This window comes from Abrus precatorius, unplaced genomic scaffold (genome assembly GCF_003935025.1).
Source record: "Abrus precatorius isolate BTA unplaced genomic scaffold, Abrus_2018 Scaffold4, whole genome shotgun sequence".
NCBI lineage: Eukaryota > Viridiplantae > Streptophyta > Magnoliopsida > Fabales > Fabaceae > Abrus > Abrus precatorius.
The window spans coordinates 8,505,642-8,649,820 of record NW_020874384.1 but is presented as its reverse complement, the minus strand read 5'-3'; the positions used below and the strand labels follow the sequence as shown (position 1 = coordinate 8,649,820).

Here is a 144,179-nt window from a genome sequence, read left to right as displayed (position 1 = left end):
TTGAATTCTTGAATCGGAAGTATTTGATTCTGGAATTAGTCATATGCTCTTCATATTAAAACAAACTAAAGTTGAAGTCATAGCGAATATATTAATTAAATAGATGTATAATGTAAATACTGCAGATACCGGAAAGAGAAGTTGTTTGGCAATTTTTGAATACTAAAAGCAAATTCTTCTTCTTTTATAATAAAACAATAAATTAAATTTTCAGCACACGCCTATCGTTCATTCACTTCATAATTCATTAACATCAAAGGAACATATTATGGAATATTTTGAACATGTCCAGCATGCTTCCTATTTGTTGATAAGTTTGACTGTTTGAGTCTTGGGAGTTGTCACCAACAATAACGCTTCCCGCTTCGGAAAAATCGAAGGGGTGCATAGTCTTTTCTTTACCTTTTTCTCAGATAACTTCTACATTTTTTTCCCTGTTAAGTTTACATTTTGAATTTTAACAATTTTTTGATGAAATTGATTGGGAAAATCTGGAAACGTATATAAGTTCTGGAACTCAGATGCTTCTTTCAAGCTCATGAATCTTAACCTATGCAGTCTTATGATGAGATTAGATTTATTCATAATAGGAAATCTATATGTTCCTTTCTCAAAACAAATTGTTTTTTATCCTTATTTTCTGTACTCCAGTGATGTTAGCTTCGATTTACAAGAGCAAATTCTGAACGAAATTAATGCTGCTGATTCTAGTTACTTTCAAAAACGCATTCATTTATCGGAATTTGGATCTTTAGCGGTTGGATCCAGGTTAAAGTATCTAGATTTCCTTGAGTAATTCTTTTGTTGGCCATCTTCTTTTTGCTGTTTCATTTTTGCGCGGTATTACATTTGTTTTCTTTTCATTTATAGCTGAGTTCAGGGCTTCAGTGAGTACCATGGAGAAGGAGTTATGTTGTCTTAAAATGAAGCGGGATGAGATCGTTAATAAAATGGATGAAAGAAGGTATTGAAAAATCCTTAATATTTGTAAATGTAGTCGTTGAAGTTTAGTTTTGGGCTTTCCGTGAAAGTCAAACCTTGCCAGCAAATGCTGGAATTATTTTTATGGGCAGCAGCATATCTGAAAAGAAATCAATTCTGTACTGAAAGAAGTATTGATTTTGACTGTAGGCATAAAGGTCGCTATATGTATTTTTATATTTGTCATGGTACTTTGAAGAATTGGGGTGACAAAAACTTTCCCCGGACATTCATCACACTAGGTTCGGGATCTTTTGTTATATCTATAAATAATATGTGATCTAGTTTGAGGACAAATTTCCTCTCTCCCCGATCCATGCTGTCTTCCATATCCCTTCATCCGACCCCGTCGTGAGAAGTATTAGTCTAAGTTGCATTAACACATGTACAACTGCATCTTAATTTTAATGATTGAGTGGTTTTTTTCCTGGGCAGGGAAAATTTTACGACACTATGTCTAGAATTTCAGAGAGAAATTGACAAGAGAGAAGACTGTGAAGTGAGAACTTTATTGTCCGAGAAAGATTCCCTTGAAAATGAAATTCAATTTTGGGATAAGAAAAATAATGTTTTGAAAAATTCAGTATTGGCATTTGTGGAGGAAATTCTTGAAGATCTTCATTGTTCAAACTCAGGTAATATTGTTTTCTTACCTTAGTCCTTTAAATTTTCTATGTTACTATTGATATCCAACTGAAATTGGGAAGTAGGTTTTAAATTTCTCTGATGATCCGTGTTTGTATGAATTGTTTGTTCTGTTTGGGGACCATTTCTCCGACTAGATGTGCACTTTTCGGAGTTTCTTTCCTGCACCGAACGTCTAAACCAAACTAAGAACGAAATATGTAAGGAAGTGAATAGATCTGCATATTGGTAAATAAAAAGATTTTTGAAGTTAATGATTAAGTATTAGATGTTGAGTATTGAACAGTAATGTATTGCAACCTTTCCTATTCACTTCTTCACGCCTCCTGCTGCAGCATTAGAAGTTGAGATACAAAGAAGGAACTGGGAGAATGAGAAATTGCTTAAGGATATCAGTGATTTGAAGACTACACTGCTTTCAGCAATTGGGACCAGCGGTGATCTACTGTAAATTCCTTTCTTTAAACAATTGATTCATAGATCTGTAGTTTCAGTTTTGGTCATTCTGGATCTTTACTTTTAGTGACTTTAGGTGTGGATGTAAATATGGAAACTTGGAAAATTACTTGATGGACCACGATAGATAATTAAAGAACCAAGCAGTCAGCGTGTTGTAATTCTCTTGTTCTGGTTAGTGGTAAGAACTATGAACAGTGCCAGAGGGCTTGTTCGTTTGGTTCTTCACTAATTGGCATCGTGATAAGTCATATTCATCCATATGACTTGAAAAAATATAATTAGTTATGGACTAAATAAAGAATCAAGTAAATGGTCACTGCGTATATTAAAACCAAGTGATGGTCACAAAGTCCCAGGCGCCAGATAGAGGCAGTAACTGTATCAAGAATTTAAGAGCATGAAAGACCTGCTGTTGCTCCATTTAAGTTGGCAGGTGTAAAGAACTGCAACCGGGTCCGTGAAAGTTTCTTGTTGAATTATCTCATTCTCTTCGTTTAGGAGTATGAACTTTACAGTCAACAAGCTCTTAGCGGTGATGCAGCTTTTCATGTTTGGATACAGTTGGCGCCAAAGGATTATGCTGCCTCGCATGTGGCCACTGGCCAGAGGTGTTGGTCAAACTATAGATTTCAATGCTCATAGATTCTGAATGAGTACGGCAATATTACGCCAAGGAAATCTTCTCATTTCGTACCCTCTCTCTATTTTTTTTCCTGCAGAGTGTTTGACATCGTTCGTACCTGAAAAGAGACTTCCTCATATCATTTTCTAGCAACAAAGGTGCTCATTTAAGTTGCTCTTTTGGGTAGGGGTCCGGGCACTCCGTCTCCTAGCTTCCACAAACGTGCTTATTGCATTACGCAATAGTATGTGATTGTTGTGTCACTATCCACTTCAGTTTAGGGCCCATTATTTCGAGTGTTGGTTTTGCTTCAGTATAACAGTAAGAAACAAACTGGGGCTTTCAGGTTATATTATTTGCGAATGAGGTTGTTGATAAATGATAAACTCATTCATCAAAATCATGAAACAGAAGCCTTTGCTGCAAATTACAAGGTTATACCACTTAAATCTGATTTACCATACTTACATCTCAATTCAATTTTTATTTCTGATAGAATTTCCTCAGGCTGTAACTTCAAAATAAGTTTTGGTCTCCAGTTTCAGTTTTCTTGCTGTAGTTATAATGTCCTCTTCTATTTTACAACTACAATAGCAAAAGTAAAATACATCCATTTAAAATATAGGTATCTAGGACTTAAATTATATGCAGAACAATGCCTAGATACATCTAAAGATTCTTGACTTGTCAAATAGTAAAAATAAAATATACTCATTTAAAATATAGGTATCTAGGACTTAATTGTATGCAGAACAATGCCTAGATACATCTAAAGATTCTTGACTTGTGAAATTTGATTTAGCCTTTTCAACATGAAATGAGTGAGAAAATCATGTTGATGGTAGCGCTGCAATTCATTTTAACTGCCAAGGAAAGTCGATGTGGAAGGTTTGGGGGATCTGTATTACTTCAATCTGCACGGTAGGAACTAGGAAACAAGTCATTGGCATAATTGATATATTTTGAATACATAACAAATTAATAATTTAAACAATGGTAACTATTATATTGAAATAATTTATTTATACCAACCTATAATTCGTTTTGTAAATCAGGCCATTCCAATTTTGTTGTAAAGTGATAACGCAGCAGCACCACTGGCTAGTAATAGTTCCTCCAAGTGAAGGGCAAAACGCATGGAACCGAAGCGAAGGAAAACAACGGGAAGCTCCCTCACAGCCAAGGAAAGGAGTGTGTGGCTTAAAAATTTGAAACGATCGGCAAAGAATAAACAAATGCTGTCTTGCAGCTCAGAGACAGTGACCATGTTCATCACGTGAACTTCACGCGCAACAAAAAATTGATTTTGGTACTGTGTGAGTGTTCATTTTTGTGTGTGTGGATATTAATTTAGGGTATTTCCTAATGAACAGTCAAAAGATTAATCCAGTCGAAATATAATGATCAATGAAGGGAGATTTTTTTCCTCCCGATAAAATATTTATGTATTCAGTAAAAAATAAAAGATACAGTTATATACTAACTACGTTGAATTTCTTTTTAGTATCAACTTAATTATATTGTACATGAAATTCACTTAAAATCTTTATTTAGAGTCAAACAAAGTAATTTAAGTGTTTTTTTTTCAAAACTCGAACTAAAGGCGTTATTTTAAAAATATATTTTTATCACTAAAATAATAAAAAAACCAGCTGATAAATATCTTTATTCTTTTATAATATGATAGATTGTAAAATCTACCCGATTACTCTAATATTGTATAATTACATATAAATAATTTAAGTTTGGAACCACTGGCGGCTAATTTCTTTGTACATGTAGGCTTTTACTTCATCACTTGTCCCCCTTTATGTTAAACATGTAACGAGAAAGGATATATATATATATATATATATATATAAAACAACTAAACAAACGAATTTTCCTATCATAAATATGACAAATAATTCTGAAAGGAAGAAGCTAGTAGGGGCAAGTACAATGTGAGAAGCGGAGCATACTTTATCTAGCATTCTGTTTTTAATTTTTTAACAATGATTTGAATTATTAGAGTAATAGTGAATCTACCTAATAATATTTAGTTAGGAACAAAGTCAATCTAAGTAGCTAGATTTTTTTATGCTGCTATTTGTTTCGCAATTCAGGAAAATTCTTATTGCTATGATGTATGGCTCTAAGTTCATGCTACTGAATGTTGTGAGCAGAACTTAGTATAAACTTATGCTGCTCCAAAATAATAATTTTATGATTAATTGTTCTTAAACAAAATATAAATTCTTTAGTTAACGAAGTGCAATTTCCTTCGATTTCTTCAAAAAGAATCTTCTAGCGCTCTGCCATTATTTAAGTTCATGCATTATTTTAAATTGCAATTAACTCAGTAAGCTGTGTATAGTACTTGAAGTATGAGACAAGGTTAAGAAGATAGTTGATCTCTCGTTTTGTAAATTATTTTGCGGTTAAACTCAATATTAACTGTTTAATTTAAATAGAGTTTCAATTAAATTTTTAATACCTATTTAAGAGTACGTAACCAAAACTTATATATAATAATTTTTTAATAAATCTACGAGATATTACAAAATCTATTACATTAATAATATTAAATACATTAATTTAATAAAAATTATTTATTATTTTTTATTGTGTGTCTTTAAATACACATTAAAAATTTATTTTTAATAAATTTATAAATAAACTAAAAATATTTACAATAAATATTTATAAAAAAATAAATTATTCATAATAAATTAACATTAAATTTTAAACTCTCGTTTTCGAGTCTCAATGAATCCAGATATAATAAACATTAGAGAGAAAGCTTTAATATCTATAATAATTTTACCCGACTCAAATATGATTGTTTTCAATTATAAATTCTCAGATAGAGAACTTTGAAACCTATAATAATTTTACCCTCGAAGATAAAAAAAAACTTTTAAACATAATTTTTTTAGAATTTGTTTTCCCTAAATTCTCTCAATGGTGATATATATAAGTTTTAACACTTCCATCTGGCAAGTATTTAGATTGCATAAAAATCAAACTGTGAGATTTGAAAAGTCAAGTTGATATGCAAATGCTTCAAACTTTTCCTGTATATGCAATCAAATTGGTATGCGAATATGATTTTCCATTTTTTAAACACAAGTTCCACGGTGTTTTGTCTCTCCTCTTCATTCGTGTAGATTTTAATTAACAACGATAAGTAGTATATGACAAAAGCTTATTATCTTGATACTGTTTAATCTTCTAGCCAACTACTGTCGGAACATTACTGGATTCAGAGCCCGTTTGTTAAAATGTTAATTACCTCCACAACTTCACAAGAATTGTGAAGTAATTTTTTTTCAATTCTCTATATATAACTCCATTCAGCTCTATAATAATTAGGCCATATGACTCTCTTCACAACTTACAACTTAGCCCCACGACAAAAAAAAAAAGGGTATTTTTATACCAGAAGTTTTTTTCTATATTATTTAATGAGAAACTTAGTTATCACCTCACCTTAATATTTTAATGTTTTAAGAATGTGTTACACATTTAATAGTACATATTTTTCATGAAACATATCTTACTCAAATTTAACCCTTTTTTTTTTGTCAAAGCTGTTACACTACATCATTGTAAAATTCTTTTAAACTCTATAGCCAGTAAAAATAACATTTCTAAGGAAAAAAAACCAATCAACAAGACAATTGGTTTCTATTTTAGAACATTTCATACAATTCAATTGAAATGGAATTTAAATAATTAATATTATTTTTATTTTATAACACTATCTTTCTATCTTTCTTTTTTTTTTTTTTTGTCTAATTATACATTATAACTTTTGCATAGACTTACTTGTTAACGCGCTTGTTAATTTTCTGAAAAATATTGCTGGTACCACTGGTAATAAACACCTAAACGTATCTCTTTTTATATTTTGGTGTATTTTAAGATATATGTATATAGAAAAAAATACTATACAATATTATTACTGTATTAATTTTTAATAGTTCTTGCACTGAAACTATACTTTTATTGATGAACAACTAGAATTTACACTATCAAAACAAAAGCTACTACCTATGTTAAAATCTACAAAAGTATAGTGATAACCTAAAGGATGGGGTAGCTGTGCTTAGCTAGCTAGGTGACGCACCAAAGTTATCTTCCCAGTAGAAATGCTGAGCCCTTAGCAATCCTTGTTCAGAATATCAGAAATCATGGTCAAAGGTGGCTACATACATGTTAATATATATATGCATGATACAACATTCCACAAGTTTTCACAAATAGTTTTTAATAATAAATAAAAATATTTATATATATCCACAAAAAATCCAACACCTTTTAATTTTGATGAACATTTTAAACGATTGAAGAGTCTCTTATACCATAGTTTAACCCTTTCCATTTTAAGGAAGAGGAGGGTGTGAAACAAAAATATACATAAACACAACACGACCTAGCTATATATAATGTATGGATATTTTACGAATATTATTCTGCACAAACAGTATCAATCTTCAAAGACCTAAAAAAATCTGATTTACCTCTGATAGAAAAACATAAAGTCTTGCGTAAGTACAGTACGACACAGCCAATTAAAAGTTTAAAGTAATATTAAAAGTAGTTTTAACATAAATTTCAATACAAATTTTATAATTATTTTAATCCATGTAGTTATTGCGTTTAGAAAGAAATGAATAGTACCTAGACATGAAGTTGTACATGAGTATCCATAACATAGGAAAGGACTTACTCTAGAAAATCAAGACTTAGATCTGTCATCAAATTTGATAGATTTTGTTATAACATTAAAAAAATTAATTTAATTCACTTTTGAAAGTTAATTTATTAAAAAAATCATTTAAATTTTATAAAATATATTTTAATTTTATTCTTAACCGATTTAAACACCATACTAATTTTAATATTATTAAAATTTGGTTTCTGACTTTCTGCATTCCATATGATGATAGGAATCTCGTGCACTGAAGTACTTGTTTGAGATAAAAGATTGAAAGTCCTAAAACATCCTTTTTGTAAAGTAATAATTTTATTGTAAGAGGAAGAAATAAAAAAAAAACAAATTAAAAGGAAGAGATAAAGGAAGGAGAGAGACAGAGAGTGTGTTGTATGGTTTTGAACATTCCTTCTTTATTATTGAAGCTTTGCCAGAAGTGTTGGGGCCCAAAGTGTAGCTCCATGGGACATCTCATATGATCCACCACAAACCCCACATTTGGTTTCTTCATGCGACCAGGGAAAGCCAAGAGCACAGGACCACCACAAAACCCTTCGGTTTTTCCTATTTAAGTGCACCTATCTTCCTTCTCTTTTCATGCAATTTAATCATCTCCTCATGTTGCAACTAGATTGCACATCCTAACCCCCAAAAGAGTGATTCAGTTTCACATTAGAAAGTATAAAGAGATCAGCACATAAATGCCCTACAAAGTACACTTCAAGTTTGGCAAAGAACAAAGAGGGAACAAGCAAAAAACCAAGTTCATACATGCTGAGAAGATGAAGATAGAGACTGAGACTATTAGAGTATCCAAAAGAAGGCTAATGGGCAAAAGTATGGGTGCCCTTCTCAAAGAAGGTAGAGGAAGGTTTTATATAGTTAGAAGATGTATCATAATGCTTCTCTGCTCCCATGATTAGTGAGACTTAATTTACATAAAAAAATTTTGTTCGTATTGTATTATAGTACTTTCCTAGTATAAATTTGTAAATTACTGTCTACTAAAGAGAAGAGAAGGGAAGTTGAATAATTAATAGCTGAAACAAAACTACAAGTGATTCGTTTCCTAATTTTTCTCTTACAATTTTCTTCTACTAGCTAGTTATTATCCTAAAACCAAGTAACATGCATGTTTCAGACTTGCGGTACTGATAGGGTAAAATATCTGTTTGTTGCATAAAGAATGAGATGGAGAAGATTTATGTTACAAATGATCTTAGTTTCAATCTAAGCTAATTTACAAGCTATATATTAATCATATGTTAACTATATATCAGTTGCCATGCAGATGAAAGGAAGCATTAGGAGCAATTTACTATAGTATTTATATATATTTACCTTATCTACGACCACTAACTCTTCACAATTCCTACAACAAGGAAAAAATTCAGGCCTAATTTCAGTTCTGTTGAATTGGAGGTCGGAATTAGTAGCCATGTATATTAAACTATATTCATTTTAGATTTGGTTTAATTTCACACACACACACACATATAAATATATATTCTATAATAAATAGTTGACTCATAATAATTTTAGAGAGGAATTTTGTTCCAAAAGAATCAAGTGAAGATATGATTTTATGTCTTTCATCCTTCTAAATATTGTTGTTCTGATTGCATTACCAAAGGAAGAATGGTGTCAAGGACCATCTCACTGTCAAACCTCTTCAACGGTATAAGAGGAAACAAAATTAAAGCTTTTTGTTTGGCAAAAAAGGAGATGAGATCAAGAGGAAAGAAGATATAGAGAGAACGAGAAAGTAGAAAACTATATTTTCCCTTTTGTTGGGAGAAATTCTAGTTGCATATTCCTATTTTAATTGTGTATTCCATATTCTTCTCTCTCAAAGAAGAGATAATATAAAATTATTTGCTTTAATTTTCATCACTCGAAAAGTCTTTTCTCAACCTTTCACTCACATACAAAAAGTGGAAATGATTAAGACTTATGTTACAGCCGGCTATATTTTTAGAGCAGAATTATGAAACATGTGAAATGTTGTAAGAATTCAGTGGATATGCATAGTAGTAAGAAACTAAGCAGTTACAACGTCACTATTGAAAGGCCAGAAGGATGGGACTTTTTGTATATTTTTTGTTTTTGGTCAGTGATGGGACTTTTGTCTTGACATTGCAGTGTGATCTTTGCACTATCTTTCTACAAAGAGAACCCAAAAAAGGAAAAGATAGATATTGAAAAAACAGAAGATAAATAGATGGCATATAAAAGCAGTAAGATATTGGCGTATGGGATTTCTTAGTTTTCCTCCCTTAGGAATTTCATTTATTAGACATCCGAAACCACGTTTTTTACTCAAAAAGAAAAGGAAGGGAAAGAAACATCGTTACTTATACTGGTACTGTGCTGTGCATTGGAGACAAACAGTGTTTCTCTTCTCTACAATACTGTTTAAGAATCTTAGAGTTTCACCGTACAGAACATGGCTAGCTAAGTACTGTCTACGATCAACCTATTTACGATGTGTCAACATTACATAACACTAAAAGTCAATGAAATTATAATCACGTTAGGTTGAATTATTTTAGATAAATTATTATCTACTTTTGTTTTAAAATAATATATTTCTTGAACATTAGTAAGTCAATACAGTGAACAATTTAATTGGTTCAAGTTGATTTTTTTAAAAAATTATATATTTATGTGTACAGTTCACGTACAACCATGCTAAAATTTTTGTGAATACACCTAAAACTTGAAAGATTAGAACATGTTTTAAGCAAGCATCTAAAAATTTATGATATATTTCATGACCCTAAGTATCAGGTTTCTTTTTGTTAGATCATTAATGGACCCTATGTCTGAGAAATGGGGAGAGGGTGTACCAGACAGAATTTCAAATCAATATGATTAAATTATATTATATAAAATGGTTATTGTTTTGACCTATAAATTTGATTTTCTTTTGTCGAAATTATAATTGTTTTGTCGAATAAATATATAAATTGGTTAAGTGCGTAAAATGGATCAATGCGCCATATGCAGCCCACTTGCTTAGGCCCAATTGACAAATATACAGTTTATCCCCAAGTGAACTGTGGTCCTTCATCAATCCAAAAAACAAAAAGAAATATGGTCCTTCGGACCAAAAAAGCGTTGACCGAAAAGAAATAATGGTCGAAATAATCGCAGCACAACACATGCCAGGTAAACAGTTAGACCATTCTCAAGACACAAACTCTGTTTCTATTTGATATTCACCAAGGAGAAACTAGCAAAGTATGAATTTTACGAATATAATGTGTTATTTTCCATTTTGCAAGCAGGTTCATGCTCGTTGAGACGCTACTAGCTCCTAGTTCTAAACCTTTTCATTACATAACAATTCACTAGCAGGCGCTAACTTAAAACAGAATCCTAATTCTTCATATTGAATTTTCTTGGTGTCTCATATAATCATATCATATCATATCATATCCAATATAGCTGACACACTGAGAATTTTAAGGTGGATGATTCAGAAGCCGTCATGACATATCTAAAGCTTAATTTCCTCACTAGGATAATTGTGACTCGCCTCCCTGCCGAAAGAAACTCGCATAAACAGTGAAGTAAGCTATAACTTCCTTAATAAAAAAATTTGGCAATGCATGATGCAGAGAATACCACCTTAGCCTTGAGCTTTGATTTCATATAAATGAAGAGAGTCAACTATCATGTATGAAATGTTACATTGTTAATCCACATATCCAGTTTACAGAATGACTGTACTCATCCATAAAAGTATAAAAAATACCCATTGGGATATCCGTATAGAATTTATTTCTCTTTGCTTGATGGCCTCTGGTCAGTAAATAGAAGAGGCCCATGAAGAAGTATAACAGACTACCAAGGCTAGCTACAAGTGTTTAAGCATTATTACAATAAAATTGTTCCTTCTTCACTGACTTTCGTCTAAGGTACCCACAAGGCATTTCTCCAATAAGAATTCAGCATTAACCCAAGCATGGTATTTATCTGATGCAAGGATTAAGGAAAAGCCGAAAGTAGTCCTAAAAATCAGAAACTCTGTGCATTATGGGGAAAAGATGAACATGGTGAGTGAACCTAAGCTACAACTTGAATCATAGGCATATATGGCATGGGCATGAACAAACAAACATGAATAATCAATGTAAAATAGGAATAGCCAACATATTCCTCTTCGCATGTACTTGGCAACTTATTTAGAACTTACTAAAGTATGATATATACGAAAACATTTAAAACCCCCATGCTGGTTATGATATGTCAAGCATAAAATCTTGAATTATTTTGTACACTATCTTAGTATTCAAATATCTTATCGGTTTTTTTTAACATCAATCATTAGGATTATTTTTAAGCATCTAAAATCAATACACTTTTATTAAAAAAGAAAACATTTATTACATTGAAAACGTAAAAGTACAGTGAATGCTTTAATTCCCAATAAAAACTTATAATTTTAATATGCTCACAACTAGCCGAACATTTTCCATATCTTATAAATGGGATTCTAAGCATTTTAGCAATTAAGATGTCAGCTGAGGCTGACCAAACACCTTGAAGTAGGTAGATTTATTTCTAGAAAGGGAAGTTACGAAAGCTCCAACCCCACATAATATAACATTGAGACATAACTCCAATTCCTCAGATAGAATATAGCTGAGAAAACATGTTAGAAAACTACAAAATTGCCCTCAAACTTGATATTTCTCATGTCCAATGCAATTCATACACGGAGAACTGTTCACAGAGAAAGTCGACATCTGCATGAGAGAAGAAAGTAAAAGCAATCCATTTATAACATTAAATTAATAGAGACAGAAGAATGATGCACGCTCACAAAATTAAATCATTCAAAAATCACAAAAAGGATACTGAATAGAGATGTGCAATCTTTTCCCACTGCCTTCATCAACATATCAACACCTGGGAATTTGTGACAATATAATTGTCTGTTAGTATCATTTTTATAAGCATATAACATTAATAAACCAGAAATAAGAATTATAAAAGCTATATATGAACTTGCAGATTGAGCTAATAGCAGTACCTCCAGGGTGAAACTTCATATATGGAGATATATTGTAGACACGGCCTTTTAATACAGTCCACATTTGGCCCTCTGCCTGGTGTTTTCTAACTTCATCCAAAGAAATAAGTCTTCTGTTTGACTGTCCTTTCAAACCTGGAACAAGATGGATAAAGATTGATACATTGCATCAACTCTTATTCTTAAAAGATGTAATGATAAACAAGTAAAGAACTTATTTATAAGTTTACATAAACAAGTGGTCACCAAAACCTCAATGAAAAAATTCTAATTGCCAATGGAATCTTTTACAAATTACATGACAAAAACATCTTGGAGTGCCAAGTAACCTCTTATATATGCATATACATGCAATTAGCTACTCAGCTAGTTGTGGGACAGACAACAGAGTTTAATATAATAAGGAATTACTACCACACTGAAATTTGAAATGGAAATAACTTCAGTAGAGAAGGGGTGGAGAGAATATCATCAACAAAGGACCAATGGGTAGAGCAAAATTATTACAAAATATATAACAGATTGCTTTAGCCAAGGCATTGCCATTGCCTATCAACTTCAGCAATGTTACTACAAGGATGGGGAATTGGGACTGCAAGTGTAGGAAAAAGTTGACAGCAAACTACATGAAGCTTATTTTCAAGTTTCAACCTTAAAAATCAACCATTAGTTGTTAAATCTCTCATGTATTCTTTGTCTTCAGAAGAGCTTTCCGAAAAAGGGGGTCAACAGAATGACTGCATAGTAAAAATTTTCATCATTCTCACCTGCAAGATCAGGATGTGACCGGGTAAGCTTGAGCCAGTCCATTTGACTATAGCCTTTCTCAAAAGGAACTTTGGCCCGCACCGGTGGCTTTTTATTGGGATTCTTCTGTTCTGGCAACTCCATGGGCAAATTGTTAGCACCACTTGGTACTGACTTTGCGGTCAAGTCACTCGGCTGATTTGAAGCTGTGTTAATCACACTGAAAGACAGAGAACCAACCGTAGCCTCCTTCTTAGAGTTGGAATTATTCGGTAAACCATCCTTCCACAAGAAACCACTACTATGACTAGTACTACTTGCCCTTGAGGATTCTTCTTCTATGGAAATATCAGCAATATCTGAAACAAGCTTGTTTGTTTCAACACCATCCCTATCAAGAGGTGGACCGACCTATATTACATCCATGGCATCAAATTAGAAGGATACATCATACAAGAGATGCATGCTCATAAACTCAAAAATTGTTGCACTGCAAAGCGTAAATCGCCAAATCAACATAAATATCAACAAACAAAGGAAAATGGCACTGATGTTTCTTACTTGACAAAATGTGAAATCATTATCAGTATCCATTGTAGAGTGTAGATAAGATTATGATACAGCAGGTGGAATTGAATTCTGAAATAAATAAGAAAAATCAAGCATAAGCATCCAATTCTAGGTATTGATTATTCCTATCTTCTTCCTGTCAATTTATGCTACTACCCTCACTGCCCCTTGAATTTTATGCAAATATGAAATTAAATAATTACACAGAACAAAATTAAACAATTCATGAATTGAGTTGCGCACACCAATCTTACAATTTTCCGCAGGGGAGAAGAAGCAAACAGATTGAAGCACGCACCCCCGTCGTCCCGTTCAACCAACAACCATGCAAGAGCAATTACTAGTTTCAGAATGGGCCTCCTGTGGGCCACATCCACAAGTCCAAACATAAAAAGCCCACATATAAATCAAGTTTCCTAGTCCATCGATTATAGCTCACTAAATGGATATAAGTTCTCTAGTTTTAAACTTTAAAAAAATTTTGACAAAAGAAAAAACATTAAGAATGACCAAAAACAAAAACTTTTTATATTTGGATGATGAATTTTACAATTCTTGAGAAATATGAAATTAATGATAAGGGATTATTTAAGTAAAAGTAAAATATAAGAGAAGTTATAACTTATAAATGATAATTACAAAAAATTAAGTGCAGAAGAAAAGTTTTTGATTATTTTAAAAAAATATCATTTGAAATTTTTTTATTTGATATAAAAATTATTTAAATAAAATTATAAAATATTTTATTATCTAAATATATGTAATTTAGTAATTTAGAATTGCTCAAAATTTTATCAACCAAAACAAAAACACTTTTAAGAATTTCTTGAGCCCTAAGTCGTTGGACGTCCGTTTCTCTTTTAATGGATCGGTGGATCTTAACAGTTATTTTTTAACATTACATATGTTATAAATTTTAAATTTTTCTATAAATTCTTAAAATTATTTTATTTTTTATTCTTCTTCTTACTTTTACATTATTGTAAATAAATTTTTAAATTAAATTACTAATATCAAATTATTGTAATAGGATAATAATGTACTATTTTTTTAACTTTAAAATTTTATTGTTTTTATATTTTTTATTTATGTGTTTATTTCGTCATACTTTGTACCAATAGATAATGTCAAGTAGAAAGTATAAACTTAGTTTTAAAAAATAAAAAATAAAATATTTAAAAAAATAATTCAACGTAAAATATAGTGTTCAAAATAAATTTGTGAAGATTTATAAACTTCATAACAAGAAGTGAAATTTGGTAAACAAATAATACAAAATATTGTTAAATTTTATTTCAATCAAGAATAATTTATGAAATGCATTGTTTATAAAATATTATTAACAATACTAATTAAATGTTAATTAAGATTCGCTATGTAGTAATAGACATGTAAAACTCAAACTTAATTAAGGTAAAAAGAATGCATACTATATTAGAGATTCTTAAAATCTACTAAAGTTTGGGTTATATGCCTCTGTCATTAGTTTGATTGTGTTCTTCTAGTTTTATAAGTTTGTTTTGGAGAAGAGAGAAGTTGTCTCCGTTCAAGCTTTTAAGAGATCTACACTAAGGACATCCAATATCTTCATACATATTTGTTTTGTATAAATTGAAAATGATTATTGGTTGTCCGTATTGTTGTCAAAGAGAGTCTGTTTATCTCTCACTTTGCTACAATGTTTTTACCCTTCCTTATGTTCTCTCATTTTTGTTTGTTCTTTAAAATCTTACTTTGTTGTTAGTTAAATAATTTGTGAGATGCAAGAAACTTATTTGGTTGCTTTTCTTTTTGAACTTTTGATTTATTTGCATGCTATAATGTTCATTTAGAGGACATCTTTTATTTAGTGCAATGTTTAGATGGTTGTATGGTACTCTTGCAACCCGCACACATTAATCTTAAATTTGCCTTAACCACTTAACTTTGAGAAAGGAAAAATTAGCTAAAATGGACAATTGCCTACCTTAGTGTAAAAGTACTTTTTTGGATAGTTTTGGGACTGCATTGCAAAGCCCCATCATTCACGGTTTTGGTCCTACAAATTCATCAGTAAAACTTTCCAAAAAGTCCAACTTTCTTTGCTGAATTCATATTTGCATTTAATGGTTAATGGCTTAGAAAACATGGGACAACATGTGTATTTTTAGCCATAATTCTTTTGCGCCAAATCACATCACCTCCTTCCTACCCAATCAAAATGCATACAAGTTGATTTATTAAAATCCCACTCCATTTTGCAGCAAGATTGCATGTGATGTTGGCCTTGAAATGTTCTAAATCTTCCTTTGCAGGCTGGCAAAATGACATGTCAAAAAGCCATCAAAATTCCTTGGAAATTGTACTACATCAACTTGTTTTATCCAGCCTCCGTAAGGTTATTTCATCACACCCTCACCTAATAAATTTTCATGCAAACCTGCACTAAAATCATCTTTAGATTCTGGTGTATACACCTCGATTTTTAGGAGCAAGGGAGTTGAATTCTACTCTTAGCCATTTGTAAAATATCCTAAGGCATTTGGAAGCAAAACATTTCCCTTCATTTGCAAGATAAAAACTGAAAACAACGCCCTCCATTTAAGAGACTCCCTTGCATTTTCATATCATAATTACCTAGTATTTCCTCTTCCAAATTTAGTTCTTACTTGTTTCCCCCTCAATATTAAGAAGCAACCTCATTTAGAGAAAGATCAAAGACTCACACTTGTTATTTTTCTCACGATCCAATAATTTGATTGTGTTCCAACACCTTGTTTTCTTCTCAAACTCCTTCATTTTTAAAGAAAATTCAAGGCAAGGGGGGAGTCTTCACTTTTTTTTCTTAGAATGTTTTCAATATAACCGTGCACATGTAGATTTAGAGCTCATTTCTTGCATGTTTAATTACCACTTCACAAGGCCACAATTAACTGAGCTTCACAAATTTCAAAGAGTGTTTGGAATTAAACTTGGTAAATATTAAAATCAGAAGAAAAACAGAGTAATGAACAAGTAATTGTGTGAAAACAAATGTAGAAACCATAGCTAGGGAGTTGTTTCACCAAAACTTCAATGTTGAATCAATAAGGTTCTGAACTTTCAAGTAATTGGAAAGAATGACAATCAGTTTCACATTGTATTATTTAGAGGTTAATTCCTTAACTCAGTGAACCTAACATTCAATCAAATCATTCTAATTCCTTAGATCTGATTCAATTAAATGTTGCATTAGGTGTTAGAAACCAGAAGATTGCAAAATCAAGTTATCTTATCCCTACGACATCTATAATCCTGGTAATTGATTCAGATATGAAGAACAAATTCAATTTTCATTGACAAGAGTTCCTCTGTAATTAGTTAATCAAATTTCCATTCAATCACTATGTAAAGTACAGAATCAATTACTCAATTCATTCAAAAACTCAAAAGTCATATCTAAAATCAATTCAACACGTTCGTTTTGGGTCCACAATCCCTAACTATGAAGAAATTACACAGCCATTACAGCAGAGAAAGAAAAAGAAAGAGAAGAAGAGAAAGAACGCAGAAGAAGCATCTTTAACCAATTTTTAATCTGATTCCTCTAGGTTGAAGCTTGGTGTTCATCCCCAATCTATCTCTCAGAATCTCTCCATACCAAGGAACAAGGTGAGAACAAAAAATGAACAAAAGATCCTAAAATCTGAACGTTTCTGCAATTTATAGATTTTTCTGTCTCTACGTGTTATCACTTTGCTTCATAAGAGTAGTCACGCAAAGGCTTATATAGTGTTCTGGAAGACTGGAACGATCACTTTCATTCATAAAAGTAGCAATGCTGGAGGTTAAGTTGTGCGCGTGTTCACTTTCATGAGTAAAAGTGACCACGCGCAAGTTGCCACGCTGAGGTCTCTCTGAAATATTCACTTTTGTTAGTAAGAGTGGTAACGCGCTTCTCGCTATGTATGGAGCTTCTCTGGAACATCCACTTTCACCAGTAAGAGTGGTAACGCGCTTTTTGTTGTGAATGGGTTCCTCTGGAATGCTCACTTTCGCCAGCGAAAGTGACAACGTGCTACTTACTAAGTTTGAAGCCCCTTTAGAACGCTCACTTTTGCCAACAAAATTGATATAACGCATAGACTCCACTTCATTTCCACGCTCTGGAACGCTCACTTTCGCCAGTGAAAGTGAACACGCCCAGTTTACATTCCATTAAACCTTGTTCTTTGAGTTCAGACTTGCTACTTTTCTTCTTTCTTTCCATTGATCTTCCATTTTCATGAACTTTGCTAAGAATTTTCTACAAAAACATGCTTGAATTATTAATTTCTATGCAGAAACTATACAAATGCTAAAATAACTATGTATTTAAAGAAAACCTTCAATCATTCTATTTTTATGAGTTCTTCTGCTTTTTCCAACATATTTTTCTTATCAAATGGATTAAAACTATAGTAAAATACTAGTAAAAATATGGATTCATCAAAGTTTACACTTAATCAAGAAAGTTTGAGGATAGGTAATATACTATGACATAAGGAAACTTAACAAGTTATAAATAAGTTTTAGAATAAATGGAAGAAGAAAAATAAAAGTGTTGTATAGAAAGAAGTAGATAATAACTAGCTGAAAGACAATATGATTAGGAGAATCAAGTAATGTGTTAACTAAACTAAAAAAGAATGAACTTTGAATATTATTAGATGCGTGCTAAAATTTAGGAGAGGAGAGTGATGAATGAAGGGTGATTATTGATGAACGAAATATTTTCTCATTTGCGAAAAGATTTGTCGTTAACCTTCATCAAAATTTGCAGAAAAATTTATGTAATCTAGGGTGCGAATCTAGGTTGTCTCCAAAAACTTTAGTTTGTAACATACATTGAACATGTTGTGAACATTTACTATGAAAGCAATTAAAACAAGGGGGTTTTGTGTAATTCCAATTTTAATGTAAAGGCAAGTGATGAAATTAATGAATCCAATCAATGAAACATGCAATCCTTAGTTTGTTCATGCAATTCTATCCTTATTCCTCTCAAGATTCAATACTTTTCCTCTTCCTCTGAATTAGGGTAACTCAAAAAGCATGAATTAACCTTAGATTCTCATACGAATTAAACAATTTATATGGGCTCCAATCTCTCATCCCCAAGATAACGCTACCTTAGGAATTAACTTAGGATTAAGCAAACTAAGTTACAAATTTCATTAAAACGAATTAGGGTTAATTAAGCAATGTCCCCCTCATTCAAACATTAAATCAATTCAAAGAGTTGGGGAAAATAAATTCATGAAGGAAAAAGAATTATATTGACATTCATACCCAGGAATTCAATACATGAACTCACTAAACAAGAAAGTTTAGCCCTCCATGAGGATGGGTCATACAAAATTAAGATGAAAGATAAAGGAATTCAATGACATCAATGCAAGAATTAAAGGAAATTTAAGAGGAAATTGTAAATCAAACCCTAAGATTGCCCTTGGCTGTCACCTAAGGATCCCAAACTCTACAAAATGCTCCCAAAAGTGGCAAAGAATCTAAAATTATGCAAAAGATCCGTATCCTAATTTCTAAAAATCTATATATACTAAGTCTGACATGGCCCCATAGTGATCACTCTGTAAACAAGAGTGTTTACGTGCAGCAACTTTAGATTTTTCTCTTTCTGGAGTGATTACCCTCACTTCTGAGAGTAAACACGCGCAGACACTTTGAGTCTGGGCATCTCTGGAGTGATTACTCTCACTTCTGAGAGTAAACACGTGCAAGCACTTTCTTCTAGGCATCTCTGGAGTGATTACTCTCATTTCTGAGAGTGTTTACGCGCAGGGACTTGGGGTCTAGGGCTTCTAAAGTGATCACTTTGATATCTAAAAGTGGTTACTTTGGCCTATCCGTTGAAACCAGCTCCCTGGAGTGATTACTCTGGTGTCTGAGAGTGGTTACTCTCAGTTCATATTTTTTTCAAAGAGGCAAAAATTCATAAAATTTGTCTAGAATTTTCTGCACAATTATTTAAATAATCAAAATTACAAAATATATTCACAAAAATTAATGGAAATAAGACAAAAATTAAGAAAGCTATTATTTTTTACCTAAATGAGATTTTAATGTTATTTACAATCTCTAAGTCTATTTTTTTTCTATTAAAACTTTATAAAAACCAAACAAAATATCTATAAAGTGTGGATTCATCAATTATAAACCTTGGTTATTTGTGTGAAAAATGGTTAGAGGTTATTGATCACGAGTGTCGCGCTCAGACAAATTATGGAAAACCGAATTGCATAAAAATTATGTAGTAAGAGGTACAATCCGAGTCATCTCCCAATGATGATAATGTTATACGATTATGAATTTAGATGGGGTTTGATTTATAAAATAACACTGATTAGAATGAAAAATTAACAAGAATTGAAAACTCTAATCCAAGAATTTAGAAGAACTATGATCATTCTATCGCCGGATTCCAATAAGATGCATCAGCCAACAAATTAGTGATTAAAATTAAATTCGAATGAAACCTCAATTCAAATTAAGCATTCACATTAAGACCCTCATGCATTCGATTAACACACAATTGCTCAAAGTTCAGAAACCTCTAAAACCTAATTGATTTGTGTTAATTTAATTCACCAATGTCATTAATCTTAGATCTCAAACCTGAAAATCTAATTCACATTCCTTCAAAAATTAATTACATACATCAACCGAATAATATGTAATCAAACAATTGTACAATTATCAATCCAAATGAATAACTTCAATTCAAAAAACTAATTAGCAAAAGAAAAATGAAGGAAGAGATAAAACCAGATTTGTTGTTGAATGAATTGCGAAATCGATCATCAAGAATGTCTCAGCCCTTTTTCAATCCTTGGATTAGATGAAAGTCTAAACCTCCATTAATGGAGGAAAAAGAAAGGTAAAAACGTGAGAGAAGAGAAGAGGCAAAGAAGAAGAGACAAAAACCCTAAAAGTTGTATTATTCTTCCCGAAAAATAACCAACCCCTTTTACAACCTACTGCCCTAATTTTAAATACAGGCCTTTTAAGGGTCAAAATATAAAAACTAATTAATAATTATTCAATTACATTAATCCTCTACTCAATAGCTATCTCTGGAATCCTTATTTGTTCAAGTTTGAATTTTGGAGGGAAAGTTATGCTTGTAATTGCTGCCCAGTATCCATGCCGAACTTGAGAAGATATTGTGTGGTATTTTTTTGCCGTGAAGATCTGACCATTTCGATTTTTGATATGAAGAGAAATTGTAGCCCTAGATGTTAGCTTCAAAACGCAACTAGAATGAGTTTAAACGGACATCTGTGGACTGAGATATGGCCCAAATATTGCACCAAGGTCAGGAGTGCATATTTCTGACTTTTTCCAGGCTCAGTTTCAACATCTTATCATCAGAATTGGTTTCTGACCTCTCATAGGAGTTGTGCGTCTTTCTCTCAACTTTCCTACAAATCAATAATCTAATGAAATGAGCTCTACAATTCAAGATATGACCCATGAACCAAAATAGTATCAGAATTTGCCTAATGCTGAAAAAATTAAATAAAGCCCAAATAAAATTCAAACATCATAAAATGATCCAATTCAAACTAATTAGGCACAAAAGAGGATTAATGAGCAAGGAATGAGAGGAAATAAGATTGTAAAAATTCCAATTGATCAGTTGTGAACTATTCTATAAATTTAATGGATGTACTTTATGTGAAACTATACTAAATGATTCTATGTTTATACAAAATAATTATGGATGCTATTTATGTAAGGAACTAACTGAAGGAATGACACTATGACATGCATCATGAATTACATGAGAAATGACTTGTCAAAGTACAAACAGTTGGCACAACAGAGGGATACTAGATGTCTAGGTTCATACTAAATGAACCTATTGGGGTGGGCAAAAAAGGGGATGACATAGGTGGCATAGTCTAGCTCATTATTGTTAGGTCACGTTGTCATGCGACCTTTGCCAAACCTGATGAAGTGCTACCATCACCAAGGTCGTGTTGGTCCATCCTTGAATTTCTGCCATTGGCATATATCTATAAATGAAATTCTATTACTATTGTGCTTGAATTATTGAATAAGGAATGAAGTCATTCGATCGCCTTTAACTCTACAAACTACTACTATGCTCTATGCAAGTATTGGGTTAATGAGTCTCTAGACATAGAGTAAAGGGATCCCTATGCATTACAATCACTAAAAAGAAAAAGACTAATCTACATAACCGATCTGAATCATGCATCATTTGCATTGTTGTGTAATTTGTGTTGCTAGATGATTGGTAATTGTATCTGTTGGTATGGGTGCATGATTGTGATTGAATGAAAGTGTCTTGCTATATGATGTTAAATTTGAAAAAGGTAATGGTAGTCTCCTAAGGTATATTGTTTGAACATGTTTGTGTATGTGGAGGACTCACCCTTGGGTTGTCTTTGCCTGTTTGCTTGAGTTGTTATGTTTGTATATAGCTGAGCCCCGACAAGATCAAGAAGTGAATTCTACCATCTGAGGAAGACCTATTAGTCTATGACTCTGCCACTCAACAAAGTGTATCATAAAATGATGCGCATGTCCCATGATGAAGAAACTGGTGAAAGATAGGATTCTTGACACGCCATAGAGATTCTTATAGAGATCATATTTTCAATTCTTCTGGGTAATTCATATTTACCTTACACTGGCTTACCTACTTAGCCTGCTATCACTCATATGGAAGTCGAGCCACGTACCCCTATTCCTAACCTCATTTCACCTTTTGTCTCAAACCCCACATGGCATACTTCTTCATCTATTATGCCCGAATGGAAAGATATTCAAGTGGTAGAACCTTCTATTCATCCTCACTCTTTGTTGGGAACCCTTAGACCAGTACATCATAGTGATGAAGCTGACCTATCTTAGAGAAACCCTTCATCATCTCCATCTTTTCCCCCTTCTAGATCCTCTCAATGTACAACTAGTTGGATTGACATAGATAATGAAGACTATTTACTTGCTCTCTTAGTTCATTTTGCATCTTCCTCTACTTCTCAAGAGTTTGATCCATCTAAGGATTATTCTCCTTATGATTAAGTGATGTTGGTGTTTATTTAATGATGTAGAAATAGAAACTGCTCATAGGTTTCTTTGAATTTTTGTTTTAAGACCTTTAAAGAACACTTTGTTTATGTTATTCTGCTAATGTTTATAATCTTTGTGAACTATTTAAATTTCTACTTTGAAATGTTGAATAAATCAAGTGTTTTAAAGGATGAGGATTCAGCTTTGATTGACTTAATACTTATAGACAGAATATGATTTAAATAAGTACTAATGTGGAGTGCGTTATGTTATTCGCTAACTCTCTCTAAGAAAGAAAAAGGAAAAAAATACAGAGAAAAATAGTGTTAGGTGTTTGTATGTGTAATTAATATATGGATATTAAATCTTAGAGTTAGGGTGTCACACTAATGACTTGTTATTATTCGTCAAAGCTAAGTCTTCTCAAATCTGGGTAATTTCTAGAGTAATGGAGAAATTCTGCCAAGTGTCTAGATTGAAGTTTAATTTGCAAAAATCTATAACTTTTTGCTCTAGAATAGTTTCTAATATAAAAAAGACAGTTTACTAGCATCTTTAATGTCTGATTTTGAACAAAGATCGATAATTACTTAGATTTTCCTGTTATTCAAGGTAGAACTTGAAAAGATGAATTTTCTTTTATCATGGAAAAAATTAATAGGCGACTGGGTAATTGGAAGCTAAATCTACTGAATAAGGTGGGGTGTCTTACTCTAGCCAAGTTTGTTGATTTTTTTATGGCCATCTATACAATGATTAAACTTTAGTTACCTTCCTATCTGTGCTTCAAGATTGACACCATTGTTAGAAGATTCATTTAAGTGAGTAATAATAATTGTGGTATTCATCTAGACCAACACTCCAGCAAAATCCCAAATTCAAGAGCATAGCTCATGAAAATTATTTCAGAGCCAATATTCTAAGAAGGAAAGTGGTCCAAGACAGAGCCTTTGAGATTGCTGAAGACAATTATTCATAATATAAAGAGGAAATTCAGAAAAGAGGTTAGGAATCTTTTAGCTCATTGGCTGGAATAGGATGGAGGGAAATCACTCAGGAGTTTTATGCAAAAACCATGCATTTTAAAGGAGAGCAGCTACCTAAGTACCATACAATGGTCAGGGAGGTGATGATTGAATTCTCTACTACCAACATCAACAAGGTCCTCAACATCAATGTCCAAAAACAACCTAGATAGCAAGATTTTAGTACCTTCAAGGATCTTCAGGACAAGGACTACTATGAAATTCTACATAGAATTGGCAGAACAGGGACTACATGAGAGCTGAACATAACAGAAAAATTAAAATGCATCACTACAAAGAATCTCTTACCATTTGCCAAAGTCTGGAGTGTTTTCATACTCAGCTCATTCATGCCAGTGAAACATAGTTCCATATTAGCAGTAAAGAGAGTTAAACTCTTATTTGCTATAGTGAATGAGATGTATATTAATGTATGAGAAGTAATTAGTGGATGCATCTTAGATAGCCTAAGACGAAAAAGGGACTCCTTAGCTTTTCCTTCATTAATAATCCTGTTGTGTGAGGATGCAAGAGTAGATTTTGGTGAGTATTAAGAAAGGATCAGAGCAGCCCCTTCAATCTCAGTAGCAATGGTGAATGAAATTTATGCTACTACATCTTGTACATCAACACCTCCAATACCATCATAGTTTAAGAAAGCAGATTCAATGAAAATGAAGGATCAAGTAGTATTCCTGGCTGAAAGACAAAATTCATTGCCTGAAAGGAAAAATAAGCTGCATGGAAGTTTGAAAGCTGGTAAAATAAGCTGTTGGAATGTGTTTTACTGAACATTGGATAAAAGTTGGGAATGACTAAAGATGAACTATATCATACACCAAAAGTGGAAGAAAATGCCCAATGTCTCAAATCAACAGTCTTCGAAGATCTTCCTATCTATAAGACTCACTTTCCATAACTAGCAGTAGCAGAATAAGAAGATGAAGATGAGAATGAATCAAAGGAGGAAATTTCAAAAGATAAAGATGAAGAAGAGTAGCTTAGGAATTTAAATTTTTGTTATGTAGTTCATTTTTTGTAAATAAGTTGTATTTAGGCTTAAGAATTTTACAAGTTTGCAGTTGTTAATTACATTTTGTTTAAATTCTGATTGTGAACAATTATGCTTTAAATATTTACTAGTTCTAAGTTTAATTGAATTTTACCTGATAATTGATAAATAATTGTGATATTTTGTGCAGACTATGCTCTCAAAACTTCTGAACAGGAGCACATGGAATTCTAAAATATACAAAGTTGCCATGAAAAGAGGGGGTTGAATTATGTACCTCTAATTTCATGTGTTCAGCTTTATTTCTGCATAAAATTTTCAGAAAACATAAAATATTAGACTAGATCCTGATTTCTTTTGAATTAAATTTGAATTCCATTTTATTGGATTTTGATTTTTGAATTACATAAGTTGTTTTTCCCATTCTTCACATGATTATCATACTTGTATTTTTATTTTATTTTTTTAAAAGGAAGTCTTGCCATTTTATTCATGCAAATTTGTGAAGTAAATTTTGAATTGAATTGGTTGATATTATCACTTTACTTCCTTGGTAAGACTTGAACCTTTTACATTTCTTGATGTGTGATTGATCTCAAATCTAATACACTCTCTAGAACTTGCTTTATTTCTTAGTCAAATATGAGGTTTTACAGTAATCACACAAAGGATGAAGGCCATTGTTCAGTTGTACCTAGTTAGCCAAATAAACCTCCTGTCTTTCTTGTATACCTTAGTTTAGGGTTTAGGGTTTAGGGTTTATCCTTTGAGCTATTAGCCTTTCTTTTGATTAATTTCAATACAAGTCTTCTTGGAAAAACCATGCTACCTATCCAAATGAAAAGAGGCAAATTGAGTTCAGTCAAAGATGAGTTTTAAAACTAAGTTTAGGGTGGTATCAAATTTCTAATACATTATTTGAGGACAAGCAATGTTCTAAGTTTGGGGTGGAGAATAGCAAAGTTATCCAAAGAAAATAAATAATAAAAAAAGAAGCAAAGTTGTGATGAAAAGGAAGTAAAAATGCTGCAAAAAAGAAAATTTAATGAAAAAGGAATGAAAAGAAAAGTAGTGAATGGAAGAAAAAAAAGAAAAGGAAAGTTGTGAATTATTCTGCATAATTGAATTTGTGACTTAGAATAATTGTGTTTGGTACATAATTGAAACAAATGATGCAGCCCTATTCTAAGTCTTGAGTTCATCTACTTAATTTGCATATTTTCTATTTGGAATCAACCGCATTGTTTCCTTAATTCATTGAACATCTACCTGTCCTTCAGACTCATCATTACCTAGAAAAGTTCTCTTGATTTGTGATTAACTATACATATGCAAAGGAGGTTAAGAATATAGGCAAGCATATGGCAGAGTGTGATGAATTTATGATTTTGAAAGTGAACACAAAACTAAACATTGATTGAATAAGAGAGAAACACTTTCTGAGAGTTGTGATGATATTTCTCAATTTTGTTGTGCATATAGCTTTGTTGATTTGCTTGACTGAAATGTATAAGATTTTGCAGCAAAAAGATGACTCAAGTGTGACTGTCATGATGATTAATTGAGTGAATGACTTATTAACAAAATAATCAGAATGCATTGAAGTGGAATGGATTGTGAAAATTTGAAAAACTGATTTGTAAAAAAAATTTCATGATGGATGAATTCATGCCTTTGATGCGTTTTAAATTTGCTTGAGGACAAGCAAAAATTTAAGTTTGGGGTGGTGATATATCCATATTTTGCTAGTATTTTACCTTAGTTTTTAATACATTTGATATAGAAAATATGATAGAGAAAGCTAAAAAACTCATAAAAATAATAGAATGTTCAATTTCTTTCTAAATAGTTTAGTTGTTTAGATTTTGTGAAGTTTCTATGTAAAAATTATTGATTAGAACATATTTTGTAGGAAATTCTGAGCTGAGATCAAAAGGCTGGAAGATCAAGAAAAAGGTAGAAAAAAAGTAGCAATTTTGGAGACAAAAAGCAAGGAATAATGAAGTTAGTTATTGAACGTGATCACTATTTTAAAGAAAAGTGATAATTCCAGAGCCTAAGTTCAGAGGCTAACCTATGTGTTAACACTTTTTCCAACAATAGTAACCACGCCCATGAAGAGAGATTTTGCGTTATCACTATTTCTGATAATAGTGATTGTTCCAGAGCTGGGTGAGAAGAATAACTTGCATGTGATCACTATTTTTAAGTAAAGTGAACACGCGCAAGTCTAAATAGCTGTAATAAGCTATGCGTGATCATTATTTTTGAGTAAAGTGATCACGCGCATAATTCAAAGGCAAAATTAGTTGTGCGTTATCACTATTTCAAATAATAGTGATCGTTCTAGAAAGTTTTCCAACAAAACAGGCTGCGTGTGACTCCTATTGTGTATAAAAGTGAACATGCACATGTTACTAGAGGCAATCCATCTCTGTGTTGCTACTATTATAAACAAAAGTGATTGTTCCAATCATAAAGGTTAATAGAAAGGCTTCTGTGTGGTTATTTTAATGAAAAATAGTAACCACGCTAGAAAGGCAGAAAATTTTATAAATATGAATTAGCTCAGAATTTTTCTATCTTTTGTTTATTTTTCATTTTCATTTCATTTTCTTGGCTTGAGAGTGTCAGAGAGAGAAATTGGAGACGAACACCAAGCTTCACATCTTAAGAAATCAGATTGAAGATTGGATTAGAGATTATTCTTTGTTTATCTCCTTCTTCTCTTTCTTTCTATTTTCACTTTGTAATGCTTGTCTAAACTCTTTGTAGTTAGGGATTATGGATCTAAAATGGAAGTGTTGAATTGATTTTAGATTTGAACTTTGAGCATTTGATTGGATTGAGTAGTTAATTCTGTTAATAAAGTAGTTATTGGATGGAAATTCAATTTACTAAACACAAAGAAGCTTTTATCAATCGAATTGTTTCTCAGATCTGAATTAACTACCAAGATTATTGATTACTTAGGGATAAGTCAACCTAATCTTGCAATTTTATGGTTTCTAATTCTTAATGCAACATTTAATTGAATCAGATCTAAGGAATTAGGATGGTTGAATTGAATGTTAGGGTTATTGAGTTAAGGAATTAATCTTTGACTAATAATTTGTGACACTAATTGTCAACTAATTCAAATGCTTGAATGTTCAGAACTTGATTAAGTTAACACTAAAGTTTTGGTGAAGTAAACCCCTAACTATGCTTCATACATCTGTTTCAATACAAAATTCGTAACTTTTGCTCTGTTATATTTTTTGAATTTTGCACTTTTTATTTTGTTTTCAAATATTACAAACTCCAATTGAATTGTGTTAAACTCAATTAGTGGTTGAATTGTGAAGTGATACTTGAGAAAACTATTCCTGAGAACGATATTTGGGACTCAAACTTGATTTCAAGATTTTATAACTTGCTACAACTATACTAGTACACTTGCTAGTTAATTTTAATTTTATTGCAACTGTTAGGAAAGTAACAGAATCTGGCTCAGGCAAGAGGTGACCTCGCTCAAGCAAGGAGACACAAGAAAATGGGTAACTCTCTGGACCCAATCTCGCTTAGGCGAGAATACTACTCGCTCAAGCGAGATGTCTCCCGCTCAAGCGAGAATAGCAGAAATCTGAGAGGTTCCACTGTTTGGTTTACTTGCTCAAGCAAGGATGAGCTCACCTAGGCGAGGACAGAGCTCGCTGAAGCTAGAGCGCGCAAATCTGGAGTGGTATTTAAGGAACCCCAACATAGAGAAACGTTCATTTCTCACAAAACAACCTTCCTCTCTCATATCCTTTTTGTTCTCTCACCTTCATACCTTAAAGAAAATCTTCTCAAGACCAAACTTCTTTCCGATTCAAGTGGAAACCCCTATTTAGTGCTGATCTAGGTAAGCTCCTAGAACCTCATTCTCCAACTCTACATCTTATTTCTTGGGTTTCTCTTCTCTAAAGTTTCTATTTCCTATTTGTGAGGAGATTTGAGCCCTCGAGTGTTATTTCTTTCTTAAAACTCGCATGGAGTCCGATTTAAGGAAATCTAGTTCTAGGTAAGGAGAGCTTATTTAAACTAGCCCTATTTATTTACTAGACGTTGAGATATTTATATGTATAATTTCGTTTTAGCTGAGAATAAGTTAGTGTATGGGTAAACCTTAGGGTAGAACCCAGAGTAAGTATGCTGAGTGAATTGATTATTGTTGATAGATGTAATGAGCCTGATGTGTGTATGAGGAGATTTTTGTTGCTTTGTGACTGGTATGAAGTTGTTCATATTTTTTATGATTGTTGAATTATTGAAGCGTAAAGTGCTGAGGCTAATTGATGAATTTCGTGAAATAACATGCTAAAATGCTTATTATATGGCTTGGATGTATTTTGTGTGAAATGTCGTCGTACTGGGCTAAGTCACATATTTAAAGGGCGTAGGCATGTAACAAGTAGGAAATATGCTAAGTTGAGTTGTGCTTTATCTTGATCCAAGTACCAGAATAGGTTACTCCTAGATCGAGAGATTGTAGTTCCTTCTGGATTCACTAAAGTTATGGTGCCAGTTGGAGCAGAGTTGTTGTTGTTTGCATTAAATAAGTTGATAAGGGGTTGTATTGCTGTGCTATGTGTTGAGGATTATTGAAATAATAAGCTATACAAATATTTATGTTTGTACTTTGATGAGTAAAGAGTGCAACATCATCCTATGAGCTAGATAATTTCTTTGCACCGTGTAGATTGCATGAAACTTTGCTGGATTTTTATTTCAATTTAGTGGGACTTTGCTTGAAAATAATTGATTTGGGCATGATTTCTTTGTTGAATGAATCCATGATTTTGGAAACATTGGAAGTGTCAATTAGAGTCTGATCTTGGAATGAAAATTTTGAAAGAAAATTTTTGGATAAATCCAATCCTCTTACAGGTAACTTTATTGAATTTTGATTTGCTTGAGGACAAGCAAAAGTTTAAGCTTGGGGTTGTGATGAATCCACATTTTATTGAATTTTTACTTGTTATTTTGATGTTTCTTAATAGAAAAAGTAAACTTAGGAAGTGTAAATAATATAAAAACATCATTTTGGTCAAATATCATAGGTTTCTTAATTTTTGGTTAATTTACATTGATTTACATAGATATAGTTTGCAATTTTGATCATTTGAATAATTGTGCAGGAATTTCTAGACTTTTTTCATGGATTTTTAGCAATTGAGAAAGTTTGAGATGAAAGTGATCACTTTAGATCCCATAGTGAACATTACAGCAAGATAGATCCAGAAGAACAGACCAAAGTGATCACGATAAAATTATAATAGACACTACAGAGACCCAATTTGAAGAAATGTTGTGCGTGCTTACTATGGAACCATAGTAGACACTCTGAAGCAGCCAAAGTAATCACTTTGATACCAAAGTGAACACTCCAGAGAGGCCAAAAGCACAAGACTTACGTGTACCTACTATGGAACCATAGTAGACACTCTGGTGCAATCAAAGTAATCACTCTAATACCAAAGTGAACACTCTAGAGAGGCCAAAATTACAAGACTTGCGCGTGGCTACTATGGAGCGATAGTAATTACTATGGAGCACTGCGTGTTATCACTATGAAATCATAGTAGTTACTATGGGAAAAAAATTTTGCATTATAAATAAAATTTAAGAAATTAGGATACGCAACTTTTTTATAACTTTAGATTCTTTTGCCACTTTGGGGACACTTGGAGAGCCTAGGTCAGCCTTGGGTGACAGCCAAGGGTCCAATCTAAGGTTTGAATTCCATTTTTTCTTCACTTTTCTTTGATTTTCATCTTGATGTTATTGATTTCTCTTTATTTTCATCTTGTAATGGTGAAACCCATCTTTATGGAGGGGTAATTTTCTTGTAATCTCTAGTGAGTTCATATGGATTCTTGAATTCCTAAGTTTTGAATGTTAATATAATTTCTTTTCTTTCATTCTTCTTCCTAATATCTTGAATTGAATTAATGGTTGAATGAGGGGAACATTGCTTAATTAACCCTAATTCATTTTAATGATATTCTAAACTTTAATTGCTTAATTTTAGGTTTATTTCTAAGGTTGCGTAATCTTGGGATGAGAGATTGGAGTCCATTGAATTGCTTAATTAGTATGGAAACATAAGGTTGATTTTCGCTTGTTAAATTAACTTAATTCTGGGAGGAGAGGAAGAGTATTAAATTTTGAGAGGAATAAGGATAGAGTCTACATGAATGAACTAGAGGTTACCACTCTTTATTGATTGAAATTTATAATTTTTTTTCTTTCTCTTTACATTGAACTTGAAATCACAAAAACCCTCTTTTTAACTTGCTTTTTGAATACATTACACACTACATGTTTGATATTTGGTTACTTATCCAATGATTCATGGGAGACGAACTAGGTTAGCACCCTAGTATTACATTAATTTTTGTTTATATTTTGATGAGGATTCGCGACAAATCTTTTGTTCATCACCCTGCTTAAACTAAGGACACAAGTCGTCCTCTCCATCCCATGTTGGTAGTGAGGCCAGTACTTCATCAGCTCTTGGAACTTTATTGCATACTTTCCCACTGTCATGTTACCTTACTTCAGCTCAAGGAACTCTTTAGCCTTCTGCTTCTTTAGATCTTGGAGAAAGTAATTTTTTTAAAAATGGAAACAAACATATCTTTAATTTTAATAATTTAAAATTTAATTTTTTTTAATTTGTCATTACAAACTTTTTGAAATTTAACAAGTCATCTTTTGAGAGTTTCTATTTTTAAAATATTAAAAAAAATAAAAAAACCTTAGTTGTCGCTCAGGTTCAGCCGTTCTACTTATATGGTTGCAAAAACTTATTATAAGTATGTCGAAATAAGAAGAGAATCTCCATTTTATCCTTTTTATAAATATTATTATTATTATTATTATTTTAATTATAAAAAATAAAAGACCTAATTTTAAATATATAATTTTTAAAAAAAATATTATTATAATTAATTTTAATTAAAGAATTAAAAATGATAAATTTTTATTACAATTTACATTATACTGTATTAAAAATTATAAAAACAAGTGTATTTTATTATGTTAATTATTTTAATTCCTTAAATAGTGTCTTAAGAAGACTGCTTAGCATCTATAATTTTATTTTAATATTTGTGTTAACATAATTTATTCATTTAACTAGTTAATATGTGTAATATACTATTTTTTAATATATATATATTGAAAAATAAAGACATAATTTTAAAAATATAAATTATTTAAAAAAAATTGAATTCAAAAATTTATTAAAGAATTAAAAATAATAATTTTATATAACAATAACATGTATCAAGATAATAAATATTTAAAAAAATTATAAAATATAATTTATTTTATTGTATAGTATTATAAATTTTTTTTAATTAAATGACAATGATTAATATATATTCATAACCATAAATTCAAAATATAAGAATCTTAAATTAAACTTTAAATTAAAAATATATATAAAATGACTTAAAATATACATGTGAGTTTATCTGTATATTTAAAATAATTTTTTTAAAATAAAAAATAAAATCTTATCATAAAACTATTAATGTATGATACTTGTTTTAAATATAAAAATTACATGAGAAAAATAAATATCAACATATCAAGTGAACAAATAAAAAATTTTGAAAATTATAATTCTCAAATATCAAGGTATATTATAAAAATTGTAAAACATAATTTTGATCATTTTTGAATGATTCTAAAACTAAATAAATATAACACTTTATTTGATAAATTATGATGTGTGTTTGGACAAAAGTGTAATTTATATATTATCATTTTAAAAAATGCACTCATCTTACATATATGATATTATGATAAATAGAGGAAAATAAAAGATATATTAATACAAAAAATAAATTTATTATAATTATTAAGAAAACACAGGTAATGTTTGAGAATATTACAAAATTTGAAAAATAGAAAGTGATAACTTTATAATTATTGAGAGCACTGACCGAAAGTAATATAAACAATAAATTATATTATATTAATTTTTAAATATAAATATAGGGATTTGTGAGAAAATTGAATGTTTATATAAGATTAAAAGATATTTTATAAATAAAAGCATGAGTATATACTAAAAACTTAAAAATTTGTAATGTAATAAGAAAATTTCAAAAAATATTTACATAATTATTTATGAAATAAATTAAATTTTATATAAGATAATAAAAAATTAAGTAATAATTTCTACATTCAAAATTTAAAATAAAATTAATAAAATAGTAAAATGAATAATTCTTAAATATAATTTATGCTAATTTAATATTAAAAAACATATGTTACTACATGTCAAATAAAGCATCTGTATTAAATAATCACTTTTCAATAAAATATTTTTATTGATTATATAAAAATTAATATATAATTCACCAATATAACTATTTATTAAAATAAATAATTTTAAAATATAGTATAAATTTATCATATATAATTACGTTCTATTGTCTTAGTAAATTAATTAATTTTTATTTCTATAAATTTATTAATTATTTCTTATAAAAAATATTAAAATATAAAATAAGATACACAATACTGTAATAAATAAATAAATAAATAATATTAAAAAAAAACGCAATTCTTCAACGTCAGCAATAAACAGAGGCCGCGTGACCTGCGCAACTGAGAAATGAAATGCTCAAAAGGATGCGAAAATTGCGTGAGAAACTGATTATTCTTTTAATAATAACGAGTAAAACAGAACAAAAATAAAAAGGTATGAACAATTTAAAATAGACATATTCTTAACTAATATGTAAGAATAGTTAGCGTCTGCATGTTACTGCATTCTATCACATGAATTTTATATGTCAGTTATTCCGTTGCGAACTCAAGATGCATGCCTCTCTCTCTTCAAAACGGTACTTGCCAACTCTGCACAATCATAAACCTGAAAGATAATCCTACTTATGCAACTAACTTCAGAAATATTATTATTATTTATTTTAATTATAAAAACAAATACTTATTTTCATATTTACTGTTTTTTTTATGTTTTACTATCAATATTAAAATTTATGTTATATTGCATTAAAAATTATAAAAATAAGTGCATTTATTACGTTTATTAATAATAAAAAAATTTATGTTTAATCTGTCCTAGAACACTACTCAATATTTATTATTACTTTTTAATTTTATTTATTGGAATATTTGTGTTACAATAAATATATTAGTTACTATTTTAATTATTTATTATTATAAATATTTTTTAAATATAATATAATTTTATCACATATATTTTGTTATCTTTATGAATTTTTAGTAAAAGTTTAGGATGATAAACACCTAATTTTTTATAAATTAAATTAAATTATAAATAAATAAATAAAAAGGTGAAAGTGTCATCTCTCCCCTCTTTTTTTATATATTTAGACTTGCGATGCGGTTCATCTGCACTCTGCAATTCATAAATGTATGATAGCTGTCTAATCTAATAACAGCTTTCATATTTGTACTTTTATTAGTTTAAACTGTTGAGTTAATGTTGTCTTTTTGTTAAGATTTTTCTATATAGAGAGAAGAAGTTGCAACTTACAAGAAATCGTAATCGCTGCTTTCTCTCTTTTTTGCTGCAGTTCTGAAAGGTTCCCCTTTCTCAGCGTTGAGTTCTCTGACACTCTTCTTTTCATGTGAGATTCATCCCAAATTCTCTTCAAGACCCACATTTCAAAATCTGTTTCTGATCACTGTTTCGTTGCATTTGGCATTTGCTCTCTTCGATAATTCTGATGCTGTTTTGGTTTTCATTTGTTTATATATCTTAGCAAGTTTTCCGTGAATTCTACCTGAGGTGTCGGAAGCTGCAACCATGAATTTGGCATCGGGCCTTGGTGGAAAGATTGACAAATCCCAAGTTCAGTCTGCTATTGACGAGTATATGTTTCTCTCTGTGATCTCTCTCTCTCTCTGTGCCTTTGCATTGTTCTTTAGAAAATTGTCTATCGATGAGTATATGCATGCATGCATGTATGTTTTTTAATCGGATGCTGAAAGATATGAGATATGGTTTTAAGTTATCATGGCTGATAAATCCCATGTATTAAACTTATGGTTCAGGTATGAGAAGTATCATGTGTATTACGAAGGCAAAGAGGAAGACAGGAAAGCCAATTACGCTGATATGGTGAGAGAAATTAACATTAATAAATGCATATTTTTAATGATATTCAGTTGATACGACTTTGGATTTGGAACAGTATCCAAGCCATTATTTGGGCCAGAGAGAATAGTCATTGGCCATCTGCATGTTGGGACTGTTCATTATTAGTTTTAATATTCTATCACTTGTGTTGGTGACTTGCTGTTTGTAACATTTGCTTGGTGAAGTTGGAGAATACCTTCCTTTTCTTTCATTTTAATTGTTGCCAACTTGGTTATCTACAAAATAAGATCTTCATATGTTTTTCAGGTTAATAAATACTATGATCTTTCAACCAGCTTTTACGAGTTTGGCTGGGGACAATCATTCCATTTTGCACCCAGGTATGAGGTATCCATTAGCTGTATTCTGCACTTAACAAATTCTAAGGATTTGCTCTGAGCTTAACAACTCATGCGTGCTGCTAATCATCTTCTAATTCAGATGGATTGGGGAATCACTTCAGGAAAGCATCAAAAGACATGAGCACCACCTTGCTTTACAACTAGGCCTGAAGCCGGGACTAAAGGTTTGCATGTTCGATAAAGCAAACCAATATCTATTTTACTATATATTACTTAAAATTCAAGAGATTTTTCTGTTTGTTTATAGGTTTTGGATGTCGGGTGTGGAATTGGGGGGCCACTTAGAGAAATTTCTCGATTCAGGTGAATGGCACTTCCTTTTTGAAGCATTCTCTTTCTTTGCCTTCCTTGTTTTTCCACTACTAGCTCATTAAGTATTTTCCCTGGATGTTCTTTTGGTTAACTGGATATCCTATTTGCATATTCTTCTTCCAAAAAAATTAAGTTTTTCATCGTTCTCAATAACTTGGCAGCTGTAGTACTATAGTCTGTTATGGATCTAGATTTTTCCCTTTATGGGTAAAGAGTATGTTAGCATTGTACCACAAATATTTCACTGGTAATAAGAAGTATGTTCTAGAATGTTTATTTCAGAAGCATTTTTCTTTTAAGGAAAGAATGGTTGGGTTCATAAGCTTGGTTGTACTTGTGCAGCTCAACATCAATCACAGGTTTGAACAACAATGAGTACCAGATAACAAGAGGAAAGGTATGTGATAAAAATATGTAATATGTAACACAATAGCCAAACCTTGCCAATCATATATCTTTAAATATCTGTTGATGAATAAATTATGTGAGTTTACCACATTTAATAGTAGAGAGTGAATAGTTAATTCTAAACCTTCGGAAAAACAAAACCACTTAGATCTCTTATGAGCTTTTATTGATTTACAGGAACTCAATCGCATTGCTGGAGTGGACAAGACTTGCGACTTTGTCAAGGTTGATCTTCTGTAAATAAATTATTTTCCTTTTTCTGGGGAAGGGGACAATTTTATTATTTTACATGTATGAGTCCAGTTTCTGTACTGTTATTACACTTATTTTTATGTTGCATAGGAGTTTTGTGTTTTTTTTTTTGTGATGGAAAAGTTTAGGAGGTTGCATTATGATATGATTTAAGGTTATAGCATACAATGGCACGATTATCATATTTGATAATGCAGGCTGACTTCATGAATATGCCATTCCCAGACAATAGTTTTGATGCAGCGTATGCAATTGAAGCCACCTGCCATGCACCAGATGCTGTATGTGACCATTTTTCCAACTCTATTTCTCTTTTTATCAATCCTTTTTCCCCTACAATCACATATCAACTCTCTGTAGCCCATGAAGTGCAGGTGTGAAACTATGAGTTTAAATTCTGTCTTAAATTTTAATTGTCTGAAACTTTTTTTTTTCTCTTTCTTGATGCCAAATTATGGATAGTATGGATGCTACAAAGAGATCTTTAGAGTGTTGAAGCCTGGCCAATATTTTGCTGCATATGAATGGTGCATGACTGAAGCGTTTGATCCCAATAATGAAGAACACCAAAAAATAAAGGTATCATGGAGTGGTAGAATTTATATGTTGACTTTATCTTCTATTCTTTCCCTTGCCTCAACTTGATTTGCAATTCTATATATATATATAAACTATTGATGCAGGCAATAATTGAGGTTGGAGATGGACTTCCTGATATTAGATTGGCCGAAAAGTGTGCTGAAGCTCTGAGGCAAGCAGGTTTTGAGGTGAACATCAACCCCTTTTTATCATGATCTTCACCAATATTGTTCTATGAATGTTTAAGAAATGAATCATATATTAAATTGGCTAAGGGAAGATTGAAGATTGATCCTTTTTGTGCATGAAGGTAATCATGGAGAAAGATCTTGCAGTTGAGTCTCCTATTCCTTGGTACTACCCTCTGGACACAAGTCACTTCTCACTTAGTAGCTTCCGTCTAACAGCTGTTGGGAGACTTCTCACCAGAAACCTGGTATTACTACTAAAACTTTTTTAGCTAACAATTGTTTCACTTTTTCTATATTTAAGTCTCATGAATTGTTCTATTACTCGAAATATATTGATATTATTTGTGGGCTCTGAATTTAATTGTTTGTAGGTCAAAGCTCTAGAATTTGTTGGTTTAGCTCCAAAAGGAAGTCTAAGGGTTCAAGATTTCCTAGAGAAGGCCGCAGAAGGACTAGTTGATGGTGGAAAGTAAGTTTTCCATTAATCCTTTAATGTCATTTTATAACTCCGATTCAACTGAAGTTAGAATTGGTAAAAGTGTAAAACAACTATTAGTTTTGTTAACAAAGTAATAAGTTTTTATTGAAAATATATTTTTCATTTAATAAATATTATTTTAATAAAAATTTATCATTTTTTGTTACTTAAAATCAGTACTAAGGTCTTGCTTATGTTGTTGCGTTTTCAGGAAACAGATTTTCACACCAATGTACTTCTTTTTGGCCCGGAAGCCTGAGTCTGGCACTCCCTGAGGTGCTGTTGCAAAATTGCTTTCTAGAGTTATTCCAATTAAAGGAAGTAGTTTCTGTAAAATTTTAATGTATTTGGAGTCTTGTTGATTTGAGTTTCTTTTCTGCGTTTACATACCTCATTTTGCTTCTTGTTATTTTCCGTGGCAGTTTTAGCCCTGTTTCACTGGATTATCCTCACATTACTGATAAAAGTTAAAATGGATAATTTATCATCCCATGTATGTTTGTGTGGACTGTTTTCATGTATGCAAATAGCTTAGTAACTTACGATTATTAAATTTAAAAAAAAAATACACATATTGTGATGGTGATGATGGAGAATTTTATTACTCTTGTGAGTCTTGTAAAATAAATAAAATGAAATAACAATGTAAGAATAACAACTGAATATTATTTGTGAATTCAGCTACATGGATCATCTTTTAGCTTAGTTAAAAATTAAATTTTCAAAAATTTAAAAGTGTCTCTTTTAATAATTTTATTTAAAGTTTTTTTGAATCGACTCGATCTTTTTTTATCGGATTAAAAGTCATGCAATCTATTTTTTTTATTGGTGTTTCCAAAGGTCTTTTCTACACATGACCAAATTATCTTAGACAAATTTTAATAATTTTTTCTATTATAGGTTGTCATTTCAATATTCTTTTGTGTACTAACATTTTTTTCACCTTAATATTCTTATTTCTGTCATTTTCATTTTCTTTTTGTGTTGTTCATTTAAGACCTAAAATTATAATCACAAATAGCTTTTAATATCTTTCTCAACTTTAACCTCTTAGTTTGTGTATTTTGTGAATAACATCTTTATTAATTTTTTTTATTATTCTATATAATCAATTCTAAGTACCTGAACCTGTAAGTTATTTAACAAAATCAGAAATTGTGTGTGTGTGTATATATATATATATATAAAATTATTATATGATAATTTTGGTACAAAAATATGTAAGATTTTTATAAAATTTATTAATTTAAAAAAGAGATTCAAATATGAGCGCAAAGATATTAGTATGTAATCCTTAATTGAAGCTTAATAAATTTTAGTAGTATTTCTTTTAGACTAAACCCTCATTTTTGTTTTTGAGAATTGAAAAGCATTTTTATCCCTAATTCTTAAAACTTTTTATCTACTCATCTTTTTTCATCTTCATTCTTCCTCATCGAAAATTACCCTTTTTGGTCACTATCTACATTCTTTGATGGTGGCAAAGTCGCTGCCATCCAGTGCACTAATTAACTCAATTGAGCTTAAGAATATATAAACTAACTACTACAAGCTCATCAACCATGATGGTGAAACAAGAACATCTCTTCTCCATAACTTGTCAAACAAGAATCTTGATGTTGCCATATTACTAGCATTTGCATACCCATCAATCATAGTGTGAAAGAAATAATATTCTTCTTAGGCATAACATCAAACATGTCCTTAGCACAACTCAAATCTCCCACATGCATTATTGTGTTAAAAAAAAAAAAAAAACATTTCTTTGCATCATATCATCAAACAACTTGACATACCCAAAAATTATAGCAATCCAATAAACCATATTCATATGCGACATTTGTTCAAACACCTTGCGAGCATCGCCAATCTCTTCACATTGATCGTACATATCAAGCAAACAATAATTGATGATGGTAGTTTCTAGTGGGACGACGAATAGACAAAAGGTTTTAAGAACTATAGTTTTGAAACAATAATTAATGATGGTATTTTCCAGTGGGACAATGAAGAAGAAGAAAAATGAATAGATGAAAGGTTTTAAGAACTAGGGTTTAAAATGCTTGATGATGACAATCTCAAAGACTAAAATATTTTAACGAATAACAATTTCAAAGACTAAAATAAAAATATATAATGTCATTTTTGACATGTAATCAAACATATATGTTATTTAACATGATATGTTAGCATTTTAGTATAGTTTATTAATAATGTTTAAGTTTAGAGATTTAAATGTTTGATGGAGATAAAAATTAGGACTAACGTGATATTTTTAAAATTTTAAATATTAAAGTGTTTGACATTTATTATATGAAAAAAAAAATGAAGATAATTTATTTTATGTACTATTCTCTCTTTTGCTTTTATGGTATTATTTGGTGCATGATTGAAACAGAAAAATGTTTTCTTTTGTAAATAAATAAAACATTTTATTTTATTTTATTTTCATTTGTATTACTCTTTTTAATAAATTCAAATTATTTTTCCATTTTTTTAATCAAGTTACATCATTTGATTTTAAAAAATAGATAATGAATACTTAAAATTATAAAATAATTTTTTTTCCAATTGTTTTATTATTTGTCAAATCTCACACTAATCAATTAAATTTCACACAAGCACATTTTAAAAAATAATTATATCAATAAGGAAAAGTTATATCTACAATTTTGTTATACTACTATTATTAGTTTATTTGATGTGTATTAGATATTGATAATATAAGAGTTTATCGTGCCCGTATTTTTTCTTATTTTTATCATATTTTTTATTCTGCTAATGCTAATTTCACAACCTAATAAACATCAATGTTTTGTTTGGATTTAAAAAAAAAATATGAAAGAATATATATATATATATATATATATATATATATATATAATTTTTCCTGTTAAAAATATAAATTATAAATAAATATAAAAGTATCTTAGGAAAGCTTCTCTTCATTTTTTTTTTCACCTTTTTCTCTTTTACTAAACTGGGAGCATTATTTCTTTTTTATTTATTTTTAAGAAAATGAAGTATAAAAACTAAGAAATAAGAAATCTCATATTATTACATATTTTTAATCGGCAAGGACCTTTTAATGTAAGTTTATTTATTAAGTTACATATTAAAATATATTTATAGTAAGTTTAATCAATCAAAATTTAAATATTTCTTTATTTCTATGAAATTCATGTAACAATAGTTACCTTTCATAACCAAGCGCCTGTGGCCTAATGGATAAGGCGTCTGACTTCTAATCAGACGATTGTGGGTTCGAGTCCCACCAGGCGTGTGTTTGCACTGTTAATTTCTTTTATTAAAAATATAAAAGTAACAGTAATTGTTATTTATCACCAAAATTAAAATTATTAAAATATTATTGAAGATCAATCATGTTATGAGATAAATTGAATGAGTTAATTATATTACTTATTAAAAGTAAAAATGTTAGAATCATTTTATTATAAAAACTAGAACTAATATATTATTTTATGTTAAATTTTAATACTTTTCTCAAACATGGATATTGCATTGTCACGGAGGATATATGCATATATTATCTAAAAATAAAAAAATTCATATTCAAACCTCCAAAATGTCTAGAAGGTAATGGAATCTAAACTTGAAAGGGATGTTGTCATGTTGATATGATTTAAATCAAAATGAAAATGTGATTGAGAGAATGAATTTGAGAAAGTGGGAGGTTAAAGTAGTACTTGTCCCACGGAATCATTGAATTAACCTAAGCGAAAAAGACATGAAATAGTATAAATTTGAAGTCGCAAGAGAGAACCATAGAAAGTGTTCACCACCAACATGGTGTTGGCAAAAGAAACTTTAACGGAGCAAACATGAAGTTTCATGCACTACACTCGAACGTGCAAACATTGACCGGTGGTTTCGTAACTAGAATTATTGGGGGCTATGCCACTTCGAAAATCACGGACCCATTGTGGGTTGCTTGGAAGTTAAAGCTATAGAAAGTTATAAGTCAATTGTAAGTTCAAGCGCAGCCCATTTATTTGCACTTTCACAGCATCCTTTGTTTCTTTTTCCCTCCTTTTTTGCAGCTCATGATTAACTGAACAAAAAGATCCATGTTCTATAATCATCTTGTATAAAAACATTGAATAATTCAAAACTTTGCTACCATATTTTATGATTATATTTTATTTATTAAATAAAGAAAACATTAATTCAAAGAACAAGACAACTATGCGATATTAAGCACAAATGAGGTATTTTAGTTGAGAGTAAATCTTCAATGACCTTTTCTTTTTCTCATTGAAACTTTGAAACTTTCTCCTTGTTTTTTCCTATGTCCCGTTGTTAATTTTTTTTTTCTTTTTTGTCTCATTTACATCTTCATATCTTGTTCTCCCTTATAAACAACATAAATATTTTTTTTCTTTTTTTTTCTTCATTAACTTATCCCTTATCCACACTTTCATAATTAGTTTTCTCCGTGCAAATTTTAATGAAAACACAAATATTTTCATAAGTTTTTTTATTATATCTAAGAATCCTGGAAAAATATAATGTCACAACGACAATAGTATCAAGACTTTGCTACTGTTTAAACAATTTTTAGTACTTTATCTATATTTGATGTTGTCATTACTATCTCATTCTCCTTAAATTATGTTGTATTTTTGTCAAAATTTGTAAAAAAAAAAAAGTCATAGATGTGTGAACGAAGAACAGAATAAGGCATAGATATGTAATTGGTTGACTTGCCGCTTGTGGAAAGGAAATTCACTTAGATGTGTGGGAACAACGAGGGTGGATGACTGGGTCTAAAACTTTTTAAGTTCAACAATTACTAGATGGAGTATGTTGACGAGGTGGTTAATAAGGCATGGAATGGAAATGTTAGCGAGTCATGGGTAGCAAAGCACATTAAAAGAAGGATGACTAATGTGAAAATTGCTCTGAAAGGATGGAATCGAGAAGTGTTTAGAGATGTGCATAAGAAAATTAGCAACATGATATTAGAGCCTGTAAAGTTGGATGCAAAAAATGAAATTAAAGACTTGGTAGGTGAGGAGACAATTCAGCAAAAAGACTTGGTTGAGGGTATTTGATGGGTAAGAAGACATAGGAATATTTTTTTGACACAAAAGGGAAGAAAGAAGTGGTCTGTTGAGGGTGATATGAATTCCAAATACTTCCATGTTTGTATTAAAGGAAGATGGTGATGTATTTAAGTATTGGCACTAGAAGTAGGGGTAGGTGGCTTGAGGATGTAAATGAGGTGAAATCTTATATTCTAAATTTTTTATGTGATCATTTTACCGCTTATGAATGGAACAAACCAATAATCGACATTAACATATCATGCATATCTGGAGAACATAGGGAGAAATTAGATAAAGCTTTTACTATAGAGAAAGTGTCGAATATGATTAAGGAGGGTGAGAGAGATAAGAGCTTGAGTCCTGACGGATTCAATTTCATGTTTGTAAAATTGTTTTGGGACTTGATGAGGGGTGAGGTAATGCAGATACTTATAGAATTTCATATGAATGTCACAATTTCCAAAGGGTTGCTCTCTTATTTTGTAGCACTCGTTCTAAAGATGAAGAATCCCTAAGAAGTAGGTGAATATATATCTATTTCTTTATTGGGGTGTCTTTATAAAATTATTTCAAAGGTGCTTGCAAATATAATGTGGGGTGTGTTAGCAGGCATGATAAATGAGCAACAATCGACATTCGTACTAGGAAGAAACATGTTAGATAGTGTGTTTGTTGCTAATAAGGTGATAGATTATGCTAAGGAAAAAAATTATTTTGTGTTGAAAGTAAATTATGAGAAAATATACGATTCAGTAGATTGGAAATATATGTTATATATGTTACAAAAGTTTAGCTTTGGAAAAATGTTATATATCTCAAAGCTAGGATTGATGTGTGGTCACCATTTGGAAAATTTTGAAGTAAACAAAATTCTCATTGCATGTTTTGAACTATGCCTTTGCATTAATATTTTTTTTTTGGGGGGGAGGGGGAGATAAAGTTTTGATTCACCTTTTGTTTGAGCACAAACAAGGTCTTAAGTTGGAAGAGTTGTTAAGTGTCTATTTTGCATAAATTCTAGCCAGTATTTGGACACTTAAGAACTTGATTTGAATGAAAATTTTGTTTTAAACCCTTTTATCTTTAAGAAAATCAAAAGGATATGTAATTATTGTATTTTGTTGAGAGTTGTTGGCTTTCAAAATCGATATTCTTTTATTTTGACCTTGCAGGACTTAGAAAGTTTTTTGAAAAATTTGAAATATCTTAACCGCTCGGCCTTAGGGGAAGCACTAAGTGGATTCGAGCAAGGATTGGAAGCATGTCCTAACCGCTCAGCTCTTGTACAGGTGCTAAGCGGATTGAGTTCAGAGAGAATGGGAAGTCTCGACCTTAAAAGCGCCCAGCGCTTCTCCAGGAGCCCAGTAGTTTAGATTTCTTAATCATGAAGAATTTTCTCAACTTCTTAGTTGTTTCCTAAGCATTGAGCGGTTCGCTCTCTTTTCAGCCACGTTGTTTTAATTTTTGGGATGGTATAAATAGAAATCAGAGGACCACAAAGCTGGGGATTCAACCTGGGAATGAGGAGATTGAACATTTCATCTTCTTCTACTTTGCTCTCTCTTGTATTTTGGGATAGACACTCATTACTATGAGTAGCTAAATCACTTTTTGGTTGAGATTGAATGTAATCCGTCAAACTTTCTTGTATTTATTTTTTATTATATTTATAATATTTATTATTAAGTGTTAGTGATTATGATTCTACTCTTAATGCTTTAGATAAACTGATCACTCATCTTTAGATTTTTATTGTGATTTCGACTGGAACATGCTTTCTAAGTCTTATTTGAATCATATCAATGATGTAACATATTTTATGTTTATATTTATAGTTTTATTTTGATTTCTAAACACTTTTCATGTGCTTTATTTTTAGTGTTTTTACCATTTTCTAGTTATTTGAATAAATTGGGCTTGGTACAAATAAATGCTTTAATTTCATATTTTCGGTTATTCTGACATCAGACTACTTTTTGGCCATAATTTTTCTACAAATATCTTTTTTGGATTATTCCAGTTGCATTAGATTTTACACATTTAGGACTTCAAAATGCATATATAGATCTATGGATTTGGAGTTGTTTTCGATTTTCTATGATTTTTTTGAAGTTGAGACAGATTTGTTGAATCTTGTATGCGAGATTGCATTTTGACCCTTATTATTTAATAATTGTATTTGGAATTTTAGATATAATTGAGGCCTGAATTTTGGCCATTTAGTTTACCCTAATCAGAACCTATTAGGTGTGCGATTAGGCACCTTGAGTGTTTGAGATTTGGTTGTTAATTAGAATCCTTGTTTTTACTTTCTCTCAAATTTTCGCATTCTCCTCTTATTCTCGCTAGGGTTAAGTGCTTCGATGGAAGACTAAACTTCTCGTTGAATCTGTAAAATCCAAATAGTGTAAATCCGATTTGAGTTTTGGGCCAAATTACTCAGAGTTTGTTCTCTTTTTCTGTAGTTAGAATTCAAATTAGGATTTGATTGATATTCGTATTTGATAATTAATTCGAATTAGGTTAAATGATAATTTGATTTAATTCGTGATCTAGTTCAATTAGGTTATTTGATTGAATTAATAATTGAATTGGGTAATCATTCAAACTCGAATTAAAATCCTTAGACACTATAATGATTAGAATTACATGCATTTGAGGTTTTGTGGATTGATATTTCTTACTTTATTTTTATTCAATTTAATTTCATCCTTAGTTTTCATTTACTTAATACGAAGTTTTCAAATTTCCAAATCTTACTTGCATTCTTTTAAAAAATCTAAAATTTAATTTAATTAAAAATGTGTCTCTAAGAATCGACCTAGGTTGAGCTCTATATTGCAAAATTCTTAGAGAAACTTAGTTATTTTGATAGCAACTCGACATTGTTTATCAATCACCTAATAGCTATAAATGCTAGGAATATGTTTGGAGTTATTAGTTTGTTAGGTTCTTGAACTTAATGTAAGGTTCATGATTTGATAAATTAAGGAATTGTTGAATTATAATCCTTAGTAACTCTGAATGCAAAGAATTGATTTAGAGTAGCTTAAGAGAACTCAATATCATTGATTAATATAATCATATTTATATAATATTAAGGATCAATTAAGCTAGATAGATGAAATTCAATCTCAACAGTCTTTTTCTCTTGTTATTTCCTAATTTTATTTACACTATTCAACTTTAATTAATTTAAGTTTCAAATCAATGAACATCAAAGTGTGTATATATAATGTATATAGTTCTTTTCTCAAGCTTTAAATAAGATATTAGAACCTATTATTATCTTACAAGTCCTGTAATTTGACAACTCTTATTTCATCCTTATTATAACAAACTTGATTTGCTTGTCACATGTAAAAATTGCTTAACAGAAATTGATAGACAAGTTTTTAGATAAGCTACATTAAAATGTTAACTTCATCAATACTTACTTTAGATGCATCAAACTAAGACTACCTGTTAACCAAAAAAGTTCTTAGAAAAAGTTCTATTCAAATGTTTTCTTTTGTCATTGTCTATAGTACTACAAGAATGTTCACACTAGCAAAAATCCGGAAAAAAAAAATTAGATCATTAGACATATGTTTACTCTTATATCATTTAATAACTTTTTATTAGAATATTAAAATAATTGTTACTAAAATTTTAATCACATAGATTATATATACACATTTTTATACATATTCAAAATTATTTAATAACAATCTTATAGATATTTAATATGATAATATATGTAATATATAATTATAATTCAACATATAAATCAATAAATTTATTTTTTATATTAAATTATTAATGAAATAAGAGTTAGTGCATCTTAAACTAATATAATATAATCACTTTATAAATATAATTTGGGTGAATTCAAAATGTCACTTGTCCGAGCACATCTTTTCCTGAGCAACCAAGCAGCTAGCTTTCTTTCTCAATAATAAGTGCAATTTCGCTGAAGTTGTCTTGTTGCTTGTACGAGAAAGACGAGAAAAAAAAAGTGAGTAATATAGCTTGAAAAATGTTCCTTTTCAACATTAAATTGAGACAACAAAAAGTTTGTCCTACTTGATGCGTTTTAAAACGTGGTACGTGAAAAATAATTACAAATAAATGAAATATAAAAAAATTATATATAATACAAATTCTAAGTTTTTAAATGATAAAATTTATATAATTTTTAATTCCCTTTCCTAGCATAATTTTCATTTTTAACTAAGTAAAATTTGTTTTATAATAAAAAAAAGGTATCAAAAAAGTATGTAGAATAATTTACACATTTCAATGTTTCTCAATATTCGGACCTGGATTGCCTGCAATTTTGGTGGGAACTGCAGACTGCAATTTCTCACTCGCTTAAGTAAATTTTGGCAAAAAGTGATTTTGGCTTAAATAAAAAAAAAATTCGCTTAAGCTAAAAAAACTCACTTAAGAAAAAGCAAAAATACACTGCAACATTTTCTTCTTCTTTCTGCATATTTTCATTTAAGCGCTTAAGCAAAAATACGCAAAAAAAAGAAGATGTTTCTTTCTCTTTCATTATTCTGGCTCCCTCTCTTCTCCTCTCTTTCACCCATCCACTCAGCCCCTCCTCCTCTCCTCTCTTTCCTTCCCTCCCACTCAATTCTTCCTCCTTTCTTTCTCACCTAACAATTCTCAGTTCCTTCCCTTCTTCCACTCAACCCTCTCACTCAATCCCTTTCTTTCCTCCCATTCTCCATCTCTTCTTCCTTCAGCCCTACATCACTCAGCCTTTTTTCCTTCTCCCTATTAGTCTTCTCTCGCTCTCGCTCTCCCTTGTGCTCTTGTTCCCATTTCCCTCTCAGCCTCACTTTCTTTCTTCTTCTTCTGGTTTTTTTTGCATTCTTTCTAAATTCGCTTAAGCAAGTTTTTCTGGTTTAAGCAAAATTGATTTAAGTCAAACTCACTTTTTGTTAAAATTTGCTTAAAATTCACTTAAGCTAGAGGGAAACTGCACTTAAGCAGTATGATCCAAGTCCTCAATATTCATACTTCAAATTAAAAAAACAAAAAGATCTTTAATATTTGATGATTGGTTTGGGGGTTTAGGGATAAACCGCTAATCACTAATTATATCAATTTTTTTTACACTTTTTTTTTTATAATAAATGGGACTAAAAGTAAAAAGAAAAAAAGTCTAATTCATCTTAAAATAATTATTCCATAAACATCTTTATAAAAAAAATGAAAAAGATAAGCTTAGAAGAAGGGTAAGAAAAGCATCTATAACTATCCTCTTTCAAGTGTTTTAAATTAACAAAAAAATTAGTACATTTATTTGCTTCCTTAAAAACATGATAAATAGAGAACATATAATTATAATTTAAAATTTCTTTAATATCCCTAATTACATAATAGAAGAAATTAGTTGGATAGCCAACTTAAAGTTCGTTTTGATTAAAATATTGGTGAACTACAAATCTGCTTCTATCTTAAACAATCTACGCTATCTATACTGAGCTTGACACAATTAATTTGGGGGAGGGGACCAACCAATAAGAGTTTATTATTTAGAAATTTTTGAACAACATCATTCTCAATACCTACGGCAGACAATATATATTTAGTAAAACTCTAAATATGAGAAGATATTATAGAATCTAGTACAACTATATTATTAAAGATATGCTTATTTCTATAATTCCATATCATCTAGTATAGCTATATTATCATCTTGAATATTTTAATCATATTAATACAATAATTTATAATATTATTATGTAGCATTTTTACCTTTATATGCTCTAAATTGTTAAAATTATTATATACTAAAGTTACATTAAATCTTATTTAATATAAATTTATTAAATGAAATTTTAATTCTTTTATTAAGTAATTATATTCTTTAATTAATTTAGATATATTTATTCTTTTCACTAAATGGAATTAATTTCATATGTTATATTTTTAATTTTAATAAATTAAATAAACAAACTTTTTTTTACTTAATTTTATTTTTTCATTTTATTATACAATTTTTATAATATCTATATGTAATTTATATTACCTTCAATTATATAATAAATCATAACATATTTATGTATAACTTATATTATCTTAAATTATCTTTTAATATGAATTTTCAAAATCAAACCTTTTTATTTATTTATTTACAAATTATTTTAACAATTTACAATGAAACTGTGATCTTTTTTTGCCTTTTATATTACAGGATATGTGTATAACTGCGTTATAATGTATCTTAAACGTTGCAATTTTATAAAAATATTTTTAATCTTAAGATGAACTTTCTTTTACTAAATTTAACTTAATCAACTAATTTCATAATATTTTAGATAAAATTATGTGACTTTAAGTTTCACATTATACTGGAATATATAAAAACAAAAATCGAACTCGTCAAGTCAAAATAATTTTTAAAATAATTTTTTTTAAGATATCAATTAATATTTTAATAAATAATTTATCTTCTTTTAAAATAAAAATAATAATAATTATTAGTTACATAAATATTTTTAAAAATATAATAAATTTATACAATTAATTAAAAATAATCGTTATTTAAACAGATATCATATAATACTGATACTTTTTTTACATGTAAATTCTCAAATTTATTTTTAAATTTTAAAAATAATTTCTTAAAAAAATTTTAAAATTTTCTTTAATAAATTTTGATAGTAACTCTTTTAATTTAAACAAAATAGTTTTTATTTACACATTTTGGTCGTTGAAATCGTCCCGTTAAGACAAGAATCCTTTGCCACAAAATCACTATTCTTATTTTTCACTTTTTTTCTGTTGTTGATCATTGTCGATACACTTTTCCAGGAATTTTTATGTTAATTTTAATTATTCTTTGAGAGGAAATGACTTTTATTGATGTCACTTCCTTCAAACGTTCATTTGTCGTATATATATCCATCTCATCCATTTTAATTTTTTTAAAAAAATTTCTCATTAGAATTATCTTCTTCTATTAAAATCTCTAATTATCTAACTATATATCTCATATTAATAAATTAAAATATAAATTTTTTCTAATGATATACCTGTTGCTAGCAACATATTCTTCATCAAATTTTAACAAATTTTAATCTAAAAAAAATTATAATAAAAATTTAAATTTAAAATTTTATTTAAATAATATTGAGCTAGTTCTCATTCGAATCAATTTTATTAATTTTTTTAAGTTGCTGTTGGTGAATAAGTTTATTACTAATTTTTTTTAATTTTTTACATATTTTATTTTATATTTTTTCTATCTGTCTTGAATTATAAAAGCTATTATTAAAATTGAAGTGAACAAAAAATTATCATTATGTAATGCCGTGACAGTTACTCTTTTAATTAGCCAGCAACTATTGTTAATTTAATTTATAAACTATGTTAAGATTGCAATCTTTCTCCTAAACAAAGATTGCAATCTTTGAAACCATCAGTAATAATTGCTGAACAGACCTTGATAAGACATGTCCCTCTGTTGAGGATGTTTGTCGTCTATTGCTAAGAAAAATCCAAATGATTTCCGAATGTTCGTCACATTTCGAAAATATATAATCAATTTTATAAGATATTATTTATCAATTCTATCTGTTTCTTATATATCATCAATTTTATAAGTTATGCAATGTCCAGGCGAAAAAGTTAATTTTCATGTCAAACCTTTATTTATATTATTTACACAACTAATTTTACCACAAATAAATGAAAGAAATTGTTCAGTTCTCATGCTTTAGTTATAAATTTGTACATTGCCCTTCTATAAGATTGTAAGTATATTTTGTTTTATTCACACAACTAATATTAGTGAAAATAAATTTTATAAGTTTCTCCATTACAATTTATAAGAGTAGAAGTATATATTTTACGTCCAGATTAATTTTTTTTTGCATTTTTTTTATTTAAGTTAGTAACATTTAAAGCATAATGACAAGGTGTAAAATACTATTATACCCATTTTAATGCTTAATGTTTTCTAAAATTATCTGTACTTATTTTATATTTATGTGTCCAGAAAAATCAAAACTAGTAATCGACAACTCAAGAAAGGAGCTGCAAAGATGACAGAAATAAATAATAAGTGTACTTCCATCTTTAAAACCCTTTCAAAATAATAATAATAATAATAATAGATGTTAAATTTAAATACTTATATCTCTTCATAATTTTTTATAAAATTTTAATTAATTTAATAATTAAATTATTTTATGTTACCCTCATAATTATTAATATTAAATTTTATAATATTCATAAAATTTTATTTATCTATATCAAAATTCAAAATTGTTAAACGAGTATTTATCATTTACATTGGTTTTTTTTTAATGTATATCCGATGAATAACAAGCACTTGCTATCTTCAATGAATATGATAAAATAAGATAAAATTGACGAATTTAATTTTAATATGTTATTAATAAATTTTTATATTATTAATTAATTAATATTTATTTTGTATATAATTTTAATAATAATTACTATAAAACTAAATATTTTTATTGGTATAATAATTCATAATTAGAAAATAATAATAATTTATTTATATTATCAGTATATTTAAATTAAATTAAAATATATTACAAAATAACTGCAGATAATATTATTATTAGAAAATGCTAGCGATGTATTTTTTTAAAATATTTTAATAACTTATTTTTTAATATTAATATTTGAAAAGAAACTTATTTACAATAAGAATAAAATAAATTAATAAAAAATTTATAATATTTTATAAATAAGTTTATACAAGTAGCGTGCTTTAATATTTTTTTAAAATTGTTGTCTTAATATGTCTTAAAGATAAAAAAAAAGTAATAAAATTAATTCTTTATTTTCATTCTTTAATTTATTTTATAAATTTTTCTAAATTATTAAAAAAGGTACATCATTAATAATTTCTTATCATATATAATTTTTAATAAAAAATAAAAATAAAAAAGACAAATACATATTCATAACAATATAAAATTATCAACAGGACTAAAAAGCGTCAAGTCAATAACACCAGTCATAGGGTTATAGGATAAGATCAAGATTAACAATAACAAAATAAATAAAAAAATCATCAATACAACAATATACAAGTGAGGAGGAGTAACTTTGCATCAGATAGATGTTAGAAAAGTCTTTAGACGTACACATTGATTACTAAAGTCGAAGTATTGAAAATTATTTAAAATTAGGATTTTAAATTTAGGTGTAGACATAGAATGAAAAATGTACTAAAACACAATAACAAATTAAAAATTAAAAAAATCCCTTATTGAAAATGTATATAAGATAGATGTAATAGAAAAAAAAGCAAAGACAATCAAAGGAGGTTATGATTCAATTAGAGAATAAAAGTGAAAAAAAGAAAAGTGTAACTAATTGTAGGGGAAAATAATTTTCAATCTCTCATATCAAATACGTGGAGAGAAATTCATCTTTGGAGCAACTAAAGCTTTAGATTTTAACTTGTATTCTAATTGATTAATTCAACAAATAATTTTTTTTATGAAACTTTTTTATTTTATTTTGCGTAATTAGGCTTAGAACTTATTAATTGGTCCAACTATTAACATCAACTCATTTGTATTTATTTTAATAAAATAATATGAATTTAGGTTAAACAAGACTAGCTAAAAAAAATCTAAACTTATTCAACTCTTCAACTTTAATGCTAAAGCCTTCGTTTTGTTTTTTCATGCTAGTCCATCAAATGTACTTATATTTTTTAACTCTTGATAATAGGTAAGTTTTGATAAAGTATTATGATATATATATATATATAATCTTCTCATATTAATGTAAGGTTAAAATTTTTACACTCATCTAATTTTTTTATTTAATTTATATTTAATAATTGGTGAAGTAATAAATTATAATCTATATATAAAACCTAATCTTCACACACTAGTATAAGTATAAAAACTCTTACACTTGATTTAAGTTTTTTATTTAATCTATATTATATTATATTATATTATATTATATATATTATATATATATATATATATAAAGAGTATTATAATATTAAGACTTTTAATAATTTTTTTAGTTTTATTATTAATTATCTAAAAATTAATATTATACAAGGCAGGAATTGTTTTACTTTTTATTTTTTTTACTTTTAAAAAATATAAATAATTTTTTATTAAAAATTAAAAAAATACTTTTTTAATAAATTTAAATTTTATAAATATTTTTAATATAGCTTAATTATTTTTTTAGACCTTTTCTATTAATCTAAACAAATGGAAAGCATTTTTTTATTATTTCAAATCATTCAAATCTTAAAGATTATTTATTTATTTATTTGTATTTATCCCTCATGAAACAAAAATAAAATACTTTTCCAAATGACACGTGGTAAGGTACAACTAAACATTTGGTCATCCTTAGATTTAATAATCATGAGGAAAATTGACGATAATAATATTGCATTGCTTTTATTAGAATTTTAATTCGAGTTTCGTGTTATCTTATGCCCGGGTCAATCTCCCTTTCTTTTTTGGGGCTGAAATCTCCCTTTCTTTTATATTTATAAGTTTTGAGGATATGAATATTTTAATGAAAACGTACAATTTCAACTCAAGGGGTTAGTTTAAATGATTAATGAAATGAATCCCTTAATACTTATATCTATGTGAGATTTTAAACTCATTAAATTTTATAATATAAAGTTTTATTGAACCAATAACAATAATACTTGGTCAGATAAAATAATAATAATAAAGCCAGCTATTTTTGCTTCTTAGGCGAACACACATTTCGTGTTCTTCGTCGTTCCACTCTTCAATCGCTTTCTCTTTCTTTTCATGGATTCTCACTCTCGCTCCTCCGTCATCATCGTCGGTGCCGGTGTCTCCGGTGAGTATCGCCGCCGCAACAAATCTGCTTACATCTTCATCTTTCTTTCCATGTCACTAACTATGCTTTTTCGCGTGTGGAAGGTATCTCGGCGGCGAAGGTGCTGGCCGATAGCGGCATAGAGGACTTCGTCATCCTCGAGGCTTCAGACCGCATCGGCGGCAGGATCCACAAGGAAACTTTCGGCGGCGTGTCCGTCGAGCTCGGAGCCGGTTGGATCGTCGGGGTCGGCGGCAAAGAGTCCAATCCTGTTTGGGAACTCGCCACCGAATCGAGCCTCCGAACCTGCTTCTCCGACTACAGCAATGCGCGATACAATATCTACGATCGCAGGTTCGCGAAAACGGTTATTTACGTTATTTTCAAATCTTGCGTCATATTTTCTCTTACGCGATAGTGTTAGTGTCGTTTTCCATTCCTTGCTTATTTCTGCCAATTGCTCTGTTCTGTAACTTCTGTTACCGTTTTGCTGAAATGTATCTGAGTTTGTTACAACGAGTTCATTGCAGTGGGAAGATATATCCGTGTGGAATCGCTGCTGACTCTTACAAAAAAGCAGTGGATTCAGCAATTCAAAACTTAAGGAACCAAGAATCAACTGAAAGCAGAGGTGATTGCTCCAAAATAACCGAATCACCTTCGTAAGTGTATTTGCTTGTCGTTTCAGCCACAAAACGGTTTGGTCAATGAATGTGGTGAACTGTGATAATGACATGAAGCATTTAGCGATTATTTTATCATTTTAAAAATTCTGATTGTGTTTTGCTTCGTTTTAGGACACCAATGGAGCTGGCAATTGATTTCATCCTCCATGATTTTGAAATGGCAGGTCCGTTCCCAGTTCCCAGCTTACTTTAAGCCTTGAATATATGAATTTTCATTGTTTGTTTTTTAGTCTGCCAGGAAAAAAAAGAAAGAGAATCATTCTATTTTGTGCCGTGATTTTGTTATTGAATTGTTAATTCTTACTATTCATGAGCTTTGCTTAATTGCTTCACGGATGTCTGTTCTGAAATTAGAAACTGATAGGGTGAAAAAATTGGATGCAGAGGTGGAACCAATTTCTACTTTTACAGACTTTGGTGAGAGGGAATTTTTGGTTGCGGATGAAAGAGGGTATGAGTATTTGCTGTACAGAATGGCTGAAGATTTTCTCTTCACATCTGAGGGTAAATTATTGGACAGTCGTCTCAAATTTAACCAGGTACTCTTCTATACCTGCTACCAAACCTATTAGTTTTATCCTTTAAAGTATTTCCAATTAAGGAGTTGTTTGGAAAGGAAATTTTTGGAAGAGAAAGAGATAAGAGAAAAGAGAAAATTTATATTAAAAATTAAAAATTTTAAAATTAAAATATATAAATTTAATATATTAACATAAATTTAATATATTTGTTATTATGAATGATAAATAATTTTTTAAATTTAAAATATTTTTTTCTTTTCCTTTAAATATTTCTTTTCAAACATATTATTAATGTATATAATTTTAGTTTTTATATAAATTTAATTAATTTTTAAAATTTTATAAAATTAAATAAATCTAGTTTCATTTATTTTTTCATCTAAAAATTTATTATAGTTTAGCTCCTTTAATTTGGATTGTGTATAAATTTAGCCTCTTTAAGTTTTTTTAAAATTAAAAAAATTAATAAAAGTTGACTAAAATTCCAAAGACTTCCAATAATGTGCGGTTCGGATTGAAGAGAAAATATTTTGAATTTTTCATTCTAAATAAAATGTAATATTTTATCGATAAATTATGAGTAAATAAAGGGTAAATAATTTAATCAATTTTACTTTCAAGAATTTAAGTTAAAGGAAAAAAAAATAAGATTTTATGCATAAGAAAGTAATAGTGGTAATAAAATTTAGTCAATTAAAATATATAAAGGCTTAATTGACTTAAACTAACCTTGAGAGGTCGAAAAGATTATAATTTAAATTAAAAATGCAAAAATATAATTTAATATTTTTTTCTGCTTTGTTATAATATATACATTTTTTTTATAAAGTAAGATGCTTAATATATAATATTATTTTAAATTTTAGTTTATAAAATAAAAAAAGCTGTTAAATAAAAAAAAAATCAATTATAAATGCATGAGTATTGTAAGGATATAGAAAATCTGCTCAATCATCATAGCCGTGGGTTTCTCTCCCTATTTAGATCCCGACTTCACGTTGTCAAATCCTGCTCTCACTCTTATCTTTGCCGGAGTAAAAACAATTTAAATCCAACTCCACCTTCATTGGATTGTGATTTTCTCTGCTTCACTCCCGTCCTCATCTTATCTATGTTAATCAACACTTAAAACTAATAAAGAAATGAATTTCATATAATTAGTAGTCTTTTATTCTTTTATTTATATGCATTTCAATTATATTTAAAGTTAGAAAAATATGAATCTAAATCTAATGCAAACTTAGTCGGAATAAGTTTTTTCCTATTAAAAGTCGGGTTGGAGTCACGAATTCGTGCGGTTGGGTCCCGTTTCCGCACTACCCAACAGCCACAGGCCACATGGTAGCTATTGCTTTTCTGTCTTTGTTTGCATATTTCTTATTCATTTTCTGGTTCTCATGCTCGTTTGACGCACTTTTGGAACTCCGACAAAGAATTTTCAAAATTGTTGACTTTTGTTTGTTTATGACATGTTTGGCGTAATTTCTCCCTCGTCCTTCTTGCCTTATATATGAACTGGGGTCAACTCCCGCCGTACTGTTTCTGAACGTGTAAACAACATTTTAGATATTTTTCAAATCAATATTTTCAAGTTAAACTTAAATGTTAATATCTAAAATTGATAATAGTTAATTAATTTATTTTTTGTTATTAAACAATATTAAAATTAACTAATAAAAATATAGTTTATCTCATAAAATACATACAAAATAATGTTTTATAATTTTTTAAAATAGTTTATTTTTATTTTTAACTTTTGATATTTTAAAATAGTATCAAGATACCTCTTCTTTTCTAGTTTATCTTCTTCTTTATCCACCACAACAATAACATTCACCTCTGAATAGTTATGCCAAATAAATACTTAAGAGTGAAGGAGGAAAAAAGTTAACAATATTTAAATCAAATAATAATGATGTCAACAATAGGAGTGGTGATTGAAAATGGAAGAAATGGTAGAAAAAGTGTTAAAATTGACAAAGTGACTCGTGATGTAAGGCTTAAGATGATGGAGGAACAACGTCGGTAGTGTTTTCGCTAAATGATAATGATGTCGACTAAAAAAAAAAGGATAGTTTTGCAATGGTTAGAAGAAGTGAAGATAATGAAAAAAAGATTGATAACGGAAATATAATTCATTATAGAAAGTTTGAAGGTGAAGGAGGAAGATAGTCATTTGCATATTTACCAAAAATAACATGATTAATGATAAAAGAATAATTTACCGTAGTTTGAAAAGAAGGAGAGGGTTAGAGAAAAATATACTATGAAAGAATAAAAAAGAAGAAATAGTTTAAAAATATTAAAAATTAAAAACTAAAATAATTTATTATAAAAAAATTTTAAATAATATTATTTCACATATCATTTGATGTGAAAATTATTGTTTAATTATTAAATTTTAATATACAAAAATTAAAATGATTGATGATTATTAATTTTAAAAACTAAAACTTTAGATTTAAATAATTAAGTTTAGGTACGTTGCATATTTCATATTTAAAGTGATGATAATAGTTTTTTTTAAGGGCTTATGTGTTTATAAAAAATATTAAAATTAATAATTATAATATTAATTATGGACTATGATTTTTTATAATTTAAATAATAAAATTATTTTTTAAATTATTGAATTGTTTTATTTTAGGACAGATTAATTATACTACTACAATATTATTTTATAAATTTTGTAATTTTTAAATAAAAATACTAAATCTATGGAGCTGCATATTTAATATATAATGTAGGAGAATATTTTAATGAAATGAGTATTTTAATCTAAAAGAAAAGGGACTAAAAGTGTATTTAAGTGTGGAGGCTTGTAGTAGATTCAAATCATTTTATATATTTTGTTTTTATTTAAGTGATGGCAACACATTTCCGCTTTCAAGCTAAAAAAATCAGTATATTTTTATTGAATATTAAAAGTTAAGCTTTATGATAACAAATTATGTGTTACTGTCCACAAACATGTATAACACATGTATAACTAATGTTAGTTATACTTTTTTTTTTAATTATATTTTTAAATTACTTGTGATTATTTATTCTTTAAAAAATAAATTATTTATTAATATTATTTTAGTTTTAGAAAAACATTTAATTACGAGAAAACTTATTGAAGAATGTATTGAAAAAAAAGGTATATTAGTGGTTTCTTATAAAAAAAAAATAGTAATGATATTCAATCTTAATATATTTTTGTACAAAAGTTACTATAAATGTTGAACAACTAATCATGGTGGAAGATAAGAAAGCAAAGTTGGAAAGTTCTAACAAAATTTTCAAATTTATTTTACTTGAGAATTACTTTACAAAACGTTAATGTAATTTAAAGTACATATGAGTAAATAATATAATTAAATAGTTATTTATCAAAATTTAGTGACACAACAATTAACATTGTCACAGATTTTCAAGAAATTTATTGAAGAATCGCGTAATCAGTATAAAGTACTGATTTAAAAATAAAACAATATTTATTATATTTGATTGCATTAAAAATTATGAGAAAATTTTAGAATATGTATAATAATTTTTTAAAAGAATATTTTAAATTTTTTACTTAATACTCTTAGAACACTTGTTAGCATTTGCTTTTGTTAAATAAATTTAATGATGAACTTTATTAATAATTTTATTGGAATAGACTAAAAGAAGTATATAAAAATTATAAAAGTATTATTGTAATTTAAATAAATTTTTATTGAAATACTTTCAATTGTTCCTTCACTATTTAAAAAAAAATTTGAAAGATTTAAATAATTAAACTTAAACGTATAAGATTTGATTCATAATAACGTTATTTCTATAGGGTATGGAATTTTCCTTCGTTACTTACTGACAAAGAGGTTGTTATAAAACATTTATTAACATTTTTTTCTCTTATAAAATAGTAGTACTCTCAAAGTATTGATTAATCGATAAAAAAATATTTTTAATTAAAATTATTATTCATATATTCTTATTATAACCTTTAATAAAAAAATTTATTTATTAAGTATTTAACTAATATCTTTAATTAACAAAAATCTTATATAATCTATTAGCCAGACTCGTAGATGGCGTGACTGACCTCGGGTGTCTTTGACGATGGTTGTAAACTTTCCAGGGTTACGGCAATGTGCCAATGCCCAGTCCCACGAGTCGAAACCTTTTCATTATCCCATTTACGGGTCTGGATTCCCGCAGTTTGCGCGGCAACTTCAGAGTTTTATCTAAAATATCTCGTCCGTTCAATTATCTCAACGACTCAGATTGAAAACTATTTTTACTTAAGCAAATCGACACGCGACTTTCTTATCCATGACCTTGAGTAGAAGTAGGGGATCATTGTGGAAGTCATTCATGACACAGTCGCAGAGGCACTAGAAGTAGACGGTGCCAATATCGTAGGTGCTGAGGCAGAGGAGGAGGTGGAAGAAGATAAAACCAAATTTAGGACAGAAGTTGACAAAGTAGATGATAGAGTGGGTGAAGTTAGAGGAGTGGTGAGGCTTAATGGGAGGCGCTCTCTCCAAAAATGAAGACGGGAAAAGGTCGAAAGAAAAATAATTAATGCTGTAAATGCTTTCTTTGTTCGTTGAGGTGGAATTTATAATCTCTGAATTGATTCCAAAGTCTAGAAATTAAGAAGAATTGTAGCAAACTAAAGAGGGCCAAATCTGCTTAAACAAAAAAAATAGCTTCAGAATCTTTCTCTACATGCAGTGAGTTACGGAGCATAATTTAAAATAATTGAAATAATAGGTTGGATAAGATGCTTTAAACAGGACCTGCGGTTACTCCGCGGACTAAGTGGATCCCGGATCCCCTGTTTACCGGCAGAAGTTCACTCTTCCCTGTCAATCTTTAAGGGGCCTTTTACATCCCATAAATTAGTAGGTCCCTGTTTCTAATTTCTGTTATCGTTTCACCTGGAATAGGTGAACACTTGAATTGACCCATTAGGCGATATGTCATTTCATCCTTGAATTATAACATGGGGATCGAGGCACGTAAATGTCTCTGTGTTGTGTTTGTGTGAACTTTGAATAAATACTTAAAAATGTTTTTTTTTAAATTGAGTTAATATTTTATATAAACTTTTTAATTAACATTTTACATATATACATGCGTACCTGTGTATTTCTATTTAAATGTATAGTTAAGACTAAAGGCATAGCCCAAAATAATTTAACATGTTTTTTTATTAAAAATTTCGTTAACAACTTTTGAGGGTGCCCTCCTTCCATTGAAACTAACAATTAACAAAATTAACATGAATAAACTAAAACTTAAAGATAAAAAAACTAACGGAGCTTAATCCAATTTTACTGTTTTGACCTCATTTTACTTGTAATAACAAGTGTGCTTACATATTAATTATAGAAATTTTTTAAAAAGTATTATATTAAAAATATCTAATCATGTAATAATTAAAAACATATATATATATATATACTCCTCTTTTATATGAATAAGAACCTTCTATTACTTACATTGTTATTTATTTTTTACTGCGTTTGATATTTTTAGGATGGGGATGTTTATTTTCTCTGAAGTAATTTTTATATAATAATTTATATAAACTAATTTTGTCAGCATCAGTTCACTGATGTTAACTGTTAAAGATATTTTGGGTTTTTTTTATCAACATTTACATGAAAATTTTAATTTTTTATCAAATTAAAATTAAAAAAAAAGAAATAATAATAAAAATTATATTATGAAGTTAAAACAGATTTAACATAAATATATTAATTATATTTCTTAATTCATGTGCTACTTTAAATGTAGACAAATAAAATGAAATAAAGAAAATTTAAAAACAAAAAGAATAATTTTATTAACTTTGATCTTTTGGACTGAATTTAATTATTTTTAAAAAATTATTTTAATATTTTATATATTTTTAAGATGATAAATATTTTTTAAAAAAATTACCATATCCATCCTCAGTAATAGGTTAGTATTTTAAAAATAAAAATCTCAATTTTGTCAAAAATATATAAAAACATCATTCATTTTCTTTTTCTTTTTTAATAAAATCTATTGAGTCATGTTAATAAATATCTTAAAGATATTATATAATAAATTTTAAAATTATAAAAATCATAACATTCAATATACTAATAATATTAAATTTTATATTTTTAAGTAAACAAATCACTTTTAATTTTTAGTCACTGAGCTGAAAACACTCGTTACCGTTTGCCTAAACCACTCTAACAAAACTGTTAATAATGTTAATATGTAATCTTTTATCTTGGATGTTGTGCAGGTCGTCCGGGAATTACAGCATTCGAAAAGTGGTGTTACGGTGATAACAGAGGATGGTTGCTCTTACGAAGCTAATTACGTAATTCTGTCTGTTAGCATTGGCGTTCTCCAAAGCGACCTCATTGCCTTCAATCCACCCTTACCAGTATGGCTTTCGTATACCTTTATCTTTTTCTTTCTGCCCCGTATAGATAAGCATTCCCATGCAAATGATGGGGAATTAATATGCTGATCGTGAATATGTGGACATTGATGTAGAAAATTATAGAAAAAAGAATAACTCAAAGAATTCGAAGAATTAGGAAACTTTCACGAGAGAATAGGATTCAAAAGTCTTATTAAATTAAAGAGAGAATTACATAATTTTCTAATTGATCAACAATGTATCAGAATTCTAGAATGTAATTATTATTTATAGCTAATAATCACTGACAACTTTTAATAACTTTTTAATTTAAAATTAAGCGGGTAATGCTTCCACTTCTACACAGTAAGTATCACTATTAATAATTTTTTTTCAAGAGTAGAAAATGACTATTGTTGTAAGTTTAACACTCTACTAATAAAAGTAATAGGATGATATTTCCGTATGAGAACAGCACCAATACATGTATTCGAGGCATCTACTTCTACCATAAACTCCTTCGAAAAATCAGGTAAAGCTAACATTGGTGTTCTAACCAAGTGGTCTTTAAGTGCCTGAAAGATGGTCTTAGTTTTTACTAACTAACAAAAATTATTTTTCTTTAGGATATTAGATAGAGGCCTAACAATACTTTCATACTCTTTGACAAATCTTCTATAATATCAAGTTAACCCAAGAAACTCTCTCAATTGCTTAAGTGTCTTTGGCATTGGCCAATTCTGCACAGCCATAATTTTAGTAGGATGTGTGGCAACCCCTTCCTTTGAAATCAAGTGACCCAAGCATTCTACACTTTCCACTCCAAAATAGCACTTTGATTCTTTTAGAAAACAAGGAATGAGATCACATAGTCATCAAAACTAGTTGTAGATGATATAAATGATCCTCCAAACTACTGCTATAGATCAATATATGATCAAAAAATACAAGTAAAAAAATTTTCAAAAATTTCTTAAAAACATCATTCATTAGCCCTTAAAATGTGGCAGGGGCATTAGTTAACTCAAAGGACATTACCAAATATTCAAAGTAGCCAACATGAGTTTTAAAGGTTATTTTGTGCACATCAGCCTCATCTATCCTTACTTGATTGTAACTAGCCCTTAAAACAATCTTAGAGAATATACTTGACCCATGAAACTCATCTAAAAGATCATTCACTAGAGGAATAAAAAATTTGTCTTTCACAGTTTGCTTATTAAGTTCTCTATAGTTGACACAATTTCCAAGAACCATCCTTCTTTCCCACTAAAACCACTAGGCTAGCATAAGGGATGTTGCTGTTTTGAATAATTCCACTCTTGAGATACTCCTACACCAACTTATCAATTATATCTTTTTGCTGTTTTGCATATCTGTAACGTCTTTTATTTATTGGATTGGCATCTTGAACCAAAGGAATTTCATGATCATGATCTTCCCTCTTAGGTGGCAAACTGACTAGTTCTTGAAAAGCATCTTCAAATTGTAATAGTAAGTTTTCAATAAAAACATTTCCTTCACCTAAAGAAGCATGAGTGGTTAAGGATTGTAACAATAAACCATCATTCTGATCACACAACTAAAGCATGAACAAATGAACTTCAAATGCAATTGTTTTACCAAATGCTTTCTTCTCACAGTCTTAATCCTATCATTTGAAGCACCTTTTAATACAAACTTTTTTCCGTGAACAAAAACTGCATTGTCAATTTATCAAAGTTTCAAGTGATATCCCCAAAGTGACTAACCATTCTATTCCAACACTAGATCACACCATCCTAAGAGAATCAATAACATATCAAAATTGAATGTTGAACCTTGTATTAGACCAAGAAAATTGTCTCACCACAGAGGCTATACTAACCTTTGCTCCATTTGCTACTGCTACACTCATTGGTGAAATTTCTTCAATGAAGCATTCCATTTTCTTAACTATATTCACATCTAAGAAATTATTAGTACTACTACTATTAATGAGAATATGTAATGGCTTTTTTTTAAAGTACTCTGTGACTCATTGTTTTAAAATTGACTATACCCGTAAGTGTATTTACTAATATTTGAGGATCTACAGAATTTATCCTTTCAACACTTTCTTCTTGAATTAATTTTTCTTCATCCCCTCCTGACATCTCATGATCATTTACCTGCAATACATGAATTTGCAGTTTTTTATGTGTTAACGCATGAGCAAGGGTAATAGGTTCATCACAAAAGTAACAAAGACCCTAGGCTCTTCTCTCACTCATAAAAGCAGGTGTAAGGTTCCTATAGGCGTGTGTATCGATTTGTGTTTGGTTTTTGGTAGGTACATGTTGAGTTTCTAATGGTTTAGTTGGAATGTTTGACAAAATAGGCTTAGACATAGTATTGTTTTTAGGAAATTTTAAGAAGGTTTTAAGTGTATAACCAGTTTCTGCAGCAGAGTCATATAAGTTTGCTAATTGAAAAGCTTTCCTCACATTTGTTGGTAGAAACATTCTAACAATCATTTGAATATCTTGTTTTAATCCTCCAAAAAACAGTTAAGCATATATTCTTCAAATAAATCCAATTTAGAGACAATTGTATCAAATTGTTTGTGGTAATCAACAATAGTTCCTTTCTACCTAAGTTTCATAAGATCTGTCATAGGATCATCACAAACTTCTCCCAATCTTTCAATTAAAATTTTTGTAAATTTCAACCAAGAAGGTAAACTATTAACATGGAGAGTTTTCACCAAAGAGGTATGTCATTGTAATACTTTTCCTTCAAAATGAATTACTGCTAATTTTGTTTTAACATCCTCAGGTGTTCCATTAATAGCAAAATATGTTTCACATTGATAAATTCATTGTTTCGCCGAATCACCATTAAAACGGGAAAAATTAATTCGCGCTAACCTTGTGCCACAAGAATAAGTGGAAGAAGTACATTCATACCATGGAATTGCTCCAACTATTAGCGAATCTAATCTTGTTACATGCTTCTTGAGACATTATTGAATTCGTTCATCCATCAACGAATCCATGATTTGCCTTAAGGTTATCGTAATCTCCATAAATCTTGCTTCCAATCATGCTACTACTCATTTTTCTATCTGTTGTTCTTGTTCACACAATGCTGCCTGAGTTCTTGTTGCTTCCGCCATGAATGTCGCTGAAAGGTGCCAAGCCACTAATGTAGATAATTCTAGGAGGAGTAATTTGAAGAATTGGAAAAACTAGGGACCCCAATGAGAGAATAGAATATGAAAATCTTATTGAATTAGAGAGGGAAATAAAATTTTACAATGGATCAAGAATGTAACAGAATTCTGGAATGCATCTACTATTTATAGCTAGCAATTACTAACAACCTTCTAATTAAGAAACTAATCGACTTATTCAGGAATAATAGAAATAACAAAATTTAAATGTTCAACTAAGCATGACTCATCTACAAAGTCCTATATCAGACATTCGAACTTATCCACTGATCTTTTTGAAGGCATTGATTTTAGAATCAAGGCCATTATATTAGCCATTAATTAACTTGGGGCCAACCCCTTAATAAAAACATGTAATTTTAGGGTTTACTTCCATTCTATTTAGGTTATGGTCCCATGGTCTTGTTCATGGCAAAGAATTGTTCATTGCTCAAATAAGTTTTAGAAAGAGTTATGTATTCAATTATATCAATTAATATAGATTAACTAATGACTAAATACAAATAATTCCTTTAAAAATACTAACGATTGTGCTAAAGGAAGGAATCTGTCTTTTGACCCTGAGTTCTTAAGATACTTAAGAAAGTTCTTAATTAAGTACAATTGAAAGTAAATATTGCAATTGGTTGGCTAATGCAAAGGTGAAAAATGGTAAATAAATGTAAAGCCTTATAAAAGAAATATTTGTGAAGAAAAGTAAAATACAAGAACATAAATGAAAAGTATAAATAAATATGTTATAATATGTTTAATTGATTGATTGTTTGGAAGTTCCTTTTATAACATGTACAAATGCAACTTATATAATATGTACAAAATTGTTATTTAACCTAAAAAATCACTACTCATGTTCCTAACCCACTACCTTACATGCATAAAGTGCTAAATTACTTTGTTAGTGGTTTTTGGCGCCAAGTAACTATGTTTGACTAACTTTTCTCATCAATGGTTGAAATTACTTTGAGTATGTTAATTGAGTGTGCAATATGCATGTTCATTGTGCTATCTTGGATATTATTCTAGCAAAACATAGATAGAAACTCATATCTCAACTAAATGCTAAGTGATCTGCAGATCCAACGAGTGATGTTTCAAGTTAGATACATGTTAACTCCTCATATTTTTATCGTGTTAAAACTTCTAAAGTGGGTGAAAAATGTGCTGTATAAAGTTTCAAAGCATGTCAAAGTTCTTTAAATAACTCCAAAGCCTCTTATCCCTAAAACATAAGGGGCAGTTGTCATCCTATCCTCCATGAGTTTGAATTTTGTGCTTATCTTTAAAGGGATAGTTAGTAATCACGTTTTTACTTCCCAAACAACCAACTAGTTTGGAATAATATCTAAAATTTTGAAGTGTCACGTCAGTTAGTCGTTAAGTTTAGGTGTTAGTCGCTCTACTCTATCACTTTAGTTGATTTCTTTTTTTCATTTACCATCCTCAACTAGTAGTCAAAGTAGCTATTATGTCTCAACTGGTACTTAATATAGTCATTTCATTGTAGATTATCATTAGTTGAACCTATTTAGTTGATGATCCTCGGATGACAAGTAATTTTTGGTGATAGCACTTTGCCTCTCTATATTTCGCAACTTTGAGGAAGTTGTGCAAATGCATTAGTATTCCTTGTTCACTCTTATTTTCATAAGTTCTTTCCACCTGTTCAGTTTCTCTCTTCCCAGTCTCACTTCAGTCACCCTTCACTAACCCTTGGGCTTGGCAAGTTGCAACTGATCAAACACTAGTCCTTTAGGGCTTGGTTACAGGCTATCAAACACAGTACTTTGCCTATGCAAGGATGGCACAAATGGTATATTCACATGTACAGTTATCTATGACTTGACCTGACCGGCCACTATTGTTTGGCAGGTTTTCTCTTATAATCAATTGTCTCAACAATTGACACCAGTTCCATGGTAGCCAATGGAGAAGGATCTGTGTTAACTGTAATTTTTACTATGGTTTTTTGTTTATGGTGAAAATTGTAACTAGTAAACAAATAAATTCAAGAACAACATGTGACTAAATTTTAAGTCTTTTCTGGGTTTTTTTAAGTGCGTTTTTAGGTAACAATGAAATTAACGTCGTCAAGCAAAGTACTAAGCAGAAATAGTGGAAGAATGATGAAGCAAGATTACATTGAACGTAAAAATTACAGAAATAGATTGAAAGTGAATTGAATTGCAGAAACATAATTGTAACAATAAACTGGAAACAAATTATAGAAATGTAGTGTGCAACTCTCGTGGTGAACAACTATGACTCTCTTGGTAGCTGGTGTCTGGCTTAATACAAAATTTCAGCATGCAGAGAATATTGGGTGTTGGTGTCTGGTGCAAAAAGTCATCCTCTGTTATGTAAAGTTTGGTACTATTTATAGGCAAATGCATCTCAACCGCTCTCGTTAATCTCTTGATAACTACCTTCTGCACATACTTGTCTTCAGCCGTTGCCACTCATTATCCATAACCACTCATGATCGTGTCTTTTCTATAAACGTTGTCGCCTATGATTGATTCTTCGTATCTCTGACCTTCAACTAGTGGTAACTGTCAGTAATTACTACTTTGATAGTCGCTTCAAACCTTATAATTCTTTCAATATGTTTCTTCACTTTTTAAGCACCACTCTGTCTCTCGAGTTTAGAATAATTCCCTTCTCAATTTATGTTTTGAAAAGTTTTAAGAAAAATCCGTGAGTTCCACCTTGTCTTCTGGACTTAAAATAATTTTCCTTGTTAATTTCTATTTCAGCTAGTTTTAAGAAAAATTCGTGACTTATACCCTGTCTCTTGGATTTAAAATAATTCCCTTGTCAATTTTTATTTTGACAAGTTTTATGAAAAATCCGTGAGAGACTCTTTTTTGACTAGTTCTAGATGTTTTCAATCTAAGACTCAAAAATCGTCAAAATTCCTCAAAATGCAACCCTCTTTTCGACAAAAATTAAGGCTCATCTTATTACCCTTCAAAATTCCTTGAAATATTTCTTATTTTTTCGCAAAAACTTGCAGCTTTTCTAAAAACTCCTCAAAATGTGACATCCTTTTTGACATAAAAATGAGACTCCTTGTTAGTCTTCATAAAAATGTGTCGAAGAGTAATTCCTTTAACAAGTTTTTAAGACTTAAATCTTTTCACAGGTCCACGGATCGTCAGATGTAGAAATTTAGAGTTCTTTGATTTTAGTTGAAAGATATGTCCATGCCATATCTTCAAGGTGTGTTTCTCCTTAGAAATGCATAGTTTATTTTCCTGCAGTCTGGCAGGGACCTTTGTAATTTTAAAAAAAAATCTTTCCCCAAACATTTTATCAGCCAACTTTACCCACTTCTCTTAAGGCTCTCTGTATGGTGCTCCTAAATACCACATAGATGGTTTTATTGTGGTTGTATGAAATGGTGTCACTGGAAGATAAAGAAAAAAAATAGATCAAAGAATGTCCAATCACCAGAAAAAGCTATAATAGAAAATGTCTCACTATCATTAAAAAGTGTCTACAACTTGTTGAAAATAGCTAGAGTTACATTGGAGATAAAGAAGACAATCAGCCGGAAAATGTCTCTATTCACGTTAGAAATAATTCGGTTTCGCTAGAGATGAAAAAGACGATCAAAACTTGGCTGGAGATGTTGAATTGCACCAAAAGGTGACACCGGAGAGATAGAGGACGAAGCAAGAGAAAAGAGATGTAGGTAGGTTTCGAAAGGGAGAAGCATTCCAACTTTCAGAAGTATAAAAGAGGGACGAAATTTCAAGATTGACGTCCTTACAAAGCATTTCAATTTCTGAAATGGAGGACAAACTTACCCTTTGAAATAGCAGCCGTAGAGCCATGATTCGCAACGCAATGACTGCTACACTGAAACACAACGCGACGATGGAATAGCAGCACTCAACTGCCTTCCGCGATACTATTGACTACTATGATTAGAACCTGAGTTTTGCAATCGTCCTTCATAACTTTACCCCATAGGGATCCACAAATAAGCCTAACTCTCTGTATAATATTACAACCTCTCAGTTTACCATATCTGTGCTTTGATAGAAACTTATGATTAGTTATAGTTGAGGAGTCATAATACTACTTAAAAAAAATAGAGAGAACTCATAATACTTGGAAATTAAGCCAGCCAAGTATTGAACACGACGCATATATGAACATGGAATGTGCTGACCAAACTGTGCTTGAAAGGACCAACGCATGATGTCGTTTAAATATACTAATAAAATATATGGACATTGTGAGTAATGTTTGATTCCTGAAACCACACGAGAATAGTCATTTAAATTTCCCTTCAATGATGTTGTAATATTTGGTTAATTTTGCTAAACAATATACTTGTCTGATTCAGTATGTCCACGATAAATTTAATACAGAAATGGAAAGTGGAAGCCATACAGAAATGCGATATAACGGTGTACACCAAAATTTTTCTCAAGTTTCCATATAAGTTCTGGCCAAGTGAACCCGAAAAGGAATTCTTCATATATGCTCATGATCGGAGAGGCTACTACACATTTTGGCAGGTTTGTTTGAAAGTTTTCTTTATGCTAGAATGTATTCTATACTACGTTGTTTTTTTTTTTGCATTCTATTTCTGTCTATTTTGTTTCTCATCCTAAAGCTATTTTGTGCTTTTCAGTAACTTGATCAAGGAATAAAATTCTCTGAAATTGACGAGTTTACCATACATCAGTTGCATGTTGCATTGCACGGATCGTACACCAAGTTCTGTGCGAAATAATATGAATTATGAAAGCTCATGACAGTTAAAATACTCAATTCTTTCCAGCACACAAGATAAGGGAAAGTTGCTTTTGTGTGAAATTTATTTGACGTGAAATTACTATCCTCTTAACTAACATAGGGGCCCAAGGTTAACGTATATATCTTGCGATCAGATGATTTATAAATTAAAGAGAATGATTGGCATAAAGAGGATATAAAATGTTGTTAATCAATTGTAGTTTATATGCTATTTAATGTGATCAAATGCCTCATCTTAATTTCTATATATTAATTGAGCATGAAGTTTATCTTTAATTTTAACCAAATAACATGAATAATATTTTTTAACTGCTCTTAAGAATACATACCTCTAGATTTTGTTTCTATACCCTTATTGTGCCAAACACACCATTCAATTTTTAAATATTTGTAATTTGTAATATAACAACTATGTCTAAGTTGTACCGGTGTAAAGATCAATCCTTATGGGTATGAAATTAAAATTTGTGCAGAAATCCAAATGCACTCATTGTTCGATAAATTTAAACTCTTTTACCATTTAGTTCAGGTCTAACATTATTAACTAGTGAACTTCATGAATTTATTTGCATTTAATTTTCATTATTATTTTTCTGTTCCTCTTCTCTGGTTTTACCATATACTGAAGCCAAATGTTATAATTCATAATACAAAAACAACTTCTTTGTTGGATCCGCAGAGATAGTTTATTGTGTTCCTGCTTCTTAATTCCATCCCTTTATTTACACAGGTTTTTTCAATTAAATAATTTTAAATCATCTTATCTTTTGATAGGGATAACATGGATATGATAATATTTTTTTCTCCTTACTGTTAAGTGATATATTGGCCTTCTAAGATGTATGTAATGTTTGGTTTCGTTTTGGACTTATCTGTACAAGTTTCGTAATGGGAACTACTTACCATTTTTTAGCCATGGTTGATTTCCATTTCGTATAAAATGGCATGAAATGTACTATATTTCAAAGATATAGTATTTTAATAAAAATATGAATTTTACGATGGGAGAAAAAAATCTGACCTCCGTAGGCATTATAGAATTTCATTACAGGATCTATTTCCATTCTTGTCAAAATTAAGCACTATGGATATATGTACTACAATAACTTTGAAAATAATTGGACCGATTGTTTTGCAATAAATCTTTGTGATTTGTTGTTTATTCTCTTAATTATCAAAATATTTTCTGAGCTATCTTCTGCGTTGTCACCAGCACATGGATAATGCATACCCTGGCTGTAATATCTTGGTTGTGACATTGACAAATGGAGAATCAAAACGTGTGGAAGCTCAATTGGATGAAGACACCTCAAGAGAAGCTATGGAGGTGCTCAGGGATATGTTTGGACCCAACATACCTGATGCCATTGATATACTCGTTCCCCGATGGTGGAATAACAGGTTCCAACGTGGCAGCTACAGCAACTATCCCATTATCTCTAATTTCCAAGTTGTTGGTGATATTAAGGTTTGTTTATCATCTTAAATATCCATGTACTTAAGTACACATTGTAACTGTTACTGTTTCCTTCGGAACGTGTTCTGTTTTTTTATTGATGTGCAAATAAAGTCCTACATTTACTTAGGATTGGAGAACCCAAGGAGATATAAGTATCGTAGATATCTCCGTAGGTCTAAACAATTATGGACATCCATCAAAAGACCTCATACTTATCTACCATACTTGTTATAACACAACTGTAGCATCTTACTCGGCCAATAGGGGAGAATTTTCCGTTATTTTTTTTGGCTATATTAACCAGGCCAACCCTCTTGATTCTTGTGTGTGATTAACCTTGCCCCATAGTTCAATCTGTTAGTATTACATCTCTTATATAAGCCACAGTTAGGAGATATCTTCACCCTTTGATCTCTTAGATTAGACTAAATTAGGTGAATATTCCCAGTAGTCACGAGAAACCTTGGGTCTGCTTGCCAAACGTGATAAAATAGCTAATCACATAATACTAACAGTTAGATAAAAACAAAATAGAATAAGGGTAAAATAGATTTTTATCTTATTTTATATTTGATGTATTAAGATAAATAAGCTAAATACATAATCTTATCCAATCTTGTCTATTTCTAATCCAAGTTGTCCCGCATAATAAAATTTACACTGAAAAATTAAAAAAGGAAATCAGCCAAAACAATAGAGTTGTCATATTTTGTTAGTTGAAAAAAATAAGCTATCATATTTTTCTTCTTTTATCTCGTATATCAATCTTTTGCATATTTATAGAAGTTTCTTGCATTAATTATTGTGCTTATTGCAACTGATCAAATAAGGTCATGTTCTTAACAACATGTTTCATCAGGTGATTCATTCCAAATTAAATCTTAACCTAAAGAGTACCCTAAGTTATAAATCAAGTCTATTGTGATCAAAACATAACAAGCATTAAGATAAGCTTAACTACTTATTGTTATGAGAACAACTTCACTACACTAAAATGAAAAAGGAAGAAATTTATAAGATTTTTCACTTCAAGCTTCAAGGGTGATAGAAGAGAGTTTTCTTCTTACCCTTTTTTTCATATTTATATCTCCTGCTTCATGTTTAAAGATTTCAAACATGCTTAAATAACTCAAATTCATTAAGCGAAGTACTTCTTTTCTTTTTCGAATGTGAGATTTGCTTCTATTTTTTTAATGGCTTAGAGAATTTCAATGCTGAAACTCAAGGCTTCTGTCCAAAATTGGCTTAAGCAAAAATATTTAGCTTTCTTATTATGTCCAATTTTAACTTAAAGTAAATTTTTTTTTCTTGAACGAATTTTCATTTTAAACTTTTCCTTTCTTTTCACATTTTCTTGTAAAAGTATTAAAAATACTTAAAAAATGACGCTGTAACTAATATATTTGTCATGTTATTGTGCTTTTGTAAATAATTGAAGTTAAAATATAATTTAGAATGAAAATTTTGAAAAAAAAAAAAAGAATTCTGTGTTCAGTCCAACAATTCCAGCGACCTTAACGGTTATCATGGTTGCCACATGTCTACTGCAATATTAGGCCGTGATTGACCTGTATCAGGTTGTTACATTCCCAGCTAACTGTAATTTAAAAGCTTTTGAATGTTAGCGCGTGATAAAGGACGCATTGAGGGTTGGGTGGTTTTGATATTTGAATATCATCTTACCGTGCTCTTATCCTAGTGGCGTTAGGCGGTTGTGTTGTATTATAGTTTTCTCTGGTGCCCCTCAATTTATCTTGTTACTTTTAATCTTGTGTTCATTTCTAAAATGATGTCCCATTGTGTTTCTGTCTTTTTTGGATACGGTTCAGGCTCCAATAGGTCGCATTTTCTTTACTGGGGAGCACACGAGTGAAAGATTCAATGGCTACGCACATGGTGCATACCTCGCAGGTGAGGCATTAAGTTATCTAAAGTTTGCTTTTATTAATTGTTTTTCGAAGGTCAAGGACCCAACCTCATTTAACATGATTCGCTCATATATTACAAAAAAAAGAAAAAGCAGTGAATTGTTTTTACCTTTTCTAAAGTTTAGCTCAATTTTTTTATACATCTCTTATTTCAAAAGCTGTATTCAAATTTTAAAAAAAAATCCGACTTAAAGGGAAAGAAAAGAAAAATTAAAGGGAAAATGCTAGAAAAATCCGACTTAAAGAGCTCACTTGTGGATATGAACTTTTATCACTCCTGAATGCTGCTTAATTAACAGGTATTGACTCCAGCAAAGAGTTACTAGAAGAAATGAGAAAGGACAACGAAAGAAACAGTGAGAGCCAAACGCTATTATTAGAGCCCTTGTTAGCGTTGACCGGGTCATTAACAATGTCCCAGTCAGACACGGTCCCAAATCTCCACAAATGCGATATTCCTACACAATTATATTTCAGTGGCAAGCTTGTGATGACTAAGGCCATGTTATGACTACACGGACTTGCAGAGAAGCCCTCCGTAAATAATGAAAGAAGAATAGCTACTGAGAATGATCATGGCCCGGAGAGTCTTGATCCAAATTCAGTTCGAGCCTTAGGTGCTACTGGAAATGCAGATTGGGGGATACACTGGGCGGATCTTCTCAGCGTAGTCCAAAATAAATACTAACGAAGCTTACTAGGTTATTAATTTTTTAAAGGAAATAATTGGTTTCTGTATGTAGCTTTGTTCTTTATAGCTATTTAGATTGATTACGTTGGAAGGATGCTGGCTTATATTTTGATTATATGTTTTTTTTTTAATTGTCATTTATGGAAATGGTCTTAAATTCTTGATGGTCTATTTTCAAGCTCTAAAACATTTGTGTATATTACAGTATCAATGATATGATGCTACCGTAGTTTCTAAACCACCTTTGATAAAGCTATATAATCGTCTACCACCAAACTAAGATAATCCCTCCATCTTCTTTGTCCTATAATTATATGGATCTTCTCCAATTTATGCAGAACATGACTATCCAATTCTATTTTCATTTAAACGAATTCTGCAAAACTAATTTACAAAGCAATGAAAATTTGCTTAAGCGTGTCCTGCCACTCATACTTGTTCTTCCAAAGACATTATTATCTCCAACAACCCTTCCATCTTCCCTTTTCTTTCATAGTCTCGGAAGCCAATATCTTTTTAATCTCAATTGGCTCACATAATTGTATAAGCAAATTGAAATTTGCTTAAACAAAAATAAAAATAGAAAATCATATTTCCTGTAAACTAGAGTGGATCCACATCCAGTTGTATTCACCACATCAACACAATTTGTTTAAATAACAGTAAAACATTTCGAGCAAACAGCAGACCATAACGAAAGCCAAGGACTTGACATACTCGTGTTGTTACTACTAATAATTTTTTGGCATACACTCGTGTTGCTTTTATCTAGCATGTGACAGGTTGCTGCAGTTAAAACCAATCCTTTTAGTACTGATGTTGTATGCTATATGTGTCAACCATTGAATCGCGTCATCCTTCCCTTTAAAGTCAAGGTTATTTCGAGCTAGCTAAATACCGTACTCCATCCTACTACTTGTAAGTTGGCCATTGGCCAACAGATCCTTAAGAAATTAGCCCCCAAAATAATAACTGATATTTACGTTAGTAGTGCTAAACAGTGATAGTCTAATTATTTGTTTAGAATATTAGAATCTAAAGAAAAATCATTTACCCCCTCCCCCAACAGGATATTTATGCAATGCTGATATCATTATGTCCAGGTGAAACGGCTAAAATAGAAATTAAAACCATTAGAAGAACTCATAGTACAAAAAATATAAGTGTTCGCGCATCAACCAAAAATTGGAAGCAGAGAATAATGGCATATGAATTATGAATAGGCAGTGCCTGAATGGCTGTGGAGGGTAAAAAATTCACAGTGCTGATCAGGAGATATTTGCATTCTGCAATGATTGGCATGCCACTGAACCCACAGATGTACGCATGACATGCATCCCTAGCATTGCAATACAAGAAGCATCTGTCTTAAGATGAGGCTGCACCAATTCCCATATCTTTTTCTTTTGTATCTGTGTGTTGTCGCAGAAGAACAATAAGCCAGATGGAAAAGGCAAGATGAATATAAATGATCAAGTAGCATTTCTCCTGATATCAACTGTATGTGAGATATGTAAGAAAAATAACTATCATTATCTTCCTATGCTCTCGAAAGCCCGATCTGTTGACTATTCATACTTACAGTCAATTCTTTAATTTTCTATGTTCAGATGCTGAACTTCCTTCCTACACAATAACATATTTAAGCTATATATAAACTTTTTCCCTACACATTAAGTTTGTTTATCTTAACATATATAATCAAAATGGTAATGACGTCCACCTATACAGCACAAGGTAGTAAGATTTATCTACAACAGCCATTATACTCTTGAAAGTTTAGTTTCTAGAATCTACTATAGTACACACAACTATGCAAGAAAAATCCCACCTTATACCTATGGTTTTTTAAATCTCTAGTTGTAATAAATACCTTGTGCAAGGGACAACTTCTATTGGACACATAACATATCATACCCCCACAAACTATGTCTAAAACTGACTAGTTTAAAATACGAATTAGTTTTATGCAAAAAATAATAAATCGTGTAACTTCTAGAACATCCACATTTAACTAGGCAACCACATTAATTACTATTTAAGTAAAGCTATTGCCTGATTTGGAGTGGCAGCAGCAGGTTGATTATCCTTTTCATCTTCTGTACCAAACCATATTCTTTCGCCAGGGGTTGCTTCCTCAGGAGGAAACAGAAGTTCAACATTCTCATGCTTTGCATCAGAAGCAGCCATCAGCATTCCGCAAGACTTGACACCACGCATATTCCTTGGCTTCAGGTTGGAAAGGACAATAACCTTTTTGCCCTGCATATGTGCCATACTATTAGCCATACTGTAGAGAAAAAGACACATATGATGCCAATATAAAGAGAGTACATTTGAAGTAAATTATTTGTTCACTGTCAGTTTAAAAAATTTAGAAATTGAAGCTTACAAGAATGAAAACGTGCAGCTGAAGATTGGATGATACATTTCCTCCACATCTAACACTAAGAATTATCAAAATAACTACAAGTTTGGACTTGAAAGTTGAAACCACAGACATTATCGAGAGAGAATACCCTGAACTAATTGTTCTGTGATGTGTGGCAGTTTAAAATTTGATACAATCATTCAAATTATGTACTTCCATGGACAAAGATATTCCCCTTCACAAATCTAATATGGTCAAACTCAAAATAAAATCATCTATAAATCGCAAGACTCCTAGTATATCTTCTTTCCTAATTTCTACTCTTCACGGACATGGATACAAGATGACACATGAATATGATATAACATGGTTATGAGAATATATGGTAAATTATAAATTATGGGATACAAAACAACTAAACAAAATATGGGATTAAGAGTGATACACAGATTTTCAGCAAAAAAGAAGTAATGGAGCAAAACCCATATAATGAAAATTGAACCTGAAGGTGTTGAAGAGGGATATAGTTGACAAGGCCACTGCATATGATTCTGGGTTCGGCCTCACCAATGTCGACCTCTTCCACGTAAAGAGAATCAGCTTCATCGTGTTTCCATGCCCTCAGAATGCGACCAACCCTTATGTCAAGCAAACCTGCCGCGTCCTTAATACTGTTTTCAGCTTCACCATCATTGACTATGGCTTCCCTCACTGCCTCTTCTGCTGAAGAAGAAGGAGAAGAGAGTGTGCAAAATGAAGGAAACCCATATGGTTTTGGTGATGATGAGAGGGAGAAAAAAGGGAACTGGGAACGAAAGCGCGTGGAATTGGGAAGAAGGGAGTGATGGGGTGAAGTGCTTCTTCTCCTTAAGGAGCAAAGTGAGATGACACTGCCAACCTTCAAAGCATTTGCCATTTTCGTGTGATTCGAGTATTCTTATGTTATGACTTATGAGATAAGGATTATGGGATTCAATTTCAATCCTCGGACTCGGTGGACGGGACCAAAGGAAATGAACAATGAATTATAAAATTAAATTTTGTTTTCGTCTCTATAAAATATGTAATTGTCATCACACTCTGTTAATTATATAACTCAGCAAGAATTCTACTTCAACGATCAATAGTGCCGTGGCCTTGAATCTTGGTGGGTATTTGAGAATGTATTAATTTTGACATTTTTTAATCAAAATTAATTAAAAAAGGGTAATTATTTTTTAAAATTAATAATTCAGTTTGAAAAAAAAATTGAATTACATATGCATTTATTATTTAGTAATGTAAAATTACGATGCATTTTAAATTAACTTAAGAAAATTATATTTACTTATTTTAATAACAAATTTATTTTTATATCATAATTTTAATCTTTACCTTAAATAAGAACATTTTAAGAGGCACTTTTTTACTCATCTCCCCAAACACTTTTCTTTGTATTGGATACCTAATTTTATTTTATTTTTTTATTTTTAATGCACTATTATTTAATTTTAATTTTAAATATTCATAAACTATATAAAATCAAGTATGTGTTTCCTTTTTAGATGAATTAAATATTAATATTATTATAATTTTAATCAATTGTATTTTAAATTTAATTTTAAAATATTAACACATCATATCAATAAAAAAAAACATGTATTCATCAAATATTTTTGTTTTCTAATTTTCTTCCCAGTTTTAGAAATATATTTTTTAAAATTTATATCTGTTTAACGAAATAAAATATGCAATATATATATATATACCATTTTTAATTTAAAAATAAAAGGAAAAGATTTGCGTTTGCCGGGAGTCGAACCCGGGTCTATTGCTTGGAAGGCAATTATCCTAACCGTTGGACTACAAACGCTTGATGTATGTGCGGAAGCATGTCTTATATTTTATCTATTATGGGATGAAATAATTCCATTAGGGTTGTGTAGTGTAAGTGTGTATATTGTGCGGCACCTACTACTCTATTTGATTAATCTCTATCACATCATCACCTGCTCCTTTCAGTCCTTTAGTTTTGCGACGATTTATTGGAATAAATAAATTAAAAAAAAAAAAAGTAAAATAATGTAAACTCTCCTTAAAAAGGCAAAACATTAAAATTGAGCATGTAATAGAAACTGAATTGTTGCTCCTCGTTGATAGGTGTCACACATAAAACCGTAATAGCGTATTGTTACTCATAACATGTGTCACGCATGTATTGTCTTTCATCTCAAACAAATGTCACTCTCATTCTTCTGTTACATAGAATGATTTGAGCTATAACGATGGTTTTCTTTTCTCTGGCATTATGAAGGACCAATGAAATTTTGTTGTTCTTAACATTTGAAGAAGAGGTATTGAGAAACAGGGACAGACAGACTTTGGGAAGCAGGGAACGAAGAGGAGACCAACACCACAAAAAAGATATTTTAATCAGTTTTTTTAGAATAACACATAAAAGGTATGTTTGCTTCATTTGTTTTCATTATCATTTTACTCCATAGTTGTTTTTAATTTGAAAAATATTTTATTTTCAGATTTATTCTCTAAATATTTTACTAGTTGTAATAGTTTTATTTTTTGAAATGAAATAGAAAAAATAATGCTGTTTATTTTTTTTTAAATTATAGTTAAGTTAGTAAAAATTAGAAAGGTGTAGTAATATTTTATATTTATGATGTTACAATAACATTTTAAAATATTATAAAATTTAGTTAGCATAATAATTTTGGAATAAATAAATAAATAATGTGCTATTATATTTTATATTAGTTGTAAAATATTAGTTGACATATGAATTTAAAATAAAATTTAAAAATAGTTATTTGAAAAAATAAATTAAATTAAAAAATATTTAAAAATAAATAATGTGCTATTTAAATTTATTTAATTTTATAAAAATTTAAAAATATATAGTAATATCTTTTATATGATATACAATTTTTAAATAAGTTAATAAGTATATTAAATATAGTAATATAATGAATTAGTAAAATAATAAATTAAAAAATAGTATACTAAGTTTTGTATAATGAGTAAAATGACTTTAATGTTATTATAGTTTGTGAATATAAACTTGAGAAAATTAATATTTTAAATATTGTATTGTATTAGTAACATAATATAATTATAGGAAATAATATAAAAAAATTAATTTACTAAATTATATTTAGTTGAATAAATATAATTTAATATTATTAGTGTGTTAATTGAAATGAAATATTGATTAGCATAATAATATTTAGATTGTGTAGTTTGATTTAAGTCTCATATTACTTATTTTTATTTAGTCTCACATTGCTTATTCTTAAGATACTTTTATTTTATTTTTATTATATAAATAACACTCTGTAATATTTTTTAAATATTTCCTAATAAATAAAATATTTTCCTCAAAACCACGTTAAATTCTTATATTATTCTTTTTCATATTCTCCTTCTTCTTCTATTTGCTCCCAATAATTGGTCTCAAGAGCTTATATCTTAATAAGTGTTGTAGCTTTAAAAAAAAAATTAGAGAAGGCAGTAGAACTTTATCAGTTTAAAGGAAATAGTAAAGCTTTTTCAATTTATAAAAGTCAGTGAGATTTTATCGGTTTAGAGGAGCAAGTCAATTTGGAAGAAGAAAAGGTTAAAATTGAGAAGTTTGATGGTAGAAATTGAGAAATTTGATGGTAAAAGTAAATATTGAGAAGTTTGACGGTAAAAATTGAAAATTTTGATGGTAGAAACTTCAGATTCTGACCAGGAAGATACAAATACTGCTATCGAAGTACGTTAAACTCCTTATTCTCCTTCTATTTGCTACCTACAAATAATAGGACAATATTATGTTAAATTTTGTGTCATTAAACTTGATTTAGTATTAATTGATTGTTTAAAAAATTTATTTTTATATTATGTTTAATTATGAAATTTTATAATATAATAATATTTAATATTTAATTATGACACGTGACAACATCATATTAAGTAGTGTATATTCACTAAGATTCATTCGTGCCCATGTGATGTGTGGTAGCTGACACATCACTTATATGCTCAGTTATGCTTAATCATTCTAAGTTTTGCAAACTCTTTACTATTCATTGTCCATTAAAAAAGAAAAGCCGCATTTACTCTATGCGACTAGTCTACCGCATCATCCCCATTGAGGCACCAAAGAAGTCTCATGGATGTTGTGTTGCCAAGCAAGTAAACCACCAAGGCCCCAACCCACCTGCAGCCAATAGAATTGTGAGGCCTTGTTTTCATTCATTTCCATTTCTTGTAGACTCTAATCTCGCCTCACCTGTTCCTCTACACTGTTGCTATTGTGTTATTTCTCCTTATTTTAGTTCAAGCTTTGAACTTGTAAGATCACACATTTCATCCCTGCCCATCGTATGTTGTTACATGTTCTTACGTTTTTGTCTTCGATTCTTTCCCCTCTCCCCATCTGCATTTGCAAAAGTGGAGGAATTTTTCTCATGCGCTGTGTGTATTTCATCTTGTTTCAAAGTAACGATGCTCTGAAATGAAAAAAGGGACCATGCAATCAGAAACGGTCCAGCTTTAAGTATTCTCTGTTTCGGATTGAGATTTTTGGCCCCAACCCGTCCGATGCACACTCTTAACTTCCATGCAAGTCTTATTAAATGGAAGTGTATTCAAGTACTCGAACCATAAGACTCGAAATTAATCTCGAGTTAAGACTGCTTAGATGCTTAAGTCATAAAAATTAGTATTCTTATTGTGGGTCTAACCAAATGAGGCGTACCAATCGCATCAAAACATCATCTAGCGGTTTAAATTAGTCCTTGATGCTGCCATAGTCAGCAGAACCTTACGTGCCAATCTAGCATCTACTTGTCTGCATTTCAACACAAAATAATCGAACCCTTCACACCACACTTATGGATCCTAAATCAAATGAGCACTAGCTCCGGAATGATCTGCTCAGAGCATACAAGTAGAAGACACGTGAAAGGGGGGAAAAAGGGGGGATTTCTATACAATGAGGCCATTCAAAAATATACATGCAAAAGCCACACCAAAGACACTTTGAAATGCCTTCCCGACACACATTTGAACCCTAAAAAATCTCTTCAATACAAAAGTGTACTGAAGATGAAAAATGAAAAAATAAGCACAAGCAATCCCACTTCCCCAGTATTACAACCTGCAAGACCATATTCACAATGTCAAAATTTTGGTCTGTAACAATTGAGCACGATGAAAATATAGCACTGCATACATCTTCAACAAAAACTTAATTTCTGTATCCACATACAACTCAGGTGCACAAAATGCTAGAAAATTTAGAACATTTAAAAAGATGTATATTGAATTTGTCAACTGACAGACAGGATAGTATTAATTTATTAAAAAACTTCAAAATGGAATATGAACCAAAATGGTACTCACCCATATTTTTAAATGTCTGTGAAGTTGGGAGAGCAGGTAATGACATCTCTGCAGAACTCAAAAAAGGTCAAGGGTTAAGCATATGTAAACAGTAATTTGTAAAATGGTAATATCGACATCCTGGACAAAAAGTAAGCAATTATCAAGAGAAAGTAACTTGTCCAAACACATACCAGGTGCACAAAGTGATACAGATGTAATTGAAGATGATGAAGGCCAGGGTGCAGCAATGTTGTCGCTCAAATCACATGTAAAGCTAAAGCCTGATGAATTATCAAATATCACATCTCCAGGCAAGCTTCGAAGTAAACATCCTGCATATAAACCAACAGTAACATTCTTACTAACTGGGCCGAAAAAAATGTATTTACCTTGCTTTAAGAAGACTCTCTTTTCCTACCATAAAGAATTCTTATGGTATAATCCAACATTGTATTCTAACTAACCTAGAATGCATCTATCATAACCCCACAAACCAATTTCAACAAGCAGCCTAATTCAACACCCTTCCAAAAAGAATGGGAAATAATTCTTCCTTAGCATGCTCATTCATATTCAAATATCAAATATTAATCATAAATCCCCAGGTCCTTCCTGCCAATACCATGTGTTGGTTGAACCAATGTGTAAACAGATTATTGAATTAAAAATAAACCACAATCAGCAAAATCAAAGGAATAGAAAAAAGAGCAAACCTTGTTGTCCATAGGCTGCCCGCACCAGTGCCATTCAGAGCCACAACATAAGAAAAATTAGATCAGAGGAATTCAAACAATGGTCATGGGCAGAACATAAGAATATCAATAGAGCTAAATAAATACCTTGTATGCTGAAATCTTTCAAGTCAACATCACAAAGCTCATAAATATTTGTCATTACTCCACCTCCACGTAACATAGATCCAAAAAGTGTCGCACATATTATAGCTTGTTTATTTGTAATTAACATTTGCTTTTGTACCACAGCAATATACGAGTTTAATGAACTACAACATGAAGGGCTAGGGGCCGCTACATTCCTACATGCATTAATTACTTCTGCAGGCTCCTTTAAAGTCAAAGGACAAACTGCAATAGCAAGATTTACTCCATTACAACTTTGAAACAACAAAACAAAACACAATCATGATTCAATAGGTGGAAGACAATTATTTTAAATATAAGCTATTCATGAATACTTTTTTTTTTCCAAGTTTATCCACCCATCTCAATTGATTTACATGCTTCTGAAAACAGTTAAATTTATATAGGGTATCATAATGCAATTAAAAATATATTTACAGGACATGTATCATATATGACATCCTAGCAATCTTGGTCCATAATGACAAAAAAAATGAATTCCAACTCTTCCCCATTGGGTTTCAATTTCTCCTTTACCAAACAGGATATCTAGATATAAAATGGAAGCACCCAAGTCCATAGGACACAAGAATCTGAACCAATAAACCAATACCACAGAAAATAATTAAATATTGTGAAAACTGAATTACGGTAAGATAAGTCATATAGAATCACTTGTACATGTTTCCCCACATTCCAATTCCAATAATTCATTAATGAGACGATTGGTAAGGTAAGGCCACTAACATCCTCCCTAAACTCAAAATATATTTCATCAAGAATGATATAGTTAAACAATGTACCTTTGTTGACTTTGCAGGCAGATAGTATTCGGAATGCAGTATTTGCAGTCTCAAATGATAGCTTTTTGGAAAGATATGAATAAACCACACCTTTACAATCATTAAGATAATCAGTGTGATTTTCTTCCCCACCCATATTTCCATTATTGTTGATCATCATTTGTTTTTCAGAAATCTGAAGTGCAGCATCCATTATTGCATGCTGGCAAACAGGTCTACAACACTCTTTAAGTGGATCAACAGTGCTGCAAGCCTCAAGTAACTTACTAGTGTTAACTGTTTTTTCAAAAGTAGATTCGTCCTTCACATGACATGATCCACCTGTAAAATTATCTGGTTTTATGGAGCAAAGTGTGGGGATCGTACTATTTGCCCCTCTACTGGCTAGAATACTAATAATATCAGAAAAACAATGATCAGCAACTGCATTCGGCAAAACCAAATTATCAGATTTCATGCTAAAGAATCCCTGGAAGATGTGGATTAAGCTACTAAACTGTGGACAACATATTACATTCCCTACAAGGGCTGCCAAAGGTCCAGAACAATCAGATGCTGTTTTATCTAGGATATATGATATATCTGAATGAGAAAAGTTTACAGGGCATTTACCAGTTAAAACTGGTTCATATTTGGTTGGGAAAGTCGGGTACATTGGTGGGAAAGACTCAGTGGGATATGGGAATTTCGGAATGACAGCAGGTGATATTTCTATGGGATCAAAGAGTCCAGACTCTCCAGAAGCAGGCTCCTTAGCTAACTCTACCAGAGAAGAAATTTTTCTAGGGTTAGCATGTGTTTCTTGTGCTATCACATCTCGGAAAGTAGGAAGCCAGATGAAAAATAGAATTAGCTGACACCACAAAGAACCTGCAACAATTTAATCAGCTTAGCATGAGTACAATTCATAGAACAGTGTTATTCAAAGATAATGGAAGTCAACAATGTACCAATGAGCCTTGATCTAGGGGATATTTTAAAAAAGAACTACAAATTTATTGATACATATACAGTATAAATACCTTGTCGATAATCCATACTACCTGAAATGGGACTGACAAAAACTACAAGAGTTTACACATGAGTGGCTAATGAAAACCTAAAGGTCCTAAACTATAAATTTATGATTCATCAAAAAGGAAGCATACATAAAGTCTAAAAGTGCTTACCCCTATAACAATTAGCATCCTGAAAGCAGCCCATAACTCCCTAGCCTTCTGGTACCATTGAGTTTACACAGGAGAACCAAGTGGTTGCTGGTGATAAGCCAAGCAATGCCACATAGCAATGAAGCAAACTCGGTTAAACCTCCGAGCTCAAGATCTGTGATTAATAGAAGAGAAAAGTTTAGCCCATTCAAAGAGAATAATCAGAACCAAGTACTATTCAGAACTAGCACTTAATTTCCCGAAGCCATCATAAACATCCTACTGCACAGGGAAAATTCCATGTGATTGTAATTCAAGATTTTCACGTCCAAAAGAAAAAGGAAAAAAAAAAAAAAAACCGAGCTACAATTTAGCAGGAATTACTCTGTCGCAGGCATCAATTCAAAATGGAAATTTGGGAGAGGGCAACCCTCACAACTAAATAGTGAGGGTACATCATGAAGGTAAAAAATAGGCACCGCCAAACCTAAGCACTGTTATATTACAAGCATCACACTGCATCCAAACTGCACAACTGTGGTTTTCAAACCCTAGAATTTTGTTTCTGCCATTCCCTATAACAAGATAACTAGACCTATAAAATATCAATTAAAAACGAAAAGGTACAAATCAACCGAAGATGTTTCAACTTCAACTTCCTATTTTTGGCCACACTGTGTGCAGAACAATTTTCCCACATAACTCACCTCTCCTTCCATGTCAACAACATTTCAGCCAAATGAATAACAGAACCTAACTCTTCAGATTAGCTTGCAGTGTTAAACAACTAGTGTGCAAAATTTCTCAGCTACCCCGAAGGAAACAACTATAGCAACGAGTGAGTTGTGCAGAGGCACCGCACATATAATTTTTCCTCTTTACACTTAAAAGAAACAATAAGCAGCGCGATCACCAAATCCAAATTTGACACGAGAAAATAGTAATGCAAATATAATCGAACAATCGAAGATTGGAGTTAGCAAGGAAGGAGCAGTTAGAGAGGGTAAGGTTGAAACACGGTACCGTATATGAGGAGAGCAAAGAGTGGAAGAGTGGAGAAGAGTTGCGGTGGCGAAATATGGATCGGAGAAGAAAGAGAAGAAGAAACCCTAACGGAAGAGGAGGAGCTGCAGCAGCACCACGGAGGAACAGAAGAGAGGAGAAGAACGATAGAGGGAGAGAAGAACACAAGAGTGTGTGATATGGTCACAGCTGGCATGCACCCCCGTTACCTACTCCTATTCGCTATTCCTATTCCTGTATAAAAAAGTTTAAACGCACCGTTTTCACTACACTTCCTTCAAAGCGTCCAAAAAATAGCTCTCCTTAACTCAACTTGTGTCTAGCCAGGATATAAATTTTAAGCTCAAATAAAAAATTATAAACAACTCAATTAATAATTCTGATCTGAGTTAAGCCTATTAAAATTAAAAAAATAAAACAATTTATTTTAAATATTTTTTATGAGTTCAAAATAAATTTAAATTTTTTAATTTCATCTATTTCAATCTAAATAAATCGAAAAATTCATTTTATTAATTTTACCTCTAAAACTCTTTTCATTAACTTCCTTCCAGTTATGCATATTAAACTTGTAACCATTGTATTCTAAAAAGACTAATTTAGTAGCTTGTGCAGTATAGGTGTGTTTATTATAATTATAAATTCAAAAGATTAAACTCTTAAAATTAAACTTTTAATTGAAAAAAGTTTTTATACATATATAAATAAATATTTATAGAAATATTAAAAAACTTATATAAAATAATAAAAAAATAATCTCTAAATTTAGAAAAAAATTAATAAAAATATAGATAAAAATTTATTATAGAAAAAAATAATATAAATTACATCTTAAAATATACACAATGTGATAAAAAAATAACTTTATTTATATTTTACTTTCAAAAACTACATTATAATTTATGATATGAAATTTGATAAGTAAGGTGAAGAAGGTTAATAAAATATAACATTTATTCTTTATAAAAAATTTAAAATATAAATGATTTTTTATACATTTTCAAAAGTAGTCTTTTGAAAAAATGAAGCAACCACCTGAATTGAGATTTTGATGTAGTAATTTCCACTTTTCGGCAATTGAACTCAATCTAATTACTCTCAAGCCTAACTGAATCATTGACACGACAAAAACCACCAAACTTGTTGAATCTGTGAAGTGGTCGGTTTAAGGAAAGAGAGAGTTAGTGCACACAAATACAACTTTTACAAATAATAAAGGATTTGACTCCTCTTACATAATGATTTGGAATTTGGATCTTCTTTAAAAATTAGTTGTACAAAATAGATATGTAAATTTATTTTTATTTTATATATTTCTTGAATTTAAAAGAGTTAAATATAATAATGAACAACATACAAACTCGTAGAACATAAATTAACAGATGACACGATTTCATACACAGTCTATAGGATTTACTATTTTTATAATCGTATATTTATCCCTGCCCCACTCATTTTGTCTGAAGAACGATTATTTATTGAATAGCCAAACACAGAACATTAGGTTGAAAATTTAAACATATATTTTCTCTTACAATTATATCTTAATTTTTTTTTATCTTCTTCATTTACAAATTTATTTTCTAATTCTATTAACTTTACAAGTTCGTTTTTCACTCTTAAATTTGTATCTTATTTTAGTATAATTTTATTTTTCTAACTTGTAATTTTTTAAAACGGATACAAATAAAATATTTATTATAGCATACATAAATTTAAAATAATATTATATATATTTTTTAAATTAACATCTATCATTTCTTAATTATTTCAGGTGTGAGAGACATAAAATATTTTCTTAGTTTATAAGATAACTTAAAAATTATTTTTAAATAATTATGTTTAGGGATAGAAATAAGTTATGTCATCCGACAGAGGTTAGGAGATGGCCTAACCTTGTCTAGCCTATTTAATTAATAGATTTAATTTAATTTTTTTTTAAATATAATTAATTAAATATGTTAAATTTGAACTTAAAAAAAAATCTATTAAACCTATTAAAATGACTTATTTTAAGTTTATAATAATATATTAAATAATTTTATATAAAAATTATAATATAATAATATATTAAATCAAATAAATTTTAAAATAATAAAATCTTAAATTAAAAAAAATCTTAATTCTTTTTATTAGAGTTGAAGAAAGCATTTATTATATATTCTTTAATAGTTTATTTAAATATAAGTCTTATAAATTTTTAAAAAAATATGTCTATTTAAATAGTTTAATAGCTTATTTATACAAAAGTTTACTAACCTATTGAATGTTTCAATATAAAGTAGGCTGTTAAAAATGTTAATAGGATAAATCAAACTTTTAAAAAATTCAGACTAAAGATGAGTAATAGATCAAGTTCAAACTTCAAAATTATTAAATAAGTCAGGTTTATTTATGCAAAGTTTAACTTAACCTATTTTCATCTTTAATTATATTTTAGAAAACATATTATTTTAAAATATAGTTGATTTTGTTTTTAAAAGATATTAGTGATAGTAAGAATCAGAACCAATGATTTTATAATTATAAAGAACAAAAATCAAACTCTTAAAATATAAAAAAAAAATTATGTTGGTACTGTAAAATAAAACTCTTAAAATAAAATGCAAACTCTTGGGGTATATATGTTGTGGCATGTACTAACACCAGACTAGGGAGTTTATGTCATTGCTTGGGCTCCACTTACATGATTGAAATCTTTTTCCTGCAAATGCACGCCACAAAAAGCATTGAAAAAATCCACTCACGCCCTGAATACACGTACCATCCCAACTTTGGCTCCTACTTCAGTCATCTGTACCATCTCCTTTATGCCTCAACTTAGAAACCAACTATTATCCATGCCATTGCCATTCACATCTTCATTATTGACATTATGAAACTTTTTGTTTTATATTTTTAATCATATTTTTTACAACTCTTCTTACAACATAAAATAAAACAGGTAATATGATGAATAAATGTATAAAATAATATAAAAATTAAATAAAAATAACATTATTTTTATGGTAATTACTACCCAATTAGAAGAAATAAAAAAATTGCTGACAATCAATTCTTATTATTAAATATACTTCATTTATGATTAATTAAATACTTGAATAATAAAAACTATATATTTAACTGCAGCTACTTATTAGTTAGTTTCATTAATATTAGTTAATTTTTTAATTAACAATTATTATTATACTTTATTATTTTCTCAAGGTTTGTTTGAATTTTATGTTTAAGACGAGAGAAAAAAAAAGGTTAGTGATTACTAATTTTTATTTAGAAGTTAATTAAATAAGAGAAAAAGTATTAAAAAATATTTTTAAGCCATTCAAAATTAATTTTATTTTTTTGAGTTCTTCCATTTTGAGAACTTTAGTTTTATTGTTTATATTTTTATTTGTTAATTAAATATTTAGCATGATTTAAAAAAGATTAACATGAAAATAAAAAATAATTTTTAAAAAAAAATATTAATTTTTAAAGAAATTTTTTAAAAATTATAAAAAATAAAAATAGAAATTTTAAAATATTATTTTTTTTAAAAAATATTTAATTTTTGTATTTAAAAATAAATAATATATATAAATAAAAAATTTAAATCCTTCTTAAATTTTTTAAACTGTCTTTCTCTTTAGACTCTGCAACAAAGCTATATATATATATATATATATATATATATATATATATATATATATATATTAGGAAGACTAAATCTAAATTTCATTTTTCTATTCAGTAAAATTTATATAACTTTCTATTATTCCTTAATAAAACCATATAGTAAAAAAAGTGCACAGCTGTTATTTTCCAAATAAACAATTCCTTTGTGTTGTTGGTCAAGATTCGTGAGTCTCATCTAGAGTAAGATTCACTGCACCGTTGCAATCATTACTCATGCAAGAAATTTTCATCGTTAAAATACAAAAGCAGAATTGGACATTTTTGGCCAGAAAAGGACAAAAAAGCATGTTATTTGAAGCATCTGCAATTTTGTAATTAAGAGTGTGGATGAAAACTGAAATCCAATAAGTGGAAACAATATTAAATTAGTTAAATTTTATTTAAATTATAAATATAAAAATATTAAATTAATAACAAAAATCACATAATTTTTATACATCTTAACTAATGATTAAAAACATTAAAAAAACCATTACTATTTACTAACATTTCTCTTATCTTTAAATATGTGTATGAATACTTATTATCTAACTCCCCTCACACCAACTCATTTAGTATACCACAGATATCAGGTATCATCCCTAAATTAGAGTTACTAGGTTTCTTTTTCTTCTTGTTATCATATTCAGGGCTATCAAGTGAGTAGGTATCAATAGAAAATAGAGTCTAGCTTTAAGAAAACATAAAGCAGAGAGACCCATTAATGGTTTACTGGGCCATTCCAATTGTAATCAGTGTACAACGAACAAAGCTGTTGAAGTACCACAAAAGGAACAAACGTAAAAAAGAAAATTTATTCCCACGGAAGAAAATATAATTAGATCTCCGGTGTTAGTTACAAAGTAATACAAGGTAAAATCTTCAGCCGGGGTCAAAGACTATGTAGTCTGCAAACTTTTGGTGCAGATTTTGAAGAGATATAAGCATCAAAGTATCCCCTTTTCATCCCTGTATGTAACTTTGGTAACATCTTTGACTAAATATTTGGCAAGATCTGAACATGGCACCTCAGATTGTTGACTAAATCCAAACGTGCATTTACAGGTGAAGGGTCTATTCTGATGGAAGCCTGTAATCAAGCATCTCCCTGATATTTAACCTGACTGAAGGACCCATTGCTGAGCATATGTGGGCACTTTTCCAATACACACCTTTAGCACCCGATGGTTTGTTGGTCTCTACTGATTTCTGTGGAATTAGGAGGAGGAGTTAGAAGTTTTGCATTGACTCAAATACAGTTAGAAAGACTGCATAGGGAAGAACATACTACTGCAGCAAGCAAGTTTACTAGAAGATCCTCTTCAGGAAAATCAGCTTTTCCAAAAGGTAAGTGCACTATTCCAGTCTTATCAGCCCTGTATTCAACTTTTCCCTGCTTGAATTCAGCTATAGCCTGTAAAGGTAAGTTAAAGATTTTCTGATTAAATAAGTGTACAATTGTTATGAAACAAAAAACTTGAAGTATTGTCATAAGCAAGAGAACTAAAACACACCATAAAGAAGAAAACACCTCAATCTTACAATTATGTAAGAATTTATAATTCATACATTTTGCAATAAAAGGGGCAAAATATGTATGTGTAGACACCGATTTCAAGTGAACTGGGAAAAGAAAAGAAACACTAAAAGTGGATAATACACCTGAGGAATATTAGCTGTTACAGTGCCAGCTTTTGGATTTGGCATCAGTCCTCTTGGCCCCAGAATCTTCCCTAGGCTAGCAACCTGACACAATCAACAATGACAATTAAGGGAGTTTTCATCGTATATAGCAATTCTTTGGAAAAAAAAAATCTATATTGAATAACTGAACTCTTCATACTAATGGACAGGTTATAAGAACAATATATTTAAAGGTCTAATCATAGTAGCTTTGAGGAGTAAGAAAAGCACCTTATAGCACCAAGCTACAAATAGACTTGAACTAAGGTTTAGTAATTTATTAAAACATAATGTAGAAAAAGCAAATACATCTTATTAAAAGCTCTTTAAAAGTTGTGTGATAACATATGGGTAGTATTCCATATGATGGCATCTAATTGTCAGTTTCGCTTATAGAAAGATGATTAGCAAGTGAAGAAAACCTAATTTAAATGAACATAGAGGTTTCTAGAAGAAGAAGAAGAAGAAAATTTAGACTGAGTTTGGGCAAATTTCTCAATAAGTACTTATAGGAGTAAAAAATTAAGCAGTAAAATGAATCAAACTTCTTTTATAACTTAAAATTAACCAATAATTCCCTATTTTTTTTAATAAGCTCTCTCATTTAACTTGTTTAAAATTTGAGAAAATAAGTTGTTTCTAACTTATGAAAGGAGTTTTATTCATTTTCCATACCAACTTTCTTCTCTTATATGACTTTTGTCTCCTTAGGCCCTAATCACAAAATTAAAATAAAGATAATTAGAGCAACACCTTAGGCATCATATCTGGAGAAGCAATTAGTTTATCAAACTCCATGAATCCTCCTTTTATCTGTTCTATCAGGTCCTCTCCACCCACCAAATCAGCTCCTGCATTTTTTGCTTCATCGAATTTTTCACCTATCAAAATGAACTTTGAATTAGACTAGTTAAAACACCAAGAAATAGATTATGAATTATAAGTGGCAATACAGTTGACTGGCCAGGCTATGCATGCATTGTAAATCGCAGGAAGGGATATTAATTGGTCTTTTGTCCATGAGTCCTTAGAGTGGACATCCAATCCACCCCTCAGCCTATATACGAAGGTTATGTGTGCTCTCAAGAGTTTTTCCTTTGTAAAATATAAAAGCTATTATTTATGTCTTGTAACAACGAATATTACTATGTAATTTGGAATGTTTATTTTAATCTACATAAGAAACTCATCCCTTCATAACTTTAATTATCTCATCATATACTTATTCTATGCTTCTCTAGCCAACAGAAGGACGGATGGATGATGAAGCAATTGACATTAAGGATTAAGACTATAAGGTAAATGGCATGCTGGTAAAAGCAGACACTAGTTAGTTACAAACCTGTAGAATCTATAGTGTACCACTAGCAATATGATATCATAAAGGGATATCCTTTTCCCTCATAAACTTTTCATTCACACAAGTGGATAAAAGTCAGATTAACACAGAACCATGGCAACTAATACAGACCCACACATTAAGTATTTCCATGATCCATCTCAACCAACAGTAGATGCACTTAGTTCTTTGGGTGAAGTTTTGTAAGGATTAACCGATACTAGTCATTTAAAAATTTAGAATTCAGAATATGACTTTTCTACCTGTGCAGTGGCACAGAAACTTCCTATATATGTCAATGCCTTACCTGAAGAACACGATGTCCACATTTGGGAGAGAAAAGCGATCATCTTATGCCCATCCATGCAGAAAGTTTACATAATGGATACAATTACTTTCAAATGCATCCTCTTTATAAGGGAAAAAAAAATATTCAGCATGATCTAGAAACCTTTTAATTAACTAAAAGTGTGACGTGAATGATGACAGAGAAGCATAAGCACCTTGAGTAAGAACAGCCACTTTAACGGGCTTTCCAGTTCCCTTTGGCAAATTTACCTGTCAAGAAAGAGTGGATGAAAGACTCACAATTAATTCACGTATGGCAAAAAATATAGCTCAAGTTTTCAATGTAATTGCATATACCAAAATCTAGCAAGGAGCATTAGACTCACCGTCGCTCTTAACTGTTGATCATTATACTTAGGGTCAATGTTGAGGCGGAAATGGGCTTCTACTGTTTCTACAAACTTTGTTTTAGCTGTTTCTTTAACCAAAGATATTGCTGTCTTCAAGTCATAATCTTTCTTACGCTCCCTCAATTGCTGAATTTCCAAGAACCTCTTAGATCTCGTCTGTCAAGACAATGAAAGAACAATTAGCCTTTAAATAAAGGAGAAAAACATAATATCAAATATGAAAAATTCAATGACCCAAACAAACAATCACCTAAATTATAGAAGGAAACAATTAATGAACTTATAAAACGTATATCAGCATGCAGGAAGACACTGATGAAAGCAAGCAAAATGCAAAAGGAGGCAAATCAAATGTTAGAATATAATAATGAACAACCAAGCAAAAAGCTTGCATAGAACGGTGGGACAAAGACCACCACTAACAATCAAGAATATACTGCTCAAAAGCACTCGTAACCCTGACACTCAAAAAACTACATACCCTTGAGTTTTCGGAAGATATTTGAAAGTAAATACTAAATACGTTAAAGAGAATTATTCTACAAAAAGACACTTGGGATATAAACTTGGCTCAAATAAAAGTAAAAGAGTATGCATTTTTATAAAAGGAATTGTATCATCTGAAGCTTGTATGTGATTTTTTTTCCTTCTTGTCATCATCCTCTTCCCAGGGGATGTCATGTCAATATCACGAAACACGATGAAAGTATATATTTCAAAAAATCCTTTATCTCAATTGATGAAAGGTGAGTAGCACGTGCAAATTATGATTTGCTAACACAGAAGATTCAGATAAGCCTTCTATTTACTACTACATCCATTTGTAGTCATTATATACATAAGAGGGTGCGAAGCATAAGCCTAGAAAAATACCACCCTTCACTTAGCTGCAATTCTAAAGGGGGTGAAAAAAAACCCAATACTCTGCATCCACGAATATATAAGTAAACAGCCAGAAATTAAAGAAAAAAAAAAAACCCCAATTCGAATGAAAACGAATACTGAAAAGATAGTAAAAAAGAAAGGATTTTGCACATACCCTGTCCCTCTTGAGAGGCAATGCAGCCTTGCCTTTCTTAGGCTTGGTGGTGGTGACAGTGTTGGTGGCGGAAGACCCATCATCACCCTCCTCTCCCTCCTCCTTCTCCTCCACAGTTTCGGCGACCTCGACCTCAGTAGCCAAAGCAGCGACAAGGGCATGACAAGACTTGGATTTGGGTTCTCCATGGAAACTGAGATGGAGCCACTTACCGGGCTTCAAAACGAGAGGGTAGAAGGTTCTAGAGAGGGGCTTGTAGGAGAAGGAGCGAAGAGAAGAAGATAAGTCTTGAGGGTGTGCGAGCATAAGAGACGAAGGGGTGGTACACGAAGCCATGGTTGCGGAGAGTTACTTGAAGCAGAGCCTAGCTTAGGTTTGCTATCCACAGTCCAAATATATAAAAGGAAGGGATAAGATGTGCCCTATCCTCACCCGAATGACGCGTGGACAATTATATTCAGGTTAAGAAACATTTCATTTCATACGTTGTAGTTGTTAGCAAAATGTTGCAATGTCTTCTTGCTGCTTAATATTTGGTCTGTAACTTCCAATTTCAGTGAAAGAGCTTTTTTGTTTATACAAATTCTAGCAGATTCCAACTAAATATACGCGTGTTAAATCCTCAACAGAAAAATTTTATGGCTTATAATAGTTTTACTCAATTTAAATAGAATTATTTTTAATAAAAAGTAAAATATTTTTTTAAACGGCAAAACAAAAGCTTATAAAAATTAGACAATCATATTTTATATACGATTGTCGTTAACATATGGTTTTAAATTTTTAATATGAGAACATAGTTGTATTAAATATTAAAAATAAGTTTTTCATCTATAATGATTTTATTTGATTTGAATAAAATTATTTTTAATAAACAATATAAAACAATTATATTAAATATTTAGAAAAAAATTATCGCTTATAATAATTTTATTCCATTCAAAATAAATACAGTTATACTAAATATTTATAATTATACGTTATCGTCTATAGTAATTTTACTTTGTTCGAATAAAATTATTTTTACTTAAAAGTACAATATATATTTTTAAGGCAAAACAATAATAAATAAAAATTAAATAATTATATTTATTAGATTTTATAATACATTAAACTGACACAATTTTACACTATTTTTTATTTAAAAAATTAAGTAAATTGTATCGTATATTTAAATTATATTTTTAAAAAATATTTTTTTTCTTTGTATTTACTTTTAATTTATATTAATATAAAAAAATATCTTAATGTCAAATTTTTCTTTTTTATGACACTCAAAGTTACTAATAACTAATTTTAAATTTTTGTTATAAATTTTTAATCTTACAAAAAATGAAATATATATTCTAATTAAATTTTTCAAAATTAATACTATAAATGCTAAAAATATTAGTTTCCCTGTTAAAGTATTAAAATTGATAATATGTTGTTAAAATTAGTTGTCATTCACTTTTTTCTTTTCTTTTTCTAATAAAGGTTGTCATTCACTTTAAGATTAGAGAGAAAAGATGATACATTTTATAAACGTAATTCTGTGAGATGTGGGAATTAATGTCACTCTTATTTAGACTATTATTTTACTAAGAAATAATATTTATGGTTAAGATTATTTAAGATCATTAGTTAGTTTGCTTGTTATTTAAGAAAATACACATCAAGTTTATGTAAAATTATACCATGAGAAACTTTGTTTCAAAATGATTACTGAGAATTCTAAAGATAATAGATATTCAGTAACCAATGTTTAATTCATTTTATTAAATAACTTAATTGCTTAAAAAATATCAAATAGTTTTTGTATTTGACCTTTATATGATTTTTTTCTAATGTATTTTTAAAATTAAAAAATATATAAAAAATTAATTTAAAAAAAGCTGGTTGACACCCATGGCAACATGATCGGTGCCCATTTAGTTTGTGTTTCTGTCCGTTGTAGCTTTTGTTTATTTCACAAAAAATATATAAAAAATATCTTTTATGTTTTAATATATTAATTTTCTATTAATATTTTTTTTTACCAATGCGAGTGATTGCAAAGTTCAGCTTTTGACACAGGGCTATGACTCTGGCCCACTTTAATAATTCAAATGATTTTCGCATATATGATATATTTACTGAGAGAGCTTTTTATAAGAAAGTGAAAGAATAAAATCTGAACTCCATAATTATATACGAGCAATTAACATTAAAATTAGTTTTAACTATTTTGTCTCTCCCATCTCATATGAAAACAGTCATTCACGCATACAGCTGTCTGTACATGTTTCGTTTACGTGGATAAAAGTTATATTCATTCTCAAATAATTTTATATAAAATATAATTATTGATCATCCTGTTATCTAATTATACGAGAGTTTTGCTTCTTCTTTTTTTATTATTCAATGTTTGTCTCCCATAATTTGAGGTTTTGAAGAGAAAAATTTTGAAGAAAGAAAGAGAAGAGGGAAAAGAAGGAGACTTTTTTTGTTTGGATGCTTAGATGAAAGTTAATTATATAAATAGTATTATTATATTTTTTATTTATAAAATTTTTTATTTTTTAAAAAAATTAAAAAATTAAAAATTTATTTCTCTAAAAATTAATAATTTTATTTTTTATAATTAAAAAAAATCATTTGAAAAACTATTTAAAAAAAATTAAAATACTAATTTTGTACCAGAGAATAAGAGAGAGAAAATTTTAAAATAAAAGAATTTAAATAACTAACGTTTACAAGATTTAGAAAACTCTAAACTCTTTTATTCTTAATTAAATAATTCTCAAACAAAATTAATCACTTAATTCTTTCTAATCTTTACTTTCTTTTCCTCTCCTCTTAAATACAACTTTCAAGTATAACGATATACTTTTTAAAATTACATTCATTCTTATGTAAACTATGGCTCAATGCTACTCTTTTGAGCTTAGGGTATACAGGGGCCCATCACTGTGCTTGGGGATGATTTGGTTACTTGACTTGAGCAATGAATATTGTCCATACATATCAGATTTTGTTTCCTTTCACTTGGATTAGACTCTCATTTCAATTCTATCTTCACAATATGATGTAACTTTCAAATGCCTTTAGTGCTTATTAGCCACTAATTAAAGCCTGTTTTATTGAGTGAAGTGGTCCTCTTATTTGGACATATGCATGTATCAGCAAAGATTATTCATTGAAATCAAATTATTGTTTGGAAAACGATGAAGACAAGTCCACAGTGTTTTTTTTTTTGTGAAATTTTGATTTGAACGCAAATTCATATTGGCAATGGTTATACAAATGTTTTGTGTAAGAAAAAGCATTATCACTCTTTTTCCATGCAGTACCAGATATAAAATATTTGATTTTTTTTTTTGGTTTTTCACAAAAATTATTCATAGAAAATAATAAAACTTAATTGCATCTTTGATTTTTATACTCTAATCTATGTGCAACCTGTGTCATTGTCTTCACTGACTAGGTTATTTCTCCAGGACGCAATCGTGAAAGTGATTTGAATCAAATATTTAAATTGAAAAAAGAAACAATTAAAAATGACAATAATGCAAAGACTTTAGACTTTGTTTAGAAGTTTAAGAATATAAAGTTGAAAATAGAAGGAAAGAGAAGAAAAAAAGGGATAATAAAAATTTACTAAGACAATAAATTATAAAAAGTTATTTATGACCATTTCTTTAACTATTGTGGGAAACAAAAGAATTGGGATAGGAGAAGCGCGTGGTGTATACGCAACAGAGAGTGAGCGATTACTATTGGTGGTGTCTGGTAAACGATGTTAAAGTCATCCACTTTCTTTCCCTCTTTTCCACTCCTTTACCTAACTATTACCTCTTTTAACTGTCACACACACACTCTTTCTCTCTCTACACTTCACTCTGCAATTGCTATGGCCGTCCCTTCCTTCTCCAGCATCTCTTTCTCTTTCCCAACCCAAAACCGTTACTTCCACCACTCTTCTCTGCCATTACCCACCTTCACCGTTCTATCTCCTCCCCAACATTCTTCTTTCAACCTCTTCACTTCCAATGCTCCCCTTTTCACACCAATTCACTCTCCTACCACCACCATTTTTGCAGCCGGCAACGGCGACGGAACCGGAGGGGGGAGAGGCGGCGGAGGTGGAGGCGATGGCCACGGCGACTCGGAGGATAGGGATCGCAACAGAGAGGAGGCGCTGCTGGTGCTTGAGCAGGCCGGGAGGGCGCCGGAGAATTTACCCGCGGATTTAGCTGCGGCGATTCAGGCGGGGCGAGTGCCCGGTTCGATTGTGCAGAGGTTCTTCGAGCTGGAAAAATCGGCCGTGTTCCGATGGTTGCTCAATTTCGGAGGGTTTAAGGAGAGGTTGCTGGCGGATGATTTGTTTCTGGCTAAGGTTGCCATGGAGTGTGGTGTTGGCATCTTCACCAAGGTTTATTTCCTTTTGCTCTATTCACCTAATTTTCTGCATTTGAACTTGATGATGAAATTTTGTTTTTATTCTTAGGTTGAATGGTTGTAAAATGTGTGATTAGATTTTTTTATTTTTATTTTTTAAAATAGTCTAATCTATTATTTTGACCCATGTATTTTTTTTGGTGACTGTCAATTTGCTGAACTAAATCAGAGGCTGGTGAAGTGAAATCATATTTAACAACTAATGTTACTGACACAATGCATTATGTTCTAAACCTGAAATCAAGCAAATTAATAGAATTTTCTTAGCACCTAATTCTTACGAGTGAGTAGGAAGCTTCTGGTTTTTTCTTTGTTATTTTCAGTCAGTCAGTATTTTCTTTACGCAATTGATTATTTAAGTGGAACATTTACGATGCGTAGAATCCATTTGTAATGAATATTACCTTCGATTTTCAGACTGCTGCGGAGTTGGAGAAGCGCAAAGAAAATTTTTCTAAGGAGCTGGATTTTGTTTGTGCTGATGTGGTATGTCTTGTCACAAGATATATTTTTAGTTTATTGTTTGGAGTCCAAATTGTGCGCCTCTTCCATTCCCAGAAACTCAAGTTCCCCTTTTTGTAATAATCGTCCTTACTGCTAACAGTTAACTTATAATATCTGAAAAACTACGGTTACCCTGTTTCTTTAAGGAACAAATTAGGTGTTGTCTGATTTTTATTTTACTAGGTAATGGCGATTGTAGCAGATTTTATGCTCGTGTGGCTTCCTGCTCCCACAGTTTCTCTCAAACCACCTCTTGCTGTTAGTGCTGGAGCTATAGCTAAATTCTTCTATGGCTGCCCTGAAAATGCTTTTCAGGTTAACTTTTGTTTAATCATTCTACATCTGCTTTTATTTATCTCTGGATGTGATAAATATTATCATTATGTTTACATATTACATTCATTGAGTTTAATTTTGTAAACATTCAACAGGTGGCTTTGGCTGGAACCTCGTATACCCTTATACAGAGAATAGGTGCTATAATGGTATGTGTTGGATCCTAAGAAATTCAAGCAGCTATTACGTCACAACTGAAGGTTTTTAACATCTCCATCTCTTATGCAGCGTAATGGAGCGAAGCTATTTGCGGTTGGGACTGGTGCATCATTGGTAATTTAACATCTTATATGCTTACAAATGCATATTTATGTCACCGGACTAACTCTAGGCCCTTACAAATGCCATCCTGTTGTTTTTGTCTGCTATTGTTATGATGATAAGATATTCAAAACAGAAGAATTAGTACTGTTTAACTGGAATTTTATAATATTAACGGCTATGTCGATGGGTAAAAGCAGTAGCCTGCGTGTATTTACGATGTTATTCTTTCATGCTTCTTTCAATTGCAAAGATTGAATTCATATACCATATTCATTGTTTTGATAATTAGATTACGCTTTTCATGTCTATTGAAAAAGAGGTACATTACACTGTCATTTCTTCCTGTGAACTAAAATGCGGGCATAACATGAAGACCGTCTCAAGATGTATCTCATCATGTGATTGGTGTATAATTGTAGACTTGTTTACATGCTTAAATGGGATTACTGATTCCATTGTCTTTTCAGATTGGAACGGGTGTAACAAATGCGTTGATTAATGCACGGAAAGTTGTTGATAAATCTTTTGCTGCTGAGGCTGAGGATGTACCAATATTATCAACGAGTGTTGCCTATGGGGTTTACATGGCAGTATCTAGCAACTTAAGGTATATTTTTAAATGACAAGTAAATAACTACTATAATGAAATCATGAAATAACTCTCTTGAATTGAATGAGGGGGCATTTCCTGTCCTATAATCATGATGGATCCTTGCCCCTATGAATTCCTTGATCCAGATTATCTTCTAGTATAGGCGCTTTACTATCAAAAGGGCAATTTTTCCACAATAATGCATCCAAACAATAGTTAATTTCTTATTTGCATGTGTGAGCAGAATCTAACATACAATGTCTCTGTTTTCTACCAGGTATCAAGTTCTTGCAGGAATTATTGAACAACGGATTCTAGAACCTTTGCTGCATGACCACAGGCTTATGCTGAGTGTACTATGCTTTGCTGTTAGAACTGGAAACACCTTCTTGGGCTCACTATTGTAAGATTCTCGGTTAACTTGATGTGTTTTATATAATATAATTCACTATATTTGTAATTGTTTCTCAATTCTCATTATTGGTTGCTTGTACCTTTTGGAACAGGTGGGTGGATTATGCTCGTTGGGTTGGAGTTCAGAAGATACGGGAGTAGGCGAAATGGTTTTAGATATTGTTATTAGATGATTTGGGTCAAATCTTGGCTGTTAATTCATCATTGGAATTACTGTTGGTTTGTTGTATTAATTTTTCTTCCTCCTGACAACATAATTGTACATTGGGCAATAAGGGAGGTCGTGAAGCACCACAAGTCTCCAATTATCACCATTTATGGTGGCCAGTGACGATATAAGATACATCTCTCGTAGCTAGCAGCAAGAGATGAAGTTGAGTCACATTTTTGCTAGACATTGGTGGCAATGCCCCTTGATTGTTCTTGTGTGTTTTGCTTTCTCAAATTGAATTGAATAGGAACAAATAAATTCAAATTGATAGTTCCTTCACCTTGAATAGAAACCTCATCATTCGTTGCATAACCATACCACTTTTCTAATTTGTTGTCATCTTGAGCATTAAGCATTATGTAAAAACAATTTGGTTCGCTTTAATCGTTCAGTATTTGTTCACTCTCCTATTATTTACTGTGTAAGAAGCCAGTGGTATAAGAACATCAAATAATGAACATGGAAAAGTCGCACTCAGGGTTTATGTTTACTAGTATAAACTGTCCCTCAAGATTTATGATTACTCCTAAATTTGTGTATTATCACCTCGAGTTTGTTTTGTATTTAACAACCCTGCACATACAAAAAGGAGATCACATTTTTATAGTTTTGATTGAGTTTTCATAATTAACATATTTATATAATAAAAAATATAACGTTAAATGAATTTAATTACTCAGCAGATTTTTAAGTGAGACGAGGTGTCTGCATAGTGGATGGAAATGGAATGGCCTCTCAAATTCACCTGGACTCATTGTTGCAGAAATGCAACACTCTGATTCACATGAAGCAGCTTCAAGCTCATCTCATAACCACCGGTAAATTCCAATTTCACTCTTCCCGAACCAAGCTCCTCGAGCTCTGCGCCATTTCCCCAGCCGGCGACCTTTCCTTTGCCGGAGAAATTTTCCGGCGAATCCAAACCCCCTCCACCAACGACTGGAACGCAGTTCTTCGAGGACTCGCCCAGAGCTCCCAACCGACGCAGGCCATGTCATGGTACCGCGCCATGTCACGCAGTTCCCAAAAAGTGGACGCTTTGACATGTTCCTTCGCACTCAAGGCCTGCGCGCGTGCCTTGGCTTTCTCCGAAGCCACCCAAATACATTCTCAGATTCTGCGTTTTGGGTTCGAAGCTGATGTCTTGTTGCTCACCACTTTGTTGGATGTGTATGCCAAAACTGGCTATCTCGATGCTGCACAGAAGGTGTTTGATAATATGCGTAACCGAGATATTGCTTCGTGGAATGCCATGATTTCTGGGTTGGCACAAGGGAGCCGACCCAATGAGGCTATAGCTTTATTCAACAGAATGAAGGAAGAGGGGTGGAGGCCCAATGAAGTAACTGTTCTTGGTGCACTCTCTGCTTGTTCGCAATTGGGTGCTTTGAAACAGGGTGAGATTATTCACGGCTATGTTGTGGATGAGAAGCTAGACACGAATGTGATTGTTTGTAATTCGGTTATTGATATGTATGGCAAATGTGGGTTTGTTGATAAAGCTTATTTGGCCTTTGCTAACATGAGTTGCAAGAAGAGTCCTATCACGTGGAATATTATGATTATGGCGTTTGCGATGAATGGTGATGGATATAAGGCGCTTGAGCTTTTGGATCAAATGGTTCTAGATGGAGTGCATCCGGATGCTGTATCGTATCTTAGTGCATTGTGTGCATGCAACCATGCTGGCTTAGTGGAAGAAGGAGTTAGATTGTTTGATATAATGAAGGGGTCTGGAGTGAAGCCTAATGTGAAGCATTATGGGAGTGTGGTTGATTTGTTGGGTCGAGCAGGAAGGTTAACAGAGGCGTATGATATTGTAAACTCCATGCCTGTGGTGCCTGATGTGGTGCTCTGGCAGAGTTTGCTTGGGGCTAGCAAGACTTATGGGAATGTGGAAATGGCAGAGATGGCGTCAAGGAAGCTGGTGGAGATGGGATCTAACAATTGTGGGGATTTTGTCTTGTTATCAAATGTTTATGCAGCCCAACAGAGATGGCATGATGTAGGGAGGGTGAGGGAGGCCATGAAAAATAGGGATGTGAGGAAGGTGCCAGGATTTAGTTACACAGAAATAGATTGTAGGATACACAAGTTTGTAAATGGGGATCAGAGTCACCCAAATTCCAAAGAGATTTATGCAAAGTTGGATGAGATCAAGTTTAGGATTAAAGCTTATGGGTACACGGCAGAGACTAATCTTGTGTTGCATGATATAGGAGAGGAGGACAAGGAAAATGCGCTTAATTATCACAGTGAGAAGTTGGCCGTGGCATATGGTTTAATTAGTACAAGTGATGGGACACCAATTCAGGTTATAAAAAACCTTAGAATATGTGTGGATTGTCATGCTGTGATAAAAATCATATCAAATATTTATATGAGAGAGATCATTGTGCGGGATAGAGCCCGATTTCACAGATTTAAAGACGGTGTATGCTCTTGCAGAGATTATTGGTAAAATTAAAAGCAAATGCTTATTTATGCACTTTCTTAAAGAAAACAGTCAATTTCTCAGCATACATGGGACAGGGTTACTTGCAATAAAAAAAAATTCTTGGAAGTTTCAGGGGATTTATCTAACAAATATTTCTGCTACTTTATAACTAGCTCTCAGTACAACAAATGAACTGATGATAGGATCACAGGTATTGATTTTGCTGAAGCCTATACTTAACTAGCTGACAGTAGAAGAAATATTTTAATGAGAAACTTAGATGCTGGAATTTGGCAATTTGTTGTTATTATGAAATTGTTCCAACTTTCGAAAGTCCAAACCATCACATCACACTGCTAGGTAGAGTGACAGATTTCTTGTGGTCAGAGTCAGACACGAACTGGATGACTAAGATATCATGGCATTTTCGCCCGAATAAGTCTTTGACAACACCGCTGTGAGACAGCCTCTCATTTCTGAACATGTTACCGTAAACTTGTGTCCACATTTTTCAGTCATTTTCTTGACACAATTTAGTTGTGCTTTATATGTAGAAATGGTGCGAAATCCTCGTTCTCGTTCTCGTTCTCGTTCTCACGGATTGTGGTGGAGATTCCTTATTCTTGAGTGTCCCGTGCAGCAGACACTATAGTGGTCCTAATAATCAAGAGTGAAGCAGAGATGGCTATGGAGCTTAGTGCTTGGCATGATGGGGTTCTTGTTAGCCTACTTTTGGTTGCGCATTTGAATCTTGCAGATCAAGCAAGTTTTGAGAAATTTTTTTATTGAATTGAAAATTTCATATATTCAAATTCACTTTTCATCAAAATTCAATTCTACTATCTAAAATCAAATTTGTAAATGCAAATTGAAATGCACACATATCACTTTGGAAGGAGGAAAGATAAATGAACACGGTATTTAAAAATATTTATAATAAAATTTATGGTTGTTAAAATTTAGAAAGTATAAAGTCACTTTTATATTTTGTACATCCTCTTGATACATACTCATTATTTTATATATTTATAATAGAATTTATATCTATTAAAATTTAAAATATTTAGAGTCACTTTTATATATAAATAATAATTTTATATATTATTTTATATATTTATAACAAAATTTATAAACGAATTCACTGTAAGTTGTATTAAATAAAAACTAATTAAAATTAATCATAATATTTTTTATAACTTATAATTAAAATTGTAATTCATTCATACTTGTTATCTTTAAATTGTATTTAAAGAAATTTTATTATAATTTATAGTTGCTGCGAATAATAATTTTTAAAAAATTTAAAAATTTTAAAAAAATCATTGTCAATTGATAAAAAAAATTATTGATTCAATTGAATAAAAAAATTCTTACAATTAAAAAAAATAATTATAAAAATTTAATAAAGTTCTCCAATTATCTTTCAATTGTAAAAAAATAGTATTTTATTTTAAGTTATATTTAAATTTGAGTGGTACTGAATTAAATCTTTTATTAATTAGTTTTATATAAACAAATTTACTATAAATTTTTTAAAATTAAAGTTTATTATAATTAATTATAATATTTTTCATAACATATAAATTAAAATTATATTTAATTTATACTTATTATCTTTAAATTATATTTAAAAAAAATTATTACAATTGATGATTATATTATATTTAAAATAGTAATAATAAGACTATTCTGAATGATATTTATTAAAAATATTAAAAAAAATTATATAAAAAATTTAAAAATTTATCGTCAAATAAAATTGTATCTAATAAATGAAGATAATTTTACAAAAATTTAATAAAGTTTTTAAGTTATCTTTTAATTAAAAATAAAATTATATTTGTCAAATAAAATTGTGTTCAATAAACAAAGATATTTTTTTAAAAATCTAATAAAATTCTCAAGTTACCTTTTATTTGAAAATAAAATTGAATCTTTATTTTAATTTTTATTTAAATTTGAGTGGTATTGATTTAAATTATTTTATTAATTAGTTTAATATATTATATATTTAAATATATATGTCTAACCCTAAAATATAGTTTGAATTAATAACAAAACTACACTTACACGATAAAAAATTTATTAAAAAAATTATTGTCAAATGTTGAAAATAAAAAACTAATAAATTTTTTGAGTTTTTAATTGAAAAAAATTATATCTTTATTTTAAGTTATATTTAAATTTGAATGATATTAATTTAAATTATTTTATTAATTAATTTAATATAACCTATATTTCAACGTGTACCTCAAACTTAAAATATACTTTGAATTAATAATAAAACTACACTTACATGATAAAAAAATTTTAAAAAAAAAACTCATTGTCAAATATTGAAAATATAAAAAAGAAAAATCTAATAAATTTCTTAAATTACCTTTTAATTAAAAAAATATATCTTTACTTTAATTTATATTTAAATTTGAATGGTATTGATTTAAATTAATTTATTAATTAGTTTAATATAATCTATATTTTAATATTTAAATTATAATACATATGAAGATACTATATATAAAGTTATATATAAAGTTAAAATTGCATTAAATTAAAATTTATTATAATATTTTGTATAATTTAAGAATTGAAATTATAATTGATTTATATCTATTATCTTTGAATTGTGTTTAAAAAAAATTATTAGAATTATTTAAGGTTAAAAATGACAATAACAAAATTCAACATCAAATGTTAAAAATAAGGAAAAAAATATTGAATAAATTATATAAAAATATTTTTGTGAAAATATGATGAGATTTTATTCAACATTTAAATGTTATTGATTTAAATTTTTTTATTAATTATTTTACTATGTTTTATATTTAAATATGTACTTTAAATATTAAAATATACCTTGAATTAAAAAAACTACATTTACAAAATTATTATTTTATATTGTATATTATTAAATTAAATTTTTAAAGAAAAGACAAGTAAATTGTGATATAGAATCACTATACAATATATTAATTTTTTATTTTGATTTTTTGACTTTTTATATATCACCAAGCAAAAACTTTATCTCCACTTATATTCATCTCCACTTATATTAGACATGTTTACATAACTTTTGAAAATGTTCTTTATAGGTAAAATTAGTTTTTTCGTCTCTTAACTTTAGAGTAAAATTCTCATAATTTTTTTGATTCAATTTAGTTCTTAAAGTTTTATTTTTTCCCAAATTAATCTTTTCTGTTAATTCTGTTATATAGCATAACAACGTTAAGTTATCTCAGCGCCACTTAAGATATCTCTGTTAGGCCATCTAACAGAGTTAACGAGAAGAATTAACTAGGAAAAAAAAATTTGAGAACTAAATTAAATAAAAAAAAGTTAGAAGATTAAAGTAAATTTTATCCTAAAATTAAGGGACGAAAATACTAATTTTGCCTTCTTTATATTATCATCCTTTCTCTTTGTATTAAACTTTTGCAATCATGTCAACTGTCAAGAGTTACTTATCCAATAAGTATGTGTATTTTCAAGGTTAATGTTTTTATTTTGTTTTAGTAAATTGTGTTCATATATTTTATTTTAATTTTTGAGTAAGTATAAAACTGTATTATTTTTAAATGATATCCATATATTGAATTTTATTTTTAACTTATTAATTTGTATCAAATTTATCATTATTTTCTTAATTGATCCAACTTGCAATAGTATAAATCTAGATTATCTAAAATTATATCATGGAGTTGACTTATCATATAAGTTTATATTTTAAAATTTGTAAATAAATAGTTTATAAATATTTAATTATTTTTATACCACTCATAATATATTTTAATTAAAATATTTAAACCAATCTGTTTTTTTTTACAAATGTAAATTAATATATTCATATGTAGATTCAATTTATATTCATCACAAATAACTATTTGCTTTTATGTTTTCCATACTTTTGTAAGAGAATAATAACTTCCAATGAAAATAAATGGACTTTCCTTGACCGTATGAATTTAACAATAGATTATTAAAAAAAAAAGTGTAAATATCACGATTGTAAGATACTCTAAACATGTATCACAAAAAAGGGTTAATTAGTACTGATACAGTACTAATTGATGAAAAGATATTAGTATTTGTATTTTTCTTATAAAAAATTTATTATTTGTAATAAATTATAATTATATTATCTTTTATATATAGTTTTATACTAACTAACTTGATTTATTTTTAAATTTTTTAATTTTTTTTATAGAACAATTACATACGTGCTTCAATAGGACGAAATATTATTTACAGGTTTAAGGTATATTAAAGGAAGAAAAAATATATTTCATACAAAAATTTTCAGTAATAAAGAACAAAGATAAATTTGAAATTGTAAACAAATGTTTTAAAATCTAACTTATTGAAACATTTATACAAATAATTGATTATATGAATAAAATATATTAAAATAAATAACTTTTTTATGTGATAATTTTTTTTAGGACGATAATGAAGGGTTAAAGTTGTTATCACAACTTTTAAATATTATAGACACTTCATATATTTTTTAAATAAAAATGAGTACTTATTTTGAAAGGTATGGTATATAGAGTTTCAAAGCAAATAAATTTTGAAGCCGGTAGTGAAGATAATATAAAAGATTAAATTGAAGTGTTATTATTTTCATTTATAATATTTACAATACAATGATAAATAACTTTATTTAATATTTGCTGATTGAGAAGAAAGTTTAGACAATATAAATATGAAACTAAAAGAAGATGACTTGGTAATAAATTTTTCATGTATATCTCTAATAGTGGGAACACCAAATTTACCAAAACAAAAGAGAAAATTAATGTATAAATTATAAATTTATAATGTATTGTTAAATTTCTTAGATCATACCATAATTTATATTTGATAATTTGTTTTAGGTTACAACTCAATGAAGACTGTAACACCTTAATTTAATTTTCAAGTAATAATTTCACAAAATGAGAGTAATAAAATCTTCATTTAAATAAAAAGATCTCAAAATAGAGTTTTATAAAATAGTTCAAAACAATAAAGGATTACAAATTTATATCAAAGACTGCTATAAAACTAATTCAGTTACATCATAGTTTCAAATACAATCTAAGTTCTATAGCAGTTGAGTCTAGTGTTGATCTTCTTGGTCACCTGAAAAATAAATGTAAGGGTGAGTACTCTCCACTATCCAATACACATAAACATAAAGACTCACCTCAAATACTACATATTTACTAACATATTTTAAATCATGTAGCCACAATGTAAGCGTCTCAATCTTAATCACAATCATCATTCATTGTCTATTTCAATTCAAAACACAATCGATGCACTCATGGCACCAACATTTCATACATGTGCGCTTATCGCACCTAGGCACGCTCACTGTGGCACTATGATCACAGTTTTATACCGTGAATGGTCGCTGGTTACCCCCACCTCACGGATACCGTGTGGGCAGTCATAGATCGCTCAGCAAAGGTAATGGTCAGAGGTCTAGTTAGAAGGAAAGTGTGTGACCCGTGATGCACCCACACTCACTGTTGGTGTCACCACCACTTTCTCTTCCCCAAGGTATTTCTATCGTCCTCATTTTCTATACTTCCAGTGATCGCTAAACCATTTACAATATCATTACGCTGGCATTCAACATGCCTCATTCACACACATTTTAACCACACACATTACTCATCAATAGCACATAGTACAATTATCCATGGTTATTAACATTACACGGCACATAGGCCCACATTCATTCGCACACACAGCACAAGTGCACACATTCATTCACAGTATACGGCCCAATGGCGCACATTCTTCTACCACACACGACACACATGTCCATTTCATATACTCAACATTTCAACATGCCATCTATACTCATTTCCATGAATTTACATCATTCAAGGAGACACAAACACACCTATTCACCTATGTTTGGCTCAACCATTCCACTCATCCCATTCAACATCAAATCTTTATAAAAATCCACTCAAATCACTTTTAAATCATCACAATCATACCCACCACGTATTATCTATCTCAATCACATTACAAAACATAGTAATTAAACAGGTTTTCAAGCAAAATGAAATAGGGTAGAGTCCTCCCTTACCTCAAATGAAGACCCACACAAAATCGGCAATGAGAAGGCTCCCCACACAAACTTTGACCTAAAAACATGGAAGAACCCCATGAGAATCCAAGGAGAACAGAGAAATCAAAGGATGGGGATGAAAAACCAAAACTCTAACCATTAAAACTCACCTCTAAGCGTTCTCTACACAAATCTAACCTTCAATCTTGCTCTTAAACGGCTTGGAGGCAATATAATCGGTGAAATAGGGTCTGAAAGTGAGAGAATTGAAGAGATCTCAAAGGGGAAAGTAAGAAATGAACTCCTCCAAACCCTAACCCCTTTAAATCATTTTCCGGTAGCGATACTCTCGCTACGGCGAGACATTTTCGCTACAGCTACACCCTCTCTCGCTGCAGCAAAAATCTTAGAGGGAATTGCATTATGGTTTATGCAGAATCTCGCTATAGCAAGACCCTCTCGCCACAGTGAGACTACACCCAAAAATGTACCCAAACTGTTGCTTTGTCGCTACAGCGAGAAAGCGACAATTTTACGCCTTCTTCGTAGGGCCCTCTCGCTACAGCGAGAATGCCCCAGTATTACACACTTGACCTATTTTTCTCAGTCCAATCATATACAAATACAATTATACTCATTCATACACATCGACATCATCATCACGCAAACAAGTACGCACTCTAACATCCATTCACACACACATATATATATATATATATATTTATTTATTTATTTATATACATAATAATAACCGATGTTACAAAAATTTGGGACGTTACAAAGACAAACAAACAATACTTAACAAAAAGCAACAATGAAATATTTAGAAGATTGAACAAATTTATTGCATAATTGTATAAATACTTTTAAAATTTGATAGAATTTAAAAAGTAGAATGTCACTAAATATTTTCATCTTTTATACGATAATTTTGTTATCTTATTATATATCTCTCTCTTATTATTATTATTATTATTATTATTATAATATATATATATATATATATATATATATATTGTATTGATTTTGTTCTTATCATAATATCTGTCTATATATTATATGAACATGTGTAATTTTAATTGATATAAGAATTAATTTTTGTATTCAATAAAATCATTCTTCTCTTTTAGTTTCTATTTAAATTTTAATTGAAATTTTTAAATACTCTTTTTTTCTCTTATTCTATCATTTTAATTTAAAAATAATAATTTAATAAGAATTGATATATCATAATAATGTATAACCTATTAAAGTAGATAATTCTTTTATTTATATTTATATTATAATTATGTTGACAAATTTAAATTTTTAAAATTAAAAAATTTATAATATTTATATTTAATGATTTGTTGTAATATTTGTTTTTGTTATAAAATGTTATAATGATGATGATAAATTCAAAATTCTCAAATTGAAATTAATTAATTTTAATAATTGAAATAAATTAAATATTATTAAATATCATAATAATGAAAATGGTTATCCATAAGAAGATAAATTAAATCTTTAGGTAACCGTTTGATCTTTATATTTAATAATTTTAAATCATAATCAATGAATAAGTATAAAAAAATATAAAATTTTAATTTTAAATTAAATTTGACTGTTATATTTAATTTCTATATATATCATTTGTTTTAAAAGTTAATTAGAACTTTTTACCTCTTTAATCTTTTCTTCATATTAAAACATTTCTCCTTATGCTTTTTTAAAATTTTATGAGTTTAAAGTCTAAATCTTCACAATTACATAAGGACTTGCAATATGAAACAGACAAATATTAGTGTTTAAAATATTATAAAAATATTTTTTATATTAACATATCAAATTATATTTATTTATTAGCATTCTATATTCTAATTATATGATTATTCAAAATTTTAAGATTAGAAAAGAAGTTTCAATATTTTTAAAATTTTTTCTAATAACATTCAATTACAAACGCAGAGAACAATACTTCTTAATAGAAAAATTTAATCATTTTGTAGACTTATAATTAGTTCTTAAGATATAAATCAAAATACGGATATCATATCTAAAAAAGTTAAATAAATAAAATATATATTTTTATTAATATAACTATTTATTATTTTATATTCTTAAAATTTTATTTTTTTTAATTTAAAAATTAATATTTAAATCAGGTTCATTGATTATTGGTTTTTTTTTTAGAATTAACTATCGAGTAACAGACATTACACCACACAATACGGAGACGTCACACAAAATATATTTAAAAACAATTATCAGATCTAAAATATACTCATAGATCTGCATCAAAATGTTTAGAATATATCTATTTTTTATGACGTTATAATATTTTAATGTGGTTATATTGAAGTTATATTTATATATATTTAAAATAATTATGGACCTTGTAACACCTTAAATTTAATTTCAATTAAATGATAATTTTACAAATTCAAATAACCAAAACTTCATAAGATATTTCGAAATAAGAGAAGGGTTACAAATTAATATCAAATAACTGCTCCAGGACTAGTTCCATTATAACATTTTTAAAATAAAATCTAAATTCTATAGCAGTCCATCCGTCCTTTCACTGAGTCCGGTGCTGATCGTCTTGATTACCTGAAAAATGAATGTAAAGGTGAGTACTCTACACAACTCAAAACACAACAAGCCTAGAGTTTCACCTTGCCTCTATTTTACTCAAAGTAAACATAAACAACATTTCATACATTTCAATTTAACTTGACACCGATGCACTCATAGCACCAATCAATCATGCACACTCGTGCGCTCAAGGTGCGTCGCCACGCTTACCGTGACACTGTGATTACAGATTTTTACTTGGATGGTCGTTGGTTACCCTCGCCTCACGGATACTACGTGGGTAGTCACGGGTCGCTCAACAAAGGTAGTGGTCAGAGGTCTAGTCAGGAAGAGAGTGTGTGGCCTGTGGTACACCCGTTCCATAGTCGGTGTTACCACCATTATCTCCTCCCCAAGGTATTTCTACCATCCTCATCTTTCAAACCCTCAATGTATCACTGAACCATTCACAACACATTATAACGGCTCTACACGCCCAATTCACATACGCAATATTCATGCTTGCACATGACACACAGCCTATATTCAATTCACATTACACTATACAAAGCCCATATTTTATCCGCAATATCATTAATTTACCAATCAATGGCATCCATCACACACAATCACCCTTATGGGGCCTAACTATTCCAGCACACATCACATTGCATACCAATTTCCATCAAACACAATTTCTATTCCCTATCTCGCCACATTGCATTAATCAACAAAACACACAAGAATTGCAACACATTGAGATAGGGTAAAGTCCTCCCTTACCATGGATTGAAGACTCACACTCGAACTCAACCTCGGATGTGCTCCCCACACAGATCTCAGCTTAAACACATGGAGAAACTTCATGAAAATCTCATAAATCACCAAAAACAAAGAAAAAAAGAGGAAAAACAAAAATTCTAACCTTTTAAAACTCATATCCAAGCGTTCTCCACACGGATTCAACCTTCAATCTAGCTTCTGAACGGCTTTGGAGGTAATTTAATCGGTGGAAAATGGTCTGGGATGAGAGGATCCAAGGAACTTCGAAGGGAATGAGAGAGATAACCTTCTTCGAACCCTAACCCCCTTTAAATCCTTTCTGGTCACGACACTCTCGCTACAGAGACACGCTTTCACGCTGCAGCGAAAAACTCAGAGGAATCTGCACTCTAGTTTCTGCAGAATCTTGCTACAGCAAGACCCTCTCGCTACAGCGAGAATGCACCCATAAATACACCCCAAACTGTCGCTCTGTCGCTACAACGAGACATCTCTCGCTACAGCAAGAAGGTGACAATTTTGGTCCTTCGTACTAGGGCCCTCTCGCTAAAGCGAAGACAGCCCAGTATGACACCCTTAACCTGTTGCATGAGAAAATCCAATCCAATCAATCATACACCCACGCATACATATATATATACACATATTCATACTCATTATACACAAAACACCATCATTACGCCTTCAATGCAAAATTACAATATCCATTTACACTTATACGCACATATATATGCATTTATACTTATATAAATAATAATAATTAATATCACAAAATTTGGGGCATTACAGACCTAATAATAATATATATATTTTATTTATTTTTAATTTTATCTACATGTTTTCCTTCATCTAGCATGTTAAATTTATTTTTTAAATTTTATTTAAATTAATATTTTTTATTTTAATAAACTGTTTAAAAATATTATGATACCATTAATAAATCTTATTAATTATTTTAAAAATAAAAAACAAATACATAAAAAATTAATAAATTTATTATTTTAATTTTATGGCTATAACTTTGTTATACTTAATTAATTATTTAATAAAAATAATTTTTTTATAATTTTAATCAATATTAATTCTATTAAGTTATCAAACAATATAGAATAATTTAATCACTTAAAAAAAACTCAAATTCTATATTTTTTTATTTTTTATTTTTATCAACAACTAAACTTATAAATGAAAAATATATATTACATTATTATTAGTTTTTATTTACAATATTTTGTATAGTTTATGTAACAAAAAATAATATATTTTTATTTCTAGGTATTAACATATAGTTTTGTATATATTTATATTAAAATTATATTTTTAAAAGTTTATATATTAATTAAATAAATATATTTTTATTTTTATATATATTAGTCAAATAATTTATTTAAAAAAAATATTTTTATCATTCTTTTATAATAATATCATAAAAAATTTATTAGCAATTTTAAATTATAATTATAAATAAATAATTTATCATATAAATTTACGTTAATGAATATAAACAAATGAATAAGTTAGAAGCTATAGGATATTTTATTTAAACTTTATAACTCATTCAAATTTTTTTTTATATTTAATAAATTATTGTTATAATTATTTGTTTTAAAATTTTATAATAATGAATAGTTTTATGAAATCATGAAACAATATAAATTTTATTTTTAAATTTTAAAAAATTTATACTATTTAAAATTAATTTTATAATTTTATCATAAATATTTTTTTTGTTTATCAAATATTCTAAATTAATATAATTAACTCTAAAAAGTGCTAAATTATACACATTTTAATTTTACAATACTGTTATAATATTATGATTTTTTTGCAAATAAATTTGTATATACAACAATAACAAAATTAAAATATTTTAATTTACATACATTACCATATAATTTTTTTTTATATATGTATGCTGAAATTATTATTATTACCATTTTTAATAAAAAATTTTACTTAGCACAGTGATAAACAATTTTCTTTATTTATATTTTACTCAATCAATATGTTTATTCTAATTTAGCATTTTAATTTTATTTATTTTTATCTATTAATAAATAATTAAAATTAAAAAAAATTAAAAATATGTATTATATTATTATCAATTTAATATGTATCATAATTTTGTAAATTAATTTATTTTTTATAATCATAAAAAATAGAAATAGTTGTTAATATTATCATTAATTGTTTTAAAAATTTAGAGAATTTTAGAAATTTTTAACCATGTTATATTTATATATATTTTTTAAAATTTATTATAATTATTATCGTATGAAATTTTTTTATATTTTATTTGAAAATAATTAATAATATATATCACAATATATATATATATATATATATATTAAAAATTTACTTATTTATTAATATTTTTTTAAGATTCAATATATTTAATATAATGGTATATATCAAAATATATAATTTTTTTACTATATTTATATATGCTTTATATTTAAATTATATTTTTATTTAATAAAAATAAAACAAATTCATGCACGAACATATTTATTAGTTTAATATATATTATAAAAAGTCAAATAAAAAAATTGAATAAATTAAAAACTGAAAATTTGATTTTTTTTAAAAGAAATGATTTATATGAATTCTCAAGTCTGATTTTAGAAGTTGACCCAATTTTTTTCTTTTTTTTTCCTAAGCTTGACCTAATTTTAAATGAACCGAATTTATTTGGTTATAATTTTATTTATTAAACTATTGTACTTTAAAATATATTAGTCTCGATTAATAATTTATATTCATAATTTATGAGAATTTTTCATAGTTTGATTATATTATTTTATTATATATTTTATAATTTATTTATTGTCTGTTTAAAGAAATAAAAAAAAATCAATTCTTTTTTAATTAACACATCAGTCATATTTTTTGTTAACAGTGCATAGCTAAAGAGTAAAAATAATCCAAAAATCAGGACCAAGTGATCTCATCCATCGTTTATTTTTTGACAATACGAATCAGTTGTATTCTAATGGATTATGGGCCACGTGACCTAGAGCCCAATTGCTATAGCCGCCGCCTAGAACAACAGTGAGTGAGTATAGAAAATTCCCAATTTCTAAAATTGCTGCAATATTCAATCACAAACAAAAACCCTAACCCGAGCAATCAGAAGCATAGAAAAATGACGCAGAAGGCGAATCTCTTCAAAGGTAAAGTAAAGAAGAAATCAATTCCTCCCAATCGTCATGGGAAAGCCCCTGTTACTCGCAAAGGTAGTTCCTTTTCCCATTAAAGATTTTCTTCGAGTGCAAGATCTTCTCTACTAATGTGTTACCCTTTCTCTCCGCAGGAAAGAGATTCGTGAAGCCATCCAAGGTTACCAAGGATATGGACACTGATCGTGTAAGCCCCTTTCGTTTTTCTCTAATTCTCACTCGCTTTCATTCCTTTTGGGCTGTGTTTGCTCTGAAATGGATTTCTTTTTTATGCTGGCGAATGGAGATGTTTAATACCAAATTATGATTATTGAATGGACAAGGTTTCGTTATTTTTTCTAATTTGGTTTTCCTAATGGTTCTATTTTTCTCAAAGAACAATAAAATAGTAAAATCAGACTTGATAAATGTTTTTATTTGGAAATTTGTCGCATCCAAGTATGCAAAGTGATACGTTTACCACTTTTTTTTTTCAGTTTTTTATAGCACATTTTCAAAAACAAATGATAATTTCTCCTTAATAAATCTTTGCTTCTCATAAATAAAGCAATACCGAACACAAAGTCATGTGAGTCGTGTTTATATTCTTCAACATTGTTATAGATATTTGAAATAATGTTTGTTTTTAACCAGGAGGTGAGCAAGTTCATTAATCACTGCAATGAGATTAAAGCAGCGACTCTGGCTACGAAGGATGGTGGCCAACTGGGCATCATTAAGCCACCAGAGTCAGCAAGTGGTGCAAATAAATAGTTGATGATGTGAGGAATAGGGATGGTTACGGTAGCTAAATTATATTATGATGGTGCGTTGTGTTAGAGCCATTGTTGTAAATTGTAAAAGCAATTTTGATAACCCCGTTTTTCTTTTCCTTGCTATAGTGTTTTGGTGGGTGTGCATTGGTTTGAATTGCTCATCTTCTTTCCATTGGATATTGGGATACTCAATTTTGATCTGTAGTTGTCATACCCTATTTCTGAAGAATATAGCAAGTGCACTTTTACCAACAAATAGGCGATTGCTACCCCGGCCTTTTTCTATTTGACAAATGGCTGGATTTTCCTGCATACAATGAAGTCAAGAAGTAGCAACCTTTCCTTAGACATCCTTTATTGAATTATGTCCAGCACATCATGGTGAATTTTATGAATTATTATACTAATGCATGTTACACCAGTTTGTTTGGATCTAATTCTAGCCATTCGTTCTATACGCAAAGGATTTAGACTATTATTCTCGTACTTGGGATATTTTTCTATTGACAAAGAGTCAAGGCTTACCTGTCTAATGCAAGCATCAATTCTTGTATACATAAACTCCTAAGATGGTAAATTTAAGACATTTTAGTCTTTAAAATTTTTAAAATGTTGACTTTGTAAAATAAGATGATATTTTTTTTTATTTCATTTTAATTCTTGAAATTACTGTTAAGTATTTTAATCTTTCATTTATAAAACTTTTCAGTTATTCATCCTTTTTTATTCTTTTACTAGAAACTATCATTGTTGACTATTTTTTGTGTTCTTCATTAGCAATAAATTGTGATCCAAAAATGCCAAGATAACTTCTTTTAATTATAATATCTGAAAAACAAAGTTGTAAACTATTTGATGCTAGAAGCTGAAGAGATGAAAAATTGGGATAAGTGGAAGAGATGTTAAGGAGAAGGTGATAAGGTTGAACAAGTGCTAGATGGCAATGACTTGTTACAAGTAAAGAATGCAAATAATGGTTAACGATGAGAGTTTCTAGTAAAAGATAGGAGTGAAAGTAGGTTGGGCTGCATGTTGAGAGCCTACGGCCTGGCTTGACTCATTTAGTAAATTATATTATTTTATATTTATTTTTATGAAATGTTCGATTTATCTTATGTTTAAAATTCAAAACCTTAATTCACTTATACTTTCGGTTATTCATGTATGCGGCCAATAGCCATATCCGACAAAATGTTTATGCTCTTCACTTCAGAGTTTAGACTGAACTGAACAACTCTATCAAACTTATAATATCCTAAAATTTCATTACTTCTGAATTAATTAGTAATCATATTTAAATTAGAATTAGATCATATATAAAATTTTAGAAACTAAAACACATTTCGCAAAATTTATCCAAAAAAGAGGTTAATTAAAGAAAAATTGGGGAGAGTTTACTTATAGTTATAGTTTTTTTTTTTTTTTTTACTTTACCATGGGACCTTAACAAGGAAAGTCAAGAATATCATTAGTAAGAGTAGTTGATATTAACTTCTCCAGCATGCAAAGTATTTTTTTTTTTTTTTTGTCTTTTTTGGCTTGTTGTTACTTGTCGAATTGAAACTCGATAATTAGAATATTTGCCAACATTATCTATTTAATGGGAGGAAATAAAAATAGAAAATTAAATATAAGTTAAAATTTTGGCAAAAAAAAAGGGACCAAAATACCTTTAGAATAGGCTTAGAATAATGACCAAATTTGAATAAGAAAATGATTATGAAATTTTTTAAATTCTTATGGCAAATTATTGGGCCAAATGAAGTTATAGTTGTTTAATAACAAGGTCCAAATCTCAAATAGAAATTCAAACTAAAATTTTCAAATTCAGCACTCTAAGGAGCATAAAAGGATAAAACAAATTAGACAAAACTTCTAATTTTTTGATTCTATCTTACTCAACCCAATTGACATGATTTTTGGTATGAAATGGATCCTAATTTGTCAATAATTAAGTAAGGGATCAGCTGAAGTGAAGTGGACTAATAGGAAAAGAATTTGGTTTACTAAAACTCATTGAAAATAACATTGAGTCGATGATCTAATCTCCTAACCAAGAGGCCTAACCAAACCAAAACAAACCAAATTCAGCCAACAAATAGTGTCATATGAGGAGAAAAACCTGGAGCGAATTACCAAGAATTAAAGATAAACTAAGCAAGTAAACTTAGACAATCTAGATGACATAACGGTCAAATTTTCTACATTGAGCATGATTTTTGGGGATAACTTTTCATAAGGATAAAAGCTGAATTTGGGAGAGACTTCAAAAGCACAATTACTCTAATTAGACCCCTCTAACTGATCATAAACTTCTTGCCCTATAAAAGCCAAGAAAAAAAATTGAAAAACATCCACCAAGACAAGGCCATATTCACGTGTAAAATGAAGCAACATTTGAATACTTAGCCAAAAATTATAAATCTAGCCAAACCAAACTCTTTTAAATACTTGACCCCATCTAACACATACAAAAAATAAATCTCACCATTCAGCCATGTTATCCTCCATGCTAGCAAAGTAGGGAAAACCCTAAAAACCCCAATAACCCCACCATCAAAACTAAGCAAAAGAACTTCAACTTTTGAGAATCTTTTTGGGCACACTCAAAGCTGACTTGGAAGGGAAAGAAAGTGGTTCAAATCAGACCAAGAAAGAGAGGAGGGAGAGGAGATCAATACATACTTGCAATCGCACCAAAAAGACAAGACAAAATCAAGTAAGGGAGGAGAGTATTATAATTCATAAATTAGGGAAAATACTTTTGCTAATTAATTTTTGAGTTAAGAAGAACCCTTAACCCTTTACATTGAATGAAAATTTCATGGGTTTAGTTGATACATGAAAATAAAATTGATTGTGATAAGAAAATTCAAGGAAATTATTAGAAATAGTTAAAACAGAAAATTCTACAGATAAATCTTAATAAACTATAAATAGATATTTTGAGGAGATTTTGTTGATGAATTTTTTTTCTATGTTATTATCATGATATTATGATGATTATATATGAATTCATGTGGTAGAATTATTTGAACATGGCTAAATGATTTAAATAATATTAATTTTAAAAAAATTACCAAAATAAAATAAAATAAAAAGTTATTCCCTGTCTGAAGAGAGATGAAACACTCTATAAGACGACATGTGTCAAAGATTTCGTATAAATGAGAGACGAAACTATGGCCACGTGTCAACATTTCAGTAATTCATCTCAAAATAGGACGAAACCATTGGATGTCGACACGTATTTGCATCTTGTTAATTTTGTCCACGTGTAAGACGAAATGCATAAGGTTTCGCTTATATTTCAGACGAAACCATTATTGCCCGCTGGTCAACTCCCTTTCGCTGCCCTCTTTTATCCAGCACAAATGAAGTATAAAATGTTACATTTGCAGAACCAAATCATGCTAGCACATTGAAAGAAGAAGAGAAACATTGCTAGGAAATATTGCTGCACTTTTAAAGATTGGAAGAAATTTTAATATTAGTCAATTTTTAATATTTTTTTACTATTTTTGTTATTGATAAATTATTAAAATGGAAATGTTTTAATTATTTAAAATAATAGAGGTAGTTAAAATTTATAAATATTTAATAAATATTTTTTTTGTATGTCAAAATTAAAAATTAATTTTTTAAATATTATTAAATAAATTATAGAAGTTAGTAGATATTTAATATTAACTTGTTTAATAAAAAAGATAATGTTATATTTGTTGAGAATATTTATTTTATATATGTGGAAAAATATTATATTTTTTGTAATATAAAATGATGTGAAACATAATAGTATGTTTGTATGTGTTAATAATAATTTATTTTTATTATTTATATAAATAAGTATAATTGTAAATTTTTATTGATATGTTTTTTCTTATAAATGCAGGATGAGTGAGATTATTATTATTGTATATTGGAATAGAAAAATTATTGTTGAAAACGAAGATGTGACATTTGAAGGTAACAAAAAAATGATAAAGATAAAAAGAAGGATAAGTTTTATGAATTTAAAGAAAAAGATTCATGACAAATTGAATCTTAATAATAATCATGTCATATCTAGAATTATTTCTTGGTTTATGGTTGATTCAACCGCTAAACAATACAATGCATTGGATATATGTGATGATGAAGACATTGATTGTATGATTAGTGCGTATCAACAACAAAATATTACAACTATTATTGAATTATATGTGGATATTGCATTTGATGAGAGTTCAAGAGTTAGGTCAAATATGTTGGACTTAAGCTTATCAATGTCACTGCCTAACCTCATGGAAATAGTGAATATAAATATTACAGAAGGTATAAATTATACTATTTCTCCTTAATTTTAATTTATTTTTAGTGACAACACATATTGAATAAGTGTATGTATTTTGAAGGATATGGAGATTTATACAGCTATGACCACAAAGATGAAGAAGTCAATAATGAGGATGATGATGATAATATTGATGAAGGACATATTCCGTTAGACAACTCGTCAGATATAGACGTCGATGGTGATTTTGATTCAAACTTAAACTTACAACAAGAAAATATTGGAGGTAACATTTAAAGAGTATATTGATTATATTGTTTATTTTATTTTTAATGATGAATAATTTATCTCAATATGTAGTTGTAGGTGAAATACCTTTTTGGAATGTTAATCCATACTATAATTATATTAATTGGGACCACCCAAACCAAGAAATTGAAGCAGAAAAAATTAGTGAAGATATTTCATGGATTATTGGAGGTCCGTTACGTGTGGGTTTATTATTTAACTCGAAAAGACGGAGGGAAAAATGCCTTAAAACAACATGCAATGAGGATACATTAGAATTATTTTGTTGTTGAGTCAAAATCAACAAAGTTGCATATGAGGTGTTTAAACCATAACAATGGTTGCCCATGGAGAATAAGAGCATCATTGCTTAAAAATTTAATAAAGTGAAAAATAACAAGGTGTGGGGTAAGCATACATGTCTTAACCTTTCAATATCTCAAGATCATACCAAACTAGATTCAAATTTGATTTGTTCATGCATAATTGGTAAGTTTTGTATAATATCTATTTTTGTGAAGCCTTTTCTCAATAAACGTACTTAGTTCTTTTGTTATGTTTTGTGTAGGTATGGTTAATCTTGAACCATCATTGCCTATAAGTCTAATTCAAGAAAGGATGACAAGTCAATTTGGATATAAAATTTCATACAAAAAAGCATGGAAGGCGAAACAAAAGACGATTGTTAGAATATTTGGTAATTGGGATGAATCATATGCTACATTGCCAAGATGGTTAAAGTACATGCAATTTCATAAATGAAACCATTTGTTGTTGGCATCAAGAGGATAATAGATTTAGAGTATTTAAGCGATTATTGTAGTGTTTTCATCAATGTAAGGAAGCATTCAACTTTTGCAAACCTATTGTTTAGGTAGATGGAACATTTTTGTATGGTAAGTATCGTCACACCTTGTTGATTGCAACAACACAAGATGGAAATAATTGTGTCCTACCACTTGCGTTTGCAATTGTTGAAGAAGAGACTCTATCAGCGTGAGAATGATTTTTGACAATGATTTGTGTGCATGTAATAACAAAGACAGGAATATATTTAATATCTGATAGGCATCAAAGCATCAAAAGTGTTGTTTCAAACCCACATATTGAATGACAACCTCCCAAAGCATATCATGTTTATTGCATTTGTTATATTGCCAGCAATTTCAATCAAAGATTCAAGAACATTGAATTGAAGAAACAACTGACAAAATTAGGTAATATGATTTAATTCATATTTGGCTTCCTCTTACTTTATATTTATTTTAATTGTCAAGTCATGTACATTGCAGCATATATACCTTCAAAGCTTGTATTTGAAGAGAAGTTGAGAAGATTTCGCACTGAATCACTAGAAATACAGAGATGAATTGATAACATATCAAAAGAAAAATGGGCTTTGAGTCATGACAACGATGGACGCGGTTATTGACATATGACCACGAATTTGTCTGAGGCAGTAAACAAGGTATTGAAAGGGGCAAGAAACTTACCTATAATCGCTCTGGTCAAATGCACATACGGACTAATGGTTGAATATTTTGTGAACGTGGAGAGGACGCAATGAACGACCTTAATGGTAGTAAGAGGTTTTGTTCTAAACTTATGGTAAAAATGAAAAAAATCAAGAGGAAGCATCTTCCCATCAAGTGAGACTATATGATATAGCAAGAACAAAATTTGAGGTTGAAGAGGCCTTTGATCCTATCACGCAAAAGGGTGGTAACAAATAGATTGTTGTTCTGTGTAGAAGATACTGTGAATGTGAAAGATTTCAGGCATATCAATTTTCATGCTCACATCTGATTGTTGCCTATGCATCGGTAAGTATTGACTTTTGGCAATATGTTGATGATGTTTACTTGGTACAAAATGTTGTTAATGCATATTCATCACAGTGGTCCCTCTTGAAAAATGATGGTAATGTTCTCCAAAACAATGAGTGGAAGCTAGTGCTTGATGAATCAAGAATCAGAGGTAAGGGAAGACCAAAATCAACTCGAATTAAAAATGAAATGGATTGGGTTGAGTCACAAAGTAGACATAGATGTAGTAATTGTCGTCAAATTGGTCATAATATACGTCAATGTACTTCTACACAACCTAGTGATAGGATTGACTGAAGGATATTACATAAACCTATCGTTTTATGTTATTTGGTGTTTTCAACATTTTCTTGGAAGTAAAACTTATTTAGCAATATGATATAGCAATATATCTCATATAGTTCAATATGTAAGTCATGTTTAAATATGTTCATAAAACATCACATAAAGCTACACAAGATGGAATGACAGCAAAATCTCATATATTACATCACAATTATGTATCACTAGTTCCTAAAGGAAGTCAATCTCTATCTTCGTGCGGCTGGTCGGGTTGATGTGGGGTCAAGATGCACTCCCTAGGCCTATCTCTGGCTTCACGATGTGGGTTACGACGCACCTTTGGAGGTTGAACATCTAAGACTGCTTCAAAGTCAGCATTCAAATCTATTCCATGACTGTATGAGGTATCATATGAGGTCTCATTATCAACTGCAATAGCTGGTGCTGGTGGTGTTAGGATACCTGCATCATATGGAGGCAGAGTAATGAATGGTGATGGGTATAAGATATAACACTCTGTACTGATGAATGGTGATGGAAGGGGTCAGTGGATGTTGGGTGGCCTGAGATGAGTGGAAATATGTAGCTGCAGTAATAGGTTGTGTGTGGAAAGGAAATTGCGAGGGAACGTAGAAAACTCCATCAGGACGCTGTAATCTGCGGCCTTCCTTACTAACTCTAGGAAGACCGACATCTATAACTGGGTCCTCAGTATTGCCACTCTATATCGGAGGCTCAGATGAAGAAATAGATTCCATAATGCGGTTCAAATCATTCTTCAAAACTAGTATAGATTGACACTAGTCTCGCATCTCGTCAAAGGTGAAAAAATCATGACCATCAATCATCAAGTAGTGGGCTCTCTCAAGACCATCACCCTATAAAACAATATATATGTATGTTAACAATATCAATGCAATGAGTGGAACTGACAATCATGTAATACAATGTACACTTACAAGTAATGATGAGACAGCTGCGTCTCTTGTCATCCAACGTTTGGTGTGAGTGCTATACCACCTCATATACTCAAAGTTAAAACTAAGCTGACCAATCTCGGGGTCATTAGTCATGACTCAATCTCTCCCAAATGTCTAATACATCCCTTAGCTTCTCTTGCCAATTCTCTGTTGTCTTCTTCGCAGTGTCAAGTCATGTAGTGCATCTAGCTGGTATGTGGCACGAGGTATATGTTGAACCATACCAAATTGTCGCATTACTCGATCTGGTTGGTGCCACTCACACACTTGAAAACATACCAGAGGCACTACATCCGTTCACAAATCCATTCCCTCATGACATATAGGTGGTAATGAATTAATCAAATCAATATGATTGCCAAATTATCTACATATAATATATCAGATATTAAGGTTACTTTGAATATATGATAACAAGCTTGAAATATGACTATAAGATATGTCTAATTATCTATAATAGATTTATCTCTTCACAACTAAACATGTCAAATTTATATTTATAATAAGATATGTCCTTCCTCCTTTTTCTATTCCTTTGGTTTGCCAACCACTTGCAAACAAAATTAAGCTAATTTTAATACATTTGTTATGATATATAACAAATACATGTTCCATATTACCTGGTAGCATATGGAAGATGGACTCGTGTGTGAGGGGGTTACCAAGAGCTAGAAATGGAAACCTATCTTGTGCCCACATGACAAGTAATGCAGTCATTCCACCTAAATCATGTCGATCAATGTTGGTGGCCATACACAGCTCCCTATACAAAAATTCTAAAATTGCAGACCCCCAACTATATTCACCAGTGACAGCAAAATCCTCTAGTAAAGTAAGTACCTCATAGAGACTCTACTACTAGAGTGATCGCTCAACATAAAACCTCCAATCAACCGCAACATGTAAGCCCTAGCAAACCGGGTGATCTGTAAAAGATTCTGTGCATGCATCGTCACATGGGTAAAATGTTGGTCTAGCCAACTCATCTTCAGGAAGCTACCAACAAAAGCATCACGTGATGGTCTAATCCCTAGGCTCTCCAATATCAGCATAATTACCTATAATAGGTGTTATCACAGGTCTTCCATCAATGCGTAAGCCTAACAATACTGATATATCCTGCAAAGTGATTGTGCACTCGCTTGGAGGTAAGTGAAAAGTGTGTGTCTTTGGCCTCTATCTCTCTACTAATACAATGATCAACGGGAGGTCTAATGGGAATTGACATATGTGAGCAATTCCAGTAAATCCTGCAATCTCTAAATGTGGAAGGATCTCCTCTGGAACACCATTCAAACAAGCTGGAATAAATTGGCTCTTCCCAACCTTCAAAATAGGATGATCCCGACCATCCCATTTATGTTCAGACACGTGAATATTTTGTAAACGCAATAATGAAGGATCCTCTGGTCCAAGATGAATAACTCTATTTTGTCCTGAAGATGACGCCATCTACAAAAAAATTTATATATATGTGTGTGTGTTAGTTTCATTGTTTAGATAATTTCCAACCATTTTTATTTAGGACTTATAATATGTTATCAACTCATATACACAAAATATCAATTATCTATAAAAAATAATATGGTCAACATTTTAAATTGAATATAAATTATACAAAAAAATTTCATAACAAGCATCACATATAATACCACAATATGTTCTTAGTTGATCATATTATTCAAATACAAAATCTATTTATAACATTTTTTTAGTGAAATACAAATAAAATCAAATACAATAGTTCATAACCAATTTTTAAAATTTGACTAAATAAATTGGTAATTTATTTAGAAATATGTATATATATTTTATGGATTTTCCCCTGTATTTAACAATTTTTTTTAACTTAGTACATCAAAATAAATTACTATATTAATTAAAAACTATAATCATTAAAATTCATCATACAATAACAACACTAATTAACAAGTTGTTTGTTTTTTATTTTTATTGGTCATCGTTTATTAAATTATATAATTATCAATAATTAACCTCAACTAATTACAATCACTCTAAAAATTTATATTCAACATTCAAAATTTTTTTTCTTCCTAAATTAAATTAGATAATTATAAATAATTTATCTCAACTATTTTATAGCCCTCTAAATATTTCTTTTGGATAACTAATTTTCTTATTTTATTAAAAATTAGATTATTTATTTAAAATAATTTAATCTCATTTCATAAGAAACACTGTAATAATAATTTAATCTCATATTATTGTAACTAATTTATTGTTTCATCATAAATTAAATTATATAAATAAAATTTTTTATTCAAAACTATTTAATATCAATTATATTTTTGGGTTGCAATTATTTATATAGTCAAATATTTACTACTATAATTTTAATATAAATTATTGTGTACTATAATTTTATATTAATATAAATTAAAATCAGAATTTATGTTATAAGTTTTATACACTATTTTATAATTATTTTTTATTTTCCTATTCTAAATTTTATTCAACTATTTATTATTGTATTTAATTTTTTTAAATTAATTTTTAGTTGTTTTTAAATTTATACATTAAATTACTATAATAATTCTACATGCAACTTTAGTTTTTATTTTAAATATTACTAGAAATATTTAATTTTACAAAATTGTGGTTATTATTTAATTTTTATAAAATAAACAAAATTATTTCAATTACATTTTTAATCTAAATATTTCTTTAAATTTTTTTTACAGCCTAAAAATTTAATTTAGTTATAAAATTTCTATTTTTAATATTATTTTTACTATAAAAGTTTTGTTCACAATAAAATTTTTTATTACATTACAAATATTTTTATTTATAAAAAATAAGAAAAATATAAAAATAAATTATATAAAAATGAAAAAAACTGGTAGATTTTTGACTCCGAAGTGGTAATTTTTGACGTCGGAGGTAGCGATTTTCGGCGACAGAGGGCTCCTATTGACACCAGCCAATTGTCTAGATAGCGACAACGTTTCTCCGGCGACCTCTAGCTAGCTTTCTTCTCCATTCACGGTTAACTGTGCAGTTCTCTCAACCTCCTCAACCTTTCAGTCCAAAAACACTTTCAATCGCTGCAAACCAAGCAGATATGTACACGATTCTGCAATGGATTACCAATCTCACTCACGAATCATGCTTAAACGGTAACAAAATACCCACCTAGATCGCTGAACGGAAAAAATGGAGGAACTGCATAATTGAAATAGTGGAGGGGAGAAGGGAAGAGGGAGGTGCAGGGTCCGTCGCTCCGCCGACATATGGGCTAATCAAGTATTTTTGTCCCTGCGTGAGACGAAATCACCTTTTCATCTTACTCATGAACAAAACTACGTCATTGGCCCACGTGTCACGGAGCGGGAAAGGGTAATTCAAATTTTATGCATTTCGTCCAAATTTAGGGTGAAACCATTAAATAAAAAAAATTAAAAATTGATTTTGTCTAGTTTAATACGAAATAGATACTTACATGGCAAAAATTTGTCCCAGACAGGGAATAACTTTTTATTTTATTTTATTTTGGTAATTATTTTTAAAATTAATATTATTTAAATCATTGTCCCGTTTGAACATTCTTTTAAATTTTTCTGCAAAAATCAGACGTTTTTCTGTCATAAACTATCTACTATTGCTATAAATATGCTTTTTGATGTCTAATCCTTTATGTTACCTTTTATGGCATAAATACACCAACGTTGGTAAAAAATTCATGATTGGGTTTTAGTAGATCATAAAAATGAATTTTTGCAAATTTTTAAGAGATTTATGATTTTGATGTAGTTAGAACTTATTTTTACGTTATTTTTATTTTAGTAAATTCTAAAAATTATGAAAAAAATTTCAGAAGGTCAACATGCATGATTTTATTATTCTGGATATTTTGGATTTATTATGAATTTATATAATATTTTGAATACATTTTTGAAGATTTTGGATAAAAGAGTTAAAGAAAAATGATTTTAAAATGGAAAATAATTAAGAAATGAATTTTTTAACTCAAAGACACTTTTGGGACCTTTGGAGTATGAGAAGAGATGAAATTGACTAAGTTATTGAATTGAATTTAAAAGATTAGACCTTTAAATAAGAAAATATCATGATTTGATCATAAATAGACTTCAAAATTTAAAATGATTAATCATGAATGGTAGGACCAAAGAAATATTTTTGACCATATTAATCCTTGAACAATGACTTAGAGGCAAGGGAAAAATATGCTCGACAACCTTATAATCATCAAGTTTTGGTAAAAGGAAATTTTTGCAAATAAACTAAAGTTTAGAGACTAAACTGCAATTCTATAAATTATAAGGACTATTTTGCAAAAATTTACAGAATTATCTTTTTTAGATATCAGATTGTATTAGGAGTAGTTTCTCTTTGGTTTTACTAAAATTTGATTTAAATTGAATTGATTATGATTTTTAAACTAAGTTGTCGATAGATAAAAGGAACTATATGACTTGGAGAGAAAAATTTTGTCATGTGCAAGGCTCTAGAAGTGTTTGATGTGGCTATTAATGTAACCTCAAGAAGTGAATATCCCAATGCTAACTTGTATCTTGCATAAGTTTGAAGGTGAAGCAAGTTATTGATAATGTAATGGATGATATATATTACTCTATAAGAGAAATGATAGCTCCAACGAAAGCAAAGTTTGATAAATATTGGAGGAGTGTAATCTGCTAATGGTTATTGTTAGTGTCTTAGGTCCCAAGTTGCAACTTTCATATTGTTGACATATGTTTTTCCTTGATTTAGAAATCTACAGAAGTTGCTCAATAGAATATATAGAAGGTTTGAAATTCATTGGACGAATTATACGATGAGTATGTGTCTTTTAGTTTGAAGGAATCATCCCTTTCAGAAGTCAATAATGTTGGCAACAATTCTTCATCTTCTACCCAACCTAAATCTTTGAAGGTCACTGGGTTGAGCAAATTAGGAGCATTGTGCGTGAAAAGGAAGCAATTTCGCTAATAAAATCTGAATTACAAGCTTATCTAGATAAGGATGTTTATATTTCTTATGGAGATGGTAGCTCCTTTGGTATCTTGGATTGGTGGAGGAACAATAGTATGAAATATAAGATTTTATCAAAGATAGTTATTGATATATTGGCTATTCCTATTCAACTATGGCATCAAAGTCTATCTTTAGTACTTGAGGTAGAGTTATTGATAAATATCATTTTAAATTGAGTGAAAAATCAATTAAAACACTATTTTATAGTGGGATTGACTTCGTTATAAATATGATTTAAAAAAAAATCAAAGATAAAAACTTCTAATTCTTATATTTTTTTTCCTTATATGTGTAAGCATTTTTCAATACAAGATTTAATGTCTTTTTTCCAACTTATGTTGTTTTGGATGTATTTTAGTTAAATAACTATATAATATTGTTAAATTTATTAAGTTTGCATTAGACTTATTGGTTATTGTTTGATGTTTGGTTAGAGGTCGGAGACCTATTGTTGAATTTATTTAGTTTGTAATTCATAAAATCTATTAGCTCATGAGTCTATTATTGACATTTTTAGAAATAAGTCTATTAGCTCATATATTTATAATTGGCCTTTATAGATATTAGCTTATAAGTCTATTAACTTTTTTTTAGATATAGACTTTAGTCTATTTCAAATACCTATATGTATAACAGCCATTAAATAGACTAATAAATTATGACAAGTTTAAAAAATTAATTTATAATAGGCTAGAGGCCAGACTTGAGCTACGAAAATAACATATAGGCCAAAATTAGGTCATGTAAAGTCTGGCTCTAAGCTTGATCTAGTCAGATCTACTTTTATCCCTAATAAGGGAGAATAAAAAAAAAGAAAAATGAATAATTAAAAAAATTTAAAAATAAAAAATAAAATACTTAGTATGTGACAATCTAAGAGACTATAATACATGATAGATGATAATCTCATATAAATAAAAATATATATTATTACCATATATGATATTATTTTTATTATATAATCAATTATATATTATTTTAGTATTTTATTATTAATTTAAAAACAATGTATAAATTTAAGATTAAAATATTTAATAAAAATAAAAAAATTAAAGTGATAATTTTAAAATTTTAGAAAATAAATTACTCAATACTTAATATCTCAAGAATTACAATGAGAGTTTAATTATATGAAAATTAATGAAACATCAATAAAACTTAAAATTTGGAATTTTGTGACGCAATCCGCAAAGTAGAGTTGTTACAGCAACAAGACAGTTTACCGAATCTTCTGAATTATGTGTTCTATCATGTCGACAAGTATGAGAGTATGATAATACTTCTACACCAAAAACAAAAGTATGGTAATACTTATTGAAAATTTTCATATATATAATAAAAGTAAGAGGTTTAGTATGATAATACTCCCCCAAAAACATAAGTATGGTTATCGAAATTTTTCATTGAAATTCTTAGTTATAATACAACTTTAATAGTAAAACTATTTGTACATTATTATATGAGAGTATATTGTAAAAGAATATTTTAATGTGAATGAAATTTAAATTGAAAATAAATACAACCCATCGAGAGAAAATCCTCTAAAATTACGCTTTAATATTATTACTTAATTCAACGAGGCAGGGAAGTTCAACGTTATACTACTTCACTTAAACAAAGAACATACTCCAGTATAATATATGAGTGCATAATTAAAAATATCATAAAATAAATTTAATAAAAATTTGTTTAATTAATTAGTGTCCTTATTTTTTTTTTTGGGTTAAAAGGGTTAATGTTATTTTCATATATTTTATAGTCCATAAAATAAAAGTATAGAACATGCCAAAAACTAAAAGCCCATATGAAACCGAGCCCACATGACCCGTGTAGAGCAAGTTCCTTTGATGATCACGAAGACAGACGCCAACAGCAACGTTGTGTTGTTGACTGAAGAAGCCGATTGAATTCAATCCCATGAACACGAAGATGGGTTCTGCTCAAAATTGGTGAAGTGGGACACACCGAAGCAGTGGCAGATCTACCCTTTGAAATAAACAACGATGGAGGCTTTGCTGCAATTCGCGCCGATGCAGAGCTCCGTCGATGAAGGCTTCTGGCACCGATTGTCTTCTTTGAAACTCAACAAGCTTGGCATTGATGATTCTCCAATACCCATATTTGGTTTTTCTCTTTACTTCAATCCTTACGCTTCAAAAGAGTTAACTTTTTTTTAACGTTTTAGGGATCAGTTTAAGAAACGATTTGCATAATTGCATTGTTAATTAATTTTTTCTACTTTTAAAACTGCAATGTGAACCATATTTGATGAATTATGCATTGGCTTCATTCATCTTAGAATGGTCTAACTTGATTGTAGGTTTCTATGCACCTTGCTCACACTCTCAAGTGTCAAATCATTTAACTGTTTTAGCCGAGTCTTTGCCTTCTGAATTGAGTGAGGCACCGTTAGTACCTGAACCTAGCCGTGGAAATAGGAATAGGTGCTTTGTTCCTGGGATACTTTACAACACTAATACTGTTGAAAGCTTTCATGGACTTTATAAGAATAACCTGTTGAAGAAAGAGGCAGCAAAGGTAGACCATTTGATTCATATAGATACATGAGAAGATAATTGGATTGAAAATTTTTGGTCTCACACGAGTTTACCTTTTGTTGTTGTTAAATTAGATATGGGATGACATTCTAACTGGAAAAGCTGTGGAGGACTGTTCAGTGCTTTCGAGATTCGTTCTTATTTCATTTGCGGACCTGAAAAAGTGGAGTTTCAACTACTGGTTTGCTTTCCCAGCTCTGATGCTTGATCCTCCTGCAACTGTGGTTAATCTAAAGCCAGCTTCTCAGTGGTTCAGCGTAGCTGAGGTGCTTTGAGTTTTGTTATTCTCAATGCATGTTGTTTTAGAGTATACCATTATTTTCGTTTTTAACATTATTTGTATTGTGGGATACCAGGCTGAATCCCTCTCTGCAGCCTGTAACGAGTGGCGTAGCTCAAAATCAACAACAGGTATATGGAAGTAATCTCATTGATCTGTTCTGTTGCTTCCTTTTAACTTGGCCTGCTTTATCTAATTAAAAAGAATACATGGCAGATGTTCCATTCTTTTTAGTCACTATAGACCCAAATTCACGGGCTACTGTTAGGCTTCTGAAGGACTGGGAAGTTTGTCAGAGCGATGCTCACAAGGTATTAATCTAACTCTGGTTATGATTATTATATGTAGTATTTGTGAAATTGCTTTTTTGAATGTGAAACTACAGATGTCTTTATGAAATTTACCAGATTCTATTGGCAGATCCTTTTTGGATTTTATGACCCATGTCATCTTCGAAATAATCCTGGATGGCCTCTACGCAACTTGTTAGCACTTATTTCTGCAAGGTGGAATCTCAAGTCTGTTCAATTTTTCTGCTACAGAGAGAACCGTGGTTTTGCAGACATGAGTTTGTCCCTTGTTGGTGAAGCATTAATAACAGTTCCACCAGGTAGAGCTGCATTAATTGTGTAACAGCTTATTGATATATCTTTCTGTTTGTTTGTTGGATTTTTTAACTTTGAAGGAGTAACTTTATAGAATGGAAAGACACTGTGCCTAGTGCTGTTGGATGGGAACTAAATAAGGGGAGAAAAGCACCTAGGTGTATAAGCCTTGCACAGTCCATGGACCCAACCAGGTTTATTGCATTCGTTTTTTTTCTCTCGTCTTGCTTTCTCTCTCACCCTCTCCCTCTCTCCCTCCTGTGGTGCTACTTATTTTGTCAACATTTCTGTTATTTTGAACGATCATTTTTAATTTTTCTTTTCAGGTTGGCAGTATCTGCTGCAGATTTGAATTTAAAGCTTATGAGGTGGCGTGCTTTGCCTTCTCTAAACTTGAATGCCTTATCTTCAATGAAGTGTCTTCTCCTCGGAGCTGGCACACTTGGATGCCAGGTTGCGCGCATGCTTATGGTGAGAATTGAGAAAATCCTATTGTTATTTTAATTCTTCAATTTATGATAACTGATAAAACTTGTGCTTTTGTAGGCATGGGGTGTCCGAAAAATTACTCTGCTTGACAATGGCAGGGTGGCTATGTCTAACCCATTGAGGCAGTCTCTTTACACTTTGGATGACTGTCTTAATGGTGGTGAATTTAAAGCTACAGCAGCAGTTGAAAGTCTTAAACGCATATTTCCAGCAGTGGTAAATGATTAATCCTAAGACTTTACTTGATGCTAAATCCAATAATCACAATTTTCACATAGCTGCATGATTTTGTTCTTTTCCAGGAAGCAGAAGGCGTTGTTATGGCCATACCAATGCCTGGACATCCAGTACATAGCCAGGAACAGGATAGTGTGCTTGATGATTGTAGACGTTTGTGCAATTTGATTGATTCTCATGACTCAGTTTTTTTGCTGACAGATACAAGGGAAAGCCGATGGCTCCCAACACTTCTCTGTGCCAATACTAACAAGGTTGGTTAGTTTATTCTCATAAATGGCATATATGCCACTAATTATATCACCGCTTAAAACGTGATGCACATTCTAAACTGAAGCATATGTTATGATTGCTCTCCTTTGGGTATCTTTAACTGTCATGCTTACAAATTTATTCTTTCTCTATTTGCAGATTACCATTACTGCTGCACTAGGGTTTGATAGTTTCTTGGTTATGCGCCATGGAGCTGGTCCTTTCAGTCATACCCATAACTTGAATGCTGAAACTGATAATTCTTCATCTGCTGATATGCACATAAATGATGCAAATGGAAAGCATAGATTGGGCTGTTATTTCTGCAATGATGTTGTAGCACCAACTGATGTAATTTCTGTGCAGCCTTTTGTGTTATATTTGAACTAATGTAACCCACATAACTAATTCGTATTGGCTTTCTGCAGTCAACATCAAACCGCAGCTTGGACCAGCAATGTACTGTGACCCGACCAGGGCTGGCTCCTATTGCTTCAGCCCTTGCAGTTGAGCTTTTAGTATCAATTTTGCATCACCCTCAAGGGTAATTCAGCAAACATTGATTTTATGTGCAAGAATTATGAGGCATTACAATAGAGAGCCAAAGAAGTCCCATCTACTTTGCTTTATTTATCCAGCATGAAATTCAGATATTGACTATACCTTTTCAGGATATTTGCTGAAGGTGATATTAACAGTCGCACTGGAGCTACTGAGCAACCTCTTGGTATTTTACCTCATCAGATTCGTGGTTCCCTTTCTCAATTTTCTCAAATGACCCTTGTAGGTTACTCCTCCTCCAGCTGCACAGCCTGTAGCCACACAGTAAGTACTAAGTCTGCATGATAAATAGTGATTGCTATTTGATAATGCTTCTGCAATTAGTTAGCTTTGTATGCTTTCCATTGCCTGATGTACTTAGAAGTTTAGATACTGTGCTAACATGATTTAATATTTAACTTTTACCCAAAATTTGATTGTTAAATAAAACGCATAGTTGATTAATTATAGTTAATTAATTAAACTTAATGAATGTTCTCAAATTTCAACAAGCTTATATAGATTTAATGTAAAGTGGAGTATCATTAACATCAGTTAGGTCTAATCAGTAAAGAGTAAAAGAATATCTGTACAGAGAGGAAATAGTGGAATAAGGAATTGGAAAAAAGAATTAGGCAAACGGGGCAAGGATTTTGGGCTGTAATTATCAAAATTTTTATGTCCAACTAATGAGATATATTTATGATCCTATTTCTGCTACTGATTTGAATTAACAAACACTTGAAATAAATAAGCGCTATGTTGGAAATATAGCGACAAAATTTGCATGGAATATTGATCAGAGTTCTCTTCATCAGAAGTGTAGATATAATTTGTCTCATTTGGCCGGCCGATTGCAGCCTCATTTAATATATACGTGTGAGGATATGCTATTGGCCCCATTTGTGTCCATTTACACAGTCATAGCTACTGACCTTGTTAAACCTATCATTATCAATTTCTTATCTAATATAATCCCCTTTGTTTTGTAAAATTGCAACCATTCAGGTTGTATCAGAATATCGAAACCGAGAAATGGAGTTCATACTCCAAGCAATCAATCATCCTACCTACCTAGAGGATCTCACTGGACTGACAGAGTTGATGAAATCAGCCTCCTCATTCTCATTGGATTGGGACAAGGACATAGGTGATGAAGAGGACGATGACTGTGTTGAAATTTAACTATTAGTCAGTTGTACATAAACTAATTTATACGAAATGTTACTATGTCAACGGTTGCTTTGTTACCATACCTTATCAAATGTACAAAACCGATTTCCATGTAATTTATATTCATCCATCTCAGCAATTTGAATTTTTTGTGCATTTACTTAACCTTGTCCTTGCTGAGTAATTCGACTACTTTATGAAGAAAACCTATGTGAAATATGGGAAAGCTTTTAATAATGTTTACACTAGTCATGACAATGAACACCAACAGAAGTCCAGTTCAAGAAATCCAACTTTAATTGAGTTTATTTTCCTTAAAAATTTTAACATAACTGTAATAATTATTAAAAACAGGATTACAAGAAACTAGGCATTTTTTTTGGGACCAGGAAGAGGAATGCCCTCTAAGAAATATTTGACCAAAGAAAGAGCTCTTGCCGGTTGGTAACTTGGCACTTGATGCCCTGCTTCCCTAACTGTAGCTAATGTTAGGTCTCCATTGTACACTTGTGTATAGCCGCCAACCTGTCACACACACACAGGTTCCTATGAAAATGCAACCTAACATTCTATAAAGCATGATTATTCTTCTATTCAATTGTTGAGTTTTTGTCTTATATGAACAGGCAATTACATTATCTTACCATTTATTAACCAGAATTAAAAAACATAGGAAAACTAATAGGAACATTCAATGTGTAAGTAACTGTTTCTAAATTACCTCTCCACGGGTAAACCAAGGGTGCCAAACAGTTTTAATGGGAAGCTTCATCTTGTTAATCGAATACTTGGTTGAAGTAATAGGTACCCTTCCATCTGTGTCACCACTGTATCAAACAATAGATAAATAATCAGAATTTGTGAATATACACGTCCAAAATTATTAGAATTTAGAAGATATGGGAAAAGGCAAAGTTAATTGCAAGTTTCAACAAATACTAAATATAAAGAGAAAAATGAAGATTTTACCTGAAAATCCAAACCCTGAGGCTATTGTTGAGGAATTCATGTAAAAGTGGAAGAACTGTTGAAGAGCTATCAACCCACTTTGTAATGACATCGCTGCATGGTTCCCAGTCATATTTGAGGTTGGTAACATTGGCATGGAGAGCCTCTTGAACATCTTTTCTATTAAGATATGCATACACATAATACTCACTACATGGATCAGTGACAATCTGCAAAACAAATCAACATGGCATCAATTGTAGACTAGTTCATAGAGTCATGAGTTTTCTAAAATCTTTTAGACCAAATATTCCATAATTTAACAAATAAATAAATAAATAGACTGAAATTGAAGCTTACAGAGGTCTTTTTGGGCAGGACCGTGAGATTGGTGTTCTTGCATAGTGGAGCATAAATGTTGTATAAATCAATGTATTCAAGATCATTCCCAACTTCATTTTCAGCTGCATCGCACTCACTTGTCTGATTCTTTGATGAGTAATCACAAGATTTGTTGATATCATAAGCTGCTTGGTCTGAGATGATGGCATGGCTAGCAAGAAAATCATACATTCCTAGCGCGTCAGTTTCATCGTTGATCACTGCATTCCCAATCTGCACAACGTAAAAAAGACACATATTCTCATATGTTAGCTTTGTTCTATTCTTGTAATAAATTAAACATCAAACTACCATAAGAATCTCAGTCCTTTATAATTTGACTTGGTTTCTTTCTTCTTATTTTAATAAGATTTAAATTTAGAAGTGTCAATTATGCCTTCTCACTTTTTTTAAAAATGATAATTATCAATATTTTTGTTGTGTTAACAAAACACTAGCTTGTTACTCGTATAAGTAAAATATATTGAGTTATTTATTATATAATAAGTTTTTACTAAAAGTTACATAATTCAATAGAATTAATTGTATTGGACAATAAATATTACAATTTTTAATAAAAATTTTAATATATACAACTTCCTATATACATGGAAATTGATGGCATTCTTTATTTTTGTTTTGGACACCCCACATGATATTTTCAACCAATGCTATAGTTCCGTAAGTGAAACAATAAATCATAGATGGATTGTGGTATACATAAGAACAAAAAAACCATGGCTCGGTTCTCAATGACCAATCAACAATGTCTCACCACCTTGTCCACCCATGTTGGGACGGGGCTAAAGGGACCACTTATTTAACTAGCCCTTAGTCTAATAACAAAAAGAAAAATTGTTAACCTCATATATTTTTAATAAAAAGTATTCTTATTGAATCCTTAACTCTAAGTATTAAATTAACAAAATCTTAAAAAGAAATCCCTTACATCTGAAGAATCATGTCACTACTCACTAGTGACATTTCAATATGGCCTAAAATCAAAATGCCATCATCACAGACCATGGACCAGAATTCCATGATTTAAATTTAATAAGACAATCATGATTCATGAGCCATAAATTAACTAGACTTGGACCCACTAAAAGCCAAATTGGGTTGGTCCTGGCCCAAATAGGCTCGTGAACCCCAATTAAGCAGAAAAATCTTCCTTCACCATCATTAAAGGAACAAAAAAGTTGACCCAGAAAAAAGAAGTAATAGACAAAAGATATAATTAATGTAAGATGGCACCCATGATTCATATTTTAGAGCTAATCACACAAGTTACTAACAGTTTCTCTATTGCTATTTCTAATTGTAAAGCAAGGAGGAGAAGGGCACATACCAAGATTCCTTTGAGGTTGATGATTGCCTTATTTGCCATTTTGTTATGGTAGAGAATTGTATGTGCTAGTTGAGGCACATAATGGCCAGCATAGCTCTCTCCAGAAATATAGAAATCTCTGTTCTTATATTCTGGAAATCTCTCCAACCAATTCACCAAAAATAAATAATTATCTGCTGCTGTTTTCTTATCTCCATTGGTACCATAATCTGAAGATTTGTTTGAATAAGAAAACCCTACTCCAACAGGTGACTCCAGGAACAGAACATTTGCAACTTCAAAATCCAAATAAGCCATTAGTGAGATAACTTAAAACGATTAACTTTTTGTTATAGTAAAGGAAAATAGTTTCTTTAAAATATAAAATAAAAAAAAGAATTTGATTTTTTTATATTTACCATTGTTCCATGAATATCTATTTTTGTATAGTGTTTTGCCATCACTGTTTACTCTGAAAGGTCCAAGTTCTTGCATTGCTCCATAAGCAAGAGAGGAACATCCGGGACCTAAAAAGTGACATGATAATGTATTAACCACAAAACGCAATGATATACAATTAAATTAATCCATTTTCTTCTTGACTTTTTATTTTCATGCTTGCACACACAAAAGCATGGTGTTACCCTACCACCTAAACAACCACATGAGACTCGCATTGACAATAGAAAGTGTTGATCATTCACGCTAGTGAGCCATCTACATGCAACAGTTTAATTTGTTGGCACTGTGAGTTTGAATAAAGTATATTACCATGCCTAAAAAAGGACACTGTTCATTTTAAATTTCAAAGTAAAAATTGGATTTAATCACAAAGAATATTATATATATATATATATAAAGGATGGGGTCCACAATTAAAGATCTTACTAGTTGAGTTAGTTGACACTTTCGTCAAGCCAATGAATATATTTATGTTTCATTAAACAATTAAAGTACATAATTGATAGGTATAATTGTAAATTGTTTTCATGTTTTTGTTCTTCGTTATTTTTTAAAGGAGGGTTACAATAAATGCATAAATCCTCTAGATGCTTGGAATATGGGATTTGAACACCTGCTATCCCTTAAAACGCTGGGCTTATAATCAGTAGTAAGGCTTAAGAACTATTCTCTAATATAAATTAGTAAATAAAATAACTGACAGCTCACGTCTCTCACCAGATTCATATATTAAGAACTGTTCATTAAAAATTAACTTCTGTTCAGCTCATTAATTTAATCAGTTTAATTAAATTAATGTTTATATAACAACTCATCTAAGTATAAACAATACGCACCTCATGCAAAGCAATTAATTAAGAATCAGGCAAAAAAAATATAAGTTGATGCAAATAATTAAAAAAATTAACTTTTTTAGAGTATGGTTTGGAACTTGAGTTCTTACATGAGTTGCTAGAGAATAACTCATTAATTGGACTAAACATAGCTCTCCAATAATGCGGTTTTGAATAAAAAAACAGCGTACGGTTATAAGGTCATGCAAGTAGCATTGCTGGCACATTAGGTGTAATTATGATTTCTATTAATTGATGTTTCACTTTCAAGAAAATAAATAATTAGTTGGCAAGAAAAACAGATGAAATATTCATTGCTAAGGAAAAGGAAATAATGGACGGAAACGTCTTTATTAGATGTATTTAGAAAGCATTATAGGGCAGATTCTGTAGGATTTCCTATAGCCTATATTGGTTAACATGTTAGTGATGTCTCCTCTTAAAATAGAAGGAAGAAGGCAAAGAAACATTTACATGTGCATGAGAGTGGACACACTCTTAGACTAAACGAAAGTATCCCCACTACAAGGCTTTCAAATTAAACAACAAAAATAGCTTTCATGTTTGAGTGTGGAACACTTCAATGCATGAACAAGATGCAATTTCTTGGGTTTGCCTTGGCTATGTTGCTATTGAAAACAACAACAAATTAGATCTAATATAGTTGGTACTTGGTATTTACCTCCATTGAGCCAAAGAAGAAGTGGTAGTGTTTCTTTAGAATGTTGTGCTTCAACAAAGTAATAATAAAAGGCACGGCCATATAATTTATTCACAGTAACATACCCTCCATATTGAGCAAAATTCACAAGGGGTTGTCCTGGAAGCCTCTCAATTCTATCTTTCTCTTTGAGGCCCTCTTGAGAATAAACAATCTCATCATTAACAACCTCTTGTACCTCAAACTCACTCCTATCAATTTGTGAACTTCCCCTTAACTTGGACTTGTGTAGTTTATTAAGAGCTTGAACTTGTTTGTTTCCATGGATTTCAGCCACAAGGAGTGAAAGAATGAGAAAGGATAGAAGAACAGAACAACTTGCTCTGCCCATTGTATCTTTATGTGGAGAGCCTTAGAGAAAGAAAGTGGTAAATATATAGGAAATGGGTGAACAAAATGGTATGGTATGGGGCATATGAGGTATATAAGAATCCAAAACTAGCTAGCTGTGTTGGATCCCCATGACAACACCATATCATAGAAGGAGAGTATAAGTATAAAAATTTTGAAGTTGCAACAACCAAGAAGGGGTAAGATTGAGCAACCCAAAATTGATATGATAAGGATGTGGGCCAAATTGAACTTTTGAGAGTTGTTCATAGCAACCAATGGTGTTAGGCCACATGAGTGATTTTAAGGGTACTATTTCAATTAATAAATAATAACACAAGCTTGCAGGAGGATGAAATTGTATGACAAGACTTCAATTGCACAGCATAAATGTTTTAAAAAGAAAATTGCCTTTGGATACTTGGATATTTCTTTTTGTAATGTCCTCTAAAGCTAAATATGGCTTTGGGGGGAGGAGAAGAATTGGTTTTCTGGAAGAGAATGTCAAAAAAGAAACATAAGTGACAATAGGAAAAATCCATATTGGAAGAAATTATAATATTTTAAACTTTCTCCCCTGACTATAATGATAACTAATCAATTTCAGCATCGCTTTATTTATTATACTCAGAATTAGGATAATGATTGTGTGTATTTTTTTTGACTTTTCACTGTGTCATTCCAATTAGACTGCTTGTTTAATACTAATTGCATGAAATAATTGTGTAAATTATGGACACAACGAAGAGCGACTTAGAAAGGAGGGAAAAAGAAAGACTAAGGAAGCTTCATGTTGCTGAATCATTGACCATGCACGTGCGAAGTGAGCCCAATCAGGTGTTCCAAATACATAAAAGTCAACATTTAGTGAATTGTGATGCTTCATTGATGAACTTCTGAGCTCTTCTTTTTTCTATAATGATCATAGTTCAATTTAACAATTCAAGTAATTTTTATCTCCAAATCTTCATCATCTTGTGTATGCATAGAAATGAAAAGTATATTATACGAGACTCTTTTGTTGCACTCAAAAGTTAAATTAAATGAATAAAGCTTCTGAGGTTTAAATATAACTTGAAGCTAATTCAAGAGATCCTTTTATAAAATGGATTGATTGATGAGATTTTCATTTTGCAAGTATCATTTTTAAAGTTGGTAAGTGATTCCTTTAATTGAATTCATTGTCTTTGTTAGCTTCTCAAAGGGCATTTAACAAAGTTGAAAAGACAAACAAAAATGTGGCAGAGTCCTTCTTATTTATGTAAGTGAGTATATAGACAATTAGACATGAAGGGTGACAAAAAGATTATGTAATTTTGTATGCTGCGGATTTATATATGAATCCGGTAGGTACCTTCTTTTCCAATAACCATGATCCAACAAAAAATGCTTCATAAGATACTTTTGCTTTGCCGTGTATTGTTTTTCCTTATGCTTTAATTGAACCTACATTTTCTTATTCCAAGTCTTTGTTTCGAATAAATAAAGCTTTCAAATAGAAAAAAAGCAGCGATACCATACAAATTTATTTTTACTATGTGGAATAATCGTTTACTGTAAAAATTTTGGTCCCAAAATTACTTCGGATTTTTTTTACTGCTGCCTTATGAATTTCTTGCTCATTAATTTTAAGCATGCTATGTGGGTTTTTTTATTTTTTTATTATTTTTACATGGTATTTGAAAATAATATATATATTAAAATATGAAATTTTATAAAAAAATTAAAGAAATATAAAAACTTAAAAATGACCATTTAGTGCAAGTACTAAAATTCAAAGATAGAACAACCAAAAATTATATAAAAAATTAAAGCGTTAAAAATTATCATTAACGATTTTTTAAAAGAATATGAAAATTTTAAAATACCATGGCAATTTTTGGATCTAAGCATATAAAAAATCGTCGATCACAATTTTTAAATTTTTTTATTTTTTCATATATATTTTTTTAAAATTCATATTTTGATGATTTTTCTCATTTTTTTTTTCATATAAGAAAAAAGTGCCTGTTCTGTGAGTGTCTAGTTGGGAAAAAAGGCAAGTATGAGTTAATTATGAGCAATCAAAAGTAGCAATCGCCATCAATTGGCACATTAGACAGTTTGGAAGGTTCTCTTGATTGCTTTGTTAGTGAAATATTCCATGATAATAGCACACCTAACCAAGTTTATTAATGAGATAAAGACATTAATTATTTGTTTGCCAACAGGACCCTCGTGTTATTTGAATATACGATCTAATTTAGGTTGTAATTTTTTTTCTAGTTAATGGTAAGAGTTGGGATTAATTAATTGTACCTTCACATGTCGCGTTCCTCAAAATGCATGGATCTAATCACAAACATCTGAAACTTTATGTCAATGAAAACATCACAAGTAAAATCATGTTAGTAAATAGAATGGATCATTGAGCGCATGTCACGGGTCTCACTGGCTTAACAAGCATTCTCCTCCTTTAATTAACATAACCTCTGTTCAGAAAATAACCAAGACCTTAAGTAGGGTCACAAGCTACTCACCATCTCATAAACTTTTTAGACTTTAGCCAAAAATCATATTAAGATCTTTTAGTAATATATATTATTTACATATTTTTAAAACAAGATTAGCAATTGAAATTGTGTAATATAGTTTATAAACTATATCTTTTAATTGATAAAATAAACAAATTATTCTTATCGCTGTCTTTTTTTCAAATGAAAGTATATTACTATAATAGATAACTTGATTATAGTTATTATATAAAAATACTAGTTTTGTTGGAATCATTGAATTCAATAGTGAAATGTTAATAATAATTACCTTAAGTTGTGGTTAAAGGTTTTCTAAAATTCTATTTTTCAAAATTGATAATATTTTTTGTAAAAAAGAAAATCTTAACTCGATGTTAATCATATTATTTCTCTAAAATGCATATATACATGTGATATTAATTTTTTAGGTTCCAATAGAAGTAGGGTCCTTGACATAAATCTTGTTTGTCAACTAGCAGAGCTGAAGCTGTCCCTTGGAAATTATGTTTTGTTTTTTTAGGAAGACCATGGGTCAATTAGGGGCAGGGATTTGTCATTTTTTTATTAAACTTATAAATCAAAAGCCTAATTCTAGAGGGAGCAGTTTGAGCTAGTTTTCCAGACCCAAAAACAAAGCATTTTAAGTTAACCATATCACAAAAAGATTTCAAAGCCATGAAAATGAGAGAGAAATTCTAACAATGGAGGATCATTTTGGCAACTGTTTAAAGAATAATACCTATAAAAGTTTAAGATTATTTTATACTCAATAAAATTGAAAATGGGAAATAAATAAAAAGAAATTCATGGTTTTAAAAAATTGAGAAACTTTCCCCCTACTTTTTTGGGGTCAAGAAAAATTTTATACTTTGAAGGGGAACTTAAAGGCTTATGCGATGCTGTTTTGGGCTTCGTACTCTGATCCCTTTTGAACCCTTGTCTAATTTCTTTCACAACAATTGAACTTCAATCTTGGACCCAAAAATAAAATAAAATTATAGCCTTGGACTACTGAGATTTCTATTTCTTTTCTATAATGTCTCATAAGTTTTTTTTTTTTTCTTTTTCCAATCTCACATTAGTAGGCAACATGACATAATTTTCTAGCTCAAGGAATACAAATACTATTTTGTATATCTAAAACGACAATTGTTATATGGCAATTATTAATGTGTGTCATAATTTTGGACACGTCTTGTGTTGTCTTATCCCACCTTTAATATATATATATATAATTTTATTTTTTCCTTTTTGCAAAGAAAATTATTAAATCTTATAAAAAAAATTGTTGATATTTTATCAAATGATTTTTAAATGAAAAAATAAATATAAAATTTGCAATCTTTATCAACGTTTTTATGTATTAAATAATTCAAAGTTAACAATACTTGGACCCACACATATTTTGCTCTATTTTTTAATTGGTGTTGTAGGTGATATAACTCAGAGAAAACTAAATATAATGTATCATATATAAGTCTCGTTTGTTTTAAAATCTAGTAGACTTAATTTTTAATTATTAAAATGTGTTAAAATTATTCTTAATTATAAACTCTTTGTCAAACATATTTTTTCTATTAGAAAGTGTGAAATTAGCTTTTTAAACAATTAACAAAAAAATATACATGATTTGAGATGCTATCAAATAAAAAAAATGAGGTTTAAGATGTATACAATTTTAGTATAAGTCTAAAAACTTTTATACTTAATCTGAACTTTTCATTTAACTTAAATTTAATTGTCAGTAAAGTAATAAATTATAATCTGTTAGATTTAAGTTAAATAAAAAGTTCAGATTGAATATAAGAATTTTTAGACTTATACTAGTATAAAAAGATTCTACTCCTATATATATACAGAGAGAAAGAAGTGTTAGTTTTACAATAAATTTGTATAATGTTTTGCATAAAAAAAAAAGAAAATAAGAAAAACAATATATAAGTTATAATAATCGGATGATACGATAGAAAAAAAACAAAGATGAAAGGTGGTATTTTGTGAAAAATGTTACATGGATAATATACCTAATAATAAGAATTTTTATTATTTTCAAGTTGAAAAATTTTGAAAATAATAATTCAATAAACATATTTTGTATACTATTAAGTTGATTTAAATAAAAATGATTTTAAATAAATTGAAAAAATAAAATATAGATTGTTATTAAAATATATAAGAATTAATTTTGTAATACTTAAACATGTTAAACATCGAATAGCACCGAACACGTATTAA

At 29.9% G+C, this 144,179-nt stretch overlaps 11 protein-coding genes and 2 non-coding genes across 23 annotated transcripts; 7 read left to right on the top strand and 6 right to left on the bottom strand.

Moving 5' to 3' along the window:
• Positions 1–10,724: 10,724 nt before the first annotated feature.
• Positions 10,725–14,074, bottom strand: LOC113865215 (cytochrome b5 domain-containing protein RLF). Of its 3 annotated transcripts, none has more exons than XM_027499622.1 (6): positions 14,019–14,074; positions 13,756–13,833; positions 13,215–13,605; positions 12,448–12,582; positions 12,273–12,323; positions 10,725–11,387 (listed from the first exon to the last, which is right to left on the bottom strand). In XM_027499622.1, the coding sequence occupies exons 2-6, from the start codon at positions 13,786–13,788 to the stop codon at positions 11,311–11,313; spliced, it is 687 nt and encodes a 228-aa protein (XP_027355423.1). In that variant the 5' UTR covers positions 13,789–13,833; positions 14,019–14,074; the 3' UTR covers positions 10,725–11,310. The 3 variants fall into 3 exon arrangements, with proteins under 3 accessions (XP_027355423.1, XP_027355424.1, XP_027355425.1); XM_027499623.1 differs by having other exon boundaries at positions 14,008–14,028; XM_027499624.1 differs by having other exon boundaries at positions 12,273–12,303; positions 14,008–14,028.
• A 20,230-nt stretch (positions 14,075–34,304) lies between these two features.
• LOC113865316 (cycloartenol-C-24-methyltransferase-like) lies at positions 34,305–37,958 on the top strand. The gene is made up of 14 exons (XM_027499779.1): positions 34,305–34,520; positions 34,656–34,764; positions 34,948–35,014; positions 35,300–35,373; positions 35,474–35,558; positions 35,642–35,697; positions 36,049–36,103; positions 36,292–36,339; positions 36,564–36,647; positions 36,829–36,945; positions 37,050–37,133; positions 37,256–37,381; positions 37,508–37,605; positions 37,826–37,958. The coding sequence occupies exons 2-14, from the start codon at positions 34,700–34,702 to the stop codon at positions 37,887–37,889; spliced, it is 1,023 nt and encodes a 340-aa protein (XP_027355580.1). The 5' UTR covers positions 34,305–34,520; positions 34,656–34,699; the 3' UTR covers positions 37,890–37,958.
• Positions 37,959–40,824: 2,866 nt separating this feature from the next.
• On the top strand, positions 40,825–40,897 carry TRNAR-UCU. The gene has a single exon. It is a non-coding gene; the product is annotated as a tRNA-Arg (tRNA).
• A 12,461-nt stretch (positions 40,898–53,358) lies between these two features.
• On the top strand, positions 53,359–73,288 carry LOC113864857 (polyamine oxidase 1-like). The gene is made up of 10 exons (XM_027499035.1): positions 53,359–53,516; positions 53,600–53,849; positions 54,026–54,157; positions 54,293–54,345; positions 54,566–54,720; positions 60,965–61,108; positions 68,660–68,809; positions 70,264–70,518; positions 72,339–72,420; positions 72,737–73,288. Exons 1-10 carry the CDS (start codon positions 53,465–53,467, stop codon positions 72,946–72,948), a joined length of 1,485 nt encoding a protein of 494 aa, XP_027354836.1. The 5' UTR covers positions 53,359–53,464; the 3' UTR covers positions 72,949–73,288.
• A 798-nt stretch (positions 73,289–74,086) lies between these two features.
• LOC113864859 (aminoacyl tRNA synthase complex-interacting multifunctional protein 1) lies at positions 74,087–76,562 on the bottom strand. The gene is made up of 3 exons (XM_027499038.1): positions 76,002–76,562; positions 75,184–75,390; positions 74,087–74,540 (listed from the first exon to the last, which is right to left on the bottom strand). Exons 1-3 carry the CDS (start codon positions 76,413–76,415, stop codon positions 74,397–74,399), a joined length of 765 nt encoding a protein of 254 aa, XP_027354839.1. The 5' UTR covers positions 76,416–76,562; the 3' UTR covers positions 74,087–74,396.
• A 717-nt stretch (positions 76,563–77,279) lies between these two features.
• On the bottom strand, positions 77,280–77,351 carry TRNAG-UCC. Its single transcript has one exon. It is a non-coding gene; the product is annotated as a tRNA-Gly (tRNA).
• Positions 77,352–79,549: 2,198 nt separating this feature from the next.
• Positions 79,550–84,911, bottom strand: LOC113864858 (uncharacterized GPI-anchored protein At1g61900). Of its 2 annotated transcripts, XM_027499036.1 has the most exons (8): positions 84,701–84,911; positions 83,699–83,852; positions 82,530–83,399; positions 81,706–81,951; positions 81,580–81,594; positions 81,058–81,198; positions 80,885–80,932; positions 80,184–80,639 (listed from the first exon to the last, which is right to left on the bottom strand). In XM_027499036.1, the coding sequence occupies exons 2-8, from the start codon at positions 83,730–83,732 to the stop codon at positions 80,566–80,568; spliced, it is 1,428 nt and encodes a 475-aa protein (XP_027354837.1). In that variant the 5' UTR covers positions 83,733–83,852; positions 84,701–84,911; the 3' UTR covers positions 80,184–80,565. The 2 variants fall into 2 exon arrangements, with proteins under 2 accessions (XP_027354838.1, XP_027354837.1); XM_027499037.1 differs by having other exon boundaries at positions 79,550–80,639; positions 83,699–84,911.
• Positions 84,912–89,031: 4,120 nt separating this feature from the next.
• LOC113864751 (50S ribosomal protein L1, chloroplastic) lies at positions 89,032–93,655 on the bottom strand. Of its 3 annotated transcripts, none has more exons than XM_027498818.1 (7): positions 93,200–93,484; positions 92,051–92,230; positions 91,880–91,934; positions 90,791–90,918; positions 90,017–90,100; positions 89,643–89,768; positions 89,032–89,563 (listed from the first exon to the last, which is right to left on the bottom strand). In XM_027498818.1, the coding sequence occupies exons 1-7, from the start codon at positions 93,299–93,301 to the stop codon at positions 89,429–89,431; spliced, it is 810 nt and encodes a 269-aa protein (XP_027354619.1). In that variant the 5' UTR covers positions 93,302–93,484; the 3' UTR covers positions 89,032–89,428. The 3 variants fall into 3 exon arrangements, with proteins under 3 accessions (XP_027354619.1, XP_027354618.1, XP_027354617.1); XM_027498817.1 differs by having other exon boundaries at positions 89,062–89,563; positions 89,624–89,768; positions 93,114–93,525; XM_027498816.1 differs by having other exon boundaries at positions 89,157–89,563; positions 93,114–93,655.
• A 3,256-nt stretch (positions 93,656–96,911) lies between these two features.
• Positions 96,912–100,233, top strand: LOC113865046 (protein RETICULATA-RELATED 4, chloroplastic-like). Its single transcript, XM_027499391.1, has 8 exons — positions 96,912–97,506; positions 97,950–98,018; positions 98,220–98,351; positions 98,468–98,521; positions 98,601–98,645; positions 99,104–99,243; positions 99,506–99,631; positions 99,735–100,233. The coding sequence occupies exons 1-8, from the start codon at positions 96,985–96,987 to the stop codon at positions 99,781–99,783; spliced, it is 1,137 nt and encodes a 378-aa protein (XP_027355192.1). The 5' UTR covers positions 96,912–96,984; the 3' UTR covers positions 99,784–100,233.
• A 344-nt stretch (positions 100,234–100,577) lies between these two features.
• On the top strand, positions 100,578–102,377 carry LOC113865756 (pentatricopeptide repeat-containing protein At1g34160). The gene has a single exon (XM_027500494.1). It carries the CDS (start codon positions 100,581–100,583, stop codon positions 102,312–102,314), a length of 1,734 nt encoding a protein of 577 aa, XP_027356295.1. The 5' UTR covers positions 100,578–100,580; the 3' UTR covers positions 102,315–102,377.
• A 12,380-nt stretch (positions 102,378–114,757) lies between these two features.
• Positions 114,758–115,877, top strand: LOC113865836. The gene is made up of 3 exons (XM_027500610.1): positions 114,758–114,932; positions 115,010–115,062; positions 115,509–115,877. Exons 1-3 carry the CDS (start codon positions 114,842–114,844, stop codon positions 115,626–115,628), a joined length of 264 nt encoding a protein of 87 aa, XP_027356411.1. The 5' UTR covers positions 114,758–114,841; the 3' UTR covers positions 115,629–115,877.
• Positions 115,878–130,145: 14,268 nt separating this feature from the next.
• LOC113864632 (ubiquitin-like modifier-activating enzyme atg7) lies at positions 130,146–134,591 on the top strand. 4 transcript variants are annotated; one of them, XM_027498576.1, is made up of 14 exons: positions 130,146–130,419; positions 130,616–130,833; positions 130,928–131,119; positions 131,210–131,264; positions 131,350–131,444; positions 131,554–131,743; positions 131,833–131,932; positions 132,065–132,209; positions 132,285–132,443; positions 132,530–132,718; positions 132,876–133,067; positions 133,145–133,260; positions 133,388–133,541; positions 134,265–134,590. In XM_027498576.1, the coding sequence occupies exons 1-14, from the start codon at positions 130,299–130,301 to the stop codon at positions 134,439–134,441; spliced, it is 2,103 nt and encodes a 700-aa protein (XP_027354377.1). In that variant the 5' UTR covers positions 130,146–130,298; the 3' UTR covers positions 134,442–134,590. The 4 variants fall into 4 exon arrangements, 3 of the variants coding, with proteins under 3 accessions (XP_027354377.1, XP_027354379.1, XP_027354378.1); XR_003504892.1 differs by having other exon boundaries at positions 130,162–130,419; positions 133,302–133,541; positions 134,265–134,591; XM_027498578.1 differs by having other exon boundaries at positions 130,170–130,419; positions 132,530–132,617; positions 132,898–133,067; positions 134,265–134,563.
• Positions 131,737–139,633, bottom strand: LOC113864633 (serine carboxypeptidase-like 40). 3 transcript variants are annotated; one of them, XM_027498580.1, is made up of 8 exons: positions 139,063–139,611; positions 137,505–137,612; positions 137,107–137,381; positions 135,738–135,992; positions 135,399–135,607; positions 135,151–135,256; positions 134,868–134,954; positions 132,064–133,528 (listed from the first exon to the last, which is right to left on the bottom strand). In XM_027498580.1, the coding sequence occupies exons 1-8, from the start codon at positions 139,430–139,432 to the stop codon at positions 133,505–133,507; spliced, it is 1,434 nt and encodes a 477-aa protein (XP_027354381.1). In that variant the 5' UTR covers positions 139,433–139,611; the 3' UTR covers positions 132,064–133,504. The 3 variants fall into 3 exon arrangements, with proteins under 3 accessions (XP_027354382.1, XP_027354381.1, XP_027354380.1); XM_027498581.1 differs by lacking the exon at positions 134,868–134,954 and having other exon boundaries at positions 131,737–133,528; XM_027498579.1 differs by lacking the exon at positions 132,064–133,528 and having other exon boundaries at positions 134,643–134,954; positions 139,063–139,633.
• Positions 139,634–144,179: the final 4,546 nt, after the last annotated feature.

What these genes read in the sequence shown, in the direction of transcription:
- LOC113865215 (XM_027499622.1), bottom strand. Translation starts at nt 13,788, where the DNA reads ATGGATACTGATAATGATTTCACATTTTGTCAA. An exon ending in GTCACATCCTGATCTTGCAG is followed by an intron (nt 12,583 to 13,214) that starts GTGAGAATGATG and finishes ATCTTGTTCCAG; the next exon opens with GTTTGAAAGGACAGTCAAAC. An exon ending in TATGAAGTTTCACCCTGGAG is followed by an intron (nt 12,324 to 12,447) that starts GTACTGCTATTA and finishes ACAAATTCCCAG; the next exon opens with GTGTTGATATGTTGATGAAG.
- LOC113865316 (XM_027499779.1), top strand. Translation starts at nt 34,700, where the DNA reads ATGAATTTGGCATCGGGCCTTGGTGGAAAGATTGACAAATCCCAAGTT. An exon ending in TCATTCCATTTTGCACCCAG is followed by an intron (nt 35,374 to 35,473) that starts GTATGAGGTATC and finishes CTTCTAATTCAG; the next exon opens with ATGGATTGGGGAATCACTTC. An exon ending in ACCAGATAACAAGAGGAAAG is followed by an intron (nt 36,104 to 36,291) that starts GTATGTGATAAA and finishes ATTGATTTACAG; the next exon opens with GAACTCAATCGCATTGCTGG.
- LOC113864857 (XM_027499035.1), top strand. Translation starts at nt 53,465, where the DNA reads ATGGATTCTCACTCTCGCTCCTCCGTCATCATCGTCGGTGCCGGTGTC. An exon ending in TACAATATCTACGATCGCAG is followed by an intron (nt 53,850 to 54,025) that starts GTTCGCGAAAAC and finishes AGTTCATTGCAG; the next exon opens with TGGGAAGATATATCCGTGTG. An exon ending in GCTACTACACATTTTGGCAG is followed by an intron (nt 68,810 to 70,263) that starts GTTTGTTTGAAA and finishes CGTTGTCACCAG; the next exon opens with CACATGGATAATGCATACCC.
- LOC113864859 (XM_027499038.1), bottom strand. Translation starts at nt 76,415, where the DNA reads ATGGCAAATGCTTTGAAGGTTGGCAGTGTCATCTCACTTTGCTCCTTA. An exon ending in TCCCTCTTCAACACCTTCAG is followed by an intron (nt 75,391 to 76,001) that starts GTTCAATTTTCA and finishes GCACATATGCAG; the next exon opens with GGCAAAAAGGTTATTGTCCT. An exon ending in CTGCTGCCACTCCAAATCAG is followed by an intron (nt 74,541 to 75,183) that starts GCAATAGCTTTA and finishes GACAACACACAG; the next exon opens with ATACAAAAGAAAAAGATATG.
- LOC113864858 (XM_027499037.1), bottom strand. Translation starts at nt 83,732, where the DNA reads ATGGGCTGCTTTCAGGATGCTAATTGTTATAGGG. An exon ending in GGATGCTAATTGTTATAGGG is followed by an intron (nt 83,400 to 83,698) that starts GTAAGCACTTTT and finishes AAATTGTTGCAG; the next exon opens with GTTCTTTGTGGTGTCAGCTA. An exon ending in TGCCTGCAAAGTCAACAAAG is followed by an intron (nt 81,952 to 82,529) that starts GTACATTGTTTA and finishes TTGCTATTGCAG; the next exon opens with TTTGTCCTTTGACTTTAAAG.
- LOC113864751 (XM_027498816.1), bottom strand. Translation starts at nt 93,449, where the DNA reads ATGGCTTCGTGTACCACCCCTTCGTCTCTTATGCTCGCACACCCTCAA. An exon ending in TAACAGCTAATATTCCTCAG is followed by an intron (nt 89,769 to 90,016) that starts GTGTATTATCCA and finishes TTACCTTTACAG; the next exon opens with GCTATAGCTGAATTCAAGCA. An exon ending in TAAACTTGCTTGCTGCAGTA is followed by an intron (nt 89,564 to 89,642) that starts GTATGTTCTTCC and finishes CTAATTCCACAG; the next exon opens with AAATCAGTAGAGACCAACAA.
- LOC113865046 (XM_027499391.1), top strand. Translation starts at nt 96,985, where the DNA reads ATGGCCGTCCCTTCCTTCTCCAGCATCTCTTTCTCTTTCCCAACCCAA. An exon ending in ATTTTGTTTGTGCTGATGTG is followed by an intron (nt 98,019 to 98,219) that starts GTATGTCTTGTC and finishes TTATTTTACTAG; the next exon opens with GTAATGGCGATTGTAGCAGA. An exon ending in GCCCTGAAAATGCTTTTCAG is followed by an intron (nt 98,352 to 98,467) that starts GTTAACTTTTGT and finishes AACATTCAACAG; the next exon opens with GTGGCTTTGGCTGGAACCTC.
- LOC113865756 (XM_027500494.1), top strand. Translation starts at nt 100,581, where the DNA reads ATGGCCTCTCAAATTCACCTGGACTCATTGTTGCAGAAATGCAACACT.
- LOC113865836 (XM_027500610.1), top strand. Translation starts at nt 114,842, where the DNA reads ATGACGCAGAAGGCGAATCTCTTCAAAGGTAAAGTAAAGAAGAAATCA. An exon ending in AGCCCCTGTTACTCGCAAAG is followed by an intron (nt 114,933 to 115,009) that starts GTAGTTCCTTTT and finishes TTCTCTCCGCAG; the next exon opens with GAAAGAGATTCGTGAAGCCA. An exon ending in AGGATATGGACACTGATCGT is followed by an intron (nt 115,063 to 115,508) that starts GTAAGCCCCTTT and finishes GTTTTTAACCAG; the next exon opens with GAGGTGAGCAAGTTCATTAA.
- LOC113864632 (XM_027498577.1), top strand. Translation starts at nt 130,299, where the DNA reads ATGGAGGCTTTGCTGCAATTCGCGCCGATGCAGAGCTCCGTCGATGAA. An exon ending in ATGTTGTAGCACCAACTGAT is followed by an intron (nt 133,068 to 133,144) that starts GTAATTTCTGTG and finishes GGCTTTCTGCAG; the next exon opens with TCAACATCAAACCGCAGCTT. An exon ending in ATTTTGCATCACCCTCAAGG is followed by an intron (nt 133,261 to 133,387) that starts GTAATTCAGCAA and finishes ATACCTTTTCAG; the next exon opens with GATATTTGCTGAAGGTGATA.
- LOC113864633 (XM_027498579.1), bottom strand. Translation starts at nt 139,432, where the DNA reads ATGGGCAGAGCAAGTTGTTCTGTTCTTCTATCCTTTCTCATTCTTTCA. An exon ending in TAGATATTCATGGAACAATG is followed by an intron (nt 137,382 to 137,504) that starts GTAAATATAAAA and finishes TGGATTTTGAAG; the next exon opens with TTGCAAATGTTCTGTTCCTG. An exon ending in CTTGGTTTACCCGTGGAGAG is followed by an intron (nt 134,955 to 135,150) that starts GTAATTTAGAAA and finishes TGTGTGTGACAG; the next exon opens with GTTGGCGGCTATACACAAGT.